Raw genomic sequence first — 144,179 nt, forward strand, 5'->3', positions numbered from 1 at the left:
TAGCTCAGGCCTTTCCTAATAACTGTGCTCATGGTCAGCAGTTGTTTACAGCTTTGCTTAATCGCAACTTTCTATTTTAGTCACCCTCCAAATAGTTCAACAAAGGACCAATAATGAAAATATGAGATGCTTCTTTTTAGATACATGTGAAATGGAATTTTGACCTTTTCACTTCAGGATCCTCAAAATGAAGGTGTCTTTTTGTTGCATTGACTACTCTGTTTCCAGAGAAATTAGGTTTTGATCCTTGCGGTTAACAAAGCACATATACTATCTATTGCTCATGATACTGTCATACTGGTCAGACACTGAGTCTAAGATGGACAAGCAGTGAGTGAAGAATGAGCTGCATATTGTTGTTTTTCGATCATTATAGCAAATTATATTTAGAGAATCCTTAAAAGCACTTAGCATTCTTTGGAAGTAAGTGCCATACCTTTCCTCAGTCTTTCCAATTGCTGCTGATTATCTCTTTACAGAAACATGGTCTATTTTGCTTCTCTTCTTGATTTTCTTTGTAGGACAAAATTTGGAGATGTACAGAACACAAACAAAGAAAATAACATAGATAATGAGAAGCAAAAGCAAACAGTGGTGCCAAAAGCCTCAGGCTTAACATTAATTTGGCCATCTGTCCCCAGAATATAGGCTAGAAAAGGTGATTCTGGGCAAAAATATGTGGTTCTGTCCTCCACCATGCTAGAGATACTTCTCACTGAGTCCAGTCAAAACTACCCAAAAGTAATTGGGCTTCAAATGCAGCTATTAAGTCTGAAATGTTCATAACCCACAACATCTTGTGACCTTAGTATGAGATCATATGACAGATTAACCACCCAGAACCATTCAGCCCAGAGCATCCTGGGATGCTAGGGAAAGAGTACCACAACATGGGAAGGTAAAGTGAATCTCTCCCTGGTATACCTTCCTAGTTTCTGGAAATATTGCCTTTAGCTCTGTGTATTTGTCTAAGAAAGAAACACTTGTTTACAGTTTTTCTGGACAGAAAAGCTTACCTTCAATATTAATAGCAAAGTTGAACTTGTGCTAAAATCATATCCCTTCCCCTCTGAAAGGATTTGTTTCAGAGTGTCTTTGGCAATTAGGAAGCAAGTGCAAAGTTCTGAAATGTATAGCTCCTTCTAAGTTCCTTTCCTACAGACAGCTTTCTGTAATCATCTTCTCTGCATTGTTTCCTCTTAAAATCCTCTAAGGGTTCCTCAGCTCTACAATCACAGAGATTGCTATCTTTATAGATGCATTAACCGTGCAGTAGTTGATTGACAGTGTAATCCACATTTTTATGTGATTGGGTGGCAGCTGCCTCCCAGGAGTAATGTGTTCAGGAGTACGTCTTTTATACAGAGATCAGTGATAAATCTCACATTTTCAGTCTTGATATTTAGCCTGGCAAATTGACTCTGCTTTTTCTGCACTCAAGGGTACATTTTTAACTTTGGTTCAAGTTTTGAGGAAATCTTGTTAACCACTTTGGGCTCCTCTGTAAGTATTGTCATAAGAGGATTTTGGATTTCAGGATTTTGCTGGATTTGTTATGATAACTGTGATGTATAACAAGTGAATAGTCATTTGCATTCCAATTGCTATTTAAAAAAAGATCATGCTTTTCATTGCGATAGGATAAATCTAATCAGATTATGAACATATCCATGCCTATAACTCAAGCAAGGTGGCTTAGTGTCCTTGTGCGATAGTTTCATGGATGAATACATTATGTGTCCCTGTCAGTTATGTGTGTTAAGATCCTCTTCCTTGCACATGAACGCCTTGGTTATAACGGATGATGTAGATGGCTTGATATACTAATTATAACCCCTTATATAATATGATTAAGAATATATGAAATAAAATAAAAATTTTCCAAGAACAAAGGGCAGACATTTAAATATTGTAGGAAGATATACAAGATACACAGTAATAAACACCAGATTCTGCTTCTGGGATGGAGTAATTCCAGACACAAGCATGAATTAGGAGAGGAGTAGCTGGGGAGCTGGTCAACAGCAGGCTCAACAGGAGTCAGCAGTGTGTCTTGGCCACCAAAAGGGCAAATCACATCCTTTGGTGGATTAAACACAGCATAACCAGATAATTGAAGGAGATGATTATTCCTCTGTATTTAGTGTTGGGGTGCAGCCTCACCTCGAGTACTGTGTGCAGTTCTGAACCCCACAATTTAAGAAGGATGTGAAGGTCCTTGAATGCATCCAGAGGAAGGCAGCAAAGCTGGTGAAAGGACTGGAAGGAATGTCCTGTGAGGAGTGGCTAAGGACTGTGGTTTTGTGTAGTCTGGAGACAAGGGGGCTGAGGGGGGACGTTATTGCTCTCTACAGCTTCCTGAGGAGGGGACATGGAGAAGGGGGTGCTGATCTCTTCCCCCTGATACCCAGTGAGAAGAAGTGTGGGAATGGTTTGAAGCTGTGGCAACAGAGGTTTAGACTTGACATTAGGAAGAATTTCTTTACCAAGACGGTGGTCAAACACTGAAGAGGCTTCCTAGAGAGGTGGTTGAGGCACCAAGCCTGTCAGTGTTAAAGAGACATTTGGACAATGCCCTTAATACCATGCTTTAACTTTTGATTGGCCCTGGAGTGGTCATGCAGCTGGACTAGATGATTGTTGTAGGTCTCTTCCAACCTCAGTTATGTCTGATATGAGATCAATTAAGTCTTTTTTGTAGTGCATTTTTTGATCATATTTTACACAGGTATCCTCAGCTAAAACTGTGAAAATTGGAAGCATTATGTAACCAATGGTAGAAAATGAGAATGCTTTTTGTGCTACTGACCTTGTTGTTTTCATTATGCAATCAAGAGTATCACAATTTTAAGAGTCTTGTAAGTGTGAATGTCACATCTACTGCAGGCATTCTAGGTAAAGTGTTCTTATCCTAATATTCCTAATGGTTTCTGAAGCTGTGTTCTTCTTCAGACAGGAGAGAGATACCAGAGCTGTGGAAGTTATAGCAAAGCAGAGAAACATCAGTCATCAGTCTCTTTCAAGCTTGGCAGGTGATATTAATGATTAGATGATAATTTTGCAATGCTTTTATCCAGTCTTTTGAAGCTGCAATGTATTACTGTGGCACTGCTTTTCAGGTGGGGTTTTTTGGTGTTTTAAGTCATGTATCCCATTTCCAGTTGTGGCCAGTCCCATATGGTTTAAAGGAAGGTGAAGTACCCTTTGTCTACTCTAATAACGGAATTAGACAGTTGTGCAGTCCCTTTTCTGATAGCTGCAGGCAATGCCAGCAAAGGTAACCATGCTGCTCGAGCACTGTCACTGGCTTTGTAGACAGATTAGTAAATGTACTTGTCTGTCGACAAATTAAAGGTGGAAAGATAGCATGTTGCCCCTTATTACTACTTAGCTCCTGACAATATATTTCACATTCCATACCTTGGGTGATGTTAGAAACCTTCAATTGACCTCTGACAAAATATTGAAACTGAAACATTCAGCTCCAGCTTTCCTCGTCCACCCTTCACTTATGCTTAATTACCCTGTCTTGCTTGCTGTGTCCCAGTGGGCTGAAAGTGGAGGACCTTTTGCACACCAGTGCTCAAGTATCATGATTGCTTAAATTGTGTCTCCTTTCCCCAGCCAGCAGGAAGTAGGAGTGACACTGCATTGTCAATAAGACTGAGCAGGACCAGCTGCATCAGAAGTAGCAGAAAAAAAGCAGGTTTTTAGAAGCAGTGCAAACTCTTAAAGGAAAGCGAATGAATGCTTTGCTTTGGATGCTGTTCTGCTTTCCTGAAGCAGTAGCAATACAATGACAGAAGAATAATATTCAGAAAACAACTATTTAATTGAAAATTTTCTGATAAAATGTAATAAACAAAATTTCTTTTGTACTTTCTTAAAGAAATTCTTGATGTTCATAACTTCAACCAGCCAACACTTTTTTCATTTCTTCTTTTTTCTACTAGGATATTCATACAGTAGTATGCATCCTAGGATCAGGACATATGAAATCATAGAATCATAGAATCATAGAGTGCTTTGGGTTGGAAGGGACCTTTAGAGGTCATCTAGCCCAACCCCCCTGCAGTGAACACGGATATCTTCAGCTAGACCAGGTTTGTCAGAGAGCCGTCCAACCTGGACTTGAACGTTTCCAGGGATGGGGCAACTTGTGCCAGTGTTTCACCACCCTCATGGTAAAAAATTTCTTCCTTATATCTAGTCTAAACCTCCACTCCCTTAGTTTAAAGCCATTACTCCTTGTCCTATCACAACAAGCCCTGCTGAAAGTATTTTCCCCATCTTTCCTATAGGCCCCCTTCAGGTACTGGCAGGCTGCTATGAGGTGTCCCCACAGCCTGCTCTTCTCCAGGCTGAATAGCTCCAAGTCTCTCAGCCTTTCCTCATAGAAGAGGTGCTTTAGCCCTCGGATCATATTTGTGGCCCTCCTCTGGACCGGCTCCAACAGCTCCATATCCTTCTTGTGCTGGGGTCTACAGAGCTGGATGTAGGACTCCAGCTGGGGTCTCACCAGAGCAGAGTAGAGAGGCAGAATCCCCTCCCTCAATCTCCTGACCACACTTCTCTTGATGCAGCCCAGGATAGGGTTGGCCTTCTGGGATTTTATTGTACAAAACCATATGAAAAGATGTCACCAAAAATCAGTTTTTAAAAGTATGGTGGTAGAAATAGACTCAGAGCCTCAAAAGACAAAATTTCAGTGTTGAGAGTTGTACATACATGCTTAATTTTACTCAAAAAATCTCTTTTAATCATGGAGAACTGTACTTCAGTAAAATCTGTATATCTTTTTTGTAAAGCTATGTCTCTACTATGTCATGTTTTAAACACCAGCAGTCAGTTCACCCCTTGCAGCTATTATCTCACAGTCCACATTGGGATGGGGGAGAGAACTGGAAGGCTAGAAGTGAGAATATTCATGGACTGAGATAAAGACAGTTTACTAGATAAAGCAAAAGCTGTGCATGCAAGCAAAGGAAAACAAGGAATTCATTCACTACTTCCCATCAGCAGGTAGGTGTTCAGGCATCTCCAGGAAAGCAGGTCTTCATCATGTGTAATGGTTATTTGGAAAGACAATGCCGTAACTCCAAACGTCATCCTTTCCTTCTTCTTTCCCCAGCTTTTATCGCTGAACATGATGTCACTTGGTCTGGTATATCCCTTTGGTTGGTTGGGGTCGGCTGTCCTGACTGTGTCCCCTACAAACTTCTTATGCACCCCCAGCCTACTCACTGGCTGGGTGATGTGAGAAGAAGAGAAGGCCTTGATGCTGTGTAAGCACTGTTCAGCAACATTAAAACATTTGTGTGTTGTTAACACTCATTTGCTCTAAATCCAAAGCACAGCTCTATACGAGTTGCTATGAAGAAAACTAGCTGTGTCTCAGCCAAAACCAGTATACTCTCGTGGAATAAACAGTGGCAGACAATATTGCTGAAGATAATACGTAGACTAGTCCTCTATATTGTTAATGTCTTCCAGTTGTCTATATTGTTATATTGCTAGAACAGTCTTTAGTATCCTTTTACTGTAAGCCAAACAATCAGTTCCTTCGCATCCAAACGTTTCCTTGGAGAAATATTTCCTCAGTCCAAAGACCAATTCCCAGAAGACAGTTTCGGTGCTTATTTTGAAGTCTACAGTTGCTTAGTGGATGCAAGCTTTTCTGCATCTGTTATCCTCCAGGCCAGAGAAACGACCCAGGAGACATTCAGTTCACCAGCACAGAAATAGGCTATGTGGTCTTAGGAACATACAAATGAAGTCTGCTAATGACCAAGGAAGACTTTAATATACAGTCTGCCTTATTGCTTGTGATTTGTGTATTCTGTGTGTTGTCAGTCACCTTCCTGAGGCTGAAGAATTAATCATAGCTACAGTGCAGATTTCTGAAATGGTTCAGTGTGAATTACTATTTCTGGAATAGGACAAACCTGATATTTCTGTTTAGTGTGAGGAGCCAGGTGCTTCCTAAATACTGTGAAACTAATTGAATGTTTTAATAAAGAAAGTAAGTCGGATCACAAATAACCTGTAAGGTTATATGAAATTAGGCTGAAGCTAGTTCAATGTTCTTGAGTTCTGGCCACTGAGTGTCTCACAGGGTAGTATTAGAAGAGCACAGAACAATCTACAGTCATTTTATTGCTGCTAGTCCAATGTTTTGTTTACAGTTCTTCAAGCAACCTTGTCTCACACATTCTTAAATTTTGCATGGGTCCAATGCTCGTATACAGTATTTAGTATATTTCCACTGGAGATAGTCATTTAGTGCATCCGTGTCCTAGGCTATGCTAATAAAAAGCTATTTATTTATAAACACAGGTGGTGTTTTCCTCAATACCATCAGTGGCAGGGAAGAATGCTGAAAGGGACAGAAATACTCACCTGATGAACAGGTGGCTCAGAGACTGGTGCCATCTGTGGAATTTTGGTTTCTTTGATCATGGAGAGGTTTACGTGGCACCGGGCCTGCTGGCAACAGACAGAGTCCAGCTGTCTCAAAGGGGAAAAAGGATTCTTGGCCACAAGCTGGCAGGGCTCATCGAGACAGCTTTAAACTAGGTTTGAAGGGGAAAGGGGATATAACCTGGCTCACTAGAGATGAGTCCAGGCGTGGCATGCCGGTGTCAGGGGGGAGATCATCAGCCCAGTTCAAGTGCATCTACATCAATGCATGTAGCATGGACAATAAACAGGAGGAGCTGGAAGACATTGTACAGCCGGACAACTATCACTATTAACTCAGTTCATCCATGCTGATGTACCTCTACCTCAAGGGTGGCTTATTAACATAGGGGAGCGATTCTGGTTCTCAGCTTTTTATCCACAGGAAAACTATGAATCTGAACTGAGGAGACCTGAGACTTTCTAAAGTCAAAATATTTTCACATCTTCCTTCAGTGCTAATGCACTGACTACTTTTTCCCTAATATTACTTCTAAACACCATTTTCATTGCCTCAGCACTGTTTAGTAATAATTCTTTTTTATTTTGCACTTTTTTCTCTCTGTCCATTCCCGTGATTTCATTAACAAAGGTGCAAGAAATCTGTAAAAGTCCGTAATTCCCACGCAGATATCAGAAGGAGTGAACATCTGCTCTTGCCATCTCTAGCAGTGCTGAATTTTCCTGGATGGGTTTTTTAATGTTTATTTTCTGCTACATTTTGCTTTAAAATCAGATCTTTTACCATGCTTTTATGATTGACCACATTTTTATTTCTGGCATTCTGCTGTATTCAAAAGACTGTATTTTCTTTCAAAAGATGCACTGAGTGACACTAAATGCCTGTAGTATCTTTTTCCTCAATAGCTCTGTGAATAGCTTACATCTTTTAAGCCTGTCATCCTGATACCACGTTTTTGCCACAGAACATCTGAGACAAAGCTGATCAATAGAATAATGGTTACTGCATTGCAGTCTGCGAGGTGGATTTGCAGCTTGGCCTCCATAAGGTTGTCATCATCAATAGCAAGGGAATGGTTGCACAGCTGCTTTGCAGCAGTTCTCAAAGTGTGTTAATTAAATCTGTAATATAGCTGCTAGGCAGCCAGATTTGCAGCTCTCCTGGACAGCACTCATGTAGCAGTTCAAAATATTGTAATTAAAAGCAAGACACAATGACTAGCATATATATACAAAATTAACATGATTCCACATTCTGTTTATAGATTAAGCAAGCCATCTGAATGCCAAACAACTGTTCCAAAATCATCCCTTCTTCTCTTATTCTGTGTAGTTCTGTCTGGCATTTGACAATCAAGTTTCGAGGGGCAGATCCCAAAAATCTGTTCCCATATCAGTCATCCTCAAAAAAAATCAGATTGGAGTTACAATTTTCAGGACTGACCTTCAGCAACAGTAACTCATAAATAATAAAAAACCAAAAAGTAACAAAACTGTTTCACATAGTTTTATTTAAAAAATACCTATGAAACACCTGATTCAGAAATAGCTATAAATCTAGTTTGGAATAGACTCAGAAAAGGAGATTTCTATAATTGCATTTTAACATAAATCTTAAATCTCTTTGACTGTGTCTCAACTGTTATTTGTGAATGTTCTTTGTTATTACTTCTCTGTGAAGGGGAATTTTTTATTCTTTCAAATACTGATATGTGGCTAAGCCTGTGCTCCTGTGTGTTATGACTGCGTGCCAAACCATAAACGTGAATCACAAGGAACGGAAAACTTCAGAAATGACTGAACCCAGTAAGTAGCAGCACTAAGAAACAATGTTTTGATGGGATGTTTGAGACAGAGTTCTGGTTATGCAGTAGCCCTTCCTCTGGAAAGCTTTTGCACATATTCTAGTTAGTCAGTGATGTGTATGTGTGAGTGGAGTAAGGTCCAGCCCTGGGAATCAACTCAGGAAGCGCTGAGTTATGTGTTAATTGTCCTGTGGCTGGATAAATGTAACAGAGAAAAGCAGTAACATTTTCCCAGGAGTGATAGCCAAAGTGGGGCACAATATCTTGAAGTTCTGTAATACCACTCAGTCTTTTGAACACAAGTTTGGTGACAATTGGTCGTCTGTGGCTGCTATCCCTGTTTCTTTTCCTATCCCTGTTTCTTTTCTTAGTCTGCTTATCCTTGAATGAATGGTGCTACTAAGGACTAGGATCTCTCTGTCTGTGTAAGTAACATCAATCTACTTGGAAGTGTAAATGTAATGTAGCGATGGGATCCCCTCCTCTGTTTCAGAAGACACCACCATCTGGGAAAATCCCATAAGCGACATGAATGCTTTCTGAAAACACATTACTACTTCTCTCTGCCTTTGGTACCTTGCTGAGGCAGTAAGGGTATTCTTAACCAAGGGCAGGAAGAGTACAAAGCAGCCTACCTCAGCCTTTTCTGTTGTCCATCACAGTACTGGAGAGACTTTGAAGATAGCTTTATATCTATTCCGTGAAAGGGCTGAGAAGGGTATTTGCTAAGGCACAGTACTGATGGGTGATCGCAGACTGAGCCATGTCTGGTCTGCTCTGGTCTCTGCAGCGCAATAAAGCCAACTATAAAATTACCATGACCCCACTTTAGATCTTGATAGCATCAGCACTTGATACTGATATTGTGGGTTGCTACTACAGTTTGCTACTGCGAAGTAGTACATTTGATCATGCCGCTACTGCTGGTAAGTGCCCATTGCCAGTCCACAACCACCATGAGTCTAGGACTACAGGAGGGGAATGTCCAGCCTGCAACCCCTAGGGTAAGTGGCACTGGAACAGAAACCAACTACACTGATCAGGACAGAAGGAGTACAGATGTCTGTTGTGCAGATGGTATGAAAGAGCAGCTGTGGGTGTTAGCATGAACCCGTATGTTGCGTTTAGTAGTATATCACAGTTAGAGGTTAGAGCTTAAAATTTACTTTAGAGGCAACCCTGGAGTTCAAAGCGGAAGAGAGATCATTCCTTTAACTGTGGATGAAGTTTGGCTGAAGCAAGCATGAAGAAGTGAGCGAGTTTAATATAAAAGCTTAGCAACAGCTGGTCAGCGGTTAGAATGAGCAGAAAAAAAAAGTAGGTGTCTTCCTTGCCACTTCTTTACAGAGTTTAGGCCTAAAAAATGTGGCTAATGTATCTTACATGCCTAAGTGGAAACTTGGCATACTGTCACTGAAGCCCCTCTGATTCCTGTTCTCCCTATTCTTAAAACATTTCTGTTGCCCTTCCGCAAGAGAGCCAATCAGGAAACAGATATTCTATGTGTTGCACAGTATAAATAGGTTTACACAGTCACAGAATGGTAAGGATTGGAAGGGACCTCTAGGGATCAACTAGTCCAGCCCCCATGCCAAAGCAGCGTCACCTAAAGCAGGCTGCACATGACCGCACCCAGACGGGTCCTGAATATCTCTAGAGAAGGAGACTCCACAACCCCTCTGGGCAACCTGTTTCAGTGCTCTGTCACCCTCAGAGGGAAGAAGTTCTTCCTCATGTTCAGACGAAACTTCCTATGCTTCAGTTTGTGCCCGTTGCCCCTTGTCCTGTCACTGGGCACCACTGAAAAGAATCTGGCCCCGTCCTCTTGACACCCACCCTTCAGATATTTGTAAGTATTTATAAGGTCCCCTGGCAGCCTTCCCTTCTTCAGGCTGAACAAGCCCAGCTCCCTCAGCCTTTCCTCGTATGACAGATGCTGCCGTCCGCTAACCCTCCTCGTACCCCTCCGCTGGACTCTCTCCAGTAGTTCCTCGTCTTTCTTGAAGTGGGGAGCCCAGAACTGGACTTAGTACTCCAGATGGGGCAGAGAGGCGGAGCAGAACCTCACTTGACCTGTTGGCCACAGTCTTCTTAATGCACCTCAGGATCCCATTGGCTTTCTTGGCAGCCAGGGCACACTGCTGGCTCATGGTCAACTTTTCATCCACCAGGACACCCAGGTCCCTCTCCGCAGAGCTGCTCTGCATCAGGTCAGTCCCGAGCCTGTACTGATGCATGGGGTTGTTCCTGCCCAGATGCAGGACCCTGCACTTGCCCTTGTTGAACCTCATCAGGTTCTTCTGTGCTCTCCAGTCTGTCAACAATAAAACTTCTCATTTAGAGTTATCTCTATTGAACAGTTAAACGAATGCTGGCAATAATTTATGAGGAAGTAGTTGTTCTAAATTTGTTTACAAAAGTATTCATTAGTCAGTTGGAACAATGAACAAACTGCTGGATACGGTGAAGAGGCTAAATTTGTGTATAATCTGTTTGTCTTTAATAATTTGATCTGCTCTAGTTGTTTACTTGTATGTGCTAAATTATTAAACATTATGGACATTGTTACAATGTGCTTATACCTATACTTATAATAAAGAGGGTCTTCATTTTCAAGCTAGCCGTACAAAGCAAGAGTCAATTAAGCTAGGTATTGCATGGTACTTTAACTTGTAATATAATTGTGATAGTATTTAGAAGACATAAATAACTTAATAATTGCTAGATTTTATGGCTCACATTCTACCTTATAACAATTACCTTATTATAGAATTAATTACATGAATTTAATTATTTGTGCACCACAAAATGAGACTTTCTTGTACTTTGGATTTATGTAATGTGGAAAATGTAGCACAGTCTTTTTACTGTGTTAGACTGCCGTTTTTTGCAGTGGCTTAGGTGTAATCCTTACTCATCACAGCAGAAGGATATAGATATAGACATAGACTTACAGATACACATAATCTATAGATACTGATTATATAGAGATTTGGATAAATATATAAATTCCTCAAATATATCTGTCTCCTCAGCAGCCTATTCCATGTGAAGCCATGACCTCCACAACTCTGAGCTGCAGGCCCACATAGTGACTGAAATAATTTGACAGTAAAAGGTATTTCTTTTCTTTGCTAAGCTATATGGACTATAGTGACATGTGCCCCTTTGCAAAAGCTATTAAAAAGGCAACCAAAAATTCACAGGCCAATGTGGTTGTGCAACGCCTCCCCCCCTCCTGGGGGGGCCATTATCTCAAAACCTGCCAACATTGTATTCGTGCTGCAAGGACAGTTAGCTGGTGTGACTGGCCATTTCTCTTGCCTCTGAAGTAGAGCATTGAATTGGGACTGTTTTGGTTTCGGCTGCCGCCGGCAACAAAAGCGCCACGCGGCCGCCCCTCCCCCTGCCGGCGTGCGGAGGAGAATGAAAAGAAAGAGGCAGAAACTGGTGGGTCGGGATAAGGGCAGTTTAACAGAACAGCAAACAAAGGGAAAACAGTAACAACAACGATACAAATAAGGAGAAAACACAACAACGAACCGTACGGCCCAGACAGCCGCTCTCCCGAAACAGGACCGGCGCCGCGCCCCCCCAAGCCGCGCGCGCGTTCCCGCCGCCCCGCCCCCCCACCGGAACCCAGCATGACGGCACATGGTATGGAATACCAGGCTCTGTTTGGCCAGGTGGGGTCAGCCCCCACCCCCCGGCTGTGCCCCTTCCTGGATTCCGGTGAAAATTAACCCTGTCCTGGCCAAACCCAGAACAGGGACGATTTGCCACTCTCTTTGTCTTTGTAAAAGAGCAGTGTGTTGGGCCTATCAGGTGCTCTCTGAATGCACCTGAAACTCTTGATACCTGGAGTCACACCCACCTGATACATGTCAGAACTGTACATTCTGGGTAATACTGGAATGGTATACTTGCTGTCTAAATATCTGGACTGCATCTGGTGGATTGTGACCAGGATGGAATATTACTGATGCCTAAAGTCAACCATCTTGAGACCCTATAAACAGTGGCATCAAGGAAGGCCCTTTGAGCTCTTCTGGTCCTCAGTGGGCTGTGCCCAGTAACTTCCTGTTCTGGGTTTACATGGTAAGGTTTTGGTAGTGGGGAGTATTATAGGGGTGGCTTCTGTGAGAATTTGTTAGAAGCTTCCCCCAAATCTGATAGAGCCAGTGCTAGCCAGCTTGAAGACGGACCCACTGCTGGCCAAGGCCAAGCCAGTCAGAGACGGTGGTTGCGCCTCTGTGATAACATATTTAAGAAGGGAAAAATCTGCGGGGAGGCAGCAGTCTAGAAAGAAGAGTGAGACTATGTGAGAGAAATAACTCTGCAGACACCAAAGTCAGTGAAGCAGGAGAGGGAGGAGGTGCTCCAGATGCTGGAGCGGAGAGCCTTCCCTTGCAACTTGTGATGAAGACCATGGTGAGGCAGGCTATCCCCCTGAAGCCCATGGAGGTCCACAGTGGAGCAGACCTCCACCTGGTAGCCCATGGAAGGGACCCCACGCCACAGCACGTGGATGCCTGAAGGAAGCTGTGACCCCATAGGGAGCCCGCGCTGGAGAAGGCTCCTGCCAGGACCTGTGGACCCATGGAGAGAGGAGCCCACGCTGGAGCAAGATTACTGTCAGGGCTTGTGACCCCGTGGTTGACTCACGCTGGAGCAGCCTGTTCCTGAAGGACTACACCCCGTGGGAAGGACCCACGCTGGGGCAGTTCATGAAGAGCTGCAGCCCATGGGAAAAACTCACATTGGAGAAGTTTGTGGAGAACTGCCTCCTGTGAGAGGGACCTCACACTGGAGCAGGGGCAGAGTGTGAGGAGTCCTCCCCCTGAGGGACAAGGAGCAGCAGAGACAACATGTGATGAACTGACCATAACCCCCATTCCCCGTCCCCCTGTGCTGCTCTGGGGTATGAGGGAGAGAAATGAAAATGAAGTTGAGCCCAGGAAGAAGGGAGGGTCCCCAAGTTCAGTATGTTTTGTCCATGACAGTAATTGGTGAGGGATCTCTCCCTGTCCTTATCTGGACCCTGGAGCCTTTCATCATATTTCCTTTCCCTTGTCCAGTTGAAGAGGGGAGTGATAGAGTCGTTTCAGTGCTCACCTGGCATTTATCCAGGCCAAACCAAAACACTTCCTCTGACTGGGACACTTCTCAGACGACTTCGCGAACTACCTGGGCTGATCTCCTTGAGACTCAGTCTTTTGCGCCTTCAGAAATCATTTGATTTGAAGTGAATATTTCACTTGAACTCAAGGGGAATTTTTATGATTGTGTGTGTGTGTGTGAATCAATTTAAAGTATAATATTCTATTACTGTGATTATAATAGCAAATTCTTTCTAATCATTCTGTAAATGCTAAGTAGATGAGTGATTAATAACTGCTAAATCCTTGTGATTCTCTCTCTCTTTAAACTGTAAACACACCATGAATTGCTGATAAACATATTCCTTAGATATAAACCGTTGTGGTCTAAGGATGGTTCTGGATCCAGCCGCACCAGGCTCCTCTCTGAGAAGGAGTTTAGAGAGCAAGGGGGGCCATTCCAAACCTGGTGACTCAACGAGAGTGTCTCCCTTACCCCTCACACTTTTCTTTTACTCCGTATAAATCATTTTCTGCTCAAAACTTCCTTTGACTTTCTATTCCATTCATTTGATAAGTAATATAGTGAATCTTGCCAACGAACTTTGTAAAATCCCATTTTCTAAATTTCCAGTAAAATCTTTCCTTGTAAAACCTTTGAGTAATTATTCAGGTCACCTAAGCACTCATTTGTGACAGCCAAAATTAAGAGTTATTTGCCTTTGGTTTCTCCCTGGATGTTTTTTTTCACTGCTCTCCTCCTTCTGCATTATGCTGTCACAAGTATTTATGTAGTTGTTCTGCGAAAGGTTGCTGAAAAACACCTCAGCATAATTAAATTAGTTATTTCTTGGGTTTAGTTTGCTTATTTAGTTCTTTGACACAGCTACAAAAATACCTGTGCATGCATAACACAGGAATTGGACAGGGAGGACGAAGAAACAAGTGACTGGGGCAGGACAAAGTGGTGGCCATTGCTTAAAACATCTCTAATAGCTGGAGAAATGCATCTGTAGTTCTGATATCTCTTACTTCTTAGATTTCTGTAATTCTATCTTATATGTAAGGCTTCACTCCTGGGTTCTGAGCTTTGGGTTAGGATCTCAGGCACATCATAAGATACTGCTGCATCACACTGCATTCACAGCTCCATCCACACTTTTCAGCGCCATACACATGGAGGTAATTGTGTTCTTGGGTGTAGCCATTCAATGCTGAGGATGTTCTGTTCTGAATGGACGCAGTGAAGTCCGAGTTTTGGCATTGTGAGGATTTGGAAATTGTACCACAGACTTTTTCCCATCCTTTCTTACTCTTGAAATCCAATCTAAGGAACAATTTACTGTTTCTGAAAAGGGCCAAATTAAGCAACTGGAAATCTTAAGGAAAGGAGAATTCTGTGAAGTTTTTCACCTCTTGATAATCACTTAGGAAAGTAGTAACCAAAAGTTACTTTCTGTGAGTCCTTTGAGGCCTGTGTGAAATGAGTTAGTGTTCAGCCCTGTCCCTAGTGGACAGCCGTAATCAATACTGCTCAGTTCTTGTATCCTTTTCAGCAAGAATGTGAAAATTTAAATAAATGTTTAGGAGATAGTGGATGGGTGTTTGAAATAAAATCTCATGGTAGAGTTTTATACCTCTTTTGAACAGATTTTTTTTTCATTAAATCACAGAGGCAGTGACTGTTCTGTTGACCCTTAGGGCATAAAGAAACACTTTTGCCCATTTCTCTCCAGCAGAATTGTTCGTCCCTTCAGTACTGATCTGAAGGAGCATTTCAAGGACTGAGAGAGTAATTGAGCTTCTAAGGCTATTCAAATCTCTGTCTTTGGGGTCAGGAGTATAATTTTCTCTCCTTCTTTCTTCCCTGCACCCCATTTTCTTACAGAAGCTTGTACTCACTTGTTTCTTCTGCTAATGTAGTCTCTAGTCTATTCTGAACTTTGCTTTTGCTTTCAGAGTGCGAATGGCTCTTTGAATTCCCTCAGTACTCATGGCCCTTTCAGCTTCTCAGTTTCCATACTTATTTTGAGGGAATTTTTGCCTTTCCAATAGCTGATGATACCCACTCTCTCTATGCCCCTCAAAATGTTATACAGCTTAATCGTCTTATCTTAATTCTTTGTAATGACAATGAATCTTAATTTTTTAGCCTCTCTTCAAATAGCAGTTATAACCTGCAAGGTACTTTATCAGCATCAGCTTTTTCTCACTATTTTGTACAGTTTCCTGGTATTTGGTCTACTCACTTTAACAAGGTGCCCAGATGTATGTACAATACTCCAGGTAGGGTCTCTTTAGTTTTGTGTATACAGTACCAACATCTGAAATGATGTCTTCAGATATGTGCTTTCCTCCTCTATCTTTGTTGCAGTTCTTTTCGATATTCTGTCTATTTTTTTAATTGCTGCCACATTTGAAGCTGAGAGTTTTACAAATTACATCATCAATCCTACCAACACTGGCAGATCCAAAAATGATACAACAAACCAGACATTTCCCATTCCTGACAGACTTATTTATCCGTGCAGATCAGCTCTGCTTTAAACTGACACGAGAGTTGCTTTGCACATGCACCATGACTAGTGTTGTCCAGTGTTTTCAAATGTCCAGTGTCCTGGGCAGACAGGTGTATGGAAACTCACTAGACAGTAGCTTAAAATAGTATGATACTAGTCTTCTGGTAAAAGTGATCTTCGTGACCAGAATTGTTGGCTCTCCATCGAATGTTCTTTTTTCTAGTCAAAATGCTAAAATTTTTCAAAGCTCTGATTGTACTTAAGAAAGGTGGAAGATAGAACCTTTTCAAATTTATATGGTTATTTAAGAGTTACTGAGAATAGGATGTCATAACAGGAATTTTCTGTTTATTCATTAAATTGTTTGAGAGAACCACGGCTAGAGGTTATCACAGAGGATAAATTACACCTCTTCATGAAAAATAAGTATTTTACTATCAAGGTTTTAGGAGGCGAGGAGCTTTTAACACCCAATCAACCCTGAGAAGTCAGACTTCCTTATGAAGAAGGCCACCAAAAATCATGAGGACATTTTCAATCACATTTAGGTTCCTAAGTGGCTTAGTGGGCCCTTGTGCTCTAAGTCATGTATGAGGTTACTCAAAATTGATCTTCTCTGGCCAGCAGAATACTTTGGTCTTCATTGGCTTATTCTGCCTGAGCCATAATGGGTGTGATGTGGTTCCATGCTTTCTGTTTCTGGATGTAGATTTGCAAATGGCCATGTTACATCACATATGCCTTTCAGCATGGAGCTAGATCCATGAAAGAAGAATCTGTCCCCTTTTTTTATTGCACTTCGTAACATATCGCCCATTTTAAAAAAATCCCTCTTTTTTTTTTGAGGTTCAGATGCAGAGTGCACTTTTAGGTTTAGATATTGTATTTGCATATGTAAACTTCGATATTTTACCTTATTAATATAACATCTTTACCAAAACTTCCTAGTCTGAAGGCTAAATCCTTCAAATAATTCCCAATAACCTAGTCTTTCAAGTCTGTAGGTTTTGTATCCGCTGCAAGTATCCCTGGTATCTATCTCTATTTCGTGTTACCTGAATGTACCAGCTAATTCTTAAGGGAGTTCTTAATGTTAACTCAAATGGTAGTCAGGAAAAATAACTTGACATTTAAATTCTTAAAGAGTATTGATTATTAACCACCTTTTTTCAGGCTCTCAGATGAGCTGTTATTTGTGCCTACAGATGTTTCCTCTGTGAAATCACATCAAAGAAGTTAAAGACAATATATGTAAATATCTGCATTCTTCCCAACTTCAAACACCTCAAAGGTGCTGGTATTATCATTGCACTGCATTAGTATGTTTCGCTGGACAAGATGCAATAAAGCTGAAATTCCTTCATTTCAACATGTTGGAAATTATTTTTTTTTTTTTTTAAGTGACTATTTTAACACAATTTTGTAGTTCCTATTACTCTGAAACTTTTCTTCATCTTCCAGGTTGGAAAAGTTGACTTGTTCTGTTGAATACTAATGTGGACTGTACTGTCCTTATCACATTTTCACTTTGATAATGGAATGTCTTATTAACCTAAAGGATTTTTTCATTTGATGTGTTTTTGTATGTTTTACATAGAATATATTCATCTAATTTTGACTTGAGTGAGATTGATGCAATATTCTGAGTTACAAATGTTCAAAAACTTGGCTAACAATGCTGTTATAAATTCCCTGGCAAAAATTTGTGTATTGCAGAAACTCTGAATGTTATGATTACATTTTATAAGTCTAGGGATGAAGTTTGGCTTAACTGGTTTACTCAAGTATGCTTCAGCTACTTCTTTTAAAATATCTTATCTCAGGAAAAAAAATCCTTTACAGAATTCTGGAGCTGAAAAATAAACATGAACCATCTTAAAAACAAACAAAAAAAAATCTTGGAATTAAAAAATCTACAAAGTAATGCATATTGGCAATATAAAAGGAATTGCTGATTTCCTTGGTAAAGGAATAAATTAAATAAACCAATACCAGTCATTTAATCAATTTTAGGTGAACATAGGGATGTATAGAGACAAATGGCTGCAGAGACTGTGGAATGACTGAGCCTTAGGAACTACAGTATTGTAAATCTTTGGATAACTCAAGATGCAACATCACAACATTATATGTGAATAGCAGTGTTGCAAACCATATGCATATGCCCACCGCTTCCGTTTTTAAAGGAAATATAATGGATTTTTTGCATTTTACCTTAAGAAAGAGAAAAAAAAGTGTGTTTTACATTAACGATAGATTTTGAAAGTGCTGAGAGGGATTTGTTTTTCAGTAAATGTTTAGTCTATACTAAACCAAACATCTGCAATCTGTACTGCAAAACATGTGAAATAGATGTCAAAAGATGCTAGGTAGCATGCAGAGATCTGCAAATTTCTTTTATTATTTTATTCTGCTGGCAAAACTGGCAGCTACCTCAGAGATGTTTCATTTTACTCCTTCCTAACTGGCATTTCTCATTTGTTGCATTATACAGCTGTGCAGTTGTGTCCCTGTTGACACCAGGAAACTGATTAAACCAGCTGGTTTATGGTTTCTACTGGCTGTAGCTGAGTGTATTCTGTTCTGTAACATATGGCAATTTAGGACTATGTGTTTGCACAGAGCTTGGGAACCAGAGCTGGGTTCAAAGCATGCTCATTTTCTGAAACATGTATTTGTCCTGGCTTCTAAACTGACTGGCTGTGAAAGTCTTTCTTAAGGCTCTGATTTACAATGATTTTCTGTACAGTTTAATAAAGCTATTTTGCAACTTGTTGATGGTTCTTTGCTGACATGCTTGAACTTCCAGCTCTTCTGCTAAAGCAGACCTGTACTGGATAATCCTCTGTCAGTTCATGCATTTCATATTTCTGTCATGACAAAGATTAATATAACCTATATGTCTTTCTGGTCTGTGGTCCCTCCCCCTTTTTAATAAAGAAATAGGTAAAAAAATAATATTTTTCTGGTTTTGTTCCCTGGTCTGACAGTAAAATTATACTCATGTCTTAGATTTTCTCCCTCATGTAACTCTTCTAACTTTTTTTTTAAGTAGGTTTCTACAATGTGATCTTTCCTGTCGTGGTGTGTTTATTAGAATACTATTATTTTTGTCATATTTAATTTCCTTTAGTTTAAGTATTAATGAGGACCATTTCTTACTTGATATCTTACAAGTCTATTGCTACAGTTAGTGCAGACACTTTCCTTATTCATCCAGAGCACATTTCTCATCTGCATTTCAAGCATATCTTGCTTGTTTTAATGATTCTTTGTTTCTACATCTATGCTCTCACTTTTTGCAGTAATTTTTGTTCTCTTTTTTTCTCCTATACATAGAAGAAATTGTAACTAATTTTTTTACTACAACTACAAATAACAGTATATCATCCTGTTTATGTATTTCATTGTATATTGAATTATGGCTAGTTAATTAAATAATTTTTAATCTTTTCTTTTTCTTCTGTAAGATATATTTTGTGGAATTATGGCTAGTTGATTAAATAATTTTTTATCTTTTCTTTTTCTTCTGTAATATATATTTTGTTATACAAACATGCTTCTCCTTTGGATTATTTTGCCCTACAGCTGATTCCTAGTGTGACAGATTCTACAACTTAGATATATATCCCTTCAGTTCTGAATAATCATCAGGGAACCTTCACTTGCAGTTTCTCTAGGGGTTCTTGTCCTACTGATTTACCTTCTTTGAACTATAAAGCTATTACCTCATTTCTTTTTTTCCTAATCAATCCTTTCTATAGGACGATATATCCTTCAACATTTGTCTGCACCGATTTTAATTTCCCCATTAAATTTCAGTTAAAACCTTTTGCACTCCACTTCCATTCACAAATTTGGTTTTAACAATTACTCAGCTTTGTTATGATCACTTTATCAGATTGGATGGAATTGCTTTTTTCTGGGAGTGCAAACTTAGGTCTCAGCTGCAGGCTTAAATGTTCATCAGATAGAAAATTTGTACAAGTAACAAAACCCCACTAGATGTTCCTCAGAGAATTATCTTTGACTTGTTTCAAAATCAAGTTTGCATCATTTCTTGAATTTGGTCAACTAATTTTTTGGCTCTGAAATTTCCTCAGCAGAAACAACTATGCAGTGGCCCAAAATACCTGTGCCATCTTCTACCCCCTCACAGTTACATTGCTGCCCTTCCTCAAAGAGAACAGAAAATTGCTGGAGATATTCAAGACCCGCCTGGACAAGGTCCTGTGCAGCCTGCTGTAGGTGACCCTGACTCGGCAGGGGAGTTGGACTAGATGACCCACAGAGGTCCCTTCCAACCCCTACCATTCTGTGATTCTGTGAACTGGCGGTAGCTGTTGAATTAATTCCTCTTGGAAATCTTAACAGACCAACAAACACTAGGTCTCCTTGCAATTCCCCATACTTACCCTCACAAATGGATTTGCAAAATCTTGTCGGATTCTGTATGTGAGGAAAGAAATCTATCTTCTGCTATGTATTTTTGAGATTTGACATAAACATCCTGCTTTTGACACTAGGTATTTTCACGGTCTGAGGAGGTCAGTGAAAAGTTGTTTAAATAAGCTTAGTCTTGTTAGAATTAATATGTTCACTGATATTACTGAAAGACAGAGTCACTGCTATCTAAGAAGGCTGAAAAAATTTAACCTTAGTGATTCAATAGGAGTTAATATTTGCCCTTTTTTCACAGTTTATGTCTTTGTACTGAAAAGAGATGTTATGGTCTTCACCAGCAAAGAAGATTAAATGACTTTCCTTGAAGCCAAAAAGGATGTCAGAGATATTATCACATATCCATTAGCTTTTCCACCAGCTTCATTTTTCTTTTCAGCAATAAGATGGGAGTATTTTCTGAGAGAGAACAATAATCGTCAATAACGGATTACAATTCTACAGGCTGACTGTGCAGTTCTTTGAACAAAATGGTTGAAATTCTTTTTACTAATCACTGAGTCACTCTAAGTACCTTCTAGGTAAAACTGTGGTTTGATTCATGAAACTAAGCATAGCCAACAGAATTAGCCTTTAGGAGCTGTTTCACTGCTATTATTCATTCAGGTGGTCATGCTGACTTCAAAGGGGTTACAGAGACCTATGCATTATTCAGTAAGGCCTGCAAGACTGAGCTTTTAAACTTTTACTGCAATACATTAAAGAGGTTTTTTCTAAAGATATTTTAATTATAAGGTTGAGCAGAAGCAGCTATGTTAGACTTCTGATTCCAGAATAACCCAATGAGGCAGACAAGAATTAAGGATAATGCTGTAGTCTGTCTCTCTGGCAAGCAGAAAAATAATGTGTCTTGCGCAAAGCAGAATGGGTGGCCAGCTTCAGAAGAAAATTAGCGAAGGAATTGCTGTTTCACATTTCTACATTATATGCAAACACATATATATTTCTTAAACTTTTTTTGGTCTTTTTTTTTGACATGTATGTATTAAATGAAGACTGATTTAAGATTTTTGTAATTAATGCAGTTAGAAATTTCAATCACTATTACCTCCACATTGCCTTTCAATTTTCTTTTCAGTCATAGCTTTTTCATTCTGAGAGGAAGTTAATTTATATGATGGTTATAAATTAAATTCTTAAACAGTGAATTCCTTAGAAATTTTTTTGTGATGAGTTTTCCTGAAATCGTGCAGAGGAAAATATGCACTCTAATCTGCACTATTTCTCTTTAGAGAATCTGACAGAAAACAGATTTTTGTACCACTATGTTCTAAATAATCTTTCTCATTCCTGCTCTGTGTAAAGTTATTTTTGTTTAATTCTATTTACTGATTTAATATTGTTGACCATTAATTACTAGAATAATATTAGTTTATTGTTCTTCTAAAATTATATTGGCAGCAGTTTATCAATATATTGAAGCAATTTTAGTCTGAAGAAGAGGAGGCTAGGGGAGACCTTATTACTCACTACAACTGCCTGAAAGGAGGTTGTAGTGAGGCAAGTGTTGGTCTCTTCTCCCAGGTAAATAGTGATAGGACGAGAGGAAATGACCTCAAGATGCATCAGGGGAGATTCAATTTGGTATTAGGAAAAATCTGTTAGCTGAAAGAGTGGACTGGCATTGGAACAGGCTGCACAAGGATTTGGTGGAGTCACCATCCGTGGAGGTATTCAGAAAATGTGTAGATGTGGCACTTCAGGCCATGGTTTAGCAGGCATTGTGGTGTTGGGTTGACTATTGGACTTGATGATCTTAGAGGTATTTTCCAACCTTAATGATGCTATGATTCTATGAATTCTGAATTTTATTTTATTCATTTAAGAAAATGAGATTACTAAGTGTTGGTTGGTTGGTTTTGAAGACATAGACAGAGGTGTAGATACTGCCTTGACACTTAGTCTTTGATAAAATACCTGTGTGTTTTAAATGTGATACTCACGTATGTCCAACAGCATCTGACTTTTAAGCTGATCCATTGAGAGTTTTGCTTTCATCTACTTTGGCTGGGATAAAAGAAGAATCTCTGCCAAGTAGAGTCATGGCACCATCCTCTGTGATCAATCCAGCTGAGCTCTGTTTCCAGCCAAGAGGCAGATAGCTTTCAGTAAATCCTTGTTCTATCCAGTTTATAATTTCCTGAAAAAATTCACACTACAAAAGCATCACTAAGGATATCGGCAACCAAAGATTTTATGCTGCCACCTATTTGCTTCTCTCTAATATTAGCACTGGTGACCTAGCAGCAGTACAAAATGCTTTCCTTCTTTCTGGATGTACTGAATAGAATTTTATGTAATTTAAAGTAATTTTTATGATTATGTTCTGTAAGTGGTATTTATTTTTATTACATAAAGCGTAAGCACAAGAGTGTTCTTATTTCCACCTCTTTTGTAGTGCCTTTGGGTCAAGTTCAGACCTGATGTAAGAGTGTAGCACAGCTGTGACAAATTTCCTCCTATGCTTATACTGGTGAGTGACTTTTTTAATAATATATTAAAGTCTCATTTTTCACTGCTTGTAGTGATGTTTGGTACCAAACGGATCAAATGCCAGTTCCCCAGCTGAAAGCTGTAAGACTGCACAGCTTCTTCATTGGAGAAAATGCTGTTTGCTCAATTCCATCTCTGTCTGTTGGAGCATTCAGTAGGTGAGCTAACAAAATGACAGTTCTTTTCAGCTGAAATAGACTCACAAACCAGGGCAAATTGAATGTTTGCTTCTAGCAGATAGACTTTCATTGCTCTGTATTCTCTGGTTTTATGTGCAGGGGAATCCAAAAGCAAAGAATTGCTACCATCTTTCATCCACCTCTGCATTCTAGGCTTACATGGTTTTGATATGGTGGAATAAATTCTGAGTTTGAAAAAAAAAAATTGTATTCTACCTGCACTTCTGAGTTCAGCTTCTGCTTGGTTCTTCTTTTGCTTTCATTCAACTACCCAAAGATTTAGTGTTTATTCATTCATGAGGTGCCTGCAATGACATGGTTTACAATTCATTCTGAAGCAACGTTTCTGTATTATGTGTGCTCTTTGTTTCCTGCTAAATAAGTGCATGATTACACCAATAATACATTAAAAAAGGAATTTCTATTTCACCTTATGAAGACTGTAAGGACATGTAGTCCTAGAAACCTAGAAACTAAGGAGATTTAGAATAGCAGATCATATGCCTCATGATAGCACAAGTTAGTATGTTACAGACATATGCTACATATGAAGCAGATGTTGGTAAGCTTTTTAAACAAGCGAAGATAATTCAGACCAAATACTTGCATTTTTTCTTGCTTCACCAATGCATTTGAATTGCACCAAATACAGTGTGGGCAGCATCACAGGAAGAAAAATTATAAGGATTAATATTGATAATCAAATAATTTATTAATAAACCAATTAGACTTAATGGGATAATGAGAGCTTTTAAAAATAAATGAAGAGATTATAAGAATGTGTTTGAAGAGAAAATATAATTTTCAAATAAACTGTTTTTCATCTGTCAAATAAGTATCAATTCTTCAAAATAGTTAGCTGATGCTCATATCTATTATTGAGTCTGAAACCACAGCACACTTGACTATATTTCTTAATAATGCAATCTGTTCGCTGAGTTTTTCTTCTGTTATATCGTGGATAACTCAGTCAATGTCAATAAATATAATTTAATTTTAATTTGCTTGATAAGAATGATGTTATCAGAGTTTAGTGTTTATTAAGTAAATATGAAAATAGACTATTTATTAAGAAATATTTCTCAAGATCACTGAATTTAATAATAGTTAATTTCCATGTTAATCTTAGAATGATTTTCTACATAAGCGCTTCATTTGCACATAGGTTTCAGGTTAGTAATGTCTGTTGATGATGTGGAATGGAATAATCCATCTGATCAGCAACGATCAGATGCGTTGCACATAATATAATATTTCTGCAATGTGCATCTGTGCATCTGTGCAATCTAACCCTGTCATCCTAGATTCCCTTTTTAGTCAATGGAGAGAGTCAGGCACCTTTATGGAATGTTGCATGTGGCCTATTTTCAGCCTCTTTGGTATGATGAATTTAATTTCATCGAAAGTTCCACTGTCAACATTTACTAAAGATTCATCATTTACAGAGCGAACTGATTCAGATGTAAACATCTGCTCTGTGAATATCCACATTTGATAGGAAGAATTCCACCAAAGAAATGAGCAACTTTGTCACTGTCTATCTCAGTCAGGGGAGATACTCGCTTTTCTAGAACTCCTAAGATAAAGGAGGGGGTACTCAATGGTTCTTTTTAGAGAGTTGTGTGTAGCCTACTGAACCTGACAGGCCAACATGCAAGCATCCATGAAACTATTAATGTTCACCCAGTAGGAGACAGAGAGATTTCGTGTTCTAAAACAGCTGGGACACTTGAATGGGATGGCCTCCATGGCACCGGGCTTGCTGGCGTCAGGTGGGATTCACCTTTCTCAAAGTGGGAAGAGGGTCTTTGCTCACAAGGTAGCAGGGTGTGGTGGTGCAGCCCCGCTTACAGCTGGCAATCCCAGAACCAGCCAGCATTGTATTCTTGCTTGCATTGCTGGTGTGCATTGAATAGGGACAACTTGGCACTCTCCTTGTCTTTGTACAAGAGCAGTGAGTTGGGCCGATCAGGCGCTCCCTGATCGCTCTTCAAACACCTGATGCTTGGAGTCACATGTGCCTGATAATTGTCAGAACTACATTCTGGGTAATACTGGAATGGTATACTTGCTGTTTAAATATCAGGATTGCATCATGTGAATTGTGACCAGGATGGAAAATTACTGATGCCTAAAGTCAACCATCTTGAGACCCTACAAACAGCGGTACCAAGGAAGGCCCTTTGAGCTCTTCTGGTCCTCAGTGGGCTGCACCCAGTAAATCCCTCTGAGTGGGAGGCCTGTCAGAGGACTTTGCGAACTAGCTGGGCTGATCTCCTTGAGACTCAACCTTTGCGCCTTCAGAAATTGCCCATGACAGCTGTGGGATGACACATCAAGGTTAGAGGGATGGGGTGCTAGCAAGGGTCCTCAACCTGTTGCTCTGAGACATGCTGCATACACTGGAGCACAGTTGAAGTCTTATGGAGACAAACTAGGGGCTCCTGAGGTAATAGAGATCAAGAGGGAAACAAAAAAACTTCCTCAAAGGAAGCTATTGATGGCTAGAGGCTGTTCAGAAGGGACAGGCAAGGAAGGAAGAGCAGAGGTTTTGCCTTCTACATCAAGAAATGGATAGAGTGTAAAAAGCCAACTCTGAAGTATAGCCATGAACAGACTGAAAGCTTATGGGTAAGAAGCATAGACTGAGGCAACAAAGGGAACCTTGTGGCTGGTGTCTACTAGAGGCCAGCTGATCAAGAAGAGCCTATTGATGAAGCCTTTTTACTCCAGCTACAGGAGGCATAGTGCTCACAGGCGCTGGTCCTGCTAGGGAACTTCAGCCACCTCAGTACCTGCTGGAAATGTAGCTCGGTGAGTTGTAGGCAATGCAGGAGACTCCTGAAGAATACTGAGGATAACTTCTTAAGCCAGGTAATAGACAGCCTTACCCGAGGAGATATGATACTCGACCTGATGGTCACCAACGCAAAGGAACCAATTGGTAATGTCAAGACTGGAGGCAACTTGGGCTGCAGTGATCACACAATGGTGGATTTCATAGTCCTGAGGGATATGGAAAAGGCAAAGAGAAAAGTCAGGGCCCTGAATTTTAGGAAAGCAAACTTCCAGTTCTTCAAGGAGTTAGTCAGTAGGATCCCCTGTGAAATTGCCCTCAGGGACAAGGGAGCAGAACAGAGCTGGCAGATCTTTAAGTATGCTTTCCATAGAGCGCAAGAGCTCTTGATCCCCAGGTGTAAGAAACCAGTCAAGGAAGGCAAGAGACCAGCATGGCTGAGTCTGGTCAGACTAAAGGGCAAGAAAAATGCAGTTTTCACTGACAGCCTCTCTTCCCACACCTCTCAGGTGGATGGAACTGCACAGCAGGGACTGGGGGAGAAAAGTCCCTCTCACTGTAAGAGAAGATAAGGTTTGGGATCACCTGAGGAACCTGAATATAGGTAAGTCCATGGGACCTGACAAAATGCATCCAGAGTCCTGAAGGAATTGGCTGGTGTAGCTGTCAAGCCACTCTCCATCATATTTGAGAAGTCGGGGCAGTCAGGTTAAGTCCCTGGTAACTTGAAAAAGGGAAATACTGTGCCCAGCTTTAAAAATGGTAGAAAAGAAGACCGTAGGAACTACTGACCTGTCAGCCTCGCTTCTGTGTCTGGGAAGGTCATGGAACAGATCCCGCTAGAAGCTATGCTAAGGCACATGGAGGACAGGGAGGTGATTCGAGACAGCCAGCATGGCTTCATCAAGGGCAAGTCCTGCATGACCAACTTAGTGGCTTTCTATGATGGAGTAACTACATCAGTGGACAAGGCAAGAGCTACGAATGTCATCTATCTGACTTTGGCAAGGCCTTTGACATGGTCCCCTTCAACATCCTTCTCTCTAAATTGGACAGATATGAATTGATGGGTGGACTGTTCGATGGATGAGGAATTGGTTGGATGGTCGCATCCAGAGGGTAGTGGTCAATGGCTCAGTGCCTGGATGGAGATAGGTGACAAGTGGTGTTCCTCAGGGGTCCATATTTAGACCAGCAGAGTTTAATATATTCATCAGTGACATAGACTATGGGATTGAGTGCACCCTCAGCAAGTTTTCAGATGACACCAAGCTATGTGGTACAGTCACAACGCCTGAGGGAAGGGATGCCACCCAGAGGGACCTGGACAAGCTTGAGACATGGGTCCATGTGAACCTCATGAGGTTCAATAAGGCCAAGCGCAGGGTCCTGCACATGGGTCAGGGTAACCCTCCAGTATCAATACAGGCTGGGGGATGACGTGATTGACAGCAACCCTCCAAGAAGGACTTGGGGATACTGGTGGATGAAAAGCTAGACGTAAGCTGAAAATGTGCACTCACAGCCCAGAAGGTCAACCGTATCCTGGGCTGCATCAAAAGCAGCATGGACAGCAGGTCAGGGAGGGGATTCTGCCTCTCTGCTCTGGTGAGAGCCCACTGGGAGTCCTGCATGCAGCTCTGAAGCCCTCAGCATGGGAAAGACATGGAGCTGCTCGAGCGGGTCCAGAGGAGGGCCACAAAAATGATCCGAGGGCTGGACACCTCTCCTACAAGGAAAGGCTGAGAGAGTTGGGGTTGTTCAGCCTGGAGCAGAGACGGCTCCGGGGAGACCTGATTGTGGCCTTTCAGTGCCTGAAGAGGGCCTATAAGAAAGATGAGGACAATCTTGTATCAGGGCCTGTTGCAATAGGACAAGGGGCAATGTTTTGAACTAAGAGACGGTAGATTTAGACTGGATCTAACGAAGGCATTTTTAACAGTGAGGGTGGTGAAACACTGGAACAGATTGCCCAGAGAGGTGGCAGATGCCCCATCCCTGGAAACATTCTAGGTCAGGTTTGACGAGGCTCTGAGCAACCTGATGTAGTTGAAAGTATCCTTGCTCATTGCAGGGGGGTTTGCACTGGGTGGCCTTTAAACGTCCCTTCCAACCCCACCTATTCTATGTTTCTGAAAAATACTGTCTGGTTACAGTGTCCTGTGTGATGTTCTTAGCTTGATGAGAGATAATAGCTGCTACATTCAGAAGTGCCAAACCTAAAAGGAACCTAGACCTTATGAGCCTCTCCTGCACTGTATTACTCTAAATGGGCAAAGTATCTATCTCATCTACTTCTGTCAGTTTCACTAGTCATATAACTGAGTCATCAGAGAACGAAAGAACAGTTCAATATCTTACCATAAAGATGATTACAAGCTGATCCAGTTTAATAACTCTAGCTACCTGAAAGTAAAGACTCTAAGTTACTTACCTAAGCTCTATCCTTGATCATATTAATCTTAGAAACCTGTCTAAAAGAGGGATAAGTCTACATCTAAACATCCTTCTCTTTCTCTACTTGTTAAAGACAAAACATGGACTCCATGTTTAACTTTTATTGAGTGAAAGGTTAGTGGAAATATTGCAGCCAATTAATATTCTTCTGGGATTTGTCAGATGTGAGTTGCAAACCGTACATGAATGGTCTATCCTGATACTCAGGAAAAGAAGTAAACTTAAGAGAATTCTGTCTTAGTTAAAAAGAGAGTTAAGAGAGGCGTTCCAATACAAAGAAAAAGCCATAGAAACAGGAGCAGGCTGCAAAGGAGAAATTTAGAAACACTGCCTGGTCATGAGAAAGAGTTGCTGTGAAAGCCAGAGCTCAGCTGACATTTGCAGTTTGAGTTGCATCAGGGACAAGATCTTCTATTACTGCGTTAGTAACCAAATGCTGAAAAAGCAAAACATGATGCTGTTACTGAATGGGACAGGTGACATAGTGAAGATGGACACTGCCTAATACCAGTGGTCTGGCAGATGTTGTGCAGTGTGGTCTCATCAATTTTGTAGACAACAGTAAATTAAGAAGAGCAGTCAATATGCTGGACAGTTGTGCTGCCATTCAATCTGGACAGGCTAGAGGAATGGGATGACAGAAACCTAATGAGCTTCAACAAGGACAAATGTGAAGTCCTGCACGTGGAAACAAGAAAACCCTTTGCAACAGCATAGGCTGGGGACTGACTGGCTGGTTAGCAGCTGTGTGAGAAAGGCCCCTGGGATTCTGGTGTGCAGCAAGCAGCATGAGACAGCAGTGCACCCTTGGCAGGAAGACAGGAGTTCAGGAGCTCAGACTGGGTATAAACATTTTCCCTATGAGGTGTGACAGTGTGCTCCCTCCCTCCCCCTCCCTGACCTTTTCCTGTTACCCTGCTCAAGCAATAACCACCAGTGACGGTTGTGTTGGATGCATCTGGTCAAAGCAGATCCAGGGGAGACAGATAACAACACAACAGCCAAGGGCTTATTTATGGCAATGCAACCACCGAATCACAGTGCAGGTTAATGTCTGACTCAAGCAAAATTTGGAAGCTGCAATCAGTATGCAAATATGATTATGAGTCAATCATCTTACCTCATAAATAGTGAGCAGCTCAAGAGCCCTTTGAAGTCTCCTGCATGGCAACAGGCTACACACCTGGACGTCCTCTTGATTCTTCACTAGGTTACTCCTCGAGATTGAGAGAATCTTTATCACACCAGATACTCAGTAAATGAAATGGGAATAAGCGTGTTGAAGCTTTGAAATCTTAGTTAAGTGATATAAAGGATTGATTGTGCACATACAAACCTTTAGACATAAACTGTTGCCCAAGCCTGGGACTAAGACTGGGTTCAGCTACACCTAGACTTCTCTCTGAGGAGGAGTTTAGAAATCAATGGGGTCATTTCTGAATGTGGCGACTCAATGGAAGGGTCTCCCTGACAGTTTTGTCTGACCCTATCCTCTAAGCAGTAAGTAATCCAGTATATCTTGTCATCAAATCTTGTACAACCATTGTTGTGTTTACTATCAAACCTAGTTAAATCACTGTTTTACATCAATAAACATATTGTTGCTTCTCTCTTGTGAGTGAAGTGCATCACTCCATCTGTGACATGAGGACAGTCAAGCAGTGGAACAGGTTGACTAGAAAGGTTGTGCAGGCTCCATCCTTGGACTTTTCCAAGACCAACTGAATAAACACCTGAGCACCTTGGTCTGACTTTAGCCTTGGCCGGGCTTTGAGCAGGAGGTGGGACTTCAGACCTGCTGAGATCCCTCCCAACCTGGGTGATCCTGTCATCCTATAATTACTTTTTTGATAGGAAGGAAATTCTCAAATGTCCCCTTGGTGAATAGCTCTCTAAGCAGTTCAATAAGATGAAAAAAGGACCCTCCAAAAAGGGTCAACATGAATGGAGACTGGAATTTGCTGTTGCTCCCAGTAGTAAATATCCATGCCTCTGGGGAAAAGATAGGATTCTGTCTTTAACTGTCTCTCATGTTAAATGTCTGTCAAAAACGATCAATTTTGACTCCAGTGTAAAGATTTGGTTCAATTCCCAGGTGGGTTTTCCGTTGCTTATTAACTTTCCAATATAGTTCAGAAATTCTTTGCATTCACTCAGCTGTTTCATGCCCCAGGCACACAGAGCCTTCACCACTGGTCTGCTGCTCTCCTGCAAGTCTTCGTGTATGTCTAAATAGATAAGGGGATAGAGGGGTATGGATTTAGCATTGGAAGTTTAGTGATGAGCTGATGCATTAGTAAAAGTAGAAGCAGATGAAAAAGACCTCAACTCTGTTACACTTAGTCATGAGATAACTTTAGAAAACTACTGGCAATAGCTAAAGTGAAGGGCTTTATCTCACACACACTGTATCAACAGTACAATGTTTATCTTTGAAGCAAGCACCAAGATATAACATGTTCTTGTTTTAATAATGTATTCCATCTTCTTGTTTTAGTGATTTTAAAAGTTGGGTGTTTCATTCCAATTTCCCAAATTGTCAATAAATGATAATCAGTGAGATTACGAGTCTGAAAATTTACGTATTTATAGGAAAAGTGATGGTGATTAACATGGAGAGCCTTCTTCTATTGATCACTTACTGCTGTCTTTTAACAACGAAAGTAAATAATACAGACAGTATTTTGAAGTGAAAGCTTGGAAAATGTGAGCGAGGACTTGATGGGGGTTTGTGTTACAAACCAGAATTAACCAGAGTCAGATGGCAGTTAACAGGAACAGTTTGATTTTCAGAGGTACAGACCTTCAGCAACTGTGTCTGAAGTCAACGAAAACAACCTACGCTTTCCACTTTTCAGAATTAGACAGAATCTATTTAACAGTTTGCAAAATCTTGAAGTAGTTTAAATTCACCTACTTCTTAACTTCTATATAAGGGATTAACATGATCCTAACACCATATTGTCTAAGGACTTCACAGCCATTAATTGCACTTATTAATCTTTATAACCCTCCTGGGAAGTATGAAAGTGTTGTCCTTACATTAAGAATAGTGAGCTCAGGAACACACAGACCGAATTCCAACATTACAGTAAAAATCAGTGGTGGAGCAAGAAACTGAACCTACGCTATACAAACTTGAGACTAACTTTGTCGCCAGTATTACTTCCCCATGTCATCAGTAATTTCCTTCACCTTATTCTGATTATTTGAAACTGCAAATGTGTTCATAAATGAAAACACATCAGAATATCACTGCTATTTTTTTTAACTTTCAGATTTTCAGGACAGATCTCAGCTAAATAATCTTCTAGTACATGCCTTGAGACTTATATTCTGTTATAATACAATTGCTTTAAGTCTTGAAAAAATTATTTTTTATGTTAGCTAGTTCAGCTCACTTCCAGTGTGGTATTTTGCCGCCTTCTTGGTGGTTTCCATGCCACTGTTGTTTGATTAGCTTGCATGTGTTTTAATCTTACTACTTCCTGGTTTTTTCTTTCCTGTTCAAGGGTAGACAGGGACAGGCAAAGGCAAGACATAAGACATAGGTTTGGATTGTAGACTAAGAGTCTACAAGTGTCTGTTAGTCTGGATTGTAGTGTGACAGTGCCTTATTAAATTACAAAGAACCAAAACCGTCAGGAAGCACTTTGCACTAACAGCTTCATTCTATGTCTCTCATTTTCTGACAACAATTACAGTGGATGTGGTACATCCTTACAACTAATTTACACCTATTTCTTATTTTCCATGCTTTTGCTTTTTCTGTGGTATCTCATCCCTCTATTACTGTGTATCATAGGAAATAGAGGGTATAAGATTTCTTGAAAAATTTAGCATTTAACTGAGGAGCAGAGGACAAGGGAGAATAGCTTCTACCCAAGATTAGTTTAACATCCTACTCTTCTTCAGTCCCCCATCTTTAAACATCAGTTTTGACTTTCATATATTCCACCTACACATTTGAAGAAAACCTTGTTTTTCAATCTACCCACTTTGTTCTGTTCTTTCATCACTATCTATCCTCCCTTTTTTTTACATTCTTTGAGGTTCCATTCCATTTTTACGAATCCTGCTGCCCCTTCTCCTGAGTCGTGTGCTTTATCTACATTAGTGACTCAGTAGGAGCAGTGTAACAATTGATTGGTAGTCAGTCAACAGTTCAGCAATTGGTAGGGAACTGCAGAGCACCAAATCATTGATTTCCTCCCCACTGATGCCTTCACAGCTGGTTACCTTTTAATGTCCTATTACAGATAAAGAGAGACAGAAAATGGAAACTAAATATATCTATATGTATATTACAGATAGATAAAATATCATATATGTATATATTTAACAACTTTCAATTCCAAGGAAAAAGCAGATAAAAAGTTTGTTTTGGCAGCATGATCACAGTCAACAAGGCAGAACACAAATCACAGGGAGGGAGTACATCAGATAATGAAATCCATTAAGTTTAATACTGAAAAATGTTGTGAATTTTTTGCAGAGCAGTTGTTCAGAAAACTCCAAAGAAGTTAAACAATGACTTTGAATCAATTCTATTAATTCTGCTATTTTTAATTTTATTTTTTTAAGTTTCAAATAGGAAAGAAATCAAACAAACTTTTGTACTTCCATATACATTGTTGATATGATCTGCATAATGATGTACCTTCATCCTTGATTCAGAAGTTTTATAGACCCATATTTTTCAAACCTTCAGTTTAGCCCCAGAGTTTCAGAAAAAAAAGCAGTAACTAGTCTTCTGAACTACTAAAAATTTAGCCTTGTCTTGATGTGTAAGTGAAAGAGTTAGATCTGAAACTGACTGGAGAATCTCTTGGTAGAAAAACAACTATCTCCAAGAATGTTATTCCCCATCCCATTTTCTGTAGACTGTAGATGGATTTTCAGCTTTTAAACCTATGGCTTAAGCTTCAGGCATATTTCTGTCTAACTTAATCTAGATGAGAAGAAACCTGGTGGCTGTTTATAATGGACTGACTGCATTGGTGGGTAAGTGAAGAGCAAATGATGTCATCTACTTTTACTTCTAAAGAGCCTTTGGCATGCTCCCACACAACATCCTTGTCTCTGAGCTGGAGAGATGTGGATTCGATGAATGGACTATTCGATGGATAAGGAATTGTTTGGATGGCTGCATCCAAAGAGTTGCAGTTAGTGGCTCATTGTCCAAATGGAGATCAATTACAACTGGTGTCCATCAGGAGTCTGTTTTGGGACCAGTACTGTTCATTATCTTTATTAAGGATGTAGACAGTGGGATTGACTGGACCTTCTGAAAATTGGCAGATGATGCCAAGCTGAGTGGGGCAGTTGATATACTTGAGGGAAGGGATGTCTTCCAGAGGGACCTTGACACGCTGGATAAGTGGGCCCATGCTAGCCTCATGAAGTTCCGCAACACCTAGTGCAAGGTCCTATACATGGGTCAGGTCAATCACTAGTACCAATACAGACTGGGTAATTACAGTATTGAGAGCAGCACTGCAGAAACACACCTGGGGATATTGGTAGAGGAAAAATTGGACACAAGTCAGCAACGTGCACTTGCAGCCCAGAAAGACAATTATATCCTGGGCTCCACCAAAAGAAGCATGGCCTGGAGTTTGAGGGAGATGATTCTCCCCCTTTACTCCACTTTGATGAGACCCCACCTGGAGTCCTGCATCCAGCTCTTGCATTCCCAGTACAAGAATGACAAGGAGGTGTTGGAGCAGGTCCAGAAGAGGGCCACAAAGATGATCAGAGAGATGTGAAGAAAAGCTGACAAAGGAGATTGTTCAGCCTGGAGAAGGCTCTTGTGGCTTTAAAATAGATGAAGAGAGGCTTTTTACCAGGGCCTGTAATGACAGAAAAATGGGCAATGGTTTTAAACTGAAAAATGGTAGATTTAGATTAGATATAAGAAAGAACTTTTTACGATGAGAGTGGTGAGACACTGGAACAGGTTACCCAGAGAAGCTGTGGATGCCCCCTCCCCGGAAGTGTTCAAGGCTAGGTTTGGTGCGGCTTTGAGAAACTTGATCTAGCAGAAGATTTCCCTGCTCATGGCAGGAAGATTGAACTAGATGGCCTTTGAAGGTCCCTTCCAACTCAAACTATTCTGTGATTCTATGATTCTAAGAGTCTTACCCAGTTAGGTTATTCTCACCCTGTACGTACATTTAGGAACTTTGTAAAAAAATTCAGTTCTGATATATGCTCTGTACTAAATGGTCCCAGTCTGGTCTCATATTTGAAATGTTTCTTAATATTTTTCATATGCATTAAAAATATAATGTGGTATAGGATTCTGGAACTTGATGTGAAATCTCACAGTTTGACAATATGGAGAAAACACACAGAAGGAAAAAGGAAAATGTTCTCTTGGATGAATCAGTTAATCATCTGTAAATAAAATATTCAACTATATATGCATGTATGATAAAAATTCCTTAGCTTAAAATAAATATCCATTTTTTTTGTCCCATTTGTAAAGGTGTTATGTATACGTAAGACATCCAGAAGTTGAGGTATAAGTTTGTGTGAAGTATAGAAAAAAACCTTAAATTCACAAGATCAGTCTGCCAGGCTTTTTCCTTTGGAAAGAACTTTCTGCCTCACTTACACGACTTAGCATCAGGTAACGGAAAAGAAAGTTACACTTCCTAAAACAGACCTTCAGAGCCTACTACAAATCAGGTGCAATCTACTCCCTACTTGTGGAATGGCTGCCTGATTCCTGTCTCTGTGCAATAACTTTACCTTTTTGCAACAAGTAGGTCTTGCATCGTGCCACATAGAGTCATCAGGAGAGCTTGTATGGTGTGTAAAGCTATTCAATCATGGCCATATTTTTCTGCTTTCAGAGCAATTGCTTCAGAAAAATAATTGTTTTATCTGCAAGCCCTACTTATTTTACAGATAATGTTATTAAAATCTCTCTCTAGGTTATGGTATTCAAAATCAGTCACTGCCACTTGAAATTTCCATTGATTTGTAAGTGTGTTAACATTTTTGAGTGTCGGTAACAGTAGTTCTTATTCGAATGCCATCTAAATGGTACTACATTGTACACAAAACAGCAGGTTGGAAACTCTACTAGCCAAAAAGATTCAAGTAAGACTGTTGCTCTGCCTCTTGGCTTTCACTGAAAGAAAACTGCAAGACGTCCTCACAATGCCTTGGTTATTGTTATTTCAAAGTATTACAGGAATCCCTCGTGATCAAATTAAGCATATTATCCCACAACTATATGAAGGCTCACCACTTCCATGGGGTACAGTCCTTCAGGAACAGGCTGCTCTAGTGTGGGTCTCCCACTGGGTTACAAGTCCTGACAGCAAACCTGCTCCAGTAGGGGATCCTCTTTCCATGGGTCCACAGGTCCCGGCAGGAGCCTGCTCCAGCACAAGCTCTCCACAAGGTCACAGGCTCCTTCAGGCATCCACCTGCTCTGGCACTGGGTCCTCCATGGGCTGCAGGTGGATATCTGCTCCACTATGGACCTCCATGGGCTGCAGGGGGACAGTCTGCACCATCATGGCCTTCACCATGGGCTTCTGGGGTATCTCTGCTCTGGCACATGGACCACCTCCTCCCCCTCCTTCTTCGCTGAGCTAGGTGTCAGCAGAGTTGTTTCACATATTCTCACTCCTCTTTCCTGCTGCAAAATACCCTTATACAGTTTGTTCTCTTTCTTAAATCTGTTATCACAGAGGTGCTACCATCATCATTGATGGGCTCAACCTTGGCCAGCAGTGGGTCCGTCTTGGAGCTGGCTGACATTGGCTCTGTTGGACATACAGGAAGTTTCTAGCAGCTTCTCACAGAAGTCACCCCTGTAGCCCCCCCTGCCACCACAATGTTGCAACAGAGACCCAATACACATCACCACCAGCAGCATATTTCCTCCCAGCAAAGGATCACAGATGTTGACACTCTGCTGTGATCCCTCCCATCACCATCTCTGGAAGAAAATGACTTCAGGATCCAGAGGAACAGGGGAAGGCTGAGCACATTAAGAAGGGAGGCAGAAAATAAGTGTGTGTATAAAAATTCTAATTGTATTAATACTGCTATTGAAATTTCTTCTGTGAAGAAGTATTCTTTCTTGTCCTGTGATAATTAGATCTGGACTAGTAAAGATGGTTGGATTTGACTGTTAAGATTTCAGTTATGCTAGCAATAAATTCTTGTTTTAACATATAAGATGTGTTTCTTCTTTGTCCATAAACAAGACTTTTAGCACAACATTTTATTTTTGTGCTTGTTGTCACTATTAAAGTTACATTTTCAGTTTCACCAAAGCAAAATTAAAATGACAGAGTCTACAGTTGGCTTCAAATCTTTCTGCCTGTCCAAAAGAAGTCCATTACATTGTTGGCATGGTAAAAATAGCTAATAAATAGTGATAAACATTATTTAAACCTGTGGAAAACATTTTTTTATTACAGGCTGCCATATTTATCTATATACACATACAGAGCTACCTACCTACATATGTGTGTTTATGCATCTTTCATTTCTTTTCATATCACTTTAAAACTCTCATTAGAGGGGAAAGCAAAGCCTCCTAAAATCAGTTACATACTATATTTAATTTCACTGAGCCTATTTTTGGTGAAAACAAAAGAGCATCCTCTTTGGCCATAATTCTTTAGAACATCTGACTGTATCTTCTTATGAAAGGGAAAATTTAAAAACAAAACCAAAAACTCCAAAATTTAATTTACATGCTAACTGTTAATTTTACTGATGGTATTTTCAGTGAAAGCAGAAGAGCAACATCTTTTGCTATGATTCTTTAGAAAATCTGAATGTATTTTTTTATAGGTGCTGGAAAATAAAATCTCACCAGTGGTTGACCTCAGTGGAACTTTTGTGTGAATCTGACTATATTTTTGGCCAGTCATAAGCTCATCTTTCAAACCTGACTTCCCTACAGGAAGGACTACAAATAGGTTTTATATTTATAATAACCACTCAGGGGGTAGGAACTAATATTCACCTGGTTCATGAACATGCAGAAGGATTCTCCTACAAAAGGCTGGAAGTGCTAAATACGACGCTGAAAATTTCTGTAATATCATAGTGTACAATCGTGAATAGCCATCACGACCCATTGAGATTAACCTTGGGAATACCAGGAAGACCACTGGTGAAGCACTATCCCAAGAAGTTTTAAAGATCGAGATTAAAAATAAAATTTCTTGGCAGGTAATAGAGTACAGTATGTTTAATAATGCTGAAGATATTCCTTTTTCCATAAATCTACCTCTGACTCTTCATTCATCATGTATTCTGTGAAGAGTGTGATTTGTCTTTTATACAGACAGTTCATTTGGATTTGAAAAACACTATTTTTATTGATTTATCATCTAGATTACACTTATGTTCTACTATTCCTCTATTTTTGGGTAGATTATAAAAAAATTTATGATTATTCTGATTATTATTTTTTTCACATAACTCACCCTTGAGCATCCATGAATAAAATTATTCGGCAGTTGAAATACTGGTGACACATTATTGAAGAGTTAGTTTCAAGGGTTAATTTGTTCTCAATACAATAATAGTTCATAAGAATTTGATCTGCAATATTGCAAAAATAAAACTTTTTGACTTCTGTTTCCTCATACTGAAAGAAAAAATACCTTTTGGAATCTTTCTTTTGCAATGATTGTATTGCACTTTTTTTCTTTCCTTTTTGTCCCCCTTTTTTGTCTTGAAAGGCAATTAGGGTTCTTCTTAATGTGGATGCTTCAATTTTAGCTCTTTGAAGTGAACAGTAAGCTGGATTTAATGATGTATTGAAGCTGAGGAAATCCACTCATAAAAGACTGGCAATTCTGTATCTAAGCATCTTTTCTGAATGATGAAAGTCTGTTTACTAGTGACTCTAAGTTAAAGTTTAGATAGAAGCTTTTTTTTTTTTTTTTTTTTTAATTTTTGTTTTAATCTTTATTTTTATTTCTACAGCTTTCTTCAACATCTGCTACTTATTGCTTCCAGGAACAGTATGGTGACCCTGTGAACTTTAGTTTCATCTACATCTGCCATTCTCACATTTTCAAATTACATATTTTCATATTACATGCATACATACTTGCACATGTGTAAACCTCACTTAAGCTTCTGCTAAGATCCTTTGCAGTTTTTATTTTTTCTTCTGGCAATGTAGTTTCATGTCTGGATGATGCTGTTTTAAAAATCAAGACATGGTCTGTTTCTGATATTCCCTTTCATTGTTACCAATCTTGGAAGTTTCAAGAAATGTGAAGGTTGTGAAGGAGACGTCTCAAGACACCTAAATCAATAGGAGTATTTCAGATTACCTATTGTTTTATCAGTACTATTCATGTTAGGAAGATTTCCATACTGATATTTTTTTGCTCAAAATTAACCCTTTTATTTCTGTCATGTCAGTCACAGATATCAACATTTGGGTTTTTTCTTTCTTTTTGCAAATGTCTTTTCTGAATTTAAGGAGTTATCCTAAAAAATACAGTCTTTAATTGTTTAGCCTAAAATATTAGGCTGAAGTTCAACAATTTGAAATGTTTCTTGAAGGGCATGTTTTACAAACTTTTGATAATTTTGAGAGTTTTCTTCTTAACTGTCTTTAAACTGTCTGTATCTTTTTTATGTGGCTGTCCAAATTCAGACACAAGTAGGTGATGCCTTACTAATTCTGATTATGTCAGTGATTATGACTTTAGCTTTGTAGGCTCCATTCTTGTTTAAATACGCACAGTTTAGTATTTTCTGGAATGATAGATCTGACATACTAAGCTTGAGGTCTCTTTTCAGTGACCTTGGGAATGACAATTTGGGATAATTTTTTTCTCTCTGTTCTTGTAACAATTAAGAAGCTTTTCAATAATAATTAATATTGCTTTTTCTCTTGCTAGAGTGCTTCCTGCTTGTTGATGGTTTTTTAAAATATTTTAATTTTGTCTTTTTATAATGAAATTTTTTTTTCTGTTTTCCCAAGTCATCTTTTTTCCTAGATTACAAAAGTGACTCATACTTTTGCAATATCTTTGAAATCATTATCTGAACCATCTAACTTTTTCTTTTGACTTAAGAGTACCTATCAGCCATGTACCTCTATTCTGAAGACCCTGAGGGAGAGCTGTCATTAAACCTAAACCGATGTAAAGCACAACGGAATAATTTTATGATTTCTCCTGCATTGTTACTTTCATTAATAGTGCTTAATAAAATATTATACCCTTTTGAAATAACCTTATATTAACTCACATTTATTTTTGTCATGATTAGAATTCCCATATTATTCCTGTAGGTAATATTATCTACCAAGAATTTCTCTATGGTTTATTTCTTTATATGACTGCATTTTGCAAAATACTTCTATCTGTAGTGATGCTCATTTCATTGATTTTTGGCCTATTTCTGTAGGTTAAGAAGGTTTTTCTTGATCCTTTTGTAAAAAATATCTGTGATGTTGCTCAGATTTCTGTCGTTCACATTTATGGTTTGATAAGTTGACTTTTCACTTCAACTTGTAACTCACAAAAGACAGTGTTGAATAGCATTCAATCTCCAATGGATTTGATCTGAACTATACAATGTCCTTCATCCCATTGTACAATGCACATGACAAAAAAAAAATTGGTCTGTGAATTTAAAATTATCTGTAGATTCTTGTTAGAATATTTTCTATGACGATGTAGTGATTTTGATCATTTCACCAACATTAAACTAAATTAACAACAACAAACTCAGGGAAGCTATTAGATTTACAATGCTGTATTTTCGTTGTTACTTTGCATGAACAGCATGCCCTATGACCATGACATCTGTATTCCTTAGACATTTTTTATTCCACAGTGGAATAGCTAAGTATGATTTTTTCCTGGTGATTTTCCTCACAAAATTGACATTTTTATTCTGTTTTATTATTTATTAGGTACTTTTGACAGTATTGGTTTGGAAAGAGCAGGAATTACTTTTCTTTTTTAATGAAGAATGCTTGTGAATATTCAATGAGTCCTATGACTCTTCTTTTTCATCTAATATGGTTGATAAAGGCAGCTTTTGGTTTCAGGAGCAAAAAAAATTTATGTTGTTTTTATTTCTGCTGAGACACAGATTCTATTTTATCCCTTCCCTGTGCCAATCCATTAGTACCTCCTCTGTTCTCCAAACATTATCAGATGGCCTCCGGACTCCATAAACTCTACCAGACTTCTGCAAATTCATTTCACCTACCAGTGAGCTCCTTGAGGTTACCCTTAATTCTCCTTGTTGCTTTTCCTGCCTTTTCACATCCCCTTTTTATTATTCGTTTTTTATTCATTAAGCATTTCTTTACAATTTGGTTTTTGGTCAAAATAGAACCAAAGTATCAACTGTCCTGTCCTACACTGCTTTTTTCATTTCCTGCTTCTTACATACTTTAAAAACTTGTTCTTCTCCTTTTCACTCTGCTAATAGTATCTCATTTTCAGGTTTCAGCTTTCTAACTCTGACTCTGCAAATCCGCACTACCCTTCTATACTAGTCACCTGCATTTTTTTTTCATATCCATGTCCCTTGATGTATTGTCAACTTCTTATTTTAAATAAATTTTACCATTGAGATTGTTTTCTGTAATACCTGGACTATTATGAAACTAGAATTTCCCTTCTATCCTGTTTCTTTCCTCAACTTTTTCTGTTTCTAGAATATTACACAATTACACTGTTCACTCCATGCCTCCTTTTTTCAAGTCTATCATAATCAAATTACTTATCTTTTTGTACAAATGTAATTTAATGCCTTCAACATTTCAAAATTATTGTTACGTATAGTTCTAAGGTCCCAAATGAATCATGTTGATTAGTACTAAGCTATTATCCCAGCTACTATTTCATCTTTCTGGAAGAAAATCTTTATCACAAAAGTAAGTCAGTCATTTGCTAAAGTCATACACCTTCCTTTGTTTGTTTTCCAAGCAATAATGCCTACTATCTGGCATCAAACAATATTAAGAGTCTTTAGAAAAAAAAAATGAAAAGTTTGGTCATTCAAGATCTCAAAGTTATTTTGAACCTACCTTTTGCAAATACAAGATATGTAAACTAGTGACCCACGCATTCAAAGAACTGTTATAGACACCAAAGCATTTTATTAAATCCAATACAAGGAAAAAAAAGTGCCTAAACCCCACATACAAACTGTAATACCAAAATCATGTTTCAAGACATCCAAATATTGATTTATAGACTTCTCTGTGCCTAACACCTTTTCTTCTTTTACCCTCTTGTCGATCTCCTTCCTAAATGAACCACTATTTTCTGTATTGCACTCTTCTTTTTTTTGTACTTCTGAGTCTTGGCTGATTAGACTTTAGTGTTAGGCTGTAATTATTTCTACTTCAACCTGAGGGTTCCTTTAATCAGTATGATTTGTATAATATCCAAGTTGTTCTATCTTTTCAACAGACCAGTAGCGGAACAGAAAAATATCTTCAGCAAACATATTAAACAAGATAATGATCAGACTTTGCAATAATTTAATGGAAAATGTTTCTATTTTTCTTAGTAAACTTGTCTTTTTAAAACCTGGTTACAGAAATTTGAAAAGTGAAATTACTCAGACTCATAATTTGTCTCTGATGACTCTTAATCTGCTCAATCTTCATCTAGCAAAAGAGGCAAGAGAGCTATGTGGACGAGCAAGAAGTTTCTAGCGAAACTCAAATGGAAGAGAAAGGTCTATGGAATGTGGAAAGAAAGACAGGCCACTTGGAAAGAATAAAGGAATGTTGTCAGAGCATTCAGGGAAGCAACAGGGAAGGCAAAGGCTCATCTGGAATTAAATCTGGCAAGGGATGTCAAAGACAACAACAGGGGCTTCTTTAAGTACATCAGCAGCAAACAGAAGACTAGGGAAAATGTGGGCCCATTACTGAGTGAGGTGGGTGCCCTGGTGACGGAGGATGCAGAGAAGGCGGAGTTCCTGAATGCCTTCTTTGCTTCAGTCTTCACTACTAAGGCTGGCCCTCAGGCATACCAGTCCCTGGAAGTAAGAAAGGAAGCCTGAAGAATGGGAAGACCTTTGCTGGGTTGAGAAGGATTCAGTTAGAGATCATTTAAGCAAACTGCAAACTCACACAGATCCATGGGCTTTGATGGAATACACCCACGAGTGCTGAGGGACCTGGCAAGTGTCATTGCTGAGCCACTCTTCATCATCTTTGAAAGGTCCTGGAGTACAGGTGAAGTGCCCGAGGACTGGACAAAAGACAATGTCACTCCAGTCTTCAAAAAGGACAAGAAGGAGGACTCAGGGAACTACAGGCTGGTCAGCCTCACCTCCATCCCAGGAAAGGTGATGGAACAGCTCATTCTAGATGTCATCTCTAAACCAATAGAGGTAAAGAAGGTTATCAGGAGTAGTCAACAAGGCAAAATCATGCTTGATCAATCTGATAGCCTTCTATGATGGCATGACCAGGTGGGTTGACGAGGTGAGAGCAGTGGATGTTGCCTACCTTGACTTCAGCAAGGCTTCTGACGCTGTCTCCCATAACCTCCTCATAGGGAAGCTCTGGAAGTGTGGGGTAAATAGGTGGACAGTGAGGTGGATTGAGAACTGGCTGAATGGCAGAGCTCAGAGGGTTATCGTCAGTGGTGCAATGTCTAATTGGAGGCCTGTAGCTAGTGATGTTTCCCAGATTCCCCCATTCAGCGAGACCTGGATAGGCTGCAGAGTTGAATGAAGAGGAACCTGATGAAATTCAACAAGGACAAGTGCGGGGTACTGCATCTGGGGAGGAATAACCGGATGCATCTGTACAGACTAGGGGCTGACCTGCTGGAGAGCAGCTCTGTGGAGAGGGACCTGGGTGTCCTGGTGGACGACAGGTTGACCATGAGCCAGCAGCGTGCCTTGGCTGCCAAGAAGGCCATTGGGATCCTGGGGTGCATTAAGAAGAGTGTGGCCAGCAGGTCAAGGGAGATTCTCCTCCCCTCTACTCTGCCCTAGTGAGGCCCCATCTGGAGTACTCTCTCCGTTTCTGGGCTCTCCAGTTCAAGAATGATGAAGAGCTACTGGAGAGAGTCCAGCAGAGAGCTACGAGGATGATGAGGGGACTGGAGCATCTCTCCTATGAGGAAAGGCTGAGGGAGCTGAGCTTGTTTAGCCTGATGAAGAGAAGACTGAGAGGGGATCTTATAAATGCTTCTAAATATCTTAAGGGTGGGTGTCAAGAAGATGAGGCCAGACTCTTTTCAGTGGTGCCCAGCAACAGGACAAGGGGCAACAGATACGAACTGAAGAACTGAAAGTTCCGTCTGAACATGAGGAAGAACTTCTTTACTTTGTGGGTGACAGAGCACTGGAAAAGGCTGCCCAGAGGGAGGTTGTGGAGTCTCCTTCTCTGGAGATATTCAAAACCCACCTGGACACGGTTCTGTGTAGCCTGCATTAGGTGAACCTGCTTTAGCAGGGGAGTTGGAGTAGAAGATTCCAGGACGTCTCTTCCAACCCCTGTCATTCTATGATTATGTGATTCTTCATTTAGCTACAATGTAGGTTTTTAGTGCAAAAAGAAGGATACAGAAGCACCATGCTTCTTGGTCATCAATTCCTTCAAGAACAGCAACAACAACAATCGTAGCAGTAGTAGTAGTAGTAGTAATAATAATAATAATAATAATCCTTTTTATATTCTTGTCATGGTTTAACCCAGCAGCTGTTATACTAGGACCATGCAGTAATTCACTTGCTCCTTCTGCTCCCCCACAGTGGGATGGGTATGAGGATGGACAAAAAGTAAAACTCGTGAGTTGAGATAAGGCTAATTTAATAAGTCAGCAAGGCAAATAATAATAATAATAATAATAATAATAATAGTAGTAGTAGTAGTAGTAACAATAATAATAGAAGAATATGCAAAACAAGCAATACACAATACAATTTTTCTTACCATCCAAGGCTCGATTGCACAGCCAGTCCCTGAGCAGAAATTGTGGAACTCACGGATTTCGCAGAACTCTGAGAACTCACAGAAAAGTCAAACTCATGGAAAAGGTTTGGTGCCCTGACCAACCCCCATCTGTATACTGAGCATGATGTCTATGGTATGGAATATTTCCATTGGTCAGCTTGGGTTAACTGCCCGGCCATGCTGCCTCCCGGCTCTTGTACACCTGCTCATCAGCTGAACATGGGAAACTGGAAAAAGTCCTTGATTTCTTGGCAACAACTAAAACCATCAGTTTGTTGTCAACTTTCTTCTGATACTAAGTCCAAAACACAGCAGATAAGTAGAAGAAAATTAACTCTATCCTGTCCAAAACCAGGACTACTTTCTATGTGATTGTCTCTGCTAAAAGTGCTAACCCTTACCCACTTGAGCCTTCCACTCTCAGATATTCATCTCGACAGGTAGTAGTAGGTCAAGAAGGGTCTCTTGATTCACTAAGGCACCCCCACAGGTGCATAAGACACTGAGTCATAGTCAGAGCTGCTTTGTTAATAGCTTAATAATAGTGCTTTTTTTAAATGTGCTAATAGATGTTTTCTGGCATACTTTAAGTTCCAGAAAGTATCAAAAAAGAAAAAAAAAGAGAAGTTGCTAATTTATAGAATAGGGGACTGGCTTTCAGACTTTCACTGCCTTTCAGATTCACAACTCAATTATTAAATTAAGCTCAAAGACTTTTGGGCTGTGTTTTTTCTGTAACTGCTGCCAGAAAAGTAGTGCTTGGTGAACAGTAATAAAGACATATTACTTTGGACTTCATTACTGTGTGATGAGATTTCTGTTAATGGATTACCACTTTGTTTACAAATGGGTATTCACTATACCAGAACAGCCCTGATGATGTTATACAGAAATAAAACATTTGCAGAATTTTAAGATATAAAAGCTAAGCAATCTTGAATGTTGCATATAATTGATATCAGGGGTAAAGTAGGGAGAACGAACTCACAAGAAGTCGATGAACACAGGACTACAGTCAGGCCATGTTCTTATGTCATTTGTCCATGAGTAATCCAGGCAAAAATAAAATAAGACTCTGACAGCCCAATTTAAAGAAGCTTTAAAATGCACATTTCAGAGTACGGGTGGGGAGTGGGGGAAGCACAGAACCTTCTGATGACTTATGTCCTTAAAAATATCCTAGACTGCAAAGTTCTCTTGAAGGATACCTGTGATTATTAATGAGATTTTTTTTTTTAAAGAAGTGGGACAAATGAAAAACACCTGAAATTAGTTGAATTACTTGGTATTAAATTTATGTATATATATATGTATCTTACAAGAATGATAAAGTATGGTGAAAGAAAATAAATAAAAGAAGTATTCTGTTAGATCTTGAAGCTCTCTTTGAAGCATATGTTCAGGACTGAAAAGATGAATAGTATTTCAGAGGAGAATAAGTGAGAGGTAAACCTGTTTAGCACATAAAGATGTAATAACAAAGAAAAAAGTGATTAACTACTACAAATGGAAACATAAGGTAGCTTACAAAAATCATAGAATCATCATAGAATCACTGAGTGATTTGAGTTGGAAGGGACTGAAAAGGTCTTCTAGTTCCAATCCCCCTGCCAAGGGCAGGAACACATTCCACTAGACCAGGTTGCTTAAAGCCCCATCCAGCCTGGCCTTGAACACTTCCAGGAAGGGTGCAGCCACAGCTTCTCTGGGCAACCTGTGCCAGTGTCTTGGCAGACTCACAGTAAAGAATTTCTTCCTAACATGTAATCTAAATCTATCCTCTTTCAGTTTAAAACCATTATCCCTTGTCCTATCACTCCATGCCCTTGTAAAAAGTCCCTATCCAGTTTTCTTGAGGGCCCCCTTCAGGTATTGGAAGGCTGCAAAATGGTCTTCCTGAAGCCTTCTCTTCTCCAGGCTGAACAACCACAATTCTGTCAGCCTTTCCTCATAGGACAGTTATTCAAGTCCTTGAGTCATTTTTGTAGCCCTCCTTTGGACCCACACTAACAGGTCAATGCCTTTCCTGTGCTGAGGGCTCCAGAGCTGCATGCAGTACTCCAGGTAGGCTCTCACCAGAGCAGAATGGCAGAACCATCTCCCTGGACCTGCTGGCCACTCTTCTTTTGATGCAGCCCAGGATATGATTGGCTTTCTGGGCTGAGGGCACACACTGCCTGGTCATCTTGAGTTTCTTTTCAAACAACATCCCCAGGTCCTTCTCCTCAGGGCTGCTCTCATTCCATCCCAAGCCTGTATTTTTGCTTGGACTTGCCCTGGTCCAGGTGCAGGGCCTTGCACTTGGTCTTGTTGAACTTCGTGAGGTTTGCACATGCCCACATCTCAAACCTGTCAATCTCCTTCTGGATGGCATCCCTTCCCTCCAGCATGTCAACCACACGACACAACTGTGTGTCATCAGCAAACTCGCTGAGGATGTGCTTGATACCACTGTCTTCTGTCACTGACAAAGATGTTAAGCAGCACCTGTCCCAATACCAACCCCTCAGGAACGCCACTCATCACTGGTGTCCACTTGGACATTGAGCAGTTGACTGCAAGTCTTTGAGCATGACCATTCAATCAATTCCTTGTACACCAAGTGGTCCATGCATCAAATCCACATCTCTCAAATTTAGAGACAAGGTTGTTATGTGGGACATCTTGGGCAATTCTTTTTCTTCAACCAAAATAATATGATTTGTTTTAGGGTTTTTTGTTTGTTTTGTTTTTTAAATTGAGGAGCAGTATCATGTTAGTACTCAGTCCCTTAAGCTTTTATTTGAAAAAAAAAATATATCTCTTGTATTGATTATTAGAATTGACTAAAAAATTTTTGGAAGGAAAAAAGTTCCATTTCTCAGGAAAATCAGTTTTAAAATCAGTCTTGTGGTCTCAGTGATTTTGGATCCTTTTTTTTAATTCAGTTTCCAAGTTCTGACTAGAGAAAGAAAGAAATCCGTTCTAACTTGGTTATTCATTCAGTGCTTAACTCACTCCCTTAGAAATATTGTTTTCCAGAAAATTTGTCATGTCTGATTCAGATAAAGGATTAAACCAAGGTTTTCTCATGTAGAATCATAGAATCATATAACAGTTTGGGTTGGAAGGGACCTTGAAAGGTCATCTAGTCCAACCCCAATGCCATGAGCAGGGACATCTTCAACTAGATCAGGTTGCTCATATCGTAGGTGAAAGCCCTGGATAACGAATGATGGAGTTTAAGAATAGCTGAAAGCATGTCACTACCAGGAAGCAGAAGAGATCAAACAGAAATAATGTAACTTGGAGTGTACAGAACATTGACATCAAGTTTTTCAACACCAGAAGAAATTAACTATGCAAAAGTGAACCTTAATTCTGGTTCTTCTGCGCCTCACACAAATGGGCAAATGAATGTTCTGGGAGAGTCTGGGCAGTTCTTAATTTGTTTGGGGCATTTATCATTATTTTTAAAGGTCTAGATTTAATTATATAAAGAAACTAATTTCAACTCCTGAACATGTATCTCAAAATAGAGCTCTCACCTATTTCATTTCTCACCTACTCTATTATTTTCACAGAGTTACAAAAACTCTATCATTTAGACTGCATAATCCCCAAGTGTGATTCTACATTAGCTAAAAGTAATTCATAAACATCTCATTAAAAATGGCACAGCTTATAGATGATTTAGCGGTCTGCTCTTTTTGTTAAAAGTCATCCTGGGTGTCAAGATGAAAACAATTACCAGAAGACATAAAGCACTTATGGCCTCACTAAGTGATGAGTAGATTCATCCTTCAAGTGTATCTTTTAAAAGGCTTTATTTTCCTTTGTTGTAAGCCAAAACATTCTCACAGATAGTATTTTGTTCCCTACAGAAAATTAAATTTATATTTCTTAAAATAAATTGAAGACTAACAGCATATAAGCATTTTCTTCATGCAATCTAGGAAAGCCATTCCCATTTCATTTCTAATGTTCAGTTTCCATTAGCTTTACACATACAGAAGGAAGAAGTCAGGGTGTCCCCATATTAATTATACTTTTAAAGAGATTTAAAAAAATAAATAAAATGATACACAAATCAAAGTATAAAATGCAACTATTAAAAGCATTTATATGAGAAATGAGTTTGTGCATATAAAGCTGAAATAATATTTGTAACATATTGCATTAACCTGACAAATAAACCAGAAATAATGGCTATTATAGATGACAATGAAATCATTCAGTGATTGTTTTGAAAGTTGCTCTTGTTCCCAAAGCTCTCCTAAAAGTAAACACTTTTTTTTTTTTGTAATTCAATATTAAACTTTAGATATACTGTGTATCTGAACAAAGCAAGCACTCATGTGCAAGGGGATCATTAATCACAGGCCAAGCTTTTCTCAGAAGCTTTGGCAGTTTACATGCCTCAGAGTTGCTGCCTAGTCTCTACATGTCTTTCTTATTTAATAAAAGTGAAAAGTTGTTGTGATATGCATTTGTTAAAATATAGCGAAACTTACAAAACAATTTTTTAGGAAGTTCTTTTTTTCAGTAGAAACAACCCAGAAAGAATAGCATAGCATAGCATAACTTAGATTAGCATATCATAGCATAGAATAGCGTAAAATTTTTAGAGAAATCCAGATGGATCTGAAACACAGAAGAAATAATTGTTATACATTACATAAAAAGACACTGTTAATCAATAATATATCTAGAAAAATAAAGTAATTGTTTTTTAAAATATATTTATCAGAAAAACATTCTTTGTCATATTTTTGGCAGGAACCCCTGTGGAAACTTGAAAGGTCTATGCAAAATAGTTGAGATAGTCAGAAAGTCAGTATCAGTTTTATTCTTGTGTATGTAATTATTATATACTCTTTGGGAAGCTTTTTCTTTAAATAGAAATTATTACCCTTTGTGCAAAATACAAATATAAAACCATTAACTGGGAGAATACCTAATTGCTGCCAGAATGGCCTATGACAGCTGTAGCACGCTGTTCATGTTTCCAATATTTTCGGACTGTTCTTTACACATATGTATGTATCTGAAGTGAGATATATGAAAGAAAGGGAGGGCTGAGATTATATCTGATATTTTCTACCAGTGTGATTTGCAGATTACTTCAAGTTTGGAAACTATCAGCGAGTCTTTTTGGAGTATGCAACCCTTGTAACAAAAACAAAAAGAGTTTATTAATATTTTTTCAATAATAGTAAGTCTTCAGTCTCAGTCTTCCAAATACATATTGTATTTGTTAGGATTCTTGTTCATTGCAGTTTCTAATGGGCAGTTTTTACACCAGTAGAAACTTGATTACTGTATAGTGCTAGAATACATTAAATGAAAAAGGACTGGGAAAGGTATAGCCTTTAGCAAATTATAACACACTGGTCAAGGATGGTGCAGATGGTGAAAGATGGCTGTTGATATGAGGGGTGATAGGAAACAAAACATTAGCCACCCAGCTGATAGCCTATAACTGGGAGAGGTACTCTTCATAATGGTGGAAGCCTCCTTACCTCCCCCCAGGTTTTGAATAATACGGTTGAAGTATTTTAAAACCAAAACCAGATTTAAGATTAGAGTTCTCAAGTGAAAGAATACATCTAATTCTCCACCAGAAAGTGCAATTCATATTTGTTCTTTCACAATTCACATTTGCTCTTCCACTGGCATCTTCCAATTTCAAGTTTTGGTGGCTTCTCACCTAGTGTGTGAGATGCTGAACTTTCCTTATATGTCATATAAAGAGTGTGCAGTGGTTAGGATTTACGATGTTGATTGGACTCCTTTGCACCTCGGCAGTCTTTTTTAAGCTTGAAGACCTACAAAAGACTATACCTCTTATTACTCTGTATATAAAACAAAAAGTAAGTGAATCATCCATCATGATGTTTATTTCTCTCCAAGAAAGAAAAAAAGTTTTCAAAATTATGATGCCAATAATGGCAAAAATTAGAATGTGTCAGTATGAAAAACATTGTTTAAATACTCTATAAATTCCAAAAGCAAACACATTTTATGAGTGTATTAAAGACAACCTTTAATTTATGTACCTATATACTTTGTTTTTGTGTAAAGCTAGTAAAAATGGGCCCTGCTCCATGACTCTGCCTCCTCAGTACTATGATAATACAGAAAAAAATATTTTGATTTCCATTCTTTAATTTCTTACTGTTGCTTTAATATATACATGAAAATATTACCTTCCGGAGAGTTATTAAACACATAAAGATTTGTCATAGAATTGTAGAACCATTATATAGTTTGAGTTGGAAGGGACCTTTAAAGGTCATCTAGTCCAACCCCCCCTGCAACGAGCAGGGACATCTTCAACTACTTCAAGTTGCTCAGAGCCTCGTCCAATCTAACCTTGAAAGTTTCCAAGGATGGGGCATCTACCATCTCTCTGGGCAACCTGTGCCAGTGTTTCACCACCCTCATTGTAAAAAAATTCTTCCTTCTCTTAGATTAAAACCATTAAAGTCTACCTTCTCTTAGTTTAAAACCATTTCTACTTGTCCTGTCATAACAGGCCCTGATGAAAACGTATGTACCCATCTTTCTTATAAGCCTCCATTAAGTACTGAAAGGCTGCAATGAGGTCTCCCCACAGCCTTCTCTTCTCCAGGCTGAACAGCCCAGACTGTCTCAGTCTGTCCTCATAGGAGAGGTGCTCCAGCCCTTGGATCATCTTCCTTATATCTAATCTAAACCCACTCTCTTTTAGCTTGAAACCATTACCCCTTGTCCTATCACTCCATGCCCTTGTAAAAAGCCCCTCTCCAGCTTTCTTGTAGGCCCCCTTTAGGTACTGGAAGGCTGCAAGATGGTGTCCCTGAAGCCTTCTCTTTTCCAGGCTGAACAACCCCAACTCTCGCAGCCTTTCCTCATAGGAGAGGTGTTCAAGCCCTGAGATCATTTCTGTGGACCTCCTCTGGACCCACTTGAGCATGTCTATGTCTTTCTTGTGTTGAGGGCCCAGCTATGGACGCAGAACTCCAGGTAGGCTCTCACCAGAACAGAGTAGAGTGGCAGAATCCCCTCCCTCAACCTGCTCGCCACCCTGCTTTTGATGTAGCCTGGGATACATTTGGCCTTCTGGGCTGCAAGTGCACATTGCTTGGTCAAGTTGAGCTTCTCATCAACCAACACCCCTAAGTACTTCTCCCCAGAGCTGCTCTCCATCTATTCTTTGCCCAGCCTCTATTTGTACTTGGACTTGCCCTGATCCACGTTCAGGATCTTGCGTTTTACCTTGTTGAACTTCATGAGGTTCACACAGGACCACCTCTCAAGCCTGCCAAGGTCCCTCTGTATGGCAGCCCTTCCTTTCAGTGTGTCAACCGCACCATACAGCTTGGTGTCATCGGCAAACCTGCTGAGGGTGAGGTTTTAATTGACTAGCATACATTTATAATATTCACTATTAAAACCCACAGGTATGCAAATCACAGAATCACAGAATCACAGAGTGTTCGGGGTTGGAAGAGACCTCTGTGGATCATCTAGTCCAACCCCCCTGCTGAAGAAGAGTCACCCAGAGCAGGCTGCACAGGACCTTGTCCAGGCGGGTCTTGAATATCTCCAGAAAAGGAGAATCCACAACCTCCCTGGGCAACCTGTTCCAGTGCTCCATCACCCTCAGAGGGAAGAAGTTCTTCCTCATGTTCAGGTGGAACTTCCTAAGCTTCAGTTTGTGTCCATTGCCCCTTGCCCTGTCGCTAAATGCAATTTGCAGATGAGTATTCAATATTACTTTAAATCCCCTTTACTTGTTTTCCAGTTGAATTGCCCATTGTACTAAAAATGTTAAAACTCTCCAGCTCTACAGATAGTTGTGCTTTTGTTGGTTACATACACCCGTGGTCAGAAAAAACATAACATCAGTAGCCTGACTGATGAACTAAAAAAATTCATTACAGTTTATAGAGCTTGAGAACAGTGAAAGAGTGGGTGTTACGATGTGCAACTAAAGGCAAGCAGGATATCAACTACACTATATGCAACTGAATATGGTAGTTGGTTTGGGGTCTTTTCAATTGTCAGAAAAGCTGTTTCAAATGTTACTGACTTTAATATTTACAGGTTAATATGGGACATAAATATATTAAACCATCCTCTGGATCTCTGGTATTTTTATGTGCATTTAGAATTTGCTGATCAAATGACACATTTTCTGATTTTGGAGGGAGTTTACTTATCACATTTTATAGTATGCTGGATCTTTTTTGACATGCCTTACTAAATGAGTGTTAAATTACATTTAACAGCTTGGGTATTTAATTAGTTGTGTCTTTCTATATGCACCAATCAATGACTGAAGACCGTACTTTTATGCTTTTGCTATAAACTAAAGTCTCTGTAGGTAGATTTCTGTAGTCAAGACCACTGCCATATATTTAAAGTTATTCATGTTTTCTGAGTTCCTAAAATGCCATTCAGAACCTAATGAGGTACAGACATGAACTGAAAATAGAAATATTTTATGCAATTATGCAACAATAAAAAGTAAATTTAAAAAAAATGTGTTTAGTTTTGGGTAAAGATAAAGGATATACTGATGCAACCCACAAATTAGTACAGAGTCCCTACAACATAAATTACTGAAAGTCTGATTGATGTAAGTTTTTACTAGGTCAACTGTTAAGAAAAATATTAAATTGTTCTTCGTATCTAGTATTTCATTGGTCCCAGCAGAAATATCCAGTTGAAAACATTCTCAATAGTTATATTGTTCTGTGACTATGTAAGGGTGGAAAATTCTTATATTCTCTTGTAAGTGCTTGAGGCATAAAACTTGCTATTCTGAACCACCTGTGAGTTAGAAGCCTACAGCTGCATGAAACGGATGATGTTAGTATCCCTTTCAGTGGACTGCAAAAGTCTTTTAATTTTGCGGTCAATACCAATATGGATACTAACTCTAAAAAGCTTCTTAAATATCACTCTAAATTTTCAAAGACTTTATGAAAATAAAATGTATTTTTAGAATATCTCCATACCAGCAAAGGACTGATCTTAGAATGGGCCTGATTTTCAGAAAGTGTGACATATCCAGCCTTTAAAAATAAAGTTCCTCTGAAGGACTAGCAGGATGAGCACCCAGAAATCTAAACTTCTAAAATTGTGAATTGTTTTAAAAAAGGAGAGGAATGTTTAATTCCTTGAAAATCACATCCATTAAGTAAAAAGAAACCATACCGCAAAGAATTAAGTAAATGGAAAATAACATTGATTGGAATAATATTTATTTCTAGTTCTTCTAAATATTGTTGGATATTGCAGATTATGGTACTGTATTTCAAGATTAAATGTATTTAAATCTTAAACTATTTGGAGAGTAGTTTAGTGCAGAATTTCTGTGTAAAAAGCTCAAAATGTATTGCAATATAGGACATCATAATGGCAAACTGATGTGAATTTTTCTTGAATGAGTGGTGAGGTCACTTAAATGATCACTCAAAGGTTTTGCAAGAAAAGATTTTCCGGGAAAATTAGAAAATATGATCTTACAAAGTTCATTGGGAAGGTTCAATCTATTACTTATTAAATAAACAGAGTACAAAAATGAAGGAGATTTTGAGTGGAAAATTATTTATACAGAGTAAAAGAAAAGTGCAGAGCGTAAGAGAGATCCTCCCATTGAGTTACCAGGTTCTGACTGGACCCCCTTAATTTCTAAATTCCTTCTCAGAGAGGAGCCTAGGTGTGGCTGGATCCAGAAGTGGCCTTAGACCACAACAGTTTATGTCTAGGGAATATATTTGTGTGTTTACAGTTCAGAGACAGAGAAAGAAAGTTACAGGAACTTAGCAGATATTAAACACCCGTTACCTTTTACTAAATGATTAAGTACAATTTGCTATTACAATCACAGTAATAGAATATTATGTTGAATCAATTCACACACATACAATCATAAAAATTCCCCTCCAGTTCAGTGAAATATTCACTTCAAATCAAATGATTTCTCAAGGGGCCAGGGTTGAGTCTCAAGGAGATCAGCCCAGGTGATGCTGACAGAGATCGAGATACTCTGAGAAGCGTCTGACTCAGAGGGAGTTACTGGGTGCAGCCCACTGCAGACTGGAAGAGCACAAAGGGCCTTCCTTGGTACCTCCATTTGCAGGGTCTCAAGAAGATTGACGTTAGGCATCAGTAATTTTCCACGTGCCAGGTGTGACCAGTCACGCCAACCAGCTATTCTTGTGCTGACCAGGTGTGAGCTGGGGGCTGCACCACCAGAGGAGTCAGTAGCTATGAAAAACAAGATGAACAAGAAGAGGGAATATAAATGCACAAATTACATGCATACAAAAATACAATTGATTAGCTATTATATATTTGCTTGCAGTGTATGAAAGTACAAAAATATATAAAAAATTATGTATATGTATATGTATATGTATATGTATATGTATATGTATATGTATACGTATATATTCTGGTCGAGACACCAGAAGGACGGGGTGCCATCCAGAGGGACCTGGACAAGCTGGAGAGGTGGGCCTTTGTGAACCTCATGAGGTTCAACAAGGCCAAGTGCAAGGTCCTACACCTGGGTCAGGGTAATCCCCACTATCAATACAGACTGGGGGATGAAAGGATCGAGAGCAGCCCTGCTGAGAGGGACTTGGGGGTACTGATAGACGAAAGGCTGGACATGAGCCGGCAATGTACGCTGGCAGCCAAGAGGGCCAACCGTGTCAGGGGCTGCATCAGGAGAAGCATGGCCAGCAGGTCCAGAGAGGTGATTCTGCCCCTCTACTCTGCTCTGGTGAGACCTCACCTGGAGTACTGTGTTCAGCTCTGGAGCCCTCAGCACAAGAAGGACGTGGAACTGTTGGAGCGGGTCTAAAGGAGGGCTACAAAAATGATCCGAGGGCTGGAGCACCTCTCCTATGAGGACAGGCTGAGAGAGTTGGACTTGTTCAGCCTGGAGAAGAGAAGGCTGTGGGGAGACCTGATTGAAGCCTTTCAGTACTTAAATGGAGCCTATAGGAAAGATGGGGACAATCTTTTTAGTAGAGACAGCAGTGACAGGACGAGGGGTAATGGTTTTAAACTAAAACAGGGTAGGTTTAGGCTGGATAATAAGGAAGAAATTCTTTACAATGAGGGTTGTGAAACACTGGAACGGGTTGCCCAGAGAGGTAGTGGAGGCCTCATCCCTGGAACCATTCAAGACCAGGCTGGACAGGTCTCTGAGCAACCTGATCTAGTTAGTGGTGTCCCTGCTCGCTGCGGGGGGGTTGGACTAGATGACCTCTAGGGGTCCCTTCCAACCCTAAACATTCTATGATTCTATGATTCTATGATTCTATATGTATATGTATATGTATATGTATATGTATATGTATATGTATACGTATATGTATATGTATATACATACATACACATACTGTATATACATAACCTGTTATATAAAGTGTTTGGCCCTAAGAAGTAGTGTGTTTTCAGGAGATAAAAATTAGCTAGATTCCTAGTGCATTATCTCAATGTTTGCAGGTATTCCCAGCAGAAAGAAGAGGGAGGCTTAGATAACACAGAGAAAGCTGATAAACTTATCTAATAGAAGTCTATTTTAAGGCTGACTTTTTAATCTATCCAGATCCTTCTCAAAGAAATATTTTTACTATCATATTTATTATATCTGCAACATTTAAGATGGCAATATTACTCTTGCAAGCTGCTGGGTTTGCCATAGACAATAGAAAAGCTTGCTTTGCTGATTCTTCGCAGTTTTTGATATTGGTAGCACCAAATCGGAGATCAATGACATGAAATTTAGTTACTCTCACATTGCAGCAAAGGACACCTAAAAGGGTACCTACCTTCAGACTGAGTTGTCAGGATCTTTTCAGTAATTCACTGTTCTGGCCCTCCCCAGACATCCAGGCAAAGAAAAACGATGGGTTACTCAGCCTGGTCTAAACATTACTTGCGACCAGCTATTTGCATAGCCAGACTGAGAGGCATCCCAGAGGAGGAGTGAACGAAGGTTGTAACCCTCCCTGCAGTGTGTTCTGGTTCAATATGTGCACTCCGGGCCCACGGGAATGCAAGATGATGTTCTTCATGTGCAATGCCGCTGTGGCTGCTCCTTAGACAGAAGTGCTCGTGGAAGCTGAAGGATTTGGTAGCACTTTGTCCCTTTTGGCAGGGAGCGTTATGCAGAGGTCCTGTAAGTAGCTTGCTGAGACAAATTTTTCTGGGGTGGGCATTAACATTCACTTGCCTTTTCACATGTTTTCTGTGTCCTCTCACAATCGGACTTTCTGTTCCTCTGATTATCCTGATAATTGTTTTCTCTTCCGCTTCCAGTGCGGATTCATTGGTTTCGATCATAAATGATGAAAAATGTATAGCAATTCAGATGAATTCTCACCAGTAACTTCTGCAGCTGCATTAGTGCTTATGTACTGTGCCTGGGGAGATCTTTTATAATAAGCATGTCATGAGATACATGATTAAGCTTGCCTCTTTTACTTTGGTATCATTCTGGAGATGACATCATACTATGCTTGGTGGTTAATCAGAGGTCTTTCTCCTGTTCAAGGAAAGATAGGGAGGCATGTACACGAAATAATTCAACACAGGAATTAGTTGTTACTCTCTTGCGTTTCTGTAATTTTCAATGTAAAAAGTATTTGACTACTTTTGATAGAGCTGTGAGAATGGATATTGTTTCAACTAAATTTAGATGTCTGTGTGTGACCTTTGGGGCAATTTATCTCACCTGTTGTTGATCCTGTCTTCCTTATTTCCAAAGGTGTATCTCACTGCTTTCCAAGGGAACCCAGGGTAATGTGTGAAGATATTAGATATAGCAGATATTACATGCTGTTGGATGACTCCACTATAAAACAACTTTGTTAAAAGAATCTGAAAGACTTGAGAACCTAAATTCTTGTTATTTTCAGTGATACCTATGGCAAGCGCGTTCTGCAAGTTTTAACAAAACTTTTTTGGTGGACTACTCTAATAATCAGAAGAACCAGGAGGTGTGAAGCAAAGCTCCTTAACATATGGTCCAGCTGACCTGTATTCACATCACAGAGCAATGATGCATCATACAAATGTGGTATTGTACATCAGGAATTAGTATTATTATCTTTGAACACACGATTTGCATAGGTTGTCTATTTTGTGTCCTGCAACATTTGGTCTCCGTTGAAGAACACTACCTAATATGGTATATCCACCTTAGAAAGGCATACGGTGTTAAACCATGTTGCATTTTATGGTATAGACATATCTGTATATCAGGCACAATTTCAACGAGAAATTTCAGAATTAAAATTAAGAACACAAATAGAAGGGATTAAGCACCTGCAAAAGGTTTTTCATCCTGTCCAAATGTAGGAGTCTAACTGTCCTGGCTTCAGCAGAGACGAAGTTAATTTTTCTCCCAGTATCTGTTGTGTTTTGCATTTAGTACTAGAAGAATGCTGGTAACACTGACGTTTTTAGTAGTTCTTCAGAAATCAAGGACTTTTTTCAGTTTCACATATTCAACTAATGAGAAGGTGAACAAGGGATAGGAGGGCGCATAACCAGGCAGTTAACCCAAGCTGGCCAATGGAAATATTCCATACCATAGACGTCATGCTCAGTATATAAGTGGGGGTTGTCCGGGGAACAGGAATAGTTTCTTTTCCGTGAGTTCTAAATTTTGCAAGAGTTTGGTCTTTTTTTCTGTGTGTTTGACGAATCCTACAAAATTTGCGAGTTTGGCAAAATCCGTGAAATTCATGAGCTCCAGGAAAACCACAGTTTCCTTGATCACTGCTCAGGGACTGGCTATGCAATTGGTCAATGGGCAGTGAGAAACACTGTATTGTGTATAGCTTGTTTTGCATACTCATTATTATTAGTAATAGTAGTGGTTCCTTTGTTATTAAACTGTCTTTAGCTTTTGTCCACTCATCCTCCACATCCCACTGGGGGGTAAGGGGAGGAGTGAATGAGCGGCTGTCAGATCTTAGTTGCCAGCTGCCAGATTAAACCACGACACTAAGACAGGTGTGATGAATTGCCATCTGTCTCTTTTTATTCAGAGTAGATGACTAGTTCAAAGTATGTACCAGACTGTTACATAAACAAAGATATATTATATTTAATTCAGGAAAAGATTAAGCTTTTGGTATCAAAATTCTCCATAAGTTTAAGCTTCAGCTTCTAGACATGTTCAGAAGGGACTCAGTCTTGGCTGCACCTAACTGACACTGTCAGAATCTGCAAACTAGGCAACCCTTTTCTCGTTTCCATTGACTGGATTGTGAGGGTACAATTGGAGAGAAAGTGCTATGTGAAAGGCAATGAAAGACTCATTTGGGATGTTGTATACAACTTCTTGAAACTCTGAAATGCTATTTACTTGGTATCCTCCCTAAATAGCCATCTCGTTTCAATAGGCAGATCTTTGGAAATCAGACTAAGCTTTCTTTCAAGAGATTGGATGTCCTTGTAATACAGAATTGCACCATTTTTCTGTCCAAAACCACCCCTAGACCAGAAAAAATGCCTAGGGAAATTCCTACCATTTGTTAAGTCTCTCCATCAGCTAAAAAAATCTTCATGCATCATGGGTCAGGAAATCCAGGAGCACCAATGAGTAACAAAAATCCTCTGTGAAACTCGCCTATTACCTCTCAGGCTATAAAAGAGTGGGAAAAAATGCTTGGAAGGTTTTTTTCACTTGCTCAGTTCCTAAGAGGGCAGGACTCTGAAGCCCATGATAAGATTCACCTTATTGTAGACAGTATACTGCATTTTGTCTACTTTGTAATGCTTCAAAGACTACTATTTCATCTTACCTCTGTGCATACAAAGACACCTACAATATAGACAAATGCATCTAAACTACCTACCCTGGAGTCCTTTGATGGGAACTGAAATGAATGGATACAATTCCTCTCTCTCATGATAAATATAAACTTTAGGGTGAGATAAATGACACTTTCACAGTGCCTATATCTATTTCTTGTCTGTAAAGGGAGCTTGTTTTGTTTTACACACCTGCATGTTATTTGGTGAATCCCATAACCAGTCTAGGAAGCCTATTTATATAAATTTTTTATATAATTTTAGTATCTGAAGACTCTAAACTGGCATTTTGTCCTTGCACTAAACTGCTTTGAACTGCCATGGACATCCCTAGCACAAACACATTTGTTCAAAGTGCTATTACAAGCATCATTTTAGTATTAAAACATCGAGTTGATGGTTTGTTACAAGGCATGGGTAGTCCACTATAAAAGATGTTCACTTTGATAATACTATCCAAAGGAAAACTTCCCACAGCTGATTCAGATAAAACAGCTGTTAAGTAGTATCACACCATTATCTAGTGCTGTGAAAGGTATCATCTTCAAGGTCATAGAATCATAGAATCATTAAGGTTGAAAAAAACCGATAAGATCATGAAGTCCAACCATCAACCCAACACCACCATGCCTACTAATCCATGTCCCAAAGTGCCACATCTACATGTTTTTTTAACACCTCCACAGATGGTGACTCTACCACTTCCCTGAGCAGCCTGTTCCAATGTTTTACAACTCTTTCAGTGAAGAAATTTTTTCTAATATCCAATCTAAACCTCCCCTGATGCAACTTGAGGTCATTTCCTCTCGTCCTATTGCTTCTTACTTGGGAGAAGAGACCAACACCTGCCTCACTACAACCTCCTTTCAGGTAGTTGTAGAGAGCAAAAAGGTCTCCCCTCAGCTTCCTCTTCTCCAGGCTAAACATCTCCAGTTCCCTCAGCCGCTCCTCATAAGACTTGTTCTCCAGACCCTTCACCAGCCTTGTTGCCCTTCTCTGGACATACTCTAGAAACTCAGTGTCCTTCCTGCACTGAGGGTCCCAAAACTGAACACAGTGTTTGAGGGATGGCCTCACCAGTGCCAAGTACAGGGGCACGATCACCTCCCTACTCCTTCTGGCCACACTATTCCTGATACATTCCAGGATGCCCTTGGCCTTCTTGGCCACCTGGGCACAATGCTGGCTCATGTTCAGCCATCTGCTGACCAACACTCCCAGGTCCTTTTCCGCCGGGCAGCTTTCCAGCCATTCTTACCCCAGCCTGTAGCACTGCATGGGGTTGTTGTGACCGAAGTGCAGGACTCAGCACTTCACCTTGTTAAACCTCATATCACTGACCTCGGCCCATTGATCCATTGATCACACATGAGTACTAAGACTCTAGTCTCGCTCATATTAGCTGCCTAGCTAAGTCACGATAGCCTGTGTCAGTCCTGCTAAAACACTGTTGGAAGGTAACTTGCCCTAAAAAATATAATTCAAAACAGCTGCTGCAGAGGTCACAGAATCATAGAAAAGCTGGTTGTAAGAGATTGCTGCAGGTCACAGAGTTCAGCTCCCACCTGAAGCAGTACTGTTGCCAATAATATAGATCATATCACCTGTATCTTTATCCTACTGAGCCTTAAATATCACTAAAGATGGACGTTTTTCTTCAATTGTTCTAGCAAACCTGCTGCAGTGCGGCATTACCCTCCTAAGGATGAATATTTTCCTAAATGTCTAATCTGAGCTATCCAATCCACAATTTGTTCTCTTTCACCTTGTTTATATCATCATTTATTTACTGAACAGAGATTGACTCTCTTGTCTGTAATTGCCTTTCAGGCAACTGCAGTCCACCTTTTGAGCCTTCCCCAGGCTGCAGGTTCACCCTTTAGTCTCCTTGTTGTCAGACAGAACAAGCTCTGCTCTGTCAATGGCTGTTTTTATTTCCAGGACTGTGAATAATGGTCCAAATGATGGAGATTAATGAAATCATAAGGCTGGAAGTGACCTCATCTAGCTTGTCCTTTCTGCCCCAAGTAAGATCAATTGCATCTATACTATTCCTGACAGATTATTTCTCTGATCTAAACATTTCCAGTGATGGAGGTTCTCTGGCTTCTCTAGCTTGAAGACAAAGAGATTTCTAGCAGAATTTGTTAGAGAGGGCCAAATCTGGTAGGTTTCTGGGCCCAGGGGATTTTATCCTGTCAAACACCCATGGCTGCAGGGTTGCTGTATTTTCATGTCCCCACCTCCGCCAGCAGAAAGGATGAGCATGTCCTCTCCGTAGGCACACACTACAAATGGCACATGTAGCAGTTCACAAGGGCAGCACACAGAACTATGCCTGTGCTGACACCCACATACACACAAACAGTGAACCACACCAATGGCTTCATCCTGTTCCTCCCCTCCTGTTGATCAGGGCTAAAGCTTGCCAGTGGAATACACGCACACATACACACACACACATATATATACACATGGGCTCTTTCCTGTAGCTGGTCTTAGACATTCAGTCCACCCAGTTGTTGGCTTCCAGACCCTGGTCTTCCCTAGCCACTGTGACCCAGAGTTGGGGCCCCTCAGGCAACAGCTTTGCACTGCAGGGTGTTGTCAAATAGACCTCTTCTCCCAGAACTGAGCTTTTCGTCTTTAAATTCTCTAACAGGTACACACAAAGCCTCAGATAGGAATCAATCACCCCAAAGACAGTTAGAAAAAGGATTTAATAAGAATATAGAATAGACTGGAGTGATCAGGTTTTTCTTCTGTTTTTCCTCACTGATCCACCTGAGATTTCACTTTCCCATTTTTGGTCCTTCCCCTAAACATATTTCACATGTTCCCACAATTCCCTTGAACCAGCCCGTTGTAAATTTTACACAATTTACATATTATTTTCACACTGCATTCCAGGATAGGTACTACACCTCCTTAGGAAATAACTCCTTTAGTTTTGATGGCCTTCCAGAGACATTCTTTTCTTGATGCATCTTGGTGGGTTTCACAGCAGGGGCAGTGATTTAATTATTCTCTTCTGATGTTTTTTGGAGCAGCTTATCCAGTGTAGTCCTGATTAGGTTACTATAGTTTCTCCACCTGTCATTGTCCTTGGTCATTTGCCAGGTCTTTGTGTTCACTATGATTAGCCTTTACTCACATAACCTAAGGGAATTCACAAACCACGGAGAAGCATGCAAACAACATCATGAGACACATCACAGTGAACTGTGGTCAGTATAAACAATGGTGATGAATGATGCACTGAAGAGTTTCACAGGCTTGTTTTAAATAGCATGCCTAGAAAAGATTTTGTCCCAAAGATATTTTTCATAGATAGGAAAACAGAAGTGAAATGACATCATGGAGAAAAAAAGAACATAAGTAAATCGAACAAAACCCAAATCCAATGGGCATTTCAGCCACCGTATAATACTTGAAGAAGTATCAAACATTTTTAGAGAAATATTTCCAAAATTAGTGCTAAAAATACTTCAAAAATTTGTCCTAAAATATACAGAAAATATACAGAAAAAGGTATATAAGAATGCACTCAACAGAATTTACTGCCAGCTGAATAATAAGCTGAAAATCATAAAAACAGTGCTGTATCTTCACACTCAGATAGCTTTCACTCCTGTGCAAACCTAAACTAGCTAACCAAGTTATTTAATTGCTTTAATCTTTACTCTTATTTTCATTCTACTTTTCTTAATGTACTTTGTTGTTGTTTTTTTGGTGATCATTTAGGCTGCTTGCATTCCATGAAAAATGATTATATTGGAACCTCTCCAGGGCATAGAATCTTGCATTTATATATTTTCTACAGAACATTCACAACTCACCACATATTTGTGTGCATTTTGGCATTGTTTTAAGTAAAACTAAATGTATATACCCAGGAATAAATTTACTAGATACTTTCCTAAACTAATATTAGAAATAACATGTTTGGTTTTTTTTTTTAAATCGGCATCCTGTGCCTATTGTTCAAAATTATTTTTCAATCAGAGCACAGAAAATGCAGAGGAAAATGAGTCAGGGGAGAATATTCTGAAATGGAGCTCCGTTTAGAGGATTCAGCAATAAACACAAGGGTTTTTTTATTTAGATATGGCAGACTCAATTAGCATCTCATTAGCAATAAGCTGTATAAATAGGCATGTTCAGCAAAGAGGGAAAAAAGTCAATAGTCTGCTGGCAACCACTCAGTATCCCAGCACCAAGCTTTCAATACATACAGAAGTTCTAATTAGAAGCTTGTCCATGTGCATGCATCACTCATTAACTGCCTCTTTACTGAAAGGGAATAATGAATTGAGCCCTTTAATCCGACATTAATAAATTGCCACCATTTTGGGAGGTATTTGAATGTAAAATAGTGATGTTCATTATCAAAATTGTGTTTGATGAGTTGGGTTTGTTCTGGCTCATTGAGAGGGATAATTTTCATACTGTCAGGGCTCCTTCCAAAAAACGAGTTTGGATGCTTATGGCTTCCCCACAGAACTTTAAGTGAGATCCCGGATCTGTGAAGACCAACACTATGAACTACAGATGCACGTATCATGATATAACAACACATTTCCTGCATCTTTTGGTTATGCATGCAAAAGTAACTGAACATGACTTGAAGGTATGCCTTAGGGAGAAAACCACTCATCTCCCATTTATAACATTTCTTCCATACAAACTGAGTCCATCAGAAGGAATTCAGTTGCATAGTCATGGAAAATATATGACAAATACTTTGGGCATAGACAAACTGTCTGTCCCTTGTTTTAAGTCAGTTCTCTCTTTTCCCAGGTTTTATTCCAGCTGTATTTCATCTTTTGTATGAATCAAATAGACAAACTGGACTACAATGCTTGAAATGTATGGCAGAAGACATCAGTCTCTGGATCTTGAGCCAGGTCTTTGTTACTGAACAGAGGTCTAAACTGGGCTTTACGGAGCTACATCATGCCACTAGTGAGGCTGTGCAAAGACTGATAGGTGATCTGGTCCGCTGTCTGATACAAAGGCAGTCTAACCCCATACTGCAGTGGAAGATGCAGAAACCTTTACAATTTTCCATTCATGAAATGCTCTTAGAACCTCTTCCCTTTGGCTCTAGTTATGCAATGAGTGTTCTTTGTGTCCTTAGCCGTCCATATGACTACCACCATGTGTGGGTTCACATAGCCATTTAGCGACCTTTGCACTACAGGATAAAAACTGATAAAGAGCAAGTTAATACAGCAGAACTGTTGTGGTATACATAAAAGAGCAAATTAGGCCACTCTCCAGGCCACAAAGTATAAAGATGAATTCTATATTGCCCAAGTTAGAAGCGAGTAATCTGTATTGATCTGTGACTGTAACACAGCTGTAAAAATGTACTTACTGAAACTGCACAATAGCAAATATGACTTTTTGCTGTAGTAGATCTACCCAACGAAGTCAACTGTATTACAGAGAAATATCATAATGTTATCTTTCAGAAGTCATATAAAAAAAACATACTTCCATGTCACAACTCTCTAGCAAAATAAATTTAACAAAGTCTTGGAGAAATATTAAGATAATAAAATGGGAGAAAACTGCTTATCTACCTTTTGTCATGTTTCCTCAGTGGACCGCCAATTCATTAGAATGGATTAAATACTCCATTCAAGTATGATTACTGGAAACTATGTTTCTCATACCGTGAACACAACAGGCTTTTACCATTTTATCTTCTGCAGTTCTTCCCTGGTTTTGAACATCGTTCCAAAGAAATAAAATTCTAGTCATTGTCTATATTTTTCCTAATAACATTTCCAGTCTCTGTGACAAACTGAATAATGGCATGTAATATTGTATTCTATACGAAGACTTGTTTTCCTCCTTTTCCTCCATGTGACTGTTTATTATATATCAGAGGTATTAAAGAACTCTTTCCATATATCAATTAATGTTGTATTAACTACATTTTCATCTCTGTAACACCAAACCTGACAATTTTTCTACGCCAAATGTTTCTCACATAAATTCATTTCGTATGCAGTCTCTGTAAAGGTCTCTTACAGAAGTGATGCCTATGTAGAAGTAATGATATTTTTTTTCAGGGATCAAGTGTATCTGGATTGGATGAAAAGAAAAGGTATATACCTTTTACATTATCTCCTCCAGCTGTCATAAAGCTGTTGGACGGTCAATGGATACTTAATTATATAAAATTGAACTGGGTGATCCAGAAGACAGGCTTTGAACTATGAACTGAGGAAGAAGTGAGTCTGTCGCATTTTTCTTGCCACTCACATCACCTCTATTTTTTTCTCAGCCTGACTTTGATATATAGACTAGAAGCTTCTTGTAGCAGACAATGTGTAAAAAATGAACTCACATTCTGTGAAGCTTCAATTGCACTAATCTTAACGCAAACATTAGATATGTTAGCTTATAGGAATGATGGATTAACTTAGAGAAGATATTCAGGGAAGTTACTTGAGATCTTTTAATTCACCAAGTAATTTAGTGTAATTTAGAGATGAGGTACTGAGCAGTAACTTTGTGTGGAAGTTAAATACCGATAGTACTCAGCTTTTGTTTTACGTAAGTCAGCTAACAACTCCTCTCAGAAATATTTTGTCCTTGGTTTTTCAAGGTGGAACAGGAGAAAAAGCTATAGACCTGAATTCAAAATCAGTCAATATTCTTAATTAAAATCTATTTCCCTAGTCTGTCTAATTCTTGGCAGTGCTTTATCTCACTAAAGACTCCAGCAGACATGTGACAGAGCATTAAAATCAGACAGCTGAAGCAGCTACAGCCACCAGTCAGTCTCCCACCTTGCCCTTCTGACAGATACTGCCACTCTCAGCAGAATGCCTGATATCACAGGAAGAAAGTTTCTAACCCAGCATGCTAAAGAAGTAAGTTTCTAACCTAACATACTATATTCAACTAATCCTACTTTCTGCTTATGAGAGTGAAAATTTTAGCAATGGAAGACCTGCTACACACATAACTCAGATACCTGTATCATGAAGTAATAACCTCTGTAAGTGAATGACAGACATGGCTAGGGTGTTAACAAATTTAGCTATCTGATTTCCATCTGCTGCCATATGCTTTCGGACCTCTGAATATAACAATGCTGGGGAGGCATTCTTCTTGTAGAGACTCATTCAGAAAAGTATCTTTTTGTGTATTCTGGTGTTAGACATCTACTGGTTTAGGAATCCTATATTGCCAGTTCTGACTACCTAATCCTGACTAAATATATTTCAGAAATGTATTCACCAATTTGCTACCCAAGATCTCATGAAAATGTAAAGACTCTGCACAGATGTTGGTATAATTTCAGTTAAAAAAAGCAATGACTTCCTAAAGGCCTTATCTTGTCATGAGCTGACAACTGTCCTTTCTTCATCTGATGACAGATCCAAATCCCAGCTAATCTTCCTTTTGTGTCAGAAAGAAGTTGGATTAGATAAATATGGAAATCTCCTTTGTGGGTGACGAGATTTTGTTTTAGATGAATCATAGTGATGCCTCTCTTTAATGCATACAAAAATTTTAATATAACCCATCAAAATGAAATTGTCTCTGCTGGATAACTCTTAGAGTAAGTCGTCAGGCAAAATTTAGCTTTCTACAGTGTGGATGTCTATATTTAAGCTAGTCGTTTCACTTCCTTTATGGACAATGAAGATAAATAAGCATTTCTATGAGTGCCTACTATTTATTGCATAGACACCTGACTATTTATTTATGACCTAAGGTAGACAACTAAGCTAGATTAAATGAAAAAACTCCAGAAGTGTTTATTTATCTTAATGGGTAATAAAAGTCTAGGATGACTAGCTGAGATATAAGCATTTATATTATAAAGTTCAGTAGATGAATCTTGCTCTATTGATAAAAACATATAAGTTTTAATGTCACCTAGCAGTCAAGGTTTCCTCTACAAGTCAGCGGAGTGAAGTCAGCACCTCCTCAAGGCACTTCATCTCAGAGATCATTGACGCTTCTCATATGGCAGGATAAACTGTTAAACTGGCATCTGTAACCCACCATTTATTGCCATTATCTTGAGTGAATCTAGACAAACAACTGAACACAGCATTTCAATTTCAGGTGGTTGTTAAGGGAGATGAATCTTATTCGCTCAAACTTTACTTTTCCATGTTTCTTAATTACCGTCTATTTGAAATCAATTTCTATGATTCTTTAAGAGTTCTTCAAGACTTTATACAAACTATCATAAACAGACTTACTGTATGAAGGCTGTTTCTGGCTTTTCTGCACGCTTATTTGTCTGTATCTAAACCTACTATTTTCAAGTGTTGTTTTTATGAAGTTCTCCAGGATTTCTCCTGTTGTTTTCCTATATTTGATGAATAATGGATAGCAATATCTTCCCGCATTTCCAAATCTAAAATTAATTTTATTTAGTTTTCCAACTGTAAATTAAATAGTAATCACAGAATATAAAATATCCTTTTCTGCACATGTAACTGAATTTATAGTATTCTTCACATTGAAAAAACATCAAAGAATCATGCCAAAAAACATATTGAATTGTAAAAAAAATTCAAAAAGCAGCAGAGTTAATTTGGTGTTGAAGTGGTGAAAATTGTAACAAAAAAATGCGTCTTACTAGGAATAAACCTGTAAGAGCTGAGTTAAACCTCTAAAAAATATTTCCTAATTATAAATGTAATAATGATGGGCTTAGGACGTAATTTAGCGTTTTTTAAAAATATATCTGTAGTTTAACATATTAAGTTTAGAAAAACAACTGGCTTTATAATAGTTTTTGCTTCAGAAGAGAAGAAATTATTTAGCTTATTACCTTAGATGGTGTTGCCCATGTTACAAAGCTCAGTAAATCTCTTCCCTTTATGCAAATTGTCACCTTTACGATGAAAGATTTTTCTCAAAGAAAAAAAATCTTATGTTAATTTATAGAATTTAAAATAACAAATCTTTCTCCAGATTTGTATTCCCAGTATTTATACACATTTGCAATATGATATCAAGCTATTCCAGCAGCATTAAACCAACAAAAATTTACTCTTTCAGTGAAAGCTTTAGGAGGCAAGTTTTTAGTCTTCCCCAAAAGCTGGTTAAACAAAATTATTAGCTACATTATGACCGGTAAGTCAACAATTTTAGATCACTTTTAGGCACAAGTGGAGAATCAGTCTCACACCTCTGAGTGATGTGTTTTAAACCATGCATTTCTGAGGAATATCCATGTAGTTTATAAGATCTAATTGTGTTTGTGTACTTAGAAGGAGTTTGAAAAGCTTTTTAGGCAATATAGAGCTGCAATATAGAGCAACATTATAGAGATGCAGTGAACATCCATTTCAGGTGATGTCATATGCCCTTCATAACACAACATCTGTCTTCATGCAACATTAAGACAGTGTGCATTGTAACAGTTAAAGATAACAGATTTATGCAAAACAATGGCAAAACACACATCTGAAAGGAAGCATCCTCCAGATGTCTTCTCAAATCAGTTAGCATTTTGGTGTTTGTCCAGACTGATCTTCATTCAGCATATTTGTACTGATTTGATTCTCTTCTAGATAATGGCTAAGCTGCTGAACTCTACAGTCAGACAAAGGACAAATGGAATATACCTGCAACAGTAAACTACACTGGATGAGAAATTGGATTATCTATACTGTTACTCTGTCAGAGAGGTCACTGGCAAGGGTTTGGCTGACATGAAGTAGAACTATGCAAACAGTTCCCAGGCCCAGTTTGAGAGCTAGTATGGATGATTAGTCAGGGATTATTACATAAAAGTGGCTTGGATGTACCAGTTTGTTTTGGCTAGTAAGAGTGTTTAATATTGCGTATGTTGCCAAATCATGCCAGCTGGGCTGCATGGACCCTGGCTTGCTTCAGTTTACTAATATTTATAGACTCTATGAAAAATGTGGTTTGAGGGATAAATGAGTTTGATCATCTGAGTAAATCCAAAGGAAAATCAACAAAATCGTCCTGAGTGCAGAGAGAGAGAAGGAAGAAAAGCAAAGGAGGAAGAGAGAAGGGAGATGGGGAAGAGGAAAGAGGAGCAATATGTCTTCTTTGGCAAACATGGACTCTTAACGTGCCTCAGATCGTCATGAAATCTCAGCTCAGCACAAGAGATCTTTACAGTGAAAGTCGGGGTTACTAAATCTGTGCATTTTATATTTGACTTTTACAATGTATACTTATTTAAGAACAAGATGCATCCAGGAAAAGACAGAAGTGAAGATACAATTGTAGTCAATAATAAATATTTAAGAAACAGGGAGCTTTGCTTACTGACAGTAGTTCTTGGACTATTTCTTTAAAATAAGGATAAACAATGGGTCTGAAAAACTTTATGTAATAAAAAGAAGCATCCCAACCACCTGATAACTAGTAATCCCTTACTGAAATGTTTGCTCTGTGCTTCTACTCTGCAATCATCTGATGTACATATTAGTATTGAGGTCCTCAGATTGTTTAAGATCCCTGGTCTTTCCTGGGAAACTGAATTTACGTAGACATAGACACATGTGAAACTCAGCATGAGGTGGAGATAAGTCAGCCTGTAACAGATATCAGAATAGTTTGGAAGAGAATAGGGCAAAGCTTGGTTGGGAGAGTGCATAAATGTGCCATACTCTCTGGCACCAGGAGCAGTTTTGCTGTCCTGGGACAACCCAGACTTGTTGTAAATGTCTTTCTGAAAAGTTGAAGAAGGGCTAACAAGCTCCCGGTGCAGGAGAGAGACAGAGCTGTGTATGTGCAATCAACTTGCCCTCATGCATGGTACCAGCATTACAATTCAGGACCAGGTAAAAAGGAAGGATAGAGGAATGAAAGGATAGAGCAATGAAGAGCAGTCTGAGGCCTAGAAAAGATGAATGCTCTCAAAATTTAAGATGCACATTGCCAGAATTAAATATGGATATGCTGCCAGTGGGCCTCACATACAAAGGATGCTCAGCTTGGCATGCAGCAAATTTCCACTGGCTGAATTACCACTGTCCCATATGAATGACAGAAATGTTTTCCATCTGATCCCCGAACCTCTCTAAACAGGGAAGAATCAGACACAATCTTGCAGTTCTGAAATATTTTACTTGATATTGTAAATTTATTCTATTCTTTAAAAAATTAATGAAGGGGCAGTGTTTAGTCAGTCCCTCTAACAGTATTTTTTTTTTTTAATTTTGCTGTTCAGACTGGTTTAATCAAATGGGAAGAACAGTCAATCCTTTTTCTCATTATGCCTTTGTAACCAGGCCTTTTAAGATGACAGTGTAAAAACATGAAAAAAAGATCTTCCATCTCCCTAGGCAGCTTACATTCTGTACTCAAACAATTTGAAAGTTAGTGACTGAATTCAAAATAAATTCAGAAAAATAGAATACACTTAGAAGAAATAACACTGTAATACAAGTCTAGAGATAGCTGAAGTCACTGTACAAATTGTCTTTACACCAATAAACCAGAGTAAATTTTATTGCAGCTGAGACAGTTGCACAAACTAAAGGACTATTTAGTCTAAGTGTTTTCAAACTGTGAAGAAAACAGTTTTTGAAAAAGGGCAATCAGGCAAAGTTCAGACAATTTTCAATATCATAGAAGAGATGTCTTTAATGCATTATTTAAGTACTAGCTACGCAGCAATCTTTTTAAGATCTGTCAGTTTAATTATATACAGTTGTAAGAATGACAATGTTTTAGGAAAACTTACAGACTGTAAAAAGTGAAGAAAAGGAGACTTCATGTGAGGAACTTACAACAGTCAAGTAATATACTCTTCAGTCTCATTTCTAAAGAGACTCCTCTTTCTTAGAAGTTGTCTGTTGTCCTTCAGGTCAAGAATTCAAAGTTAAAACAAATAGGGGAATGTTTTTGTAAAAGTGAGTGAAAGGCATGGCTGCTACAGATTGCAAGGAGTGACACTTTCGAATGCTTTTTAAACTTATTTCTTAAACTCCTAAAAAAAAGTTTATATTTTCTACCTGAAGGCTAGGATTCATTACACTAACTTTAGCGAACTAAAAGCTAGAAAACCGGTCTATGCTAGAGGTCTTGAATCTCTTCAAAGCCAACGAAGAAAGACAAAAAGGTGAACTGCCACTTCTCTTAAACACCTGATCATGATGGAATGAATTTCATTTTCAAAGTGTCAGAATTTATCTTTTGGATTCTTCCTTCTCCTGTACCTTTGCAGCTCTAGTGATTCCAGTGCAGTCTGTTTCTACTTAACGGTCCTAAAGAGTGCAAAACAATGGGAAGTATACTGATAAATCATTTATACAATTAATAACTCTGCAAAGTAAAATTTTCTGTAACTCATATTAAAAAGTTACATTGCACATATAGGTATATAACATTTAATTGGAAAAGATGTTTTATGCTGTCTTTGGCATTTACTTAACTGGCCTTGTGCACACAAATTGGTTTTGGGATTGTTTACATAAATAATGACTAATTATTTACAACAAGGATTTACAACATCTTTGTGTACTTCTCACCTTAATTGATAGCTGATGTTGTTTTAGAAAGATCAATAATAAAACAATAACTTAAAGTCCAATGTATTTTCTCTTCTCCTGAGTGTAGCTAGTTGCCATCATGCCAAACTGGGAACAATGGAAAGGTATATAATATATAAGCACGGTATGTGGCTATGTGAACTTCTTAAAAAAAATTAATTCATAGGTCGTATAATATTAACCTTAGAACCATCTTGCTCAATGTCAAAAAGCTCAAGCAATCCCATAAAAAACAAAGTTCCTGTGATTTATAGACAGAAAATAGATTGCAGCCTTGATGCTTTTATCTCTTCAGACAGTGATTATTAGCAGCATATTTTGTGTTGCTCAGGTTATTTCAAAGAAATTTCTAAACAACCCAGTGCAGAAAATAACTTTTCAATGGCAAAAAGAATGATTCTGCTTTGTGGTTTATTAAACTTTCTCAGCAGATACCTATGAAAATTTTTTTGACAGTTTTGAGAGTGTCTTAGTATGGGCAGGCATTGTCCCCAGAATGCTCTCCAAAAAATTCTTATATTTTACACACTTCAAATGCATTTATTTTCCTTGAATACCTTTCTTCATTTAAAATAAAAAATTAACATAATAATAAAGGCAGCCATTTATTCCAGGTTTTATTCTGTCTGTGTCTTCCCATATAATTTCTCACATGTTTATACTGAAGTTTTTATGTTTCCACAAATTTTGACACAGTTATCCTCAGAACACCTTGATAAAGTACTGAAATAAAAATGTACCTGGTTTACTCAGACGTCAAGAAAAAGTTACTTTCTTAAGGTATATGGGGGGTTTTTGATAGAAAACTACTTAAGCACAAACCCTTTGCCAGTGACATAACCATAGTGTCATAATTTGTTTAAAACTTTATCTTCAGTTTTTCTTGTAAGATTTTCACTTCTTTTAAGACTTTTCCTACATGCATGCTATTAAGAAAAAAATCCTTAAACATTAAGAATTTGTATTACACTGCACCTGTCTGCCATCTAGTTCTTGCTGGAAACACAAGAAGAAAAGAGGACCATGAGTAAAAGCAAAATTTTAGAAGTAGTCATCATCTTCAGAGAACTTACAAGAGTTCTTAGTAACCCAAACATGCATCTGCTACAAGAAAAGAGAGAGCCCAGGTCTTTGTATACCACAAACCAAGTTCACAAAACAGGAGACGGATAAAAAGCAGTTTCAGGAATCATGTGTTTGTATTTTCTGAAAAAAAGATTTGGCATGAGGTTGATTATTTTGAGAATAGACTGCTCAAACAGCACAGAAACAAATATTGGAGTCCGTGCTGCACAATCAAGAATCAGGCAGTGAAAGAGAAAATCTAGACTATCTCTAAGCACTTACCTGTTTGTTCCCCAGGGACAGGCTTCAAATACAATAGAGAAACACTGATCACATTGGAAAATAAACAGGTGACAAAATGTGATATCTCTGGTGCAAAGAAAATGCAAAGAACTAAAGAAAAGAGAAAAGTATGAACAAATAAGGTTACTTAGATGTCTGCATTTAATCATCTTGCACAGATTCACTTTATGGACAATGTAGGTAAAAAAAAAAAAAAGGCAGCACTTTTAGGGAAAGTACACCTCATCCTACAATAAATGTGAAAAAAATATCAGGTAAACTATTGTTCAGATACTGCATTCAATGTATGTTTCTATAAAGAGAGCCTAACTTTGAATCACACAGAATGTTAGAGGTTGGAAGGGACCTCTGTGGGTCGTCTAGTCCAATCTCCCCTGCCAAAGCAGAGTCATTTAGAGCAGGCTGCACACGACCTCGTCCAGGCCGGTCTTGAATATCTCAGGGAAGGAGAATCCACAACCTCCCTGGGCAGCCTGTTCCAGTGATCCATCACCCTCAGAGGGAAGAAATTCTTCCTCATGTTCAGATGGAACTTCCTGTGCTTCAGTTTGTGCCCATTGCCCCTTGTCCTGTCGCTGGGCACCACTGAAAAGAGTCTGGTCTCATCCTCTTGACACCCACCCTTCAGATGTTTATATACATTTCTAAGGTCCCCTCTCAGCCTTTTCTTCAGGCTAAACAAGCCCAGCTCCCTCAGCCTCTCCTCGTAGCAGAGATGTTCCAGTCCCCTCATCATCCTCGTAGCCCTCCACTGCACTCTCTCCAGTAGCTCCTCATCTTTCTTGAACTGGGGAGCCCAGAACTGGACACAGTACTCCAGATGGGGCCTCACTAGGGTGGTGCAGAGGAGGAGGAGAACCTCCCTCAACCTGCTGGCCACACTCCTCCTAATGCACCCCAGGATCCCATTGGCCTTCTTGGCAGCCAGGGCACACTGCTGGCTCATGGTCAACTTATCCACCAGCACTCCCAGATCCCTCTCCGCAGAGCTGCTCTCCAGCAGGTCCGCCCCAAGGCTGTACTGATGCATGGGGTTGTTCTTCCCCAGGTGCAGGACCTTGCACTTGCCCTTGTTGAACTTCATCAGGTTCCTCTTCATTCCACTCTCCAGACTGTACAGGTCTCGCTGAATGGGAGCACAGCCTTCTGGTGTGTCCACCACTATAATGTAGCTATGCTGTATACTGGAAAGTAGGACTCAGCTGCTAGTTAAGAAGCTCAGATTTGTATGTCTTCACAGAGTTATGCTTATGTGTCTCCCACACTCAGTGATGAAGATCTTATTAACATTAACATTAATACAGTGAATGTAGCTTGGAAAATAATTCATCTTATTACAAAGCAGACTATGACAGAGTAATTCATTTGTTTATAAGGAAGAATTTAGTGCTTCTTGAGATGCTGTGAGTTTTCCAGGTTATTCACACAGGGCTCGTAGATGTAACGAAGAAATCCGATGACACCAAAAGCCTCTAGGAATGTAAATTAGAGATAGCATTGAGTGTTCAAGACCATTTTAAATTACATTAAATGCTTATGTTTACAAACATGAATCACACCTCTAATGGAGAACAGCTGGATATCTGTCCTAGGCAATGACTGACTTCTGATTCAAAGTTCAATTCGGTTGTCAATCCAAAGGCATAAAATGCCATTTAAAAAGTCCTACAGCTCCTGGCTTTCATCTGCCCCTCCAGCAAGGCATCCACATCCCATAGGTCTTGAGCTGTATCCGCTGGTCCTATGTAGACTCACATGCACTTAGTACCGGTATAGATGCTTACATACTCAGACTTAGAGTCTTGCTTTCAAATGACAGTAAATAAGGAGACTGAATAAACAAGAGGTTTCGAACTTTGTTTAAATTGACCTACTTTCAATAATCTATTATTTGCCTTTCCCCTAACTCCTCTTTAAAGTGGGTTTATCAAGATGAATCTGCTTATCGATTTTTTCTTTCAAAAACTTTCAAGACTCACTGAGCTTTATAGGTTACAAATCTGACCTATGTTCTCTTTTTTTAAAAAAAGTATATTATGTGCTGTTACACATTTTAAAGCTGTATCTTAAATATTTAGGGGTATATTTTTAGACCTTCATTTGATTTTAATGCAAATTCAGGGTCCATCTGAAGGAAGATTAATTCTATTTCAGCTCATGAAAATCTGCAAATATATGCCTAATTTGAATCACGTCTTTAAAAGTCATTATTTTTAATTACATTTATGCATACTTGTGTTCTTCTGGATGTAATTTCAAAGTGTAATTTCTACTGAACACACAAAGATAATCTCCTAATGTCTTTCCTCCTCCAAGTTTATATTCTCTTGTGTGAGCATCTTCATTGAAAAAAAATATATGCAGATGACTAATTTTATTGGTTTGGTATGAATGATTTCAGGCTTATGGTCTTAGTCTAAATTGCAGGTGCAGATTCAAAGAAGTAATGATTGGTACAGATTTGAAGCCACAACTGGTAACAATTGAATGAATACGAGTTCGGAATTGTACCCAGAATACAGGTTCTGAGAATATGCACAGCATAGATAAACTGCATCCCTGCACTGCTCATGCTCGCTGTATTACTGTAAGGAAAGCATCTGGTACACCCTATTGCATTCACAGAATCACAGAATCACAGAATGGTAGGGGATGGAAGGTACCTCGGTGGGTCATCTAGTCCAACCCTCCTGCCAAAGCAGGGTTACCTACAGCATGCTGCACAGGACCATGCCCAGGCGGGTCTGGAATATCTCCAGAGAAGGAAAATCCACAACCTCCCTGGGCAGCCTGTTCCAGTGCTCCGTCACCCTCAGAGGGAAAAAATTCTTCCTCATGTTCAGACGGAACTTCCTGTGCCTCAGTTTGTGCCCATTGCCCCTTGTCCTGTCACTGGACACCACTGAAAAGAGTTTGGCCCCATCCTCCTGACATCCACCCTTCAGATATTTGTAAGTATATATTAGGTCCCCTCACAGCCTTCTCTTCTTCAGGCTGAACAAGCCCAGCTCCCTCAGCCTCTCCTCGTAAGGGAGATGCTCCAGTCCCCTCACTATTCTCGTAGCCCTCTGCTGGACTCTCTCCAGTAGTTCCTCTTCTTTCTTGAAGTGGGGAGCCCAGAACTGGACACAGTACTCCAGATGGGGCCTCACTAGGGCAGTGTAGAGGGAAAGGAGAACCTCCCTTGACCTACTGGCCACACTCCTCCTAATGCACCCCAGGATCCCATTAGCTTTCTTGGCAGCCAGGGCACACTGCTGGCTCATGGTCAACCTGTCGTCCACCAGGACACCCAGGTCCCTCTCCACAGAGCTGCTCTCCAGCAGGTCCACCCCAAGCCTGTACTGGTGCATGGTGTTGTTCCTCCCCAGGTGCAGAACCCTGCACTTGCCTTTGTTGAACCTCATCAGGTTCCTCTCTGCCCAACTTTCCAGCCTATCCAGGTCACGCTGAATGGCAGCACAGCCTTCTGGTGTATCTACCACACCTCCCAGTTTGGTGTCATCAGCAAACTTGCTGAGGGCACATTCCAACTCTTCATCCAGGGCGTTGATGAAGAAGTTAAACAAAACCGGGCCCAGTACTGACCCCTGGGGGACACCACTAGTTACCAGCCTCCAACTAGACTTAGCGCCGCTGATGAGAACCCTCTGAGTTCTGCCATTCAGCCAGTTCTCAATCCACCTCACTGACCACTCATCCAGCCCACACTTCCTGAGCTTCCCTAGGAGGATGTTATGGGAGACAGTGGGGAAAGTACCTTCCTCTGGCTAGCTAAATTGGTGTTTAATCTGTTTAGTGCTGGAAGAGCTGTGGAAAGGTGCCACAGCATAATTCGTAGTCCTGTTTTAAACCTGAGCCTTTTTCTTTTTTCAAAATTAAAACAGGGAATGGAATTATCTATTCAGTCTAAGCTGTGTGTAACAATATATGGTGCCTAAAATTTGATGTCTGTATTTGTTGTTGTTAGAGTTCATATTATACTTGCTTAAAAGCAGTTTCATGATTCACTCGAAACATCTCTGATTCACACCTATTTACCTATAAAATAGTAGGCATCTGGCCCCCATCTTCATCTATCGTTTTCTGATATATATAGCAGTATGAATTATTTTTCTCAAATTCACCTTCAGGAGAATCTGTAAATGTAAAACAGATCCCAAATACCCTGTGCACTGTTTGTAAAACAGCATCTCTCCTTTTCCTGTGGGTCCAGCAATTTTTGTTCACTGCTTATTAAGATTTTAGGTTGCCTTTGTGATCTATTCAGAATTGAATTTACTTCGTTTCCTCAGAGAAGATATTGCTAGACATATTAAATACATCGTGAGTATTTTTTAAACTCTTTAGTACAACACGGCTACGTTCTCTGAAATAATTGTGAAAATGTGAGCTTTGCCTCTTTTATTGTTCGGATGTTTAAATTTTAGTCATCCCAGTCTACATGTAATCTCCTTAGAAGCCCTTTAAAATCAAAGGGGGAACAAAGGCAGCTCAAAAGATGGTTTGTTTGACCTTATCCAAATTCTGAAAATGCTTATTTCAGAAAGATATAAATCTTCCCTTGGAAGTGCCAATTTCTGTCAATTAACCATAAAAAGACATAGTGTGATTAGCGCAAAGGCATATGTCTACTTTCAGTCATGCCAATACCAGCCTAGCTGTCTAGCACAATTTATTTTCTTATTCATCCTTTTTCCTTTAGTATTTGTTTCACACCTTTTTTGCTGTGACTTACAATTAAATAAAAAAAACCTTCAAAAAGAATTCTACAGGCACAGGGAATAATATATTAAAAAATGACAAAGGACCTACCTGTCTTATCAGGCAGATCATTTAACCCATACGCACTTAATTTTGCAGTGTGTGAAAAGGAATAACATATTTGCATAGTAAATAAAAGTTCTTAATCTTTTAGTAGGTTTATGTCAAAATAACCAATTTTAAGTTGAATAATATATATTCTTTCCTTTTACTAAGTAAGAAGAACTGCAGCTCTTTCCTGACTCTTCTATTGGTCTTTAGGCTGCATGTTGCATTCCTGTATGCTCCTTCTTATAGAGCTCATATATTCCAGTTTTCCCCTTTTTTTGTTGTTGTTGTTGAAGGAAATATGTTCCATTTACATGTTTGATATATTCCACACTCCTTTTACACACTTACATATTCTATATATTTTTAAATGCTTGTAGCACATTAACATCTTCCTTGAACAAGAATGGCACAACACACACAAGGTAGGATGGTACCTATATATTGAATATATCCCCGCTTTGCAGTAAGGAAGACAAAGTCTTAAGTGTAGTTGTAGATGTCTTAGATTTACTTGTAAGACAAGTTCTCCTGTCCAAGCTGTGACTCCAGAAAAAGGAAGGAATTTGTGGGGGACAGATGAGAACATGCAAATATTCCATATTGCAGAGAAACACTGCCCAGGGAGCTGTGGGAAAAGGCCCACAATAGCAGAATCTCATGAGACCGATGAGACCTGCAAGTTTGCATGTCTTTACTGAAAGCCTAGGGGATTCAGTGGCAGGAGTTCGTGCAGACATAGAATCATAGAATCATAGACAAGTAACAAAGCAGTCTCCATGTCCCACTGCTGCTTCTATGAGCCATTCATCCCTCAAGTAATTTAATAAGCGTTCCACTAAGAAAAAGTGGATGCCCATGATTCTCTGCTGCAAGATATAGCACACAAAACTTCAAACAAGGCTCATAATGATTTTTTCATCTCTGTGCAATACTATAATCTCTCATACAAGCTTTTCTTTATACGAGAAGAGCCAAGGAAGGAAAAAGTGCTTGTTATAATACTGGTGTAGCAGATATTGTTTATGAAACTTGTATTTTATCTGGCATGGATTGCATCTTTAAAACAGAAGTGTCACAGGCACCAATCGTTTTGAAATGTTATTAAAAATCTCTTGGTTTGTTCTCAATTGTGCCTCTGAGGTTTCATTTCAGCTTTGAAACTTTATATGCTCAGTGATAGCTTTTTCAGGACATTCTGATAGTCGAAAGAATACATGGAAGATGCGATTTTATTTATGATTTCTTTATATAAATTCTTTTTGTAGGGTTTTATTAGAAAATCACCTCTGAGGCTAATATATAGATGTAATGAAATTGAAATTATCCAAGCTTTTATTCATTTAAAATCAAAATATTTATTTTTACTCCAGGTTGTCTACAAAACCTTAATAGCTTTGCTGACGAACCCGTACAAAATATTTATTTCCTGTCATCATGATGAACAAAGGAATCCTCAGCTATTAAACATGAGCTGATTCATTCCCTCCTTCTCTAATTTATTACTATATAATTTATAACTATAAATAAGAAATCACAAGAACTCTAAATTGACAAAAGAGTGTTGTTTGTCTTCTTCCAACATTTAATACGTTTACAAGAGAGCTATAGAAAGCTAAGAAACTCCCTTTGGAAACTTCATATTAGAATTTTAAGATAAATTTGTAGCTGTATGAATGATGGTTTTGACAGACTGTATCTTCTGAATTATGCACAGTACCACAGCTTTATGCATTCTTTCTTCATTTAATTCTAAAGCTGTATGACCTCAGCATTACAAATGTACATTAGTATAATCTTGAAACACAGCAGAAGCTACAGACATTAATAGAACTGATGAAGAAATAATAAAAAAAAAAGAGTTAAACTTGATTTTCAAGTAAGAATATAGAATAAATAAGGGTCTTCCCTGCACCAGGAAGACTTTGTATAGTCCAGTAAAGACCAGCAATCTGAAAAGTGTCAAGTCTTGCCTGTTTAAAAAAGGTGACTGCATCCAGACTGACTACTAACGTCAAGCCACTGAATGGGGGAATGCTACTTGGACTGGCCAAGTGCGTGCCAGGGACTAGTCTCATAATTGAATTGTCCAGCTGCTGTAACTCCAGTGCTTGGAGACCTGCCCTGGGTTAAATCCCACTAGTCTTGGCATTTATAAAGGGTATTAGACAGTTCTGATGCATAATCTCACCTTGTATATGTGTAGACCTCCTCCACCCAGACCCAGCTGTCTGTACCTCTACTGCAGGGACAATTCTGTTCCTACATTAGTAGCTGTAAAACTTCCACACATTAGAAGTCTTGCATAGTATTTTAAGGGAAATTGGCGCCAATTATGTACTTACCCTCGGTTTGGAATTGCAGCAATTTGAGCACTGTCAGGTGAGCAATGGAGATCTTCCTTCAGTATTGCAGGTCAGAAAGAAGTGGGCAAGATTGGTCAGCTCTCCCCATGCATCTAAGCTTAGTAACATCATTGTAACTCTTACCTTCAGGGGAAAAATAAAGAATAAATCACTGGTAAGTAGCAATGCTTAAAAGTGGTATATCATAGAATGTGAAAATGTCAACCTGAAACCCTGGAGATTGATAATAACATGATGTTTATAGTATGAGCCATAAAACCCGTCACAGAAATCCAGCTAGAGGTGACTCAGAGTAATAAACATGCTGTGTTTGTTTCATTGTTTGTGACGGACAGACAAAATATTTCTTAACTGTGGTTCTATAGCTCTGTAGTAAAAGAACTCTTTCTTATTGAATTTAAAATATTAAAAAGTCTCTTTAATTGAAAAGACATATTGTATGTTAAAAAATGGTAAAATTAGAGGCCATTCATTAAAGTTTGTTTTAAAATGTGTTTAGTTTATAAAAATATAACAAATATTTGTTTTCCTGAATCTTATTTTGAGATCTTTTCCATGTTGTTTCTCCTCCAGTTTCCACATCTCTCATTATATTGTTTTTGCAGATTGTCTGTCGAAGTGTTTGGGAGAAAATTTCAAAAACTGTTTATGTTGACTTTGAGATGACACACAGCTATACTCAGTTATGCAGCACAGTGTACTTTTCAGTAGCTCACATAAACATTTAGCACTGGACTGCACAGACTTGTAGAAAAACCACGGTAAAGAACAATTCATTTCTTTCCCTTGAAATGGCTTTTCCATTCTTTAGTTTCTTTAACTCAGACTGTGCATATCAAGCACATAGGTTCTTAATTACGATTTACAAAGTCTAAATTACTGGATGCATTTTCAGAGCTTAAATGGCACCGAGAGATAAGAATTTCTTAAGAAATCTCTTTCTGCAAAAAATCTTTTTGACACAAGCTTCAGGATGGTAAGAAGTATTGTAAGAAATATGGATATGAACAAAATATGTATGACTTTTATAAAAAAACCCAGTAGCTTACTGAGAAATGTAAGACTAGAAGAACTTTTACACCGTTAATTCATTTTCTGGTATGTAATTTGTAAATTAAGATATGCCTAAAATGCTTAGCTAAAAAAGCTTAAAACATTTCATAATGACAGATCCGTTGTCCAGGAAGGGAGGAGTTAGACAGAAGTATTTCAGGTGATTTGCTGAGAGAGCTGTAAACTATACTGACAGCTCTTAAACCTGACATGTTTAAGTAGATTTTCATCTGCATTCTCAACAATCAGTGTCAATCAAAACTAGAACAAAGCCAGTATACTTAAATTGAAAGCAAAACGATGGAGTTGTAAGAAAAGTCCTAGGAAATGTTCAGACATTTCATTTGTGCTCAATAATGACTTGTTAACCTCCAGGTTTATTTGGGGACTTTCTGAAAGACAATACTCTGGAAATGAAAACCTGTTGAGTTGGCACCTTGGCTTTCCTCAAGTAAAGCTTGTTTTTTTCATTGTAAGTCTGTCTCAAGTTTAAAGCAGATTCAAAGGTTCATAACAAACAGCCACATCTTTTATTTCCACAGAGATAACGAGTCCAAATAAAGTGGTGTGCACCTACAAACTGCTTGGATAACATAAAAGTCTGGAAATTACAGAAGTTGAGCTGTTTTCTACCTACAAGAGTCAGTTTGAAGGAGTAATATTGTCAAGGGTTGGAAAATGAGGTTTGCTAGCCTTACAAGAGTGTTAGTGGAAAATAGCCAGTTGGTGGGAAAAAAGCCAACAATTTAAAGGAATAAGATATTATTACCATTTACTAGATATTCATGCATTAAAAAAGATATTTATGTGAGATAATTTTGTGAACTCTCTGCAGAATTTATTTCTGTTCTTTCATTTACTCAGAGATCTAAAAATGCTGAAATTCAATATTTAAAAAATCTTGATCAGAAGACATATAAGATTGAATTTCGACACAGTCTCCCATAACATCCTCTTAGGGAAGCTCAGGAAGTGTGGGCTGGATGAGTGGTCAGTGAGGTGGACTGAGAACTGGCTGAATGGCAGAACTCAGAGGGTTCTCATCAGCGGCGCTAAGTCTAGTTGGAGGCTGGTAACTAGTGGTGTCCCCCAGGGGTCAGTACTGGGCCCAGCCTGGTTCAACTTCTTCATCAACATCCTGGATGAAGAGTTGGAATGTGCCCTCAGCAAGTTTGCTGATGACACCAAACTGGGTGGTGTGGTAGATACACCAGAAGGCTGTCCTGCCATTCAGCATGACCTGGACAGGCTGGAAAGCTGGGCAGAGAGGAACCTGATGAGGTTCAACAAGGGCAAGTGCAGGGTCCTGCACCTGGGGAGGAACAACCCCATGCATCAGTACAGGCTTGGGGTGGACCTGCTGGAGAGCAGCTCTGTGGAGAGGGACCTGGGTGTCCTGGTGGACGACAGGTTGACCATGAGCCAGCAGTGTGCCCTGGCTGCCAAGAAGGCCAATGGGATCCTGGGGTGCATTAGGAGGAGTGTGGCCAGTAGGTCAAGGGAGGTTCTCCTACCCCTCTACACTGCCCTAGTGAGGCCTCATCTGGAGTACTGTGTCCAGTTCTGGGCTCCCCACTTCAGGAAAGAAGAGGAACTACTGGAGAGAGTCCAGCAGAGGGCTACGAGAATGGTGAGGGGACAGGAACATCTCTGCTATGAGGAGAGGCTGAGGGAGCTGGGCTTGTTTAGCCTGAAGAAGAGAAGGCTGTGAGGGGACCTAATATATACTTACAAATATCTGAAGGGTGGATGTCAGGAGGATGGGGCCAAGCTCTTTTCAGTAGTGCCCAGTGACAGGACAAGGGGCAATGGGCACAAATTGAAGAACAGGAAGTTCCGTCTGAACATGAGGAAGAATTTTTTCCCTCTGAGGGTGACGGAGCACTGACACAGGCTGCCCAGGGAGGCTGTGGATTTTCCTTCTCTGGAGATATTCAAGATCCGCCTGGACAAGGTCCTCTACAGCCTACTGTAGGTAACCCTGCTTCGGCAGGAGGGTTGGACTAGATGACCCCTTAGGTCCCTTCCAACCCCCACCATCCTGTGATTCCGTGATTCTGTGAATTCACACAGGGTTTTGGTTGACAGCCAACTAAACACGAGCCAGCAGTGTGCCCAGGTGGCCAAGAAGGCCAACAGGATCCTAGCTTGTATCAGGGATAGTGTGACCAGCAGGAGTAGAGAAGTGATCATCCCCCTGTACTCAGCCCTGGTGAGGCCAAAACTTGAATATTGTGTTCAGTTTTGGGCCTCTCACTACAAGACAGACATTGAGTTGCTGAAGCATATCCAAAGATGAGCAATGATGCTGGTGAAGTGTCTGGGGCACAAAGTTTGTGATCAGCAGCTGATGGAAATGGAGTTTTTTAGTGTGGAGAAAAGGACACTCAAGGGACACTTTGTCACTCTCTACAACTACATGAAAGGAAGTTGTAGCTAGGTGGGTGTCGGTCTCTTCTCCAAATAACAAGTGATAGGACGAGAGGAAGTAGCCCCAAGTTGCATCAGGGGAGGTTCAGGTTAGATATTAGAAAAAAGTGGTTGAATCATCATTGGTGGAGATACTTAAAAGATGCAAATATGTAGCACTTAGGCACATGGTTTAGTGGTGGATTTGGCCATGTTAAGTTAACGGTTGGACAAAAAGACTTTAAAGGTCTTTTCCTACCTATACAACTCTATGATGCTATGATTCTATGACTTTGTTGGAGAGAATGATCTGCTGCAGGGACCTTGGCTGGGATCCCAAGGTCTTACTAATTCACTGTGTATTCCTCATCCCCCTGTAGCAGGCATGCATTTTAACTTCCATGATGGAATGCCATTTCCCACATAAAAAGAAATGCTCTGTGGATCAAGTGCTAGGTTATAGATACGAGTTTATAATTATATGATGCAAAAGGTAATGCCTGGCATGTGGTATAGCTGTGTAGAGCAAAGGGCTGATAAGCAGCCCTCTGTATGCTAGAGAAATAAAGGCACTCCATGAACAAGTACTACTTATGAGTCAAATTCTCCCTCTAATCTCTCTAGTTTCATTCATTTTGAATTTGACCTTTGTGAATGCGTCTGTACTATTATGTCATGGGCAAGCAGCTCATACCCCTGATCTACAACATTTGCTTTCTTCTGACCTCAATGTTTATATTCGTGAAGAAACTTAGAAGAGAAAGAGGGTGGAGGAGGGGACAGTATTGGCAGTACACTAATGTTTTCCCTGTTTGTAACAGGGATAAACACAAATGCAAACAATTGTGACGTCTCTCTTATTCAGAGTCTTATTAAGGTACCTTATCAAACCTTGCAACCACCAGACAGGCACTGACCTAATCAATAGGAAACTGAGTTTCAGGACACACACTTGTCCAGGGTCACCAGTCGTCATGTCCGTGAAACAGTCTGTGTCATAATGACTCTGTTTAAGTGATCTTGTCTTTCCTTTTGTTCTTCCACACTGCATGCTTCTCAATAGTTACTTTTGTTTTCAGAGTACTGTTCAGTTATATTATATTCTTTATCACAACATCCACCAGGAAAAAACAATTTGAGAAGTCCTCAGCTGTCAAGGAAATGGACTGTTGTACCTAGCCAAATCAGTTATTCTCACGAAGCATACCACAAACATACAGGTGTGACTACTTGAATGACAAAAACAACTTCTGTAAGAGAAGAAGAGGTGACTGAGGAGGTCATGTGGCAAAGGGAGATCAAAACTGAGTTACTTTGAGAAACTGAGTGACTAATACTTGTCTGCTACTTCATCTGAAACACTACCATAGACATCAGATGAAACAATCAAGGAGTTTTACAAAAAATCCCGAAGGTTTTATTACCCAATACATAATTAGATTGTAGAAATCACTGCCCCAGGTTGCCATGTATGCCACAAGTTTAAACAGCTTGTATTTGAAAAATAATTAAGAAAGAAGAAACCCATAAAGTTCTGTTCAAATTTCAGTGCAAGCTCTGGTTCAGGAGCTCCCTTTAAGATGAAGATTATACAAAATGGGGAGATGTATATTTGGAATATGTAAGGGAATTACCACTTGCCATATGCTTTTTTTCCTAAATACTTCTTATTAGTCATGGGTAAAGGAAAGATGTTGTTCTCATCTGTTGCTATATCTCAGCACATATATTCTTATCCTCTCTCAGTACCCAGGAAATATCTCCTTCCCACATGTAGACGAAGCTTGGTGTTCTGTAGCCTCACCTCCTCAAAATCCATTCCAAGATCCCACTGAAATCTATTTGAATATTGCAGATATCTAGATATTTCTAGATATTAGATGAACACATAAACCGCAGAGTGTTTTAGGAGGAACAAGCTCTTGATGTTACTGTTTCTCAGTGAACAAACTGAAAGAGATCTTCTTACATTGCTACATCTTGCATTGGTGCAAAGTCAGTTTTCAGGTGTTTCTAATTGCATTTCCCCTTCCCAACTTCTCACTTAATGTGAGCCTAAAGGTAAGTTCTCTTCCATGCTGACAGTCTAAGGCACTTGAAGGCAAAAGTTCATTAGGAAGTGGACACAATGAAAAGGGCAAGGGGGATGGAAATCCTGAAAAATCTGAAATTACAAGGTTGCTGTAATACCTTGTTCTACTATGCAGTCTTGTGTAGCATCTCTATACCGGCATCAGATTGGTGCAAACAGACAGCATCACGGAGCAAAACCAATTCCAAGTATTCAAAAAGAAGCTGATACAACTTCCCATTTACTTTTCTTTGGTACAATATGAGTGCATACTTTACCTGTAATTTCTCTCTGCCTCAAAAGTGGATCACCTAATTTGGAAGAAAAAAAAAAAAATAGACTACTCTTCTGGCCTGCTCAGAAAGCCTGTATATACTTTAAACAAGTTTGCAGTAGAAAGAACTTGTCACTAAATGAGTTTCAGGATTTATAATTCCAGTATAAGAAGTGCCTGCATACTGTTAGATACAGTTTTGAATGTTAACCTTAGACCTGGGTAGAATGGTTATCAGACTGGAATAAGTAAGAGAAGTCCAGAGCATAGGGAAGCTAGGATGTGATACAATACTTACTAGGTCTGATTCAGTTCCCAGACAAGATTGTGTGTCTGTCAACAGTTGTAAATGCATGTAGATTAAGTCTATCTGTCGGGAAATACAGACAGTAGTTTTTCCTTTATCTATTCAATTGGAAAATATGTGGTATGCAGGAGAGGCAAATACTCATCATGATGTGGGAGCCATGTAGCTCAATCCCTTCCTTTTCTCTGATAATAACAAAAATTTAAATGTTAATATCTTATAAAGAATATTAAACTGTAAATCTTGAATCAGAAACCATGTTATTTGTCCTACTAAACCAGTTTGGGTTGGTTTGCTTTTTCCATTTTTAGGGTATATTGAAAATTTAGTATTAAAATATAAATATCAGCTCTGTAAATATGCGGTTGAAATGCTAAAATCTATATGTTTCATAAAAAATAATGTCTGAATGTACTTTGCATTCACCAGATGAACAATGTTTGAAAAGAAATCATTGTATTCAAACAACTTTTGTGGACTTGAAGGTATTGCATAGAATTTATTTTTTTTACCTCAGTATAACAGATCCCTATGCTATTTTTATTCAACCGAAATCATCAAATTAGAGCTCTGATGAAACTCACAGGCCTCTAAAGTGGAACGTCAGAACTATACATTTTCCAGATTAGCAAGAAAAGCCCTGTATGTCCAATTCATCTGCTCTCATTCTTTTCTTAACTATCAGGATAACATTTCTTCTAGTATTTTTGTACTTACACAATAACTGTTTTTCACTAGAAACTGCCCTAAGTACATATATGGTGCCTAACTAAGCATGTTCTACTCTCTTGTCCCTACTTGCATTCCTGGGCCATCTTGAATTAATTCAAATACTTTCCTGTGTATTAATGAAAGGAGATTAATAAAGCAATTCATCTAGTGTCGCTGTTGAATGGACAGGATGGAGGTCAAAAGACCATTGAAAGAAGATGCCTCAGAGTTGTTATTCACAAATCACTAACTAACTTTGGATATATATTCCTCTCTAGGAATCTATCGAGGCAGATATATCTTGCAGCTTCTGCTTTCTAATGAATTTTTTTTGCAAACATCTCTCAATTTTAGGGTGAAATACTGTCAAATGATTCCAGAGGCTAATAAGTAAAACTTCAGGTGAAGTTTCTGAAACGTGTACTGGGATATTATAATCCAAATTTTGATGCATTATGGCACTGAAATGGAACATCAATAATAAAATATAAAAGTACAGTTAGGAAATCAGTATGTTCTGCAACTCATATCAGAAAAGTGATGACAAATACATCTGTTTTTTGGTGTCAATATCATGTCATATATAAATATAACTTGATTAACAGATCAAAGACAAAGTACTTTGTTATTTGCCTGCTAAGGTAGATTAACAGATCAAAGACAAAGTACTTTGTTATTTGCCTGCTAAGGTAAGTTGGACCTTCTCATTTAGCTGTTTACTATGCCAAATACAGAAATTCAAGCCATTCAGTAATTCAGTTAAATCAACTGATTTAAGAGAAGCAAAATTTTAGATCTAAGGCAGTAGAATGTCTCTAAAAGTACGATAATCTTACAGCATGGAATCTACAGAGCTGTAAACACACCTAGATGAGACTGGTCTTGCTGGTCATAATTTTCACAGGATAACCAGAAGAAACAAGATAATAATTGCCATTAAAAGGATTAATAGTGACTACAGACAATCCCAGACCAGTACCTTTATCAAGTCATTGAATACATTTCAGGAAATCAATGCACCATTGTCTTTCCATAGAGCCATGTACTGAAGTTTTTCAGAAATATATGAGAGTTGACAGAGTGGACTTTTGAACTGCAAACAGGAAAATATATTTCTTTCATATAGTTACTCTAAAGCAGACGTTGAAACCTGATAAGGTGGTTGGAGTTCTTACTGGTGTTCTTGCATTGTTTGTAGAAAACAAGTTAAATGTGATTCTTTGCTAAACAAATACATAGCAGGAGCTTTTAAAGTGATGCACTCAAAAATGCCTAATGAAAATCTATGAAAGATGTGTCTTTAAAAAGTGTGGTGTTGCTCGTGATAGAGTGACTGGAATAAAAAGGGATATGACAGAGGTTTATGAACTAACAAATGGTCTAGAGTCTATAAACTGCTGCTTTTATATTCCTTTTCATACTGCAAGAACAAAGACCTGTCCAGTAAAATTGATACACAACAAACAATAATGTTAAAAGGCAATAGATTACATAAAATGCACAGCAATCCTGTAGAAAGCAATGCCACAATTACTGTCCAGGCCAAGACTTCAACCATGTTCAAAAAAAGACTGGATGTTTACAGGTGTAATGAAAACTTCTACTCCCTATAATAGAATTAAAAGATGCTATAATTCTCATGCTTCATGAAATGAGCCGATTCAAGACTCTGACTAAAACACCAGTTGCTCTTCAGACACAAAACTGCTCCCACTGACTCTAAAGAAGCAAATATTTTATATTTATGTATTGAATAACTAAGATCATGATATCTGCTGCCAAAAATCTATTTCTGAGTAATTTAAAAATGATATAATATAAATCAAATTACACAAAGCATTAATATGTTGTTTTCACATTCTCCACACATTTGATACATCCATTGCTTAGACAGTATTCCACTTTTACTTTGGTTTGTGAGGAGCACTAACTGGCAATGTTTGTAAGTATTTCTCAGTAATAGAAATATATGCTATTCTGAACAAATTTGTTCCTTTCAAATAGTAAACCTAAGCGTGAGATAAAAGAATTAGTGAGACAAAGGTAAACAAACAGACATCCGAATGGAGAAGCCCCAGAGAACATGAACTATATCATTGTGAAGAGCAGCTAGTTAACTTGAAGTCAGTTCTTTGCTATCAGTAAAACCTTTCCACTTGGGCATCGCAAAGTTTAATCAAATGGCTAAGGAGATGAAAGCAAGACATTTCCAAAAGTTTTAGAGAGGCCTTTATTAAACAAAGGTCAGAAAAAAAAAACTCTCCACTCCCTCAAATGACCAGTCTGATGCTAAAACATACACAGAGTACGTGGCTTAAAGATGAATCGTACATGTCCTGTTATTTGGTTTTTTCCCTTCATGAGAAATTCTACTTTGGATTCAAGGAACCTTAATGATGGAATTTTCACTGAATCCAATCCACTTTCAAAAAATATGTTTGCAAAAGTTAACTGAGAATTTTATGAGTAAAAGCTGTATAGGCCTCTTTTTCTATTATGTCTTTTTTAATCATCGCTGATCTTAATGATCCTTTGCCACAAATGAAGCTTGAAATAAACATGAACATAAAATATCCAGTTCATGATCTTTGCAAATTGTCACATTGTCGCAAGATTATGTATTAACCATCACCACTGAAGCATAAGTTTTGCACGGCTTATAAAGTTTATATATTTCACAGGAGACACAGCTGTTACTCATCCCAGTTTTATATCAAAGTTTTGTACAAATTCAAGTCCATTAACTTTAAAGGAGTTTCTCCAAGTTTACACCAGCACAAAGGAGTGCAAGCAAGAATGATAAACAACAATAACTATTTTTTTGCAGTTAGGGAAAAATTTTTTTGTCAGTCGTGTCATAAATAAGATTTTTTCTGAAAATTTCTTCACCTTAACAGAATTCCACACTAGAGAGAAACTTTGTTATACTGCTTCTGTGTTTAATCGTTTTTGTATAGTTTAACATTTATTGAAAGAAGAGTTATATAGATCATGTATTATTTTGAAGGATTCTATGTAATACTACAGAAGACATTTAAAAATCAAATTCTAGGTACCAGATTATATTTCTGATTTTAAAAATATAATTTAGAAATAATTTAAATGTGAGACATTTCTATTCAAGATAGACAGTTAACTGCATCTTGCAAGACAATTTTATGTAACGTTTTAAAGTTATTCCTAGTGGATTGCACATAAGAGAGAAAAAGGAGGTGGAACACCTCAAATACACAGTCCTAGTAGCTGGAATTTACGAGTACTGGTTACTCCTTTTACAATGTTTGTATATACTATATATGAGCGAGAGCGATTTCTTTTTCATAAGTATTAGGCTGATCAGTGTCAAGGGCGTAACTTTAATTTTGAAAAAGTGTGATAATCTTGATGTACTGATTAGATCAAAGTCTTGAAGAAAGATAGTTAATAAAGGAGTCATATTTTTTAAGTTTAGTATAAAGTATGTCAATGCTTTTCGAATTATTCTAGTGGCTCTTTAGATATGCCTTGTACCTACACTGATACTTTTTTCATCTTGCAGGATTACCAAGTACAAATCAGATGTGGTAAGTTTTATGTTTGTTTTGGCATAGAGCGACTACAGATTCTGTAACCTATAATTGGAAATAATATCTGAATAAGAATATTTCAGATGTCTCCCATTTCTTGCGAAAGTGGCAACTGAATGCTTAAGCAGTTATTTCAGGGATTTTCTTTGCCCTAATCTCTGAGGCTATGCTGGCTGTAGCAAATTACACGGGTCTAAGTCAATGACTTGGGCTATGAATTATTCTCCCTGTTCTGTAAACTGTTAAAATGGTGACTGGTTTGGTTTTGGCTTGACTCATCCGAAATTCATGCACAAAATTCCCCCCCACAGCTTTGGAGTTAGAACTGGCCAGGGGCCTTACCCCATAGGCAGTGTGGATGCAGTTACCCCGTGTTGAAGGATTAGGGGATGTTCTGGGGTAGATATTTGAACAGACCATGTAGGTGACTTAGGAGCAGAGAACAAAACCTTTTGCTAGTTTACAAACAGATATTTAGCTGCAAGGCCCGCAGCCTTCTGGAGAGGGTCATAAACCAAATCACCACCTCAACAGTGCCATAGGGTTCCCTGAGGAAGTGTGGTCTCCTGCACACTGTATGTTGATTCCTCCTGTTGGGAAAGGTGATCAAGATTTTTATGTCCTAAGAATAAAATGGAATGGTCACATACATAACAACAAAACTGAAGAAGCACAGAGATACAATTAAAATTCAGTACAATTACTGACCATTATCAACTTCCAGACAACCTTTTGTTTGACTTTTAAAGATAATTAATTTTTTAATAGCATTACAGTAATTATTTTGGTAAATGAATTACATTGGTATGTACAGCCACTCTTAGCTAAACAATTCTATGTGAGCATTTCAGATTCCCTCACAACTAGCTCCGTTGGCACCTTTCCTGCCTTTCTCCATGAGGCTGTAACCTGAATGACTATGAAGACTAAACTGCCTGCTCTATCCTCTGCAGGATAAATTTAGGTAGGCGGAATACAATTATGCTAATCCAAATTTGGCCCAGACAGCAGAGCTAACATTAGTTTTCCTGGTGGGATTTTCACCTCTGTAACAGTGCAGTAATCTTTCATTAGATCGCCTGGCAATATCTACATCTTCCGTATGGAGCATGGATGTGTACTGAAGCATAGTACAAGTGTTTCAAAAGGAAAGGCAAGTAAATTAGAAACACCCTTAATAGCCTCAGTGGAATAGATTCCCAAGAGAGCTTCATTAAAATTGCCTTATCTAAAAATAAGTGTTAAAAAATGTGACTACACAAAACACTCAGATACACTATTAAACACTATCACACGAATGAATAATTTACAATAACCAAATGGTATAATTAAAGAGCTTTAATGGTTCATTTTGCTTTATCCTGCTTTTCCTTCTTCAATCCTTTAAGAAGGATTGACTAAGGACTTTTTCCTCTTGTAAAAATTTTCTGTCCACTAGTAAGGGATTACAAGCCTGAATATTTCCATATCTGATTTTCTTCAAGTTTTTCCTTACTTCCAAGAGAGGTGGTGCAGTGCCATGGACTGTTGTGTTCCTCATTTTTAGGTTCAAATATCAGCTTTGGCATTTTGGATGTGGTACACTGATGTTTTTAAAGTAATTGTTTTTTTAATGGGTTTCAATTAGGCCATGATGTCCACTCCTAAAATTAAGCTACTTACAAAATAATTATACATAAAAACATTTTTTGGATTGATCTTTCTACACTTAGATTTTTTTTCCTTGCATTCCGTCGTTTGTCTTCATGAGGTGTCAATACATAAATTGTAACATCAAATAACTTGAGTTCCACCCTTCCTGGATCTCGCTCTCTTGATCTTCCTTGTTGGAGCATATTAACCTCTGGGCATTATTTTTGAATGAACTATCTATTTCCTAGGGAACAGATGTTATTTTGGTGACAGTTCACTTCTGACACTGCTCTTAATGGCGATACGGAAGTTCTCAATCCCAGTTTGATGTCATTGACCTAAATATTGTATTACACTATTACAGAAGGTCTTTTGCAGTACTCCCACTCACATACGCTCCTGATATTTCCTAACACATCTAACTTCTAACATTTTACTGTAGTATAAAAATGTCATTATGATAGTTTGACAGCTCTGACATAATTTCAAGCCTTGGGCCTGAAAAATCATAGAAAACTCAGTCATTATTTCTTTCTGTCTCAAGAGTGTCATATATTATATTTTTAAAAAATATATTATGGAAAAAAAACCCACAATTAGTCTGGCTGTATTGTACTTTAAAGGTAACTGCTCAAGTGGTGCAGAATGATCATGCACATACCGCTCAAGGCAAACACCCTTTAAACCAGGAGCTCACGCGTCAGCACATTTGACCTGACTGAGCTGTATTGTAATCAGCATTTCAAAACTTAGAGGTTCTTTCCCTTTTCTGTCCTTTGGTTTAGTTCTTTGTGGATTTGTTTTAGTATGATGATTGTCTTATCTATGACTGAAGTCATTCTTCTAGCTATTGACACTTAGTAGGAGATCTTGGCATAGGTAAAATATGTGGTGTCTACTAGCTTTTTAATTGTAGGATGTCCATTCTGGAAAGAAAATGAAAGAAAAGGCCCTGAACACCCCTTGTGAATTTAGCTCTTTGCACTGTCTGAACTTCAACACTTAGCTGAAGTCACCCATAAAATCTTACTATGGCACAGCCTTGAGTGTCATTTGCAGCTTTAAAGGCACAGTTTTAAGAAAGAAATGAATAAAAGAAAGCTTACAGGATCAGGATTTTTGACAGAACATAAATAATATTCCATTCCAGTTCCACAGATACTAATGCTTGTAGATAGCACTGGTTTTCAGTGCCCTCATATAATAAAGAAAAAAGAAATGTCACTACAGTGTTGTAATACTATTTGTCTCTTATCAGGTGTATGTCCATAAATATAGATTCTATAATTAATTTTAAAATAAGATCTGTCAGAAATGCCATGAAAAAAATATTTTGGGATTTCCAGGAAGTGTCTGTACACCTGGTTAGTGGTTATCTTTAAAACTATTACAACCGTGGTGAAAGAAAGCAGAAGTAAACTGCTTTTAGTAGCAGAAACCAGAAAAATCTCTGAGTACTTTGGCATTTTCTTTGGCATATATTCTTATAGTAGTAACAGTAAAATCACTGGATATTATAAGAAATATCTTCTCGTCCTTATACAGCCAAACCAAACGTATTGCCTGCAGAATACTGTCTGTTCCTATATATATATATATATTAAATTAATGTTCAGTTCACAGAGGTATATTTTTGAGCAGTTGCCCTGTCTTTATCTGGTGGAGAAAATTTATTATTACAATGATAACCAGGAAAGTAAACCCATTTTTTAATACAATCCCATCAAATAATTTTTAAGCAGCTTGAAAAATACCTTTTTAAACATTCTAATACAGATATGCATAAACTATTTACATCTGACACAGTAAGTATCCTTACTACTCAGTAACTGCTAATTAATGTATTCAAACTGACATGAACAGTATAAAGTTCACTAGAATGTTAGAGTAAGTCTAAGCATCTAACTCAAACTTCTGTGCCTTAGAGGTTTTACTGTGCTTGCAAAATGCGTGACTTGCTTAGCAATAACTATGTTGGGATTGCAGCATGCAATGAAAAGTGTCTGCATAATAGCAATAAAACCCCAAAACACTTAAATTTACAAATACTCTTTGACTTGCTTTTCACATTCACAGAAATCGGAAAGCTTCCGCCGTAGCCTTGATTAGGAAGCCACCAGAAGGCACCAGAGACACAAACCACCTCTAACCTTGGATTTGAAGCAGTGGGGAAAGTGTGTTATTGGTTTCATCTGCACAGGGCCAAGGCATGGGTTTGATTTCTGTCTGATCTAAATACCCTCCAGAAATTAGTGTGTTTCTTGGCTTCTTGTGCTTCTGGGCTTCGGCCAGATTAGTTGACGCTCCCCAGGCTAGTTCAGGGAACAGCATGTACTAGGGACCATTACTGTTAGACAGTTTGGAGAAGGTCATTCTGTACTGGGGAGAAACGATGATTTTGCTACTATGGAAGAAAATCATGGCATTTCATGTCACTTGTCCACTGGGCCAGAGATGTTAAGCTGGTATAGACCAGGCTACATATGTTTTAGAGCAGCAGGCTAATAGACTGTTTTTCTAAGGCAGTCAGCTTCCGACTCAGCTAGACCTGTTCTGCAGTAAGTACCGACAAGTTCACTAATTTACTGAAGGTGCTTTTGAGCAGGAGAATCCAGCAGTCAGGTCCTTCTTACCCTCTGGCTTCCTTGTCATATAGCATTATCTGTCTCTGTCTTGGTCCCTTTATGGCACAATATACCCACTGAATCACCCTTGCTCCTTGAGAAAATCTAGGCTGCAGCTCCAGGCAATAAAACAATTCCTGAGACAAAGAATGCTGCATGCTTAACTTTTTATAAAGCCCTGATGTTAGTTTTAAGCATGTTTGGTCCATACAAAGCCTTGGATAACTTCCTTACCAGAATTCCTCTTCTATGCATTCATCAACAGTTTCTGTTTATTGTTTTATTTTTTGTTGCTGTTTTTTTTTCTGATGCCTATCAGCCTGTTTAAAAGGTATCACCCCCTAAACAAAGGAAACTGCTATCAAATGTTAAGTGCCTACTACAAGATTTTTTCACTTACAAGTTTGAAAACCTTTTTTGTAATATAAGTAAAACTAATGTTAATGTGTCTTTATGTGACAGTTGATGAAGGCACTTCATCTCCAGCCAGGAGATTTAGAGTGGCCAGAAAAAAACCAGTGACCAGTGTTTTCAAAACAGCAGCCGTAAAGAATTGACATCCATAAAGGATTCAGGAGACTAAAGTGAGATTTGGACAGCTACAGACAAAAAAGTTAAAGCATAAAAACTTCAGAAGCACTGCATCATCCTACAGATTTCCATATTTTAGCAAAGAAAGTTTGGTTAGCACATTTCTCTTTGTACAAGGGCCCAGAACCAACACCACCGAGACTAACATCTTAGAACTTATGGATAAATTGAATGAAGATCTTGAAAGTAAATGTTTCTTTGTCTTTGTTGACTTAAAGATCCAATATTTTACATGCAAGTATACAACACCTAAAATGTGAGGAGCAGTTCATTCTGTAGAAACCTAAGTTAACCCATACCTTTTATCTTTCCATTAAAAACTGGTGAGAATAATACTCAAAGATGTGGAAAACCTTAGTTTAGTATTCCCTCATTAGCTCTCCATCTTCCAGTAGAAAATGCTTCAAGACTGAAGTATCTAACAGAAGCTGTGCTTCAGTACAGGAGTTTGAGGTTTAGTGAGGCAGACAGAAGCAACTCTATCCTCTAAGAAAGCAGTTTACTCACCTGAGAGTGGGAGACCTGAATTTCACTTTTTGCTCTCAAGATTGTCAGTTTATTTACACTGACTATTAATTGCACATATTTAGATTATTCCTTGTTGTTTGGGGCAGGGTGGAAGGAAAAATGAAAAAAATGCTTGTGTGATCTTCAGTCAAGGCATAGGCATCTGAGCTGTAAGGGCAGCGGGGCTGTGTGATTATAGTCACTACTTTCTTTCCCTTACTGATTGCATAGTCATGCTGGATGTTGCAAGTTTTAATTTTTGTTTCATGTCTAAGAGAGGTAATGTGGGTACACACTTCAGCAATGAGGAGATTAAAAGGTAGGTGTTATATTGTCAAATTTAGTGTACCTAAATCTTTTTCTCAGTTTAGCTCTGAAAGACCTTCACATACCCTAAGAAAGGTGCTTGGGGGGGAACAAAAAAACTGTTATCACTTCTGTTGCTGACTAGAGGTTAAAATTCACCCATCTTAACATCCACACTGCTCCTTAGAGATACCTACCTAGACAGAAAATCTGAAAGATAAACTTAATCTACATGCTTAATCTTCAATTAATTAAAATTAGATAAATCACATACATTGCATCTGAACTTGATAGTACAAACACAGAAATCAGAAATTTACTGTTTTTTGTTCTCACTGTGGCAAAATCTATCAAAAATAGTCGTGAGTTGTATTAGTGTAAAATGTGAATGCCTCTGTTCAAACAGAATCTTCTGTACTGAAAAAAATTCCTTTGGAATATGCAGTGCAACTTTCCTCACTAAATTATATCATGAATCTCACAGAAGCTGGTGTGTCTTCCTTTTAAAGCCCTAGATCTGAAGTTATCTAGGAGCATAAATATCCACATTTCTTTGTAAGAAAGTAATAGTTCTCAAATTCAGTTAAAAACTTAAATCTGACATAATATAATCCTATAAATATGTAATCCAAAACATCCTTTAAATTTTTTTTTTTAACTGTCCCATTATTTCATAGATCTGACCCTTTACTTTTAAACATTAAGGATTAAGAATACTTATACAATTATAGTTGTGCATTTTTAATGTTACTGTTCTGTTGATTGCCCCTGAAGTGTTACAAAGTCCTACATTTGTCAGCAGGTTATAAACCAGAAAGCAGAACAAAATCAGTCAAAAAAGACAGTAGAGAGGAGGAGGTTAAAAAAAATAAAAGAAAATTACAGTTTACCGTCATTCTTTTTTATAACTTTAATTGTTAAAACACTTGGTTTTACTGTAAAGACAGATGGAAAGACAAAGTACAGTAAGGTTAGCGAGATGTATAAACCTGAAGAGCTCTGGCACTGAAATGAAGCAAGTTCTGTAGTGCATTTTATATCACCTGTATATGTTCTGTGTGCAGTGTATATCATCTTCAAATATGTGGGTCATACTCAAGCAGCACTTCAGTGGAATTGAAAAAAACCTAACCAAATATTCTGCATTGAGCCAATATGTAATTCTCTTGGTTAGTGATGTATTTAGGTAGAATTGCTGTTAAATGTGAGAAGATTCCCATTGGGTTCAAAACGTGCTGTCACAATTATTCAGGCTTTTATCTCCTGTGATCAGAGAAGTTAGCAGTGTTAGCAGTGTCAAGCCCAGTCGGGAACTGGCTGTTCCACCATCAGTGAATAAACCAGTAACTGAGGGAAACAGTGTCATTCTGTACTCATTAAGTTACCTAGAAGTTCAGTTTTCAAATATGAAACTGGAATTATCTAAATATATAGTGGAAATAGCCTTACATTGTAATAATGGTCTTATATTGTAACAAACAAGAACATACTTCACTATACTTCAAAATATAATAACATACTACAACAATGTAATGATCATTTGAAACAAAAATCATGCAAAAAAGTCTTAATATCTTCGTATCCATCTAATTTTCTTTTCACAGAGTTTTTGTAATTGTTCACAGTGATATACTCAAGGAATAAGAAAGGCTTGGCAAGACCTTACTTGTGGTCTCTGCTGCATGCACTTCATGAGGTATATTCCATTTAAAAAGAGAAAAAAGTGCTAGTGTAGTAATTAAAACTGGGCAATGCACATTCTTCAAGGAGGAAAAATATGTACCTCTTTGCATGCCCTGTGGAGATTTCACAAATATAACTACATATAAACATTTGGCACAAAGTCAAATGACACTATATGTATTCTACACTACGTAAGAAAACAAAGCATTACATGTAACACATGTAAACAGCGGAAAGAAAACTGTTTTTTCCAGGAATCTACTGTCTATTTCCACTCTGCAAAGAACCCCAGTTCCTCAACATATCTTCTACAATTTTCCTATTCTTGCTGCTCTTCCATCTTCTTTTAAAAAAAATAAATTATAAGTGTCTTTATCTCCCTCCCCTTAAGTTCCCTTTCACACCTGCTTGTCTGAATCCAAGCTAGGAAGTCGTGCCGCCAGCTAAGTCTAGCAGCCAGGAGAAATTAATGTGGTGATAGACTGGATGGTAGACCAAAAGAACAGATGACTGCTGCACCCATCTTATTTTCTTGGTGAAGGTGTTAATTTGCATCCTCTCTCCCAGCAAATAACCACACTTCATGAAACTTAGTATTTCATAGAAATTTAGTATCTTTGAGAACTTAACCCATCTGTCAAATCTGATTGAAAATGCCCAGTGAGATCAAATGTTATTAAAGGAAACTGGCAGATGTGGAGAAAACAAATGCACAAGAGTACAAAGCTGTTCTGTAGGCCTTATTCACTTAAGAAATTAAATTAGAAGTCCAGTTTGGGATTAGCTAGTTACTTTGAGCAGGTATGAAGTCCTATTTACATTTCATAGAATGTTTATTGTCCTTTTGAACACTATCGGCATCTTAGCCTCTATTACTAAAACTGGAACAGAAAATCTTCCTATTAAATAATATGTTTAAACATGATATTGTTTAACTTGCAAAGCAATTATTATTTGGCTGTAACATAATTAAAGTAGTAATTAACTTCCCTTAACTATTTCAGCAGAGGTATTTTGCACTTCCTAAGTTAGGAGACCCAGCTTGGTTGTCTCAGCTTGCTTACATGAAAAAATTTCTTGACTTCATCAGTCTATGTTTCACGGCTTATATTTAGGGAAAGTGGAACTAAAACTCACAGTGACATCCAAATTGAGTCCTGCAATTACAGTACACGCACTTACAAAAGTTACTTATAAGGACAGAGTGCACTTTCTGGCTAATAGAAAGATATGATTGACAAGAAACAAATCTAAAGACTGTTTTTGTTTCCTAACGGCTTTGGCTTGCAGGCACAGATTTCATGTAGTCATTTAGCTTTATTTTTTTCCATCTCTTCAAGGCTTCAAACAATCTACCCGTTAGGAATTGTGGCAGAACTGTGGACACTGTGTCAAAAATCTTGAACTAATGATTTTGAGAAGGAGTGAAAAGGAATCAGTTTGTGTTTATGAAGTTTTTACTTATGTTTTAAGATTTTTGTATTGTGTTTTATAGTAAAAACTCTAAATGAAATGTAAGAGAGACCTAAATTCTCCCAGTAACTCCTTTGGAAGTTTATTTTGGGAAAGCTCATGTTGCTAATACTTTACTTGTCTTACTTTGCAAGTTCAAGCAATCATTTCCTTGCAGTTATTCACAAACACTTTATCCCTTCCACCCCGCCTTACTTAAACTAAACCTCAACTGTGTTGCAGTCACCTGTATTAAAGGAATATACAATGAGGTTGGAAACCAGAACACTAAGTAGGAACAGCATTTTATGGTATCAATACTATTACTGCATTTCACCTAATTATTAGAAAACAGATTTTTGCCACCTCTAAATAACAACTAACTCTCACTTTTGCCTTTTTAGTATCAAAAAACCCCTTGCACATTAGAGTAGATAATAACTAAAAAAGTTTAGTTCAGAGAGGTCAGTTATAATATAGAAACTCCTCTAAGACTATACACTTTGACTGGTCTTGAACAAATTGCATTGGATTGAGGGAAGTTTATGCCAATTTCCCTATCTTGCCACTACTGATTCAACAATAAATTATTACTTTTTGTAATTCACATTATGTTAAGGTACAACATTTTAAGATTTTACATGTCTACCTTGTTGGTGAAAGAAAAAGACTAATTATTGCTTAGTTAAATCTAATTGGTGATCTTGCATATACGTATTTGCATTAAAAAATTGTGAATAAAAGTATATAAATGAAGAAAATATATAAATATAAATAGTTTTATAATCCTAGTATATCAAATAAGACTTGGAAAAATGGAACCAGGTTGTGTAAGTTCAGTTAAAAGTTTAGGAGCCATGAAAGTCTTCTTTTCAGGCTTTTACTGCAATAACTTTCATTGAATGTTTTTCCCCTCTCTTTAACTGAGAGATCTCACTGTTATTAAAAAAGGCCGATAAAAGCTACTTTTATTCTGAGTGAAGAGACACTGCTGCCTCACATCATTAGAACCAATTTCTAGACTCTCAGAAGGCACCAACTTAATTGATAAAACATTAGTGTGATAGAGAGCATTTGTCAAAAGCTAGACTTGCGAACTTACTAGAACTTAACAAAAAAGAGCTGAAGGTTTTTTTAAAAATACTGCTTCTTTTAAAAGAAGTTCTATTCTTCCTTGCTACTTTTTAACTATTATCTGTAGCATTTTTGTATTTTATAATGGAAAGTATTTTTTTTGAGACAGGTTGTTTTGAATTGTTTCATTTTGATTGAATTTGGTTGTTTTGATAAACTGTTTCCCAGGCTGAATCGAAAGAAGTGTATCCAGCAGGTCAAGGGAGGGTATTCTGCCTCTCTACTCTGCTCTGGTGAGACCCCATCTGGAGTCCTGTGTCCACCTCTGGAGCCCTCAGCACAGGACAGACATGGACCTGTTGGAGTGGGTCCAGAGGAAGGCCACAAAAACAATCAGAGGGCTGGAACACCTCTCGTATGGGGAAAGGCTGCGACAGTTGGGATTGTTCAGCCTGAAAAGGACAAGGCTCTGGGGACACCTTACTACAGCCTTTCAGTTCTTTAAAGGGGACTTGTAAGAAGAAAAGGACAAACTTTTTAACAGGGCCTTTTCTGACAGGACAAAGGGTAATGCTTTTAAACTAAGAGAAGGTAAATTTAGACTGGATCTAAGGAAGATTTAACCATGAGGGTGGTGAGGCACTGGAACAGATTTCCCAGAGAGGTAGTGAAGGCCCCATCTCTGGAAACATTCAAGGTTAGGCTGGGCAGGGCTCTAAGCAACCTGATCTAGTTGCAGATGTCCCTTCTCATTCCAGGGGAGTTGGGCTAGATAACCTTTAAAGGTCCCTTCCAACCCAAACTATTCTGTAATCCTGTGATATGTATTCCTCTCCGATTCATTGAGTATGCAAAAAAGCCATCCATGGTGCATATGGACATGATTCCTTCCCAAGAGTATGCGAGGGTTGGGAACATATAAAAATGGTATATTGGGAAATATTAGGCAATATTATGCACAGCAGCGGTTAATGGTCCCATATTAGCATTTAAACAGCTATAATAGATCATTAGACACCACTTTCCATTTGGTTTTTGCACTGGCCAGGCTGCAGAATTGTAAGGTGAGTGTGTAAGAACTATAACTCCTTGTACCCGCAGTTCTGCGGGTATGGGTGTTATGCCTTGCTTAGTTCCTAAAGGCAAAGAATATGGTTTTACAAGAGTTAATCTAGAGGGGGGAAGAGGAGGATATGGGACTAGAAGCTGCAGATCTAATTTAGCTACTCCAAATGTCCAAGTACCTCCTGCATTATCTGTCCATTTCTGTCCTTTCAAAACATCTATTCCTAACAAATTTGACATAAATTCCATTACTATCTACACACTGATTGAATTATCATCTTCAGGGAGTCTAAGAGAGGTTTGTATTAAGGTTTGGACTTCAACATTGCCAAATGCATCTGATACCATTACGGGTGTTTTGGAGGGTTTAATCCCATATTGTTGGGCATCTTCTTTCTTTGTAGCAGAAATTTGAGCTCCTGTGTCTATTAAAAAAGGAGTGGATATATGTTTAGGTCCTACAATACAAAATAAAATTAGATTGCCTCACAGGGTAAGAGTGAGCTGCCTAATATACATCCACCCTTCGCCTGCCCACTCACTTGAGACAGGCAAAGGAACTAGTTTCCCTCCTCCAAGAGGAGAGCTCAGGAGGTTTTTCCACCACCACAGGGGGGCGGAGGACACCTTATTGGAAGTCCTTTTTATTTTTTTCTCAGGGGATTGTACTATCCATTCCTCATCATTGGGAATCACCCTGGTGTTTCTTTCTGACCATCCTGATACTAGCTTCTCTAAGTGTTCCATAGGGACCCTATCCATGTACTCAAAAGGTAGTCCTTTGTGTCTCCCTATTATCCACAACCCTTTTCTTCTGGACATCCCCTCCTCTCAGTTTATCTGGATTTGGTGTTTTTACTAGAAGGGGGTTTATTTCTGTCTGCCTCACATTTTTGGGTCTGGTATTAATTGGGCCATACTTTCATCCATAATTGATTAACTCCTGAGCAACTTCCCCCCAAGTCCATATTTTTTGTCCCAAAGTACAGCGATCTGGGGTCAGCGCTCCGGTTAAAGCCACTGTTGCCCAAGCGCTTTGTGGGGTGTTGGTAATAGTATTTTGCAATTGGATTCCTAAGGGTTTTAAAGGTTTGGGTAAGCCTCAGATAAGGGGAGTCATTCTTTTTGTGTTGACCAGTATCATCACTGGGGATTCTTGTCTTAACTTTAATTCCCCATCGTACATCATCTGTGAACAAGCTGCTTTTTGTATATTTTCTACTAATTGATTTAATAAGTGCGAGAGGATCTCCCCGTTCTAATGGGTTTAGACCTCCAGCCCAATAGGCTGCTTGCTGTGTGAGTGACCATAAGGCTCTATGATCATCAGTAGTTAGAAAAACTCCAGGTCCCCAATATCTTTCAGCCTCCCTTTCACTTCACATTATTTGATCTCCACCCGTTAACGACACTCTCCAAAAATACTGTCTCAGATTCTTTCTGATTATGTGAATAATCTTTTTTTAGTTCAGCTAATTCAGTTGCTGTGTAAGGTACTTCTTGGTTAACACTTTAGGGGAATAATCTTCATCATTATCATAAGCATAATCTACTTTAACAGCTTTAAACATTGTGTGGGTTGTTGCAGGGAATCATGCAGGGCTTCAATTTCCTCTGACTCCCTAGTCAGGTACCAACTTTTCCTTGTATGGTAACTGTCAGGGCAGAAAAAAGCTTCCTGACAGTTTCCTTGTGTTAGGTTTTCTACCAAATCCTCCTTCAACCACCTAATATCTTCCTGTTCCCTTTCCGACTTACCTTGTGAGACTTTAACCTGTTCCTTCAGCCTTTTATTCTCCTGTTCTGAACTCGCTATCTGCCCCTGCACTAGAGCTTGCTCCTGTTTATCCTGCTCTCTGGCTTCTGCTGCCACTACTAAACTCGCACCTAACACAGCACATATCACAGCTTTACCTTTCTTTACTCTAGCTTCTCTCCACAATGCCTCCCTGCTCTCTATAACCTTTCCTAACTGATACCCGTTATTCCGAGCCCACTAGTCCCCTGATGAGGAGGGGCATGCCTTAAACTTCCTTAACAATTCATACAGAACCTTCCTGTCTGCCATCACCACAGCTGTTCTTGTTGAAGTTACCAATACCTCCCAAAACTCAAGGATCCCACTTCTGACACCAATTCAAAAGTGTCAGGTTCTGATATATAGAACAACTATGTAATAATTTTAAGAGATCAGCATTCACTCCTTTGTTATGCTTCTTTCATCTCCAGCTGCTTCCCTCACAGGAGAGCAGAGCCACAGATCAGAACTCTGAACTCACTTCATGTTTATTCTTACATCTCTTTCATACACAGTCATGCAATATTAACTTAAAAAACACCACAGTCAGCACCTTTGCAAGGCCCCCCTGTAAACCAAAATACCATCATCCCCTTTGCAGAGCCCACCTACAAGGCAATGCCATCAGCCCTTCTCAAAGCCTGCCCACAGAACTCAATAGGGTGCTTTACCTGCCTGCAGATAGAATACTCCCTCCTGAACCCCAACTGATAATAAAATAGATTCATGATCCCTGAGCTTAGATAAAGCACAACCAAGGCCTGATACCAGTAAACCTCACAATCTATTCACTACTCTGGAAGTAACAGTCTAACAAAAGCAGCACAAAGAAGAAGGAAGGAAACAAAGAAAGAAGAGATAGATAAGCACTGGGAAAGGAAAGAGTAATCATCACCACCCTGGATCCTGCAGCATCCCATGGATCCTTCATTGATATTCCTCAACAGTTGATAGTAAGTGCACAGCCACAGTGTTTCAGAGGGTACTTTTATATCCAAGTCAATCTGGGGGGATCAGTTCGCACCCATCACCTTGCACCAGTCACCTTCACAGCAGTCACTTTTACACTAATCGTGTTTGCACCTGCGAGTCTCCACGGTGTGGTCTCTCAGCTGATTCTGGTGAGTTTAGTTTGTAACAGTTCTCCTCCTGTTGCTGGCCAGCCATAGCCAATCAGGCTGCAGCTATAGAAAGCCTTTCCTTGTAGCTAGCTGGAGTGCTAAGAGAGACTTAAGACGGCGATGAATTTTCTGAGACATCACAAAAAATGGCGGGACTGAGTCCCACAGAGGCTCAGGGGAGACTTTATTACTCTCTACAACTGCCTGAAAGGAGGTTGTAGCGAGGTGGCTGTCAGTCTGTTTTCCCAAAATACAAGTGATAGGACAGGAGGAAATGGCCTCAAGTTGCACCAGAGAAGTTTTAGATTGGACATAAGGAGATACTTCTTCGCTGAAAGGGTTATCAAACATTTGAACAGGCTGCCAAGGGAAGGGGTTGAGTCACCATCCCTGGAGGTGTTTAAAAGATGCAGAGATGTGGCTCTTAGGGACCTGGTTTAGTGTTGGACTTGGCAGTGTTAGGTTAACGGTTGGACTCAATGATCTTAAAGGTCTTCTCCAACATATATGATTCTATGATTCTATGATACTATCATCGAAATCCTCCAGTCATGTGAGTTGTCCAATCATTTTTACATGTTCACAGACATACGTGCAGGGGTTTTAAAAATAATAGCCATTATTTAGAATAGCTTTTTGCCTGCTCTTGCTCAATTTGGAATAAAAAATACGAAACAGAGGCTGAATGATATGACATATATCTCAGCTATCTATCAAGACACATCAGCTTCAGGGGACACCTCAAGTTTATTGACAAAGGGATTCTGAACAGCTAGCTTAGATCAGTTATTGCTTTGAAAACTGGTAATATTAGGTGAAATAAATCCTGCTTGAGGCTTTTGTGGAAGCAGTATGAGTGACTTCAGCTACTGGTTTCTTTCAATAGCAATCTATTAAAAAAAATCTTGAAAATCTTGCACCTTTTCCCTCTATCTGCTCTCTCTCATGAGAAAGATTTAAAAGAAAGGAAGATTTAAAAGAATTTAAAACGATGGAAGAACATTTCACAGTCTAGTAGTTTAAGTATCACGGAGGAAGTGAGAAGAAACGAAGAAAGATTCATCGTTGTACTGCTGAAAGGGAAAGTTAATCATGTAGTCTGACATCCCATACAATAGACCTCCATCTATTTACACCTACTCTATGTCCAAAAATTTGTTTGACCAAACTTGATGCTCTGTAAAAACTTCTGATTATGAAGATTTCAAACCACCATTCCAGTAGGCCATTTGTTCCAATGATTAAGATGTTTGAGAATGTGTATTGTGTGCAATGATTGTACAGATTATATCATCAGAAGATACAGGTAATCTCCTGAAAAAAAATTATTATTTTATTTATATTACCATCTTTGAGCCATGTACAAGAAAAAAAAAGATGGCAGAGGATTAAGATAAATATTGCAGGAACACAAAGAACCAGCAAGTAGGATTCATTTGCCATTGATAAGGCATATTAAAGTTTGGTCTCTAAGACATAGATAGTTACCTCCCAAAGGTAATAAAAGTGAATCTAAAAGAAAGATATAAGGCAGATGAGATTAATTCCATTCTGGAAGTACCTGTTATCTACATTTGCTACATGGAAACCTCAGTCAAATTTTCTAAACTTTAGCTAACCAAAATTAGAAGAGAATAGTCTTGATCAGTGAAATCATACCATAGCGTATCATTGTTATTAATATTAAATCAGTGCTAATAGCATTGGTGGTTTCAACACTTCAACATACTGAAGATTACTACAGTGAGATACTAATTTCATTGTATGAAGCATTGCACTGGTGATAAAATGGACTGTAAATTATAAATAGCTAAGTAATAATCATTCCTCCCTTTTTCTGGGAATGGAAGGCAGGACCTTGTAAAAATTCCTAAATCAAATGTATATTTTTTTGAATTGTTATAATTGTACTGTGTTAAAGTATACTGTTTGTAAAGTGCTAAAAGCTAGATTTTTTTTTTTTTTTTTAGCTGATGGAATATTTCATGAAGAGCTTATCTATATATGATTCTATAAATTCTAAAATCCTTACTTCCTTGGGAATTTTTAATGAACACAAGGAGTGTGTGAAAAAAGAACTTCAAATCTTATCACAAAATGTCTAGAAGGAGAACTTTTTCTTTTTTTCACATTCCTGAAGCTTTTCTAATGAATTCAAAGTTGCAAGTGCAAAATATGAGTGGAGATCGGGTTTTTAAAAAATTTTTTTCAAACCACTGTGCAGCCACTCTTTTTGAACTTCAGAATCACATTCCAGAAGGACACTTATACAAAGCTCCTGTCATCCAACAAGGCTCTGCAAATGTTCAATCTATAATACAGAACAATTTAACATCGAAACTGCAGTCCAGACTTGCATGCTATGCAGCCTCTTCAAGATTTTCTACTGTATAATATTTCTATGATCATTTTCATCAGAAAAGTCTAAGACTTCAAGCTGCATAGGTAACTGCAGGTACTTTAGACTATGCAAGGAACGCTACTGAAATAAAATTTTAAAAAATGCCCCAAACTCTTCAAGTTTAGCTCCGGAATAATGACTGAATTTGTGATACTCTAAATCATTTTGTGGACGTGATCAACAATAAGCAAATGGAAAGGAGGGGGGGGTCTCACGTTCAATAAAATGATTGACTGACTTACTAAATACTTGATCACTGCACTTTACAAGAGATGAGATTCTCTTCAGCATTACTTGAACTATAGTCATCCATACACACTACTTCTACCAAAAAATATTTTATAGTCATTGTTCTGAGTTCAGCCAGGACAGGGTTAATTTTCACCAGAATCCAGAAAGAGACACAGTGGGGGGGGGGGGGGGGGGCTGACCCAACCTGGCCAAACAGACTCTCTGGGTTGTGCAGTTTCCGTTGTGTTTTCCCCTTATCTGTATCGTTGTTGTTACTGTTCCCTCTGTTTGCTGTTCTGTTAAACTACCCTTATCCCGACCCACCAGTTTCTGCCTGTTTCTTTCCATTCTCCTCCACACCCCGATGGGGGGAGGAGCGGCCGCGTGGTGCTATTGTTGCCAGCTGCAGCCAAACCATAACAGTCATTTTATTTTAATCTTTTCTTCCATCTTAATGCTCCCTTCTTATCACACAAGCTGCCAAGCAATAAAATAATTTTTCATCTCATTTTTGTGTCGTTTATAAAATTCCGTTACTGACTTCAGTGGAATTTTTGTCTAAGACATCAATAAAATCAAGGTAATGACTTTCATTTGCCCTGCTCTTTAGGCTTCTGAACTGAAGGCGAACATATCAAACTTGTCAGTTTGGGTGTATTTTTAGGCCAGCTGAAACCAATTGCTGAGCCACTCTCCATCATCTTTGACAGGTCCTGGAGGACAGGAGAGATGACCAAGGACTGGAGAAAGACCAATGTCACTCCAATCTTCAAAAAGGGCAAGAAGGAGGACCCAGGGAACTACAGGCCGGTCAGCCTCACCTCCACCCCGGGAAAGGTGATGGAGCAGCTTATCCTGGAGGCCATCATCAAGCAAGTGGAAGAAAAGAAGGTTATCAGGAGTAGTCAGCATGGATTCACCAAGGGGAAATCATGTCTGACCAATCTGATACCTTTCTACGATGACATGACTGGCTGGGTAGATGAAGGGAGAGCCATAGATGTTGTCTACCTCGACTTCAGCAAGGCTTTTGACACAGTCTCCCATAACATCCTCCTAGGGAAGCTCAGAAAGTATGGGCTGGATGAGTGGTCGGTGAGGTGGATTGAGAACTGGCTGAATGGCAGAACTCATAGGGTTGTCATCAGCGGCGCTGAGTCTAGTTGGAAGCCGGTAGCTAGTGGTGTCCCCCAGGGGTCAGTACTGGGCCCAGCCTTGTTTAACTTCTTCATCAACGACCTGGATGAAGAGTTAGAGTGTACCCTCAGCAAGTTTGCTGATGACACCAAACTGGGAGGTGTGGTGGATACACCAGAAGGCTGTGCTGCAGTTCAGCGTGACCTGGACAGGCTGGAAAGCTGGGCAGAGAGGAACCTGATGAGGTTCAACAAAAGTAAATGCAGGGTCCTGCACCTGCAGAGGAACAACCTCATGCACCAGTACAGGCTTGGAGTGGACCTGCTGGAGAGCAGATCTGCAGAGAGGGACCTGGGCGTCCTAGTGGACGACAGGTTAACCATGAGCCAGCAGTGTGCCCTGGCTGCCAAGAAAGCTAATGGGATCCTGGGGTGTATCAAGAAGAGTGTGGCCAGCAGGTCGAGGGAGGTTCTCCTTTCCCTCTACACTGCCCTAGTGAGGCCCCATCTGAAGTACTGTGTCCAGTTCTGGGCTCCCCAGTTCAAGAAAGATGAAGAGCTACTGGAGAGAGTCCATCGGAGGGCTATGAGGATGGTGAGGGGACTGGAACATCTCTCCTAGGAGGAGAGGCTGAGGGAACTGGGCTTGTTTAGCCTGAAGAAGAGAAGGCTGCGACGGGACCTAATAAATGCTTATAAATATCTGAAGGGTGGGTGTCAGGAGGATGGGGCCAAGCTCTTTTCAGTGGTGCCCAGTGACAGGACAAGGGGCAATGGGCACAAACTGAAGCACAGGAAGTTCCGTCTGAACATGATGAAGAATTTCTTCCCTCTGAGGGTGATGGAGCACTGGCACAGGCTGCCCATGGAGGTTGTGGAGTCTCCTTCTCTGGAGATATTCAAGATTTGCCTGGACAAGTTCCTGTGCAGCATGCTGTAGGTGACCCTGCTTCGGCAGGAGGTTTGGACTAGATGACCCACAGAGGTCCCTTCCAACCTCTACCATTCTGTGATTCTGTGATTCTGTGAAAGACCTTATAAAATCAGAATAGTTGGCCATAACAGATTTTTAACCTTTTTATTTAAAAAAAAATCTTCCCTGAGGTTCAAATGAATATTCGTTTAAGATTTTCTTGCCATATCCCTAATTTGGTGTTAAATTATAGCATTGCGTTCAAACAGCAAATAAAATTTCAGCAATATCTATACTAAATAAAGCTTACTGTGATGTACTTAATTATTTTCAAAAGAGAGTGTTTCTGTTCTGTATTGTCTAAACACTACAGAACATTGATTTTTACTGGTTTTAATATATTGTATTATCCATTTTGACTTACTTGCTCTAAATTCTTTGTCCATTATATGTCAGTTACTGATGATGTACTACGATGAAGAGACAGTCTGTCTTACATAATTCTACTGCCTAGAAGAACAGAAGTTCTGTTTTCCAGATCATAGAATTAATCAAGTGAAAATTAATTTTCTATGCATACCTTCCTGTCTTGCTTTGTCAATGCCTCAGTCTTAAATTAAGTTTTCCGTTCTTGGCTTCTCACAAGGTCCTGTACCAGTGCTAGCTTACATTGGGACAATCTGAATTGTTTTCATTTTACTCAGCTTCTTCTCATCTCTCTCTGTTCTAGTTGTCCTCAGAGACAAATAAGCCCTTTCAGATGGCCATTCATCTGAATTGCTTTTTAACGCCTTTTTGGATAGGATGAATGTCTCTAGTGTGCCTATTTTTTTCCCCACTGCATTTTGAGGAATTGCTGGGTTAGTAACTCAAATGCCAACCTTAACATTAGAGACTGACATTGTCATAGAAAACCTACTCCTTGCCTCCATGTTTACCCTGATGAACTCCCTTTCCCAGCCATTCTTGTCGCCAATCGGCAGACACCCAGCAAATCTCTGTCACAGCAGAACTGAAGTTCGAGTCCAGAACTGGAGTTATCACCAGACCCAAATGGAGGGCCACGACCACGGGTGAATGAAGGGCATGGCCAGATGCAGGGCCAACGTAGCCCCCAACTGGAGAATGGCCCTGGTTGGCATCTCACTACCCTGGCTCACACAGCTCATCCCACTTCATCCTGGTCCCAGCTATGTGATACAACCCTGCAGCTCCATCCTGGGCCATGGGCAATCAAACCCCCATGGGGCTGGGATCTCAGTCAGGGTCCCACATCTTTCACAGGAGAACTCTCAAGCCTCTGGTTTCTGTTTGGTGAATTTAATCCCCCTCAGCCCCAGTTCTGTTAGGGATCTAATGACCCCTCACTGCTGTTGTTATTGCCTCTTTTCACTGATGTTTGCTAGTATTTCCCAGTGTTAACATCAGCTAGTGATGTACACTGTGTGTTTGCCTAATAAATGGCACACAAAAATTACAAATTTTTCCTGACTGTAAAGTTGCACTTTTAATTAATTTTCAAAGTTTCTTCAGTTTTAACTTTTCCATATGGGTGGAAAAGCCCTGAAGGCTTTCACTCCTCCATTTTACTACTTTTTAGGAAAACCACAAATACCATATTGTATGATGCTGCCTTTGTAGAAGTGCAATTAAGACTGTCAGTAGTACAAATGGAAATGTTACCAATGGACCACATATATGAAAACATCACAAGGATAATGCCCTGCAATGTCAACCCTTATGCCTCAGTGACAAAGCACTCTAATAATAGTTATCTACAGAGCTGTGTTCTACACTCCAGAGAGTTAACAAATTCTAACCCACAGAGCCTAAAATAGAAGAATAAGAGATACAATTTTCTCCATCTGTTGAACTCTCTTCTGCTTTTAGTAACTCTTCATTTGCTTTGAAACAACTATTGCCACTGCATCTGGCAGAAATAACACATCAGCAGATATTACTATTCTGTTTCTTTTAAGGAAAGTTAAATAAACATTCTGAGGAGTGTCCAAGGCATACTTATTCCCAAGTTAGGAGTAAATGATATTAAAACCTTCTTAAGGAACAAAATTAATGTCAATATCAGTATCTCCTCATTTTATCTCTCTGTTTTAAATTAACACAATGGTAGAAATAATCAGTGAGATGCAATGTGAGTCAACTAGCAAATTCATATTCACTAACAAGTACAAAAATGGAAATATAAGACACTTTTCTGTTTAGTAATCAGTTTATAAATCAAATAGTCTTCAGAGGAACAAATTAAAAAAGTTGTTTTAAAGAAATAAAATTATAATATGGGAATAAACACAGCAAGAGCATATTGAATGTTATTGTGCACCAAAAATTCTGAAATTTTGTAGTGCCACATGATATAAAAACTTGGGCATTCTGCATTTCACTTTCTAAGAGAAATATCAGTATGTCAAAAACTGTAAAGGTGCAGAAAGGACTTTCAGGGACAAATCTGCTGCAGTGAGCATCATGAGGATTTCTACTTACGGAGCTATCAAAAGACTGAGAGGTAACTTTATAACAGTATGTAAATATCCTCACACAGAAAGAACACTAGATACCAAGGGCTATAAAATCTATCAAGAAAGAGGGACTAAGTATTGGAAGCCTAAACTGCATATGTTTAAATATCGATGTAAAGGATGATTTTGAAAAAGTAAAAATAATATATAATTGTCATAAAATACCAAGAAAATTGTTAGATCCTCACATACTTTGATGCCCTGTGAACTGGATGTATTTCCAAAAGATATAGTGTAGACAAATAAAAGGACAAATTCTATGGACTGAGATATATAAAGGAGATCAGACAGAATTACTGAATGTTCCCTTATGTCCTTTCACTTTATGAATCTGTTTTATAGTCTTTATTAGTAGGGCCCTGCAGGGTGCAGACATCTATTTATGAATCCAGTTGCAGGAACAGGAACTATAGAAAATGCAGAAATGAGAGACAGAAAGGATAGCGAATAGAAAGATAGCTATGGTATTTGAATGCTGCAGTTTACCATGCACAAGTAAACAAGGTGACAGTATCAAGGATCATCAGTTATACATGCCGAACCACACTTTTATCCCTAGTGTGCATTTACTATGATGTATTTAATTGCATTATCATGTATTTATACTCACATGACTACAGTCTCATTCATGCGCACAGAAAATTGTGAATGAAGCAGCTAAGCTAAATGTAATTTAATCCTAACTATTTAATGGGTTGTTCTCTGCCTTGTGCATAGTTTATCAGTAAATCTGCATGCAGAGTACTTAAAGTTCTTCTCAGTAATATCTTTGGGTTTCTAAAGCGTCTTCTACATTAATCAGGTTTGCTTCAGATTTTTATTATGGGCAATGCAAATACAATTTGGACAAAAACGAATTATGGATCCAAAGGATTGTTTCAGACTTACATAAAATGAGACTCACATATTTTGCTTGTTATTCAAATTATCTACTTAATGAGTAGGGTTTTGTGGATTTTTAATTTTTTTTAACCATATACATAAACAGATTTTGAAAACAAATACAAGGTATTTAGCATAAACTGATGAATTTATGAGTACCTGAATTTTTTGACTACCCCCTCTCTTGGCAACCTGTGCCAGTGTTTCAATATTCTCACTGTTAAAAATATCTTCCTTAGGTCCAGCCTAAATCTACCCTCTTTTAGTTTAAAACCATTACCCCTTGTCCTATCACAACTGGCCCTGCTAAAAAAGTTTGTCCCCATCTTCCTTGTAAGCTCCCTTTAAGTACTGAATGGCTGCTATAAGGTCTCCCTGCAGCCTTCTCTTCTTCAGGCTGAACAACCCCAACTCTCGCAGCCTTTTCTCATAGGAGAACTGTTCCATCCCTCAGATCATATTTGTGGCCCTCCTCTGGACCCACTCCAAGAGCTCCATGTCTTTTATATGCTGGGGGCTCCAGAGCTGGATGCAGGACTCTAGGTGGGGTCTCACCAGAGCAGAGTAGAGGGGCAGAATTCCCTCCCTCGACCTGCTGGCCACACTTCTCTTGATGCAGCCCAGGATACAGTTGGCTTTCTGGGTTGCAAGTGCACATAGGTGGCTCATGTCCAGCTTTTCATCCACCAGTACCCCCCAGTCCTTTTCTGCAGGGCTTCTTTCAATCCCTTCATCCCCTGGCTTGTATTAATCACAGAGGTTGCCCTGATCCACACACAGGACCTTGCACTTGGCCCTGTTGAACCTCATGTGGTTCACACAGGCCCACTTCTCAAGCTTGTCCAGGTCCCTCTGGATGGCATCCCATCCTTCTGGTGTGTCAACTACACCACTCAGTTTGGTGTCACCTGCAAACTTGCTGAGGGTGCACTCAATACCACTGTCTGTGTCATTCAGGAAGATATTAAACTGTAGTGGTCACAATACAGACCCCTGAAGGACACCACTTCTCACCAGTCTTCATCTGGACATTGAGCTGTTGACCACTACCCTCTGAGCGCGACTATCCAACCAACTCTTCATCCACCTAACAGTCCACCCATCAAATCAATATCTCTCCAATTTAGAGAGAAAGATGTCATGGGGGAAGATGTCAAAAGCTTTACAGAAGTCCAGATAAATGATGCCTGTAGCTCTTCCCTTGTCCACTGATGTAGTCATTCATAGTGATGGAAGTCAAATACTGGAGCAGATTGCGCAGAGGCTGAGGAATCTCCATCACTGGAAATTCTCTAAACCCAATTGGAGAAGAACAGCATCTAGTACTCATCTAGTTGGTCCTGGTTTGAGTGGGGCTTGAACAGGATGATCCCCAGAGATCCTTTCCAAACTGAGCTATTCAGTTATTCTGTATTACTCAGCATCATGGAACGTGGTCTTCAAGTACAGAACTTCAAAAAACATTCTACTATTTTTATTGGAAAAGTCAGTAAAAAGAGGATCAAAAAGAACAGATCTCAAAGGATTGATTACCCTTCAGAATTTTATCCAGAAAATGAGTAACAAACTTACATTTTCAGGAATTTAGTGAAGGGCATTTTTTAATTTTATTAAAATTTTGTGGAAAATGTCTGGATTAGAATATTTTACTTATTTGCTATTCAGGAAGTAAGGGTTTATATGTATTATTTGCAAGTAAATACAAAACTGCTTTGTTTTTAATCAAAAGAACATTATTGACATTGTGTTTGGCCATTTCTGACAGGTGGGAGGAATCCAGCTTTTACAGTACTTTTCTTTGTTTATAGAATACAGAGAGCGCCCAGAATGTTGACTAGCAGTTGATGCTTTCACAGGCAGTGAAATTAATTTTGGTCTTACTTTCCAAACTGTCATGTATTGTCTTAAACCCACAACAATCTATTTCATCAATACTTCCATTCTGTGCTGTTACAGCAGCTGTAAAACTATACTGCTTTAGTCTCTGGTAGTCTAGTTTTACTTTAATACCCTGCAGAAGACCAAATTCTGAATCTCTGTAGACCAATGGATTAAATAGCCTAGAGAAGTGAAGGGAGAAAAATACAAACAAAGCCTTGGATTATATCATTGTTAAGAGCAGGACACATTTCTAGTTTAATGGGGACTCTGCAGAAGTCCCATTTGAGGATGGTAACCTTATAATGTATTTTTCATTATAAACAGTGCTGAGATTGAAATCACTCACAACTCTTAGTTAATCCTCTGTTTCTATTATCCCTCTTCTTCAGCTCCTTGAAAATTCCTAAGCAGATCATGATTTTCTTGTGTTTTCCCCTACAATTTTACTACTGGTGTAGATTGATTGTTGAGTGTATTGCAAAGTTATGCAGCCTTCAATGTTATGGCTAAATGAAGAAACTATTTTACTCCTTGTTTAGAAAGCAATGATAAACAATAATCCATGGTTAAACCACAAGAAATCCTGGGTAATGCCTGAGATACAGGGTGCACAGATTGTAATGGGTAACCTTATAAGAAATATAAGGCAGAAGAATAATTTGATTTCAGGGATATCATAGAATGAGATTGAAGATGGTGAGAGAAAACCTCAAGGACAGATGGGAAAGACCTAGAAGATACATCCCTCTTAAATGATTAAATAAACAAACAGAAAAAAAAATTATAAGCAACAAATTTTGGGTAAGGAGAAACCTGGAAAGAGATTTTTGAACTGTGAAATTGACTCTGGTTCTCTGTTTCTTCTGTATTTTTTCTGGAATTTTACATCAATTCCTTCTAAGGAAGTCTATTTACATACAAAAACACCTTACTCCTGTTATTTTTCTTCCTTAACAGATTGAAAACAGAAGTCTCTGAATACTTACTAACCACATGTATCATGGTTTGCAAATGTTCTGTCCTCCCATGTGATCTGTAAAACTTGAGCTCTGATAGTGATTTTGTTTGAAATCCAAGGTTTGAAAGAAGTTAATTATAAGAAGATAGTCCCATGAATAAAAAAAAAAAGTAGGCTGACTGAGCTTTAAGAAAAATGTCAGCTTTCCATGGTCTCAATTATTTCACCACAAACATATCAATATCATTAAGTGCTTGATCATGATTAGGCACCGTGTACAGTGTTTTGGTTTGGCCTGGATAAATGCCAGGTGACCACCAAAACCACTCTGTCACTCCCCCTCCTCAACTGGACAGGAGAGAGGAAATATGATGAAAGGCTCCAGGGTTCAGATAAGGACGGGGAGAGATCCCTCACCAATTACCGTCACAGACAAAACAGACTGAACTTGGGGAGAAAAGGAAGTTTAATTCATCACCAACCAAATCAGAGTAGGATAGTGAGAAATAAATTAAAACACCTTCCCCCCACCCCTCCCTTCTTCCTGGGCTCAGCTTCACTCCCGTTTCTCTCCCTCCTCCCCCTGGGTGGTGCAGGGGGACAGGGAATGGGGGCTACAGTCAGTTCATCACACATTGTCTCTGCCACTCCTTCCTCCTCAGGGGGAAGACTCCTTACACTCTTCCCCTGCTCCAGCGCAAGGTCCCTCTCACAGGAGACAGTTCTCCACAATCTTCTCGAATGTGAGTCCTTCCCTTGGGCTGCAGCTCTTCATGAACTGCCCCAGCGTGGGTCCCTCCCATGGGGTGCAGTCCTTCAGGAACAGGCTGCTCCAGCGTAGTTCCCCCACAGGGTCACAAGCCCTGCCAGCAAACCTGCTCCGGCGTGGGTTCCTGTCTCCACGGGTCCACAGGTCCTGGCAGGAGTCTGCTCCAGTGTGGGGCTCCCCATGGGGTCTCAGCCTCCTTTAGGCATCCACCTGCTCTGGCGTGGGGTCCCTTCCACGGGCTACAGGTGGATCTCTGCTCCACCGTGAATCTCCGTGGGCCTCCCTCACCGTTGCCTTCATCACGAGTTGCAAGGGAAGACTCTCTGCTCCGGTATCTCGAGCACCTCCTCCCCCCTCCTTCTTCACTGGCCTGGGTGTCTGCAAAGCTGTTTCTCTCACACAGTCTCACTCCTCTCTCTAACTGCCATCTCACCGCAGTTTTTTAATTCCCCTTCTTGAATCTGTTGTCACAGAGGCGCTACCACCATCTCTGATTGGCTTGGCCTTGGCCAGAGGTGGGTCCGTCTTAGAGCCATCTGGCACTGGCTTTATCAGACATGGGGGAAGCTTCTTGCAGCTTCTCACAGAAGCCACCCCTACAGCCCCCCTGCTACCAAAACCTTGCCACGCAAACTCATAACATATAGGAACATTTCACTCTAATTGATAAGGATGAAGAAGACTGCATAATTATGCACTACTCACTATCATCATAACTAATGCCTTTTGACCAATGGTAAGGTCATATGTTTCTCGAAATATCCTAAATATGCAGACTGTGTGGCTTCCAGAAACAAATGCTATTAGGAATAGCACTTGTATTTGGTATCTGTACGGGCAAAGTTACCTGGCCTATTTGTTCCCCTAACCTCTTTCTTGTCCACGGTGGAAAATTTGTCTCTTCCTTTCTTTTTGGTTTTTCTTTTATAGAAAACAGAAATGTTATGCTTTCAAAGAGTGAAAAAGTGGGAACACACTGCTGTTCTGAAATGAACTTTGTCTGATGGTGTACCAGGTTTGGATATGAATATTCTCTTATCCAGAATAGTTTTGCTGGGTAAGTGATGCTACCTAGCATGGAAGACACAGAATTAGAAATGCTGATTCCAAAAGAAAAGTAGTTTCTTCTCTGTTAAATATTTACTGTTTGCTGCTTTTTAATATTATTTTTTTTCAAGAGGCAACAAGAAAGTGGATAGTTCCAAATATTGAGCTGCAGAGCAATTTCTGCAGCCAACAAGCTTCCCACATAAGACCTCAGAACTTCAGTTTCTTTAGCACTAAATGGTGACACATCAGCCTCTGCTTCCAAAACAACCCCTGACTCTTCCACAAGAGCCTTTTTTTTTTTTTTTCTACTTTCTGATGCTTCACCAAATCATGTAATTATGGAGGTTGGAAGGGATCTCTGGAGGTGATCTAGTCCAACCACCCTGCCCAACCAGAGCCACCTAGAGCTTGTTGCCCAGGACTATGTCCAGACAGCTTTTGAATATCTTCAAGGTGGGACACTCCAGCACCTCTCTGGGCAACCTGTTCCAGTGTTCAGTCACCCTCACAGTAAAAAAGTGTTTCCTGATATTCGGATGGAATCTCCTGTGATTCATTTTGTGCCCATTGCCTCTGGTCCTTTCACTGGGCATCGCGGAAAAGAGCCTGACTCTGTCTTATTCACTCCCTCTCTTCAGGTATTTATAGACTTTGATGACATCCCCCATGCACCTTCTTTTGTGCAGGCTAAACAGTTCTTCAATTTTCCAGCAACACTCTTCCTAACATGGACCAGGATATCATTAGCCTTTTTTGCAAGGGCACATTGCTGGCTTCTGTTCAACTTGATGTCTACTAAGACCCCAGCTTTTTTCTGGAAAGCTGGGTGGCCTTTCCAGCTGGATGGCCACCAGCATGGACTGGTGCATGGGATTTTTCTTTCCCCGGTGTGGGACTTTGCACTTTCCCTTTCCGAACTTCATCAAATTCCTGTCAACCTGTTTCTCCAGCCTGTCATGGTCTTTCTGCATGGCAGCATGACCCCCTGACATATCAGCCGCTTGTCCCAGTTTTATGTCATTTGCAAACTTGCTGAAGGTACACTCTGCCCTATTATCCAGATCGTCAATGAAGATATAAACAATATTGGACCCAGTTCTGACCCCTGGGGTACACCACTGCTATTCTGCAATCACAAGCAATGCTCAAATGCTTCTGCATTAGTAATTGTGTTCTTATTTAAAAATCTCTTTATTGAATTAGGACTAAGGGGAGGGTGATCTTCTAGAAGCAAGATATCAGTTTTGATAGATGCCTAGTGTCAATATAAAATCCTGACTGAACTTTTTCAGATAACTTATCTCACCTTGACCAGGTGAGTATTAGTCAGCATTGAGAATGATTTTTCATGCAAAGTAAAAATCTGAAAAGGCCATTGGCAAGCTACGAAGCAAAGTCAGGGCTATGGTTACTATTAACTGACAGGCACTCCATGGTGGGGTAAATACTGCAGGAATTACAGATACACTCGCTAGGCTTCCAGCTGCCACTGCGTGACTGTCATCTGAGTGCACAAGAACTAGCAGCACTGTGGGATCCTAGTTTCCTTCTGCTTTAGCATAGATAACAGCTTTGGATTTAAGCATTGAAAATAGATTTAAGGGTGTTCTCCCAGCATGACTAAACCAGAATGCAACCTGAAGTGAGCTAGGGATGAAAACAGAAGGGTTGCAAAACTCCTATTTTTTTAACTTACAGAGTGGAACTCTTTAGATATGCCTCATATGTTATCCTTTTTAGGGAGAGCCTTTTACACATGTGGATGAATAATTTGAGAAGAAAATTCCTGCCAGGACATTCTTCACTTTCTTTCCAAAAGGGAAGTAAGTCCTTGTCCAAGCTGCCTCCAAATATCCTTGTTGTTTGACGCAGATCAGCTCTCTATTCCACAAAAGTGAGAATCACACAGCGCACTCACAAATAGATAGCAACCAACTCCGTGTCTGTAACACATGAACACACACAATGAATTGTTTCATTCCTTCTCCCTGTTAAAGGGGATTTCAATACCCCTACCTCCACCTACTTATGGCCATTGCACCTGCACCTTCCTCATTGTTGTTGTTGCCATCTGCTCCAGTTTCAGAAGTCACTATTCTCCCCTTTCTCCTGTAAAGAATGCAAAGGAGTCTCAGAGAGCAGGTGAAAAGTGTTATGTAATAGAAAATATCTAAAAGGAGGGTGAATACAGTGGGAGATATTGAGGTCAGACTTTTATTACATCAGAATTAAAGAGCTCTTGCACCCTTAAAACATAAAGATCTTCCCATACTGCCAAATGAAACAGAACTGATGCGTGAGTTTAAGCACTAGAGCACTGGACATTTGTATCATTGTATTGGCAGTATGTTTGGCTCTAGCCAACAAGGACTGGAAACAGCAAAGGCACAGGTTATTCCCAGTAGAACAAGATCACTCAAAGATCAGTTTCTTTTATGTTCCTCCAATGCTGCCCTAAAAGTCTTCTTTTTCTTCCTCCATGCCATATCTCACAGCATTTAAAACATAACACATATATCATTTTAAAATACACATCTAAAACACTGATAGGCTGCAAAGAACCTTTTCATTACTTCAGACATTATTGCAGAATTTAAAGTGCCTACAAGGCAACAGTCATGTCTTGGCGCCACGGTGACACTGTATAGAGCCTGAGAGCAAGGATTGCACAATGTGATCAGTCTGTGACACAATCTGTAGAACGGGCTTTTTTTTGTTATAGTGTAGATGAAAAGAAAAGTGTATAAAAGCTACATATAGAATAGTACTATAAGATGCTTACAGGGAATAAACAAAGCCCATTCCTCAGGCCTGTTCTAGTCTTGCTCTGTAAAGAGCCTCTTAGATCACATGAGCAGCCTCACTCAAACTGGAAAATACCTTTAGCAATCCCATCCCTCCCCTTAACACACCCACTTTGTTGAACAGGAGGCAAGAAGCTGATGACAAAAGATGAACTTCAGTGTCTCCTCCTCCCCACACACCAGGGGACAGGAGTGTCCACAGCAGGATCTCAACCAACAGTGTAGCAGGACTGATAGAAATAGCTGTCATCAGTAATTCTGTTTATGTGGACTCACAGTTGTGAGCAGTGGAGCTCTTGTTGGTGTTTTGATGAGATTGTTTTTCCTTTGTGGCTTTGGAGGAAGTGCAAGACTTCGGTTGAATTTGTCAGACGAAGCTTAAACACATAATACAAGGGTCAAACTTTTAGAATAGTATTGAAACGTCAAGAGTTTTGTACTTTGATCTGCGGTTCAGAATAAAGCTCTGGAATAATTTTCCATACTTCATTGATTTTGTGGATTTCAGAAATGCTTAGAGATGATTTCCTAATCTCACATCTGACCTTTCATTTTAAAGAGCACATGGATTGATGAATGTAGATTGATAAAGATTTCTTTGCATATCATCTCCTTCCTCTTTGGAACTCAAACCATTTGCTGTCTTATTTAGTTATAACTTAAATTATGTGATCTGAATTACAAATCTAAAGTACTATGTCAATGAATATCTGTTTATTGAAAATGAAAATGGGAGCAAGAATGCTAACATACGATAATACAATAAGAGAAAGTTTTCTAGAAATATGACAAAGTAAATTTTAAAAGTGTCCTGTATACCTTATTCTAAAATATATGCATTTGTGTGTCTGTGTTGTGCCCAAACTTTTCCCTTGATGGGTGTGATTCGTCTCATCAGATTTTAGGCAGCTAGAAGACTGATAACCAAACTTCTTATCTGGTCAGGACTAGCATTTCTGGAGAGTGATTCATACTCCACTAGCTCAGATAACTATTTTAATAAGAGGTTGATCACCTGCAATGCTTTCCTCCCATCAAGCACTGAGGAAACCTAGGGCAACTTATTTGGACTAAACACCTCTTATTGATGGCTGCAATTAGCTGAGAAGAATCCTATTGTTTCTTTTTGTTCCTAAGTTTCAACTAGACATCCTGAAATCCTTGCAAAATGTGGCTGCACACAGATAGAAACTTCATATTCAAAATACAAAGCACAATGCAGGTCCCAGGTTTGCTTACTCTGTTTCCCCTTTTCTCTGTTTTCAGTATTCTCCAGTCTGTATATGGTGGGTTTTGCACTGCATCTTTTTCCTTTACTAGCTTTCTTTCTTTCTTATGTGGTTCCATTTTGCTTCACACAGTTCATATCTTATTCCCCTTCTAGCCAGTTCCAGTCATACTATCTGTTTTTTTCCCTCTTATATTCCAACACTTCTCTATTCTGTATTTGTATCAGATGTCTTCATGCATAATATTGCAGGACTACCATCAGGACATCTATATACCATGTGACATCTATACTAGCAGATGACACAGAGCTATGGTACGGGTACAGTACTGGTCTGAAGCCATCCATGCTGTTGTTAACATAGTTTTGACTTGTGCTAGTTAACTTTCTTCCAGATAGCACCTGAGCACGCCTAAAGGATGGCACGATGCATACTTTTAGAAGGAAAAAAACAGCCTTTGGAGACTTAATTCATTTTAATGAATGTATACACAGGATTTCTAATTTTAATTATGAATTATAAACAGTGTAAGTTAACCAAACATGTAAAGTTTTTCATGGGAAAAAAAAAAACCAAAACAAACCACATATCACCCTTTAAAGAACACCACAGCATGAAAATGAAAGTACTTTTATAGCTTCTGAAAGAACACCACAATGTCAAACTGCAAGTCCTTTCTATTACAAGCACAGAATCTACCCATTTCCAAATGTAATATTCACCATGATCTTTTTAAGATGCCTGGGTCTGTTTGTGGTTTGTTTGTTTGTCTGTTATCGCTGAAAACACATACGTGGACACACGCAGATCACTGAAAATTTTCAAAACGTTCATTCAGAGACAGTTACTAGGAATGGCAAATTTGAACTAGGTGGCTTAGTTCAGAAAATTTAATAAAAACTCAGAAAAGAGATATTTGATGGGAAGTCATGGATAATATAATAGCATATGATGCTGTCAGGTGTTATACTTGCACATTCATTACATATCACTTATTTTTTAAGAAACTTTGTAGTCATGTCTTAAACGGCAACTGTCCAGGGAGAAAGAATTTTGCCAATTTATTATCTACAATTTAAATCGAGGTATTACATCAAGTTTAACTCTTCATGTTAAGCCTGCATTAATTTCTGCAGTTTGAATGGAGAAAATGTTTGTAATGAAAATAAAATAAGTGTGATGACTAGTAATGAGACATTGGGAGTTCTCTGAACTGCTATTGAACTCTGTTGTGGCTGAGAAAAAAGTGGACATTATACTTACTGCACATGGTAGAGTCAGTAAAGTACTAAATATTAATTCTGTCCCTACAGGGAAGGAGAAGATGTTATTAATATGAACAAAGTACCTGGGGTTCTTCAACAGTTTTATTCTTATCAACTTTGAGAAGCAGAATTAAAATTAAAGTTGACATAGAAGTACTGAGTCAAATTAAGGAAAGCCTGGTTGCTGATGAGATTTCTGAATACCGGCAAATTAGATTATTTAAGTAATACAACAAATTCATCAGAACAGCTAAAGGACATCTCTTCAAAATTGTACTAACATGGCTAAAGATGAATCATATAGTGAAAGGAAAAGAAATAAAAGACTCTGCCAGAACAAGCAAAGAAGATGCAAGCCTTCACAGATAGAAGTATGGCTTTAATTGCAACAATACCTTGCTTTACAACGTAATGTGTGTTTTCTTGCAAAAAAAACCGCAGTAAACTGATGCAGCTCACAGAAGATAACTTACAAGATCTACTTTCCTAACACCATGTCTTCTTTCAGGTGGAAATTTCTGATTTGCTTCAAAGACACAAAGGAACTACTTCTGATTGTGAAACTATCAATTTAATTTAGAAATTTTTGCATTTTATTCATCATTGTCAATATTAGTGGTTTATTTATCACATGTGCTTGTTGCACAATAAAGTATATAAGCATATTCCAATACATGCTTTTTCTAAGTAGTAGCCTAATCATTTTATGTAATATTAAAACACATGCCGAAAAAGGGAGGATAAATGGATGAATTTATGCACTGTGATTTTTAACATCTTTTTTAAGACACTTTTATAAAAATACCTAATGAAAATCAGTATTCTTTTTCATTTTGATATAGGTATAAAGTCTGAGATGCTGCAAATATTAACAAATAAAACATTAACTGAATTCCAGATTTGAAGACCTTGATACCTTGGTTGTTTCGTTGCCCATGGAGAAAAGACATAACATGTGTCTTAGATTGATCTAACTTCCTTGCCGATTGTGTAGCAGGCATGTGTATTACTCAATGGGTGGTGCTGATACTTGTTAAATTTTGCACCAACACTCTTGACTCACAGATTTTAGTAGCTATTTGGTTGTACAAGTGAACACTCAAAATGTAATCTTCTGAGGTTGCCTTCTATTCCTTCCAATTCATTACCCTACTTTATTCTCAGAGGTTCCTGAGGTTGAATTCTTTGTCAGCTCTGTGCTTTCACAGAATCACAGAATCACAGAATAGTAGGGGTTGGAAGGGACCTCTGTGGGTCATCTAGTCCAACCCTCCTGCCGAAGCAGGGTCACCTACAGCAGGCTGCACAGGACTTTGTCCAGGCGGTTCTTAAATATCTCCAGAGAAGGAGACTCCACAACCTCCCTGGGCAGCCTGTTCCAGTGCTCCATCACCCTCAGAGGGAAGAAATTCTTCCTCATGTCCAGACGGAATTTCCTGTGCTTCAGTTTGTGCCCATTGCCCCTTGTCCTGTCACTGGGCACCACTGAAAAGAGCTTGGCCCCATCCTCCTGACACCCACCCTTCAGATATTTTGTAGGCATTTATAAGGTCCCCTCGCAGCCTTCTCTTCTTCAGGCTGAACAAGCCCAGTTCCCTCAACCTCTCCTCGTAGGGGAGATGTTCCAGTCCCCTCATCATCTTCGTAGCCCTCCACTGGACTCTCTCCAGTAGCTCTTCATCTTTCTTGAACTGGGGAGCCCAGAACTGGACACAGTACTCCAGATGAGGCCTCACCAGGGCAGTGTAGAGGGGAAGGAGAACCTCCCTCGTCCTGCTGGCCACACTCTTCTTAATGCACCCCAGGATCCCATTGGCTTTCTTGGCAGCCAGGGCACACTGCTGGCTCATGGTTAACCTGTCGTCCACCAGGACACCCAGGTCCCTCTCTGCAGATCTGCTCTCCAGCAGGTCTGTCGCAAGCCTGTACTGGTGCATGAGGTTGTTCCTCCCCAGGTGCAGGACCCTGCATTTGCCTTTGTTGAACCTCATCAGGTTCATCTCTGCCCAGCTTTCCAGCCTATCCAGGTCACTCTGAATGGCAGCACAGCCTTCTGGTGTATCTACCACACCTCCCAGTTTGGTGTCATCAGCAAACTTGCTGAGGGTACATTCTAACTCTTCATCCAGGTCTTTGATGAAGAAGTTAAACAAGACTGGGCCCAGTACTGACCCCTGGGGGACACCACTTGTCACCAGCCTCCAAATAGACTCAGAGCCGCTGATGACAGCCCTCTGAGTTCTGCCATTCAGCCAGTTCTCTATCCACTTCTATTCATATATTTTTGTTTCTGTCAACTTCTGGTTTCTTCTATTCTTTTGCATGCATTCAAAACTTACTTTCCATTTTATGCATGCTGGAAAACCAAAGAGGAGCCAAGCCAAGGTTTGTCAAAATATGTTGTTGGACCCTGAGCAAAATGGCAGCCCTTCAGAACGCCTCACCAGTGTCTTTGGAAGCTGGAGCAGATTGATTTATGTTAAATAAAGCATTAGTGATAAAAAGAACTTTATTATTATTAAATAAATCTGATAAAATAAATTCTGTCTGAGTCAAATGATTTTTTTTTTTTTGCTTTCATATTAATTACTGGCTTCACTTGAGAAAATATTTGCATTCTCTAAAGTTTGTGAAAAACAATATTCTGCCAGTATTAGGACACCTTCTAAATATATTTAAAAATAGAAAAGAATATGCTGTCCATGACAAAAATAAAACTATTATGGAAAAATGCTATGCAGGTTTAATACAAAAATATTGGCTTCACTCTACCATGCAGGAGACCATAACCCAAACTTAATGTGTTTGTGTATCTATATCTGTCTCTCACTACATGTATGAATGCATGGCTATACAAGTTCCAGAGGTTCAGAACAGTTCAGCAACGTATCAGGAGGGTTACTTGTGGTTTTATACCTTAGTGTTTATTATCTGCCTATAGACAGGCTATAGACAGGACATATCAATCTCTCCAAGTGCTTTACAGCCACATCAGTAGAGAGCATTTTTACCTGTGTGGGGAGTTATTTAGGCTGTTTTTTTGTTTACGCTAATTGTTTTATGTCTTGAAAGGTTATTTATTCATTCCCAATAATTTTTTATTTTATGATTTTCTGTATATCTTCAAACTACCTCATGAATTTCAAGCACTATGCTTGTCACCAGCGATGGCAGATTTCTTCAAAGCACAGCCTCAGCCTTTTGCCTGTAATGTATAAGAGAAACATTTTACTACTCAACTTTGCGTTTAACCCATATGCCCAAGGAGATTGTCTGACACATGAAGACATGATACCGATACTTGAAGAGAGAGGAAGCCCTCCTGAGCACTGGGAATATTCTTCCTTTTTTTATTGACAGATTTAGGCAATTTCGGAGGACAACGTAACTCTTCATCCATAACTGAGATTTCTAATGGTTTGGGTATTTCAGCAAAGAAATCAGCTAGTAGGGATGCTGACTTTACTGTATTTGCCTCGATTAAAAAATGGTGAAGAGACAATACTCCATCAGAACAAATGTGTAGTCTGTCAGAGTCCAAACAACACAGCTTCTTTGCTATGTTTCTAGTTATGCCATTCGCAGAGGAAATTCTTGTAGATCTTCAGTGAAATAGGTATTGTGGGAACCTCCTCCAGATGATTCTGGTAGAATAGTAGTGCTTTTAAGGACAGCAAGAATAAACAAGCACTCAATGTAAAAAAACCAACCAAACAAACAAAAACAAAACATCAAAACCCACCCCAGTTTCTTCTTTGTTCAGAGATACTCTGTATAACTGCTTACACAATGCCTCCTTCCTTTCATTCAAGGTTCCGAAGAACATGAAGAATCTTTGCTTGAGAAGGACTTTGAAGGACACTTCACTCTATTCTATGAGAAGGAAATTAGAAGTGTACAGATTGAAGTGTGCCATGAATGCTGCCAGATCGTCACCCACCTCTCAAAAAAACACTAACCAAAACCCACTTTCCCCAACTATATGTTTGTATATGATGTACCATAACACGTGCATATAAAATGTATGGTGCATTTCATAGAATAGTCTCAGGTAAGTAACCCACCTTTAATTTACCTACCCTATCCCTCCGCCAGGTATTGTACAAAAAAAAAATCAACCCAACCCCCAAAAAATCTAAAACTGTGCAAAATCCATTGGTAAAGCTCTATGACTGGATTTATTCCTTTATTTCTTTATTGAAGGAATACCATTTTCTTCCAGGTTCACCCTGTCGGTGATTCTGAACTGACCTATATCCAGTAAGTTGTGAGACTTTTATGACATGCCATGGCTCAAAGTATCACAGTATCACTTGCAAAAAGCAATGTTCATCTCTTGGGTGGAATGATTTTTGGTCTTGGCAGTAAGTCTTATAAAGATTGATTTCAAGAGTCTTTCTGGACATTGCGGGTTACAGGCATGATAATTCAGAAGGTCAAAGGTATCTGATCTGATCTTTGTCTAATATGTTTTCATACTGTTGTATACTAGAATCCTCTATTTTTGTCTTCATCAAAAGCTCGCAATTCTTATTTCATTGTCAAAGTAAATGTCGTTAATAGAAATGAAGTAGAATAATATTTCTCCTTTCTGTATATGCTCATTATAAATGCCTACAATACACTTGACAGTTGAAGGATCATATATTGATTTCTTCTCTAATTTCAACAGTAAAACTGCAAGGCAGCTGGCTGGCTAAGCATTTGCAGATTCAAGATGGGTTGCCTCTATGAAAGGAATGGATTTTCTTGTTCTCTCTGATGGGACTATTGTTCAGACGAAGTTAATAACATGCCACAGTAGCATTTAAATTTTTTCAACACTATTGTACATCTCTGTCTAAATTAAAACAAACTGCATTAAGACAAAACCCCATTGTTTTGTATTCTAGCTTGGATATTACAAAATTGTGTATTCATTTTCTTTACTTTCCTGAGGATAACAAGGCTTTATAAAAGAGTGCATTACAACAGAGTGGTTGTAGGACAGGACATTTTATGCTCTGTTTTTGTTTCTAGAACAATTATACCATATGGATTTTGTCAAAAGCCTTAAATTAGGATTCATCATACCTAAATTTAGCCCTAAAAATTTAGATATCTTATACAGACTCCCCTCTAGTCCAAGAGGAGAGACTTGCATTCTGGACAGCAATTCATATAGTCTTGAGCATAGGGAAACAAGCTAAATAAATTACATAAGTCTGCCGTAGTAAATATATCAGTGTTGCAGCCTACTTTTCATGCATCCTGACAAGAAGGAATGAAACAGTGCACTTCATTCTGTAGACCTCCAGAAAACCTGTAGTTAAGAAATAACTTGATAAATGGTTGTGACGACTGATAGTCTTTGTAGGATGTATTGGCCAGGGAAAAAGAGTGAATGTATCCATGTCTCATTTGACCCTTAAATTCTGAATTCTTAATACTTCCATTTTGTAAAAAAGTAATTCTACCTACTAAAAGACCAGCTGCTTCCATTCAGGGCCAGGGACTGATGTCAAAAAAACCAGCAGTCTTAGATTAAGCAGAATCCAAACTGTAACAGCTGATAACATCAACTGAAAATCAGTCTTGATTGTGTTAATCTAGGCTGGATTCAAATGCATTCCTCACAGAGCAGGAAATGATAGGTTGGCTTTACTATTCAGGTTTCTGAGAAGCATTGATATTTCCTATAATAAAAATGGTTCTTTTGAAAAAACACAAGTCTCTATCAGTTCATGTGTTGAAAAGGCACTGTCAAGTGGAATCATGAGATGATCATAGGTGTGCAGAAATTCTTACAAATATGGTATTGATTACTAGTCCATTTTTATTGGAGATACTAAAGGATATGTCAGCATCTTTATTAAAGATATCATATGCATTTATAATCCTAGCACCTCTTGCTTCCATTTAGAATACTAGCAGATATTGAACCAACATTTATTTGGTGCTTGTGCTCACATATATTTTGTTGAATGCAGGTTGGTATAAGTCAGCATTTCTTAGACTTTTACATTTATATGCAATTATCATGTCCTCATCCTTATTTCAGCCAATCTCACTCTAAGAGTAATCCAACATATATTGTCTATACTTCAAAGCAGGCAAGAGTCATCTTAGACACATATAAAGATGTGCTTTCTGTTGCAAGAATGAATGTGTCTTAGATACAGTTTTTCCAAATAATATCATACCTAGAAACTCTGTTGTATCTACATTATCACTATAGCTGCAAAGGTCTTGCTGTTAGCTATATTTCAGAGGTAAGTTAACAGTAATCCCCAAATTTGCATGTCTGTTGTGTTTGATGTTGAAACTAACATTGTTACAGTGAAAGAAAACCAGAAATTTACTCTATCAACTACTGCTAGTTAAACAAAAAAATCTAATTAACAAACTTTTATCTGAGGAAAACTTCTTTCCTGAAAAATTTATTGGGTGTATTAGATTCTGTTTCCATCAAAGTAGTCCAGGTCCCATATCATCCTTGGATAACAGCTTTTCATCTGTGGCAAGCCTGTCGTATAATTCTTAGGTTAAAGTGGTTTTCAGTGTGAATGTTTTCTCATCCACCTAGTCAGTGGTATCCCACGTTCCATTTTTTGCCCTTCAGTGGCCTTGTGGCAGAGAATCAGCAGGTACATGTGATCTCATTAGCCTGACAGGCTCCATGTCATTTTTCTTCTGATATACGTTCTATTCAAATTAATTTTTTTTTCCATTTTGGTCCCTGACAAACACTGGACTCAGTTTTAATGTTCTGGTCAGTATCTCCCATTTCCTTTTGTAGGTGAAGGCAATGCATGCAGGCAATTTGCAAGCTGAAAATGGAGCCCAATTGTCAACTTAAATTATTTGCAGATCACTCCCTGATGTTACTGTATAGCTTTGTGCCTGTGCGTTTTGTTTTCCTCTTCCTCTTTTTTCATTTGAATATTTACAGATGATTCTTAAAGGAACTTCAAAATGCTTTATAAAATAAAACCTAAATTAGAGAGGAAAATAATGTTGTTTTGATCATAAAAAAAAGGCATTGACTTTGAACCAGAGAATTGAAACCCCTTCATTTAGATACTGCAGTTTTATCCTAGAAACAAAAGGCTACTGTTAGTCACTCACAACACTGGAATTGGCAGTCTTAAAGCAGACCTCTTACACTCTTGACAACATGCAATAAAAATCATCAGACTGTACTGTAACCACACAGCAACAGATTATTTTTAAAACCTTGCAAAACAACAGAAAATAAAAACAGACTTTGAAACTTTTTCCTTTTGAAAGTTACTTTTTTCAGTCATAAGTTATGTGTAACAGTTTCTGAATATGCATCAGATATCAGACTTCTTAAAAGCAATGGGACTGCAGCGAAAAAAACAAACAAATAAAAAACAAAGAAAGAAACAAAAAAAGCCCTCACTACGCTAAAATCCTGAAATGAATGGCAGCTTATACTGAGTTCACAATAACAGGATTAGGAGTAATTCAACAAAGCCAGTAGGTGAAAATTGACCCACAACTATTGGTTATCTAGCATCTACTTTAAATGAAAAAAAAACAGTAACAAATCAAACAAAAAAAACCCCCAAGACTCTGAATATTTTGAAGATCTTAATTCCCAAAGTTCACAACAACACAGTTTAAAAAAATTCACTCATACATTCTGTGTGTGCATCCATAGGCCTGCAAGGATTCATACTTTTACCAGTGACATCCTTGTAAGAAAGGGAATTTTCCCACTCAGAACTAGATGCAGCTATGAAAGAAGCAAGAGACCTCTACAATTACCTTTCTGTTATGTGATCCAGGATATATTTGTGTAGTGCAAATGGAGGTATTATAAGCCCCTTTTCCAATGATAAATATATTTTTGGTTTTACCATGCATATCTTTTATTATATTTATAAATTATAAAGTGAAAAAGAATATTGTTAGTATCCAAACTGGCTTATTTTTTGGTAGACATTATAGAACTTCCATGCATTAATTCTCATCTGAGGTGGGTTTTGCCTTTTTGCTAAAAAAGACACTGAATCAAAAAATAATAGTAATAATAGTAATAATGGAGTAATCATTCTAGCTTTTAAACTATTTACGTGGTCACTTACTTTCAGCTGACTCTTAAATTTAAATTAGAAATTGTGATTAGAATTTTTTGCCATTGGATCCTAGCATGCCTTTCCCTGATAGACAGGAAAGCTCACATTGCTACAAGCATAATGCAGCTAAGTGCAAAGAGAAATTATTATGGATACATAGTACATCCTCTGGAAGTCTGCACCCAACCCCAAATTTCCCTTTTGGAATAGTGGGTTACCCTGTCAAAAGTATATTTTTCAGAAGCCTGTCAGCATGTGTCTACAAACATAGTAATTGAAGTAGTTGGGGTTGCGGAGGTGTAATCAACTAGAGCTTGTTTTTACAGCTGAAACTTAGGAAAAAATTCAGCTGATGGACACCAGAAGACAAAAATCAAATCCAGCACACATAAAGTCTGTAAGCACAGCAGGGCTAAAAAAAATTTAAAAAATTCGTTCTTGTCACTAAGCAGATAAGAGTTGAAGAGTAGATTTTTTGATTAGGAAGGTGACACTCACTTTCCAGATTATAATGTCACTTTAACCAGTATTGCAACACTGATTTCTCAAGGAGATTCTAATGAAACTGAAACCTCCAGGAAAAACCATTTCAGATATGAGAAGGATTAATAAAAAGAATGCATTTTAATCACTGTTTAGTCATCTGGTAAGATCAGATATTCAAAGTAGAAAAAAAAACCTTTTAGCTATGCTGTTATCTGTGACATTATTTCCTCAGACGCAGTGCTTCTGCTTTAATAGTTTACGTAACTATTTGCTTTTATTGGTACAATTTTAAAGAGTTGCGAAGTGTGCATTTTGCTTTTTTGGCTGTTTTCACATTATCTAACTAATGGTTTTCATTACAGTGGTCAAAGTATTTAGGTAGTCGTGATAATGATTTTTTTTCTCATTCTATTGGTTATTTGAAATTCAGTGGCTTTTTGGGACAAGGAATAGTGGGATCTGGTGTTGGTAAATGCCTGAATGCCTAGCAGCACAAAACAACGGTCCAAGCTGAGGTACCAAATGTACCAATTCACAACAACAAAAGTAAGCCTTTAATACTTTCATTAAGCCTTAGTCCATGCCCTCCAGCACTTTTCTGTGTGTTTTGAATGCCTCACCAGAAGACTAAAATACTCATATCTGTGGAATTAAAGCCATAATGCAAACAGATTTCGAACAGTTTGAGCTGAGAGTGTTTCTAAGCCTCCCAGAAAGAGTAATTGCTGTCTGTCTTTATGAACTTTTTTACTGACCTATTTTCACTTCTTAATTAATTTTGAAGAGCTATGCAAATTCTTAGAACTCTTATATTTTAGCTTTGCAGATGTTCTTCTCCCAAAGACAAATGTCCTCACTTTCACCTCGTCTTATATCTGAACCTGATCAGGCCTAGGAAAAAATACTTATTCTCAAACTTTTCATTTACATTTAAATTAAATCATTAAAACATAGATAAACTCATTATTTGTCTCAAAAGCAAGAAAGGAACATTTTTTAGGGTCTGAAATCAAACATTAAAGTAATAAAATGTAACTTACAGGAGCAAGAGGGCTATTACATAGAAACTTATTTAGTTTGCCAGTTGTAGAAAAGAACAGAGACTCGGTTGAGATAAAATAAACAAAAATTACATGATTAGGTGAGCCTGCTAGAAGAAATGTTCCCCTCTTTTATTAGTGAGGACACAAAGACTATAATAATTTTATTCAAAATGTGGAGAGATAACATTAAAGGTTTTGAGATAGCCCTTCCTCAGAACTGGTTTAATTTCTGCCATTCTTAATGACTTTTTGAAAATATAGAATTTCTTCAATAAGTTTCACCTGTAAATCCATGATGAGTAGGAGGAATGTGATTTTTTCACCTTTAGCCAAATGATGGAAGAGAAGCTTATGAGCTAGAAAGATCTACAGGGGTTTTAATATTAGAATTTAATCTGTTTTATGAAAAAAAAAAAGAAAGGAACCTCCATTGGCATGAGTTTGGAAATAATTTCAGATCTATATGCTGTATTTGAGACTGGGAATTCTCTTTTTATACTTTAGATTACACTTTGCATTTTAAATGTGGGCAAAATTACCTGCTTTTACCTCTATACTGAAGTAGAGTCCTTAGGGACTTTGGTAAAATTCTTGCGCTTAGTACTTAACCAAATTAAAGAGCCCTTGCTTAATTTAAACTAAATACCCTTGTACAAAGAGATGACAATTCTTTCACACTTCACTTTTCAAATTTAGTGGATAATAGCAATGCCCATCTGATAAAGTAGATGATCATTTTTTCTGTAAAAGAAAAGGTCTCTCACTGACTATTAATGAAGAAGAGAGAAAAGATATAAGATCAGGAGCAGAACATGCTCCAAGTTTGGAGAGAGAAGTCGCAGACCTCCAGGTTGGGGCCACCAACATAGAAAGAGATTTATATGGAGTCAAGAAGGTTTGTCTGCACTACGGAAAACAAGATGAAACACATACACAGAAGCTTTCTTCAACTGCCATGTCCTCCTGAAGATTTATAAATCCAGTTGTGCATGGAATTGATGCTTTTGGGAAGAATCTTAATCTATTGACAAGCTTTAATGAGCCTTGAGATCTTAGAGCAACCAAGACATGAGGACACACCTTTTTTTTGTGTGTGTGAATGATATTACTCTAAAGGAAGTATGGCTCAGAGGCTGATGCACTGCCACCTGCTCAACACATAAACTTTGCAATCATATGTCCTAGTACCACAGAACCCATGAAAGGCAGCCAAGAAAATGCTAAAGGGCTTCAGATCTACAAATATCTGGATGTCAGATGCTTTATAACTTTGTAGTAAAAGCAATGATCTTATTAAATTTTCCACTGAGAATTTATTCTTGCTTTTTTTGAAGTCAGTTAAAAATCTCATTAATTTCTGAGAAAGCCTGTTTAGTATTGAAAATTTTTTGTGTAACTTGTATTTTTAGGACCTCTCTCCACACTTTCTTTAAAGTAATCCTAAAATTCTGTTAAGTGCTTAAACCCACAAATTGTCTAGAATCCTTATAATCTTTCATCACATACGTACATATACATAAAATTACTTTCCTGTATCGTTATTTTATTTCAGGTCTTTTTGCAGAGGATTACTGTGTTTTCCTTAAAATATTATGCTAAAAATTCCTCATTTCTACTTCTATTTTTTGATACTTATTTATGATATAAAGGTAGTTAGGACAATGGTATAAAATTCTTTCAGCTTGACTCACTTTATATTAGTTTTATTACTTACTCTTTATCAAACTTACTCTTGTCATTCTGTCTCTCATCCTTGCTTTTTGTTTCCTGAAGGATTCATGTTTATAACATTCTGCCTATGAGGCTTACTTGGTATTTAGCAATAAAAGGTTCCATTGTCAGTGGCTTATAACTTTTCCAATAATTTAACTCTCAAGGTTGATATTCTTTACTCTTACCGCAAAATGAATGTCTTCAGGAAAAAGAAAAATTGATTTGTTCCCAAGTAGGTTTATTTGGCGTGCCAATCTTGTGGAAAAAAAGTAACATTATGTGGTAAACTATATATCATAATTCACAGGGAGACGAGGAAGATTCATTTATATATTGCTATACTCTATAGGAATGTCAATCAGTGCCAAAAGCATTTAAGAAGTGTAAAAATATAATTAAATTTATCAGTCTTGAAGTGTGTCTACAAAATTGTGGCCACAGCCACAGAAATCTCACAGCAAAAGAATGAACACAAGCAGTCTTCATACTGAGAAGTCTGAGGTGGTATACACAATCTTTTATTTTAACGTGGTATGTTTCCGTACATGTACGTGTGTCTGTGTGGAATACCAATATCAGGAAATTCACTGCTTCGAAGTTGGCCCTGCAAGATATGTCTTCCTCCTTTGCCTGTCATGAGATGAAACAGCAATAGGACTCTCTCTTGTAACAGATGACACTGTTGGATGTTTAAGAGTATGGCTAAGCCAAGCCTGGGAAAATAATCTGATCTAGTTTTAATGTTGCTGTTCTGGGTACTGACCATAGTTTATCCAGAACAGTGAAGATGAATGTGCTTTCCTGAGCCATTTCTGCAACTATCATGTGAACATACATTGAGATTTGAATTTTTACTACTTTTTTAACGTTCTTAGTATTGTTTATTTGGCGTCTTGTTCTTTTTCTGTTGTTGTTCTCTTGGCATCTTGATCTTTTCTTCGAGAAAACTTCAGCTCTTTATTTTATCCATATGCACAATATCAGACAAAATCATCTATTACAGATGATGCTAAAATAATAAGGTTTGTGCACACTCAGATAAGCCTCCCCATCCCTAATTCAACCAATATACATGCCTGCTAAAGTACGATTCCAGATTTTTTATCAATATGGGCGCTGTGTGGATAGTAATCAATGGTACTACTCTTTCTCTAAAATAATTTGGATCCCCACTTAGGATGCTCTATATAAGAATAGGCTGAAATAGGAAAAAGCTGAAAAAAAGGACAGGGAAGAAAGGTTTGTAAATTAGTTCCACTATCAACCTAGATACTTCAGGAGAATAAGGAATATGGGGGAGCCTAAATGTTAGCATGAATTTTAAGAAGGTGAAATATTTGTTAATTGCAAGTTTTTAGAATTATGAAAGGTTCTCCAGAAATAGTATGAGTCTTCCAGAACTAATATTTTTCTTGGGACAACATCTCTACTGGCTTTATGTGGCAAGATTTTTGTAGTGGGGAGCTGCAGAGGTGGCTTATGTGAGAAGATGCCAAAAGCTATCTGTATGTCAGACAGAGACAGTTCCAGATGCCTACAAGATGGACCCACTGCTGGTAAAAGCTAAACCAGTTAGCTTAGTTCGTAGTGTATCTGCGACAGCGTATTTAAGAAAGCAACAACAGCTGAGAGAATAAGAGTGAGAATATATAAAAGAAACAACTCTGCAGACACTGAGGTCAGTGAAGGAGGGGGAGGAAGTGCTCCAGGTGCTTGACCAGAGATTCCCCTATAGTCCATGGTGAAGACCATGGTGATGCAAGTTGTCCTCCTGCAGCCGAAGGAGGACACCATGCTGGAGCAGGCGGATGTTCCCTGAAGGAAGCTGTGACCCTGTAGAAAGACTATATGGGAGCAGGCTCCTGGCAGGATCTGTGGTCCGTGGAGAGGAGCCCACATCGGAGCATTTCATGAAGAACTGCAGCCAATAGAAAGGTCCCATGTTGGAGAAGGTCATGAAGGACTGTCTCCCATGGGTGAGACACCACGCTGGAGCAGGGGAAGAATATGAGAAGGTAGGAGCAGAAGAGACAACGTATTGTGAACAGACTGCAACCCCCATGTCCTGTACGCCTGCTTAGAGGAAGGAGGTGGAGAAGTGAAGAGTGAAGTTGAGCCTGAGAAGAAGGGAGAGGTGGAGAGAAGGTGGTTTTTTAGATCTTTTCTTATTTGACATTATTTTGTTCTGTCTGGTAATAAATTAAGCTAATTTCCCCGAGTCAAGTTTATTTTGCTCATGATGGTAATTGCTGAGTGATCTCACTGTTCTTATCTCAATCCACAAGCTTTTCATCATACTTTTCTCCCCTGTCCTGCTGAGGAGAGGGAATGATGGAGCGGCTTGCTGGGCACCTGGTGACCAGTTAAGGTCAGCTACCACACTCACTCTCTGCATCCTCTTTCCTATATTGAAGATTAAAGAAGTTCTTTTACTCCCATCTAATACTCCTCAAGCCTATGTAAAGGGACACATGAAACAGAATAAAGGTGTGAAGTGTTCTCTTAGTATTTTGAGTTGTTTCTTTAACAGCAAGAACCAGAGATTTTGCAGATGACACCAAACTGGGTGGGAGTGTTGATATGCTCAAGGGTAGGAAGGCTCTGCAGAGGGATCTGGACAGGCTGGATTGATGGACTGAGGTCAGTTGTATGAGGTTCAACAAGACCAAGTTCCAGGTCCTTCACTTGGGTCACAACAACCCCATGAAACGCTACAGGCTTGGGGAAGAGTGGCTGGAAAGCTGCCCGGTGGAAAACGGCCTGGAGGTACTGGTCAACAGCCAGCTGAACATGAGCCGGCAGTGTGCCCAGGTGGTCAAGAAGGCCAACAGGATCCTAGCTTGTATCAGGGATAGTGTGGCCAGCAGGAATAGGGGAGAGATCATGCCCCTGTACTCGACATGGTGAGGTCGCACCTCGAGTACTGTGTTCAGTTCTGGGTCCCTCACTACAAGAAAGACACTGAATTGCTGGAGCGTGTCCAGAGAAAAGCAATGAGGCTCGTGAAGGGTCTGGAGAACAAGTCTTGTGAGGAGTGCCTGATGGAATTGGGGCTGTTTATTCTGGAGAAGAGGAAGCTGAGGGGGGACCTCATTGCTCTCTACAACTACCTGAAAGGCATTTGTAGTAAGGCGGGTGTTTGTCTCTTCTGCCAAGTAAACTAGAGATAAGACGAGAGGCAATGGCCTCAAGTTGCATTAGGGGAGGTTTAGATTAGATATTAGGAAAAATTTCTTTACTGAAACAGTGATCGGACATTGGAATAGGCTGTCCAGGGAAGTGGTGGAGTCACCATCCCTGGAGGTGCTCAAAAAACCTGTCGATATGGCACTTCAGAACATGGTTTAGTAGGTACGGTGGTGTCAGGTTGATGGTTGGACTTGATGATCTTAGAGGTCTTTTCCAACCTTAATGACGCTATGATTCATTTTCATCTGTTCTGTTTTCAGATGGTGTGAAGATCACTTCTGATTCCTCGAGGCTGTAATTTTCTTTCCCTTACATTTTGAAGTTTCAGAATTTTATTGCCTACAGAACTCAAGGGTGGGGGGAAGGGGATAGAGGTGGGGGGCAGAGAGGGGTGCAGGAAAGGGAATGAGGTGGGTGAAGAAAAAAAGATATATAAGAAAAAAAAACTTGACTTGATTTAAATATTATCTTAAGAAATCAATGCCAGAAAAAAAATATTGTCAGTGCAGGTCTGGTATCCTGAAGTCAGCAAATGCCAGAATTAACGTCACTTTTCATCTTCAACTCAGGTTCAATGTTTTCATATTTTGAAAGAATTTTTAGTAACCTGGTCATATTTCAATAAAATCACTTTCTCATCTGCCCAAATTGTACATCCACTGGTGAACCAGAAGTTGGCCACACATCATAACCATGCACAAGACAACCATTTGACAGGGACTAGAGGGTCCTTCCAGACCTTACTGGCCCTGACCAGCTCCCTAGAGCTTTTATTTTTCATTAATCAAAGGACAGGAAACCCTAAAATTAGCAAGCTTAGGTAGAGTAAGCTGGGTTGTGCCCAGCCCTGCTTCCTGCTGTCCCCACTGATCTTCCTATTTGGACCCTGGACCCATGTTATAAGTCACATTGTCTCTGGTCTCTGGACCTGTCTTCTGCTGTTCTTGACCGGATGGATCCAAGACATGACTCATTTCCTTGCCTTCTCTGGGACTGTAGGTAGGAATTGTCACTGTCACCAATCTGGTCCTGAGCAGATCCTGCAGAACTGTGCCCAGGTCACTGCCCTGGCTGTCACCCTCAGCTCCTGGCTCATCTTCTTCATGGACCAGTCATGCTCTTGCTGCTCCCTTTAAATGAAGGTCATTTCAACACTTCTTTGTATATCCACTGTTTTATTCATCGCCAATATGCCTTATTTGATATATTTTATTTAAATCAGGCTTGGAATACAGAATTATAAAGCCTATCCTTAGAAACATCAGTATAAAACTTTCCTTACTCATGCATGTGAGCATATATATTTGCATACCACTGTTACGAATGGAGAAGATAACTTCCTCTCAAAGAGATAGGAAGATAAAGCCTTAAGAAGGCCTTGGGAAAGTTTTCCTTCATGTGAAGATGAATTATTAAAATAAAATGTTTTAATTTCAACTTTTAAAAAAGTGTTATCCATGGGTGTCCAATAAGAAATTATTTTTAAAGCATTTAGCATTACAATTTCAGCACTTCAGAGTATGGTCCCTTTTAATTTGAAATTGCAAATGCTTGACGTGTCTGTCTATCAGACTGTTGATTCCTAGGCTGTGTATCCAAAAGGGAGACCAAACTGTGCTAAAAATCTCTATTTTCTGCAGAGAAATAATGGAGGTCTTGATTCTTCACACTGCTTTCCAATGCCGTCTTGCCAGGTTTACTTAATTCTAACCATGTCTTCTAGGCTGAATCGATTAAATTTTTGTCTGCCAAAATTTCTACCTGTGTGAAATACATGGAGAAAATAATTGGTAACATTCCTTTAAGATCTATCCTGTGTTTATCCTTTGGTGGAAAAAAATAAAACTAAAATCTTTAGTAAGACGATGGCTAGTTGCATCACACAATGTTAAACATTGTCAAATAAAGTTAAACAAGGTCAATCTTCAGAACCACAAGACCCAAGGAAGATTTTACAGCAGCGTCCCAAGCCATTCAATAAAAGCAAATTTGCCTTTTAATAAAAGCAAAGCTGTCCTCCATGTAAATGTTTGTGATACCATACAGACACGCAAGTTAAGCCTCTGGCTTTTCCAGAGTGTTTTATTTTCTTCAGAACCACCCTTCCCCAGGCCTGGAAGCCCAGATCTCAGAGTAGACCAGGCAAGTTAGCACACTGCGCAGCAGCAGCTCCAGCTTCACCCAGGAGCAAGTACCCACACAGGAACCACACTGTATTAGCTGTCCATGTGCAAAGGCTTACTCTATAGCTAATTCTAAGGGTTCCTGTCCTTTCAAGTAATGAAAAATAAAAGCTTCTGATGCCTTCAGGCATGTGGTAACTAGACAAAGAGGGAAAAACGTACTAAGATCCCAGGATCTATAGTAGTTGTTTTCATTGTGCTAGTTCTAGCTGAAATATTTCTACAGAAATGGGATGACCAAATAAAGGATTTAGAGCATCTACTCAAGTCTACTGAGATGTACTATTAGAAGATCTACTGTAGTATGATATTGCCCATACAGATTGTGCAGTCTCCACTCCTGAAGGTTTCAAGACCCAACCAGATTCAGCTCTGAGCAGCCTGGTCTGATCTCATAGCTGACGATGTTTTGAGCAGGAGGTTGGTTTAGAGACATCCTGAGGTCCTTTCTGACCTGAATTACCCTGTGATTTTATGATTCTAAAAAGACAGGGCAAATAATCATGAGAGAGTGATTAAAAGATCAAGACAAATTTGTTTTTTTCTGGATCACAGAAGCTGGTCAACAGTGAGTTTCTGCCTTTTTCCAATATGTCAAGGTTAACTGAAATGATATTTTTTCTTTTTTTTTGTACACTACTCCAAGTACTGTCACATTTAGTAGCTTCTGAATGGTGAGTAGGAGAGCCATGGAAACCAGACTTCAATGCGTTTTGAAGCAATTAACCCGTAGGAACATTTTGTACTGCTGAGTTTTGTGGTCAGAACTGAACAGAGATAACCTTAAAAAGCACACAACAGACAAGGTTAATGATTCACATGCAGTTCAAAATGTTATCTTGTTTTCAAATGGTATTTTCTTCTGTCTCGTGAAGTAGTACCATTTAAAAAGTGTTTTCTTTCTTGAAATCACCAAGGTATTCTTGGATCTTCCTTGCGTTATAACTGCAACAAATGAAAGTGAAGAAAAAAGATCTCCAGTTTTTGTAATTGTTTGTTTAATACTGAGGTGTTGGTTAACCAGTTGTTCAATTTCAGTTATTTAGAAGTAAGCACTTTACAGTTGAGAATAGTTTTTAAAAAACCAGGTCATTAAAACCTTGGCAATTTTGCCTCTATTCAATTTATAAAACATTTCTTTGGCCATGAATATTGGCTTTTACTTTAGCAGAGATCAGTGACATTGTAACCAACAGTAAATGACCAACATCATTTATTCTCATCTCCTGAGAGGTCCTTCAGCTTCTTGCCTTCCATCTGCTGCAATTACTCCACAGCATAGCGTGTTAGGATAGACCTTTTTTCTCTGCGCCACTTGAACAGGCCTGAAAAGAAGCACAAGTTTGTACTCTTTATTTTCCAGAAGCAGATACGGCTGGTTGCGTTTTTTTCTCCTCAGTGGTGAAGTCACCTAAACACTTATGCTAGTAAATACAATACTTTCTAAGAGGCTGGAGAAAAATGTAGGACTAAACACAGGAATGTTTTGTCAATTTATACATGTTTTTACCATCTTCCAATATTAAATTTCCCCCTTTTCTTTTGGTGCATCTGTTCAGGTTTCTGATTCCCTAATCTGTGAGTGTCATAGAGTTTTACTGTATTTGCTTTCACAATCTGACTTTTTCATGTCTAGATACACCCCTGACACTCACGTGTGTTCCACATACCCTTTTTTTTCCCGTTTACCTGTGCTTGCAGTAGCTTTTCAGACTCACTTGTTTCCCTTAAGAATAGTTCACTGAAGATACAACCTTAATGATGATTTATGGTACCCTTCCAAAAGTTTAACAAACAATCTTTTGTGACCCCATTTCACAGAGGTGTATGTGATCCTCATGACCTTGACAGTCTTTATTTTCTCCTTTCAAAGAGGCATTTTCTTTAACACTAGCCACCCCCATTTTAAATGCTATTTCATTTGTTATGGAAAATAAATTATGGAAAGAAATCCTGAACCTTTGTCACAGTCTTGATGACCACCTCCCCTTCCCTTTTCCCTTTTTTCTCCTTCCCCTTCCCCTTCCCCTTCCCAGTGTAGTTTCTGTATATTCTCACAAGACTGCAGGAAAGGGAGGCAGTTGCTTTTGTTGATCTATGGTCTGTTGACCATGATGTGAGTACCAGCATATAGATGGCCCTGTGTTCTTTCATAACTGAGTTTTAACACTCTTCCGGTGATGGTGTGTAGTGGGAGATTCATAGGCAATGTGCCATATACCAGTTCTGATGCAGAGGACCACAGCTTTACAGAACATGCATAAAACATAGGATATGATGTGATAAATTCTGAAGTGATTATTCTTTCTCTCTGCCTAAGGCTAGTGTCGGAATAAGACCTTTTTGCACTTTCTCAAAAAACAAAACAAAACAAACCAAACAAACAAAAACGGATAAACAAAAAAATAACCATCAACAAAGAAACAATACAATGTGCAGTATTTCATGTACAATATGGCTGAAATACAGTTAGTCTATTAACACCAAACTACAAAACTGAAAGTGAGGGAACAGCAAAAAACTCAATAGTTGGGGAAAGTTACCAGCTTGGCTGCAGAGCTTGATATGAAGTCAGTGAGGTCAAGCATCAATTTTGCAACAGTGGCACCTCCTTGATGAGAAAATGCATTTAATGGGTATGTATGATTTCAGTTGGTAAAGCTTTTTGGTAGAGTTTTTTATCTTTTAACGATTGATCTTCATGTGAACTGTACATAAGCAATGGCAAACAGTGATTGCAGTTGTCCTCTTAATTACAGATTATTTTTTCAGGATTTTTTTTTCTAAATTCTGAAGTGTTTGAACAATTGGGGTGAGGCAGAAATTTGAGTCTGTCTTAAATTTCCCTAGAAGGGGGGAGAGTGGAAGGTTCAAGCAGTGAAAAAGTTACAAACTGCAGAAAAATGGATCGAACATAAACTTCCGTAAGGTATTTATGGGAATGCATATACATCCCTTAGTTCAACAACATTGTGCTCTTTTAAAATACTTATTAATAAATAGATGGATATTTATGGTAATACTGTTACTTCATGTGTGAAACCTGAAATTTATTGAAACTACAAACTCCTTCTAATGGTGAAATTTTCTTATTTATCACTATGTTTCCTACAGAAGTATTTAAATCTTTTTTTGAATTTTAGCAGTACTGAAACTGAAATTAATAAAACACGTATTTTTTAATGGTGGATTAAAGCATGTTTATTAATTTTTTTTAAAATGTTTTTTAAATACAGAAGTTTATAGAGGATATTGAACATGCAAATAGCACAATTTTCCTATGATTTGATACAATAAAGAGCAGAAGAATCATCTATCTGGATACACATTGTGGTGAAACTAATACTGCTTACAACTAAAGATATAGCATAAGTAGCTTAATTGTGGCACTTAAAATGCTCCCAAAGCGTGACAAATATCATGTGCAGCAAATCTTTGCTATGAACTAATGGACCAAATTTGGCCCTACTGCAACTTCATGAAGCAACACGGTCAGTGTTGTAAATGTAGTAAAAAAGAACTAGATTCAAAATTATACTAACTTCTTAGTAACCAAGCACTCAGTAAGTCTGTGAATTTTACACTTATTTTGCATTGATATTAGGGTGTAGAGAAGCAAAATTCGGTGATTCTGTGTTGTTAGGAACTGAACACAATAGTGTTCTAATATGAAGTATTTTATTTCAGTGGGTTTGTAGACATTATGTTCCCCCACAGATACAAATCCTTTTCATGTGGAGGCCAGCGTTTCATACAATTTGCATAAAAACAGTTTAAAGATAAAAAGTATCATTCATTAATGGGTTCTAGAACCTTCTTTCTCACACTGTCCTGGAGCAGCTCCTACTTCTTTTTCCCCTATCTCTGCATATCCAATACAACATAAAGAAAAGCACCATTCCAGTGTTATCACTTAATAATTCTTTAAAAAATGATATCCCTGCGAAACTCACGCAGACTTTTACGACTTGTTCCATTAAAAGCATAATATGTATCTATATAATTATGAATCCCTGCCATCTCTGAGATAAAACAGAATTCTAGTTGAGTATATAATTTGCATATGCATTCTCTTCTGTGTGTGTTTATGCATGCACAAACACATACATAGAAATTAAGTTATATATCAGTACAGACTGAAATGATATAGTTAGATTATATAAAAATCCATATACCAATAACACTGCTGATAAACTCTAGAATATGAGACACAAAATCTTTTTGAATTGCTCTTAGCTCTCTGAACATTTAAATGAATTTCTAGTAGCTTCCATTCCTTTAATGTTGCTATAATATTCCCAAAATGGTGCTTACTGGGAGAACAGGAAAAATTTGGCCTGTCCAATGTGGCTTTGATATTTCAATATCTTGAGGAATTAGTAATACTGTTTCATTTTGTAAATTTGATTCTCAAGGATCTATCAAGAAATATACCAGACTGATATTTAAGTAATGATAAAAGATTGTTTTCAAAGAGTTTACTAATGTCTACTAACTTAATGCTACAACTGCTAAAGCATCTGAATTCAAAAACTTATGGGTAATTTCAAAGGCTTTCTATCCAGTGCTGTCAGAACACAACTTCCTAGAGAGTCCTGTGAAAGAACTTTGACATCATAATGAGAAATCCAGCTAGGTGATTTTAATATAGCTCTAAAATCCATTTGTAATTAAAGCCTATATTCTGTCATTTGTTCTTTGTAGTTTTGCAATGAGTAGCAGTTGCAGATTTGATTTGTTATGATCTTGTAAACAAAATTGCACAGCAGAAATATTTAAAATCCACAGAATACCAAAGATCAGATCACAGTCTGAAGAAAGTCTGGAGTTCATCTCTTAGACAGGTGGCTTTGACTCATTGTATTGTCTCTCTACCTTAATATTTATGCATCGTTCCCCTAAGATCAAAAATGATAAGATGCAAGAACTAAAATATGTTTTCAAGGTGTAATGCTAATATCAGACTCTACTTTGGTTGCTTTCCAATATGTACTGGACAAGAAGACCTAATTCTGCTGAATTAATTATAATTCTAGAAAAGGTTCCTTCCTAGACATACCACAAAATACCGTTATTCTAATTAGATTAATGGGCAGAAATTGCAATGTTCAACAGTAC

This window comes from Opisthocomus hoazin, chromosome 2 (assembly GCF_030867145.1).
Source record: "Opisthocomus hoazin isolate bOpiHoa1 chromosome 2, bOpiHoa1.hap1, whole genome shotgun sequence".
NCBI lineage: Eukaryota > Metazoa > Chordata > Aves > Opisthocomiformes > Opisthocomidae > Opisthocomus > Opisthocomus hoazin.